Genomic DNA, 144179 nt, shown 5'->3' on the forward strand with positions numbered 1-144179 from the left:
TTTTTTTCTCTTCTAAAGAAGCTCCACTCAGGCAAAACCAGAATTTTTGTTGCCACAGAAAAGAATGTCATTATCAGTTGAGATGAAGCAGAGTTCAACTTTATTAAAAGACATTTTAAGCACAGATGTTAAGCATTGGGCTTAATACAAAGAGATGCTCAGGAAGAGAATAAGACATATCCAGGTGTGACTTCTTAAGAGAGAGTTGCCCTTAGTTACCTTTACAATAGGCATATATAGGATTTTCTTGGGTCTCTAGCTACATCTCTAATGGTTGCTAAGAGCTCCTTGTGCTTTTTTCACAGTGTTCAAACAGTGTACTTTACAAGGGCAAAGTGTTCTGAAGAGATTGTCAAAATTGATGTAAGGGAAGAGAAGTGTCAAAATGGGTGGTTTCAAGTCACTCTGGGTCTAGGTCAGTAAAGATGGCTTTAGGAATCTGAGTAGAGTATTAGAACTCAATATTTCTTGTTATACTGGCCTCAAGTGGACACAGATGGCTTTAGGAGGCAGCATATAGTCTCTGTAGGCAACTTTATCTGTCAGTCATCTTTGAGATTTACTGGTTCTGTGACTGTCAGCAGGAAAGCCAAGCCAAATTCTCCCATGCTCCCTCAGTTTTCTGGCTTTTCATCCTGCCTCACATACTGGTTTGGGCTTCATCAAAAAGCACAAAGATGAATAAAAAATAAGCTTGTTATCAAGGAGGATGTTCTGTATCAGCGGAAGTAAAGAAGCAACACATCTCTCTGTGATCCACACAAAACCATCAGTGTGAGCAGAGCACAGCTAAAGCAGAGATGAGGAGCAACTGACTTTACCCATAATGAAAGAGAAATGATTCACAAGGTTCTGTTTTGATGGGGGTCTGGGACTCATAAAACTGCCTCCTCGATTTAGTTTCTGAGGATTTAACATGCATTTGATGCTATTGGTGATGTCATTCAAAAGGGAAAAAGATGATACGCATCTCCAACTACAGAAACTTATAATGCAGAGCTAAGATGACTTAAGAGAGAGGTTGTGATGTCTGCCTGTAGTCTTCCCACTTCTTTGCAAAGATGTAGGGCTATGTAGTTAGCTCTGAACAATGGCGTTATTGGCAGGGTCGGTGGGTGGGGTTGTGTGAGGTGAGGAAGGGAGCAACTCAGTGATTTTGTTCTAGACACAGCATACGAAAGAAGGTCAAAGAACACAACTATAGGCATAGTTTTACTTACTATGTTTTCAGTAATATCACAAAGCACTGACTGCCTTTGAGAACCCAATCACAGGTGTTACATGAGAACTACATCCTGGTAAGGTGAATCAGTTGTTTTCACACCAAATTCAGACTGTCTGCCTTGATACATGGATATTCATGTCCTCAGAAAATGACTTCTCACTGACAGTGGAAGAAAATGTAGTCACAGGATATGCAGGGAATCAGGGTAACTGTGGCCTCATAAAATGCATTGGGCGATGTTCCTCTGTTTCTATTTTGTGGAATAATTTGAGAAGTATTGGTGTTAACTTTTCTTTGAAATTCTGGTAGAATTTTGCATGAAAATAATCTGACCATGGGCTTTTTTCATTGTTGGTGTTATTGGGAGAATATTGACTGTTTCTATTTCACTAGAGGGTATACATCTATTTAAATTACTTCTTTGGTCTTGATTTAACTTCGATAAGTGGTATCTATCAAGAAAATCATTTATTTCTTCTAGCGTTTCCAATTTTGTTAGGTATAAGATTTTAAAGTAAGCCCTTTTGAGTCTCTGGATTTTTTTTCATGCCTGTTGTTAGGTCCCCCTTTTAGTTTCTAATTTTGTTAATTTGCATATGCTTTCTCTATACTTTAGTTGGTTTGGATTAAAGTTTGTCTATCTTTTTTTATTTTCTCAAAGAACCAACTCTTGTTTTGTTTCTTGTTCTTTGTATTCTGTTTCTGTTTTGCTGATTTCAGCCCTAGGTTTGATTATTTTTTGCTGTCTTTATTTTTCCGAGAGGGTGTGGAAATCTAGTGTAGTGGAAGCTTCCTTGAATCTGTGAAAGTGATCCTAGTGAGGGCTCCTATTAATGGGAGATACGGAGTCTCAACTGGTCATCTCTTGTTGCCAGGCAAGACTTCCAGTGAAAAAAGGGTTGTATTCAATTGAGTTGTTGACCAAGCAGATCCCATGGAAATCCCCAAACAACCAAGACTGATGCTAAGAAAAAGGGTTGCTCTTTCTGACAGAAGAGGCCCCATTGCCAAGGACAATATCCATACAACTCCTTGGACATAGAGAAGCTGAACTAGTGCGTACATGAAGCTTTCAACCCTATACTCTAGACTGTTTGGCACTTGAAGGTACTGGGCAGGCTACTGAAAATGAAATGTGGACAGCAACCCAACCACAAAACCTTTGGCCTATAGCTGCAATCTGTCCAGCCTGCAAAATATGAGAGAGCAATGGTGGCACACAATTTGTGGGGGTAGCCAACCACTGTCTGATCTGACTTAAGGCCCACTGCACAAGAAGGAACTCATTAGTGACACTGCTTGGGGAACCAAGAGCCAGAGATAGCCCAGAGATGTAGGGTAACACCAAATAGGACTGGTCTAAATAAATAAATGCATAAATAAATAAATAGATTCCTAATGCTATTCTGCTATGCTAGTATGTCAATGACTTATCCAGTCATTATCAGAGAGGCTTCCTCTAGCAGCAGATAGGAACAGATGCAGTGACCCACAGCCAGATAATATGAGGAGAGATAGTCTAAATTGGAGGTCTCCATCAAATCTCTCTCCTCAGAGCTCATAGAATCTCATAGAAGAAGAGTCAGAAGGATGGTTAAGTGTCAGAGAAGATGGAGGACACAAGGAGAACACACCCTCTGAATCAACTAAGCAAGACACATATGAGCTCACAAAGACTGAAGCAACAAGCATAGGTCTTACATGGTTCTCCAGCAGGTCCTCTGCATATGTAATATAGCTATTAGTTTAGTATTTTTATGGGACTCCTGACTATGAGAACAAGTGGATCTCTGACACTACTGTTTGCTCCTGGGACTCTTTTCTTCCTGTTGAGTTGCCATGTCTAATTTCAATATGAAAGCCTTTGCTTCATCTTATTATATATTTTTGTCAAGTTTGGCTGTTATCTCTTTTTCTTTACTAAGAAATTTTTATTATTCATCTTATATACCAACCATAGATCCTCCTCTCACCCCTCCTCCAACTCCCCCCAGCCTTCCCCATCACCCCTCCCTCCATCCCCTCATCCAAAAAGGTAAGGCCTCCCATGGGGAGTCAGCAAAGCTTGTAACATTCAGTTGAGGCAGTTCCAAGCCCCTCCCCCCCTGCATCAAGGCAGTGGAAGATGTCCCATCATAGCTAATTGTAACACGAATCTTAAAAGATCTTATTAATAAAAACAAACCCAGGGAGCCAGGTATTGGGGTGAATTCTGAAAGGTCAGAGAAGCAGAACAAGCAACAGCTAAGCTCACCTGACCAACTTCTCAGCTGATACTGTTTCCTCAAACTGGAAGCCTCTGAGTCCTCATCCAAATGGATCTCAGCTGAACTGCTGCTAAAAGCTTAAAAGCCTAAAAAAGCCTCTAATTCCTGGTCCTCATGCCTTACATACCTTTCTGCCTCCTGCCATCACTTCCTGGGAATTAAAGGTGTGTGTCTTTCCCAAGCAAAGACATGAGATCTCAAGTGCTGGGAGTAAAGGTATGTATCACCACACCTGGCTCTGTTCCTAGTATGGCCTTGAACTCACTGAGATCCAGGCAGATCTCTGCTTCCCAAGTGATAGGATTAAAGGCATGTGTGCCACCATTTTCTGACCCCTGTGTCTAATCTAGTGGCTGTTTTGTTCTCTGACCCTCCGATAAGTTTATTAGGATATACAATATATCAACCACAAGTAATGGGCTCCAAAATGCCAATTTATGCACCAACGATAGATCCTGATCCAACTGCCAGGGGGCCCTTAAACAGACCAAGCTACACAACTGTCTTGATTATGCAGAGGGCATGACTATTATCTCTTATTTAGAAGCCTGTTCTTTTCTTATGAGAGACAGAAAGAGATTAGATCCAGAGGAGAGGGGAGGAACTGGGAGGAACTGGGAGGAGTATAGTGAGGGAAAACTATAATCAGGATATACTATAAGAGAAGAATATATTCTCAATTAAAAAAAAAAAAGATGAAGATGTTTTTTAAAAAAGGGAAGACATTGACCTCAGGTAGAGTTGAGGCAGAGGTTGATGCTAACAATAACTGGATTTTTTTTGTAACTAAGCAATAGTTATTAATCATTTTTCTTCTGCTTCCACAAGTGACTTTTTCAGAACTTAAATTGGAAGTCCTAATAAGGACATACTCTCTGATGTGGCCAATGAAGTTGCAGTATGTCACTGGGTCACAGTGCACTTCAGTGTGACAAAAAGATGATTATGAATCACCTGGAGCAAAACAAATCCATCTACCTTTACATGCTACATCAAAAAAAACCCAAAATCTAAAATCAAACTTAGCAAGAAAAAAAAAACAGGGAACAAGACTGAGTTTTTAACCTCTAACAAATGTTTGCAGCCTAATAGCAAACTCTGCCCAATCAACATTTAATGGGAAATTGATATACTTCTAACTAAAGCAATTCCAGTGCTCCACTATAATAACCTGCTTCTTTTTATTGCATTTATTTTTAATGATTATCTTCCCCATGCCAATCTAGCCCCTGCTGCCAACAGTGGTAGGAAAGGGGAACCCACGAAGGCCCACGGAACATCATGTTATGCTGTACTGCCACCTAGCGATGCTAGTGAAGAACTTGCGCGGTGCTTTCATAGGAGATGCAGCCTTGAGTTACATGAAATGAAAGCAGGACCTTCCATCAGCAATGGAAATTATTCACTCAGTGTTACTTTCACATGACGACAAAGGATTTTAGTAAACACGGGACATTTTAGGAAACACTAGGAAAATGCATTTCATGATGAATCATTTTTTTCAAAACTATTAATGCAATAAACACTGGTCTGGGAAAGATCATTTAGGTAGCCTTTGGGAAGACAATTATTAATTGTATCTGAGAGAAAAAAGGACAAAATTGTGAGAAAAAATTTTAATATTACTACAGTAGAGAAACATTATCACATTATAAGCCAAATGATGATGGGCTCCTGTTTGAATCTGGGAGCACATATACACTAAGTGTATTACAAACATGTAGTTCCCTTTGTTTGAATAATTTATTAGAGTTTTTTTTAAAGTGTGTGAAAATAATAACAGAAAAAGCTACCAAGTTACTAAGTATTCTGTAAAATGAAATTTTTATTACCCACACAAGTGCAGAACTCAAAAATTAAGTTAACATTCCTACTCCTGGGAAATATAGACCTTTGAGAATGAGTAACTTAACCACCACTAAGATAACTGCTCCTGTTTTATAATATTTACTATACTTCTAGGATATTTTAGGACTTGACTCAGTTTCAACCCAGCTCATGTGATAGATACTGTATGTCACCACTTTACAGATGGGATTGTGAGGCACAGAGGGAAACAGCCTGGGTCCAAATCTAGATTGTCTGTCTCTTATAAACTCCAAGAACACTTTCCATGGAATAGTCCAAGTAACAAATCTTTTGTTTAGTGCCATGTTCAATATGGCATCACTGTCTGTCGCCACCGCCTGCCCTTTCTTGACTTCTTGGATGACCAGTCAAATGAGGTTGCATAGCTTTTGATGATAGTCATAAACTGTAATTACTGTTCTGGAACTCAGAAGGTTTTTTCTCCTAGATTGCTCTCTGATTGGAACTGGAACCATCAGTCATATCTCAGACACTTCAAAAGATATTTCCTTCTCTTACCACTGTTAAATGTGCCTCGCTGTACTATACATTAGACAAAAATGAGTTTTCTGAAGTCAATTAGTATCTCACGTCTGAGGTATATATTCAGTACATATTTGAATAGGATAATTGAAGGCATTTCTGAGACATAATCCAAAACCAAAGTCTTTTTTATATTGATGAGGTTCTGGGAAGGATTTATTATCTTACCCAAGATATCTGGTGGGAGTTAATGGTGTATAGGCTTTTTTTTCCCCTGTAAGACATCTTCAGAGAAGATAAGAACTCTGAAATACTTTAATAATAAGAATCTTACTGTTAAAATAGAAAAACCCCTCAGCCAGGAGAAACAAATCTCATCTGCAATGGTTGTTAAACTAAGTGTCTGTTGTACCTGGCAAACATTCTGGAAGGTGAATGTGAACAAGAGATCACTGAAAACCACCCAACTCCCCAAGTTGCCATTGTTTATGCTACATTCTCACCTGGAAAAAATAATTATTAAACTTCAGGTTAGTCAGATATAATAATAAGCTAAACTATCCAGAAATGTGGGGAAAATTGAGGTATATGAAGCTTCCAGGTCCATTCTTAATACTAAAGTCTATTGAACTACAGCTTTTGTTTCTTTTGTTCAGATGAATTGAATGAATAAATGAACAAAAGAATCAACAAATCAGTGAATGAAGAAAAAAATGGAATAAGAAAACAAGTTCTCTAGGACCAACAAAAGTAAAAAGTTGTTGCTGACATTCCTGCTTATGTATCTATGCTATGACCAATTAGGTAGAACATTCCTCCTGCACCCAGGTCCTTTCTGAAACTGTGAGGTACATGATTCTGTTAACATGACAGGCCTGTCCACAGGACAGTAAACTCTAGCAGGTAAAGTTGCTAAAGGACAGGGCAGTCATACTGCTACCTCAAGCAATGGATGCTGGAAAAGCAAATTTCAAAAGAGTTCTCAGGACAAAGGAGACTAATGGGGATGAATAGAGGGAGAAATCCAAGGTCAGGACCAACAAGAATTCTTATGGGCTACAGATAAGTCAAGTAAACTGGATTAAACAGGCAAGAGTGAAGTCAGTTTTAGAGACCAACATGCTTTACTTGTCTGGGCTTTATTTTGTCTTGGTCTTGATTGTTTACTTAATACCAATTGCTAGAGAAAATATTTAAGGTTTCAGAGAATATCTAAATATCACAAAATCTGAAAATGGCAAAAATGAAGTTCATAGAAAGGCTGTGCTATACCAATAATCTGTCGTAACTCCAAGATTTTCGAGTTCACTTCTTATCCAGATTATAAATTATCAATCGGGGCTCAATTGGCTCCAAGGGGAAAATAGTCTTTGTGGGGAAGTGGTAGTGGACAGGGAGTCTTCTTTAGTGTATAAAGCACAGATATGCCTATTATGTAAAAGACGTGAATATATCTGTGGCATTAAAATTTGAAGGGAGTAGAATGATTAGGAAAGTATATCTAAAAAGAATCCCTAGTGGAACAGTGTGTGGCAAGGTGGGGGAAGCTCCAGGAACACTGGTGCAGATACCCCTGACAAGGGTGGCTTCTGCTGTGCTGCCTCTACTTCTTCCTGTTCACTTTTTTCTGACATAGAAATGTCTTCAAAATTCACAGTTGATAAATATCAAATTGTCTATTAACAGGCTGGTAATTTGAAAATTGGATCACCCCACTAAGAACTTTGTGAGGTTCTAGTTAGAAAGCATTCAATTAAGGGTCTATTGAGGTATGAGCCTAACTCCAAGTATCCCTTGGACTAAAGCAAGGTAACTGTCCCTATTTGATTATGGACAATCCATCTCCCTATCCTCTCCATGTTTCTCTTAACTGATTTCCCACCTTTTATTTAATCTTTCAAAGCGACTACAAAGGAAATGGAAATTTTTTCCCATAGCAATGAATTCAGATAAAACTTTCTTGTTCTCTCTGATTTCTTCAGGCCTAATCATCTTGGACAAATATTCCAATAAAAGTCAAAATAAAAAACACTATCATTCCTTTGGTAATTGAAATGTTGACTTTCAGTTCTTGGAGAGAAAGCTCAATTACTATTTGAATCTAAAGATTGTTAATGTTTATGGCTATATAGCAGCATGTCATTAGGAGTCATTTGATCACTCTGTTCCTTTAACATAATAAAAGTGTTATGTTTTCACCTAGGTCAATGAACTATCTAGTCTCAGGATGTTGGACTCTTCACCAATGTCAAGCCTGGGTTTCATCTCATGGAATGAGCCTTAAATCTATTCAGAAAGTGGTTGGTTACATCTGTAACATTTTTGCAGCTGTATATCTTGCAGGCTGGTCACTATTATAGCACACAGGGTTTATAGCTGGGAGATATTAATAATTACCTTTAACCTCCAGTAAGGTGCAGTACCTCTCAATACAATGTGCACTACTCAGTAGGATGAAGCTTCTAGCTAGGCACTAGCTTGACTTCTCCATGTTCTATAGCATATGTGTTGTCTCCACCAGTAGATCAGTGGCTTGCTCAGTCCTGATCAGAGATCTTCTTTCAGTAGATGAGAACTAACACACAGACCTACAACTGGACAATATGCAGAGAGAGAGGCAGGGGAAAGAGAAAGAAGGATTTTGGAACACTCAGTCTTAAATAGAATTTCTTTATCAAACCTCTCTCTAATGGTGAAATTATTAAGGCCACTCCACGTAGTTAAAAGGGAGATTTATTTAGTGGCATAACTTACAAATGAAGTGATAGGTAGGTTGCAGGGTCTGGGAAAGACGCAGCGCAGTCTGGCGGTGTTCTGTGGAGAACTCTGCTCAGCCTACCTCCAGCGTCCAGGGTCCAGGAATCAACAGAGATTGATCAGGATCTCAGGTCTTCAAGGTTCTCTCTTGGCCCCACCTTGTAGGCATGACAGTTACTGAAGCCTCAATGGGGATTGGAACTTCCAGATCAAGGTTGGAATGGCTACCCACTACATCTCTCCTTAGAGCTCAGTGAACTAGACAGAAGAGGACATGGAAAGGTAAAATCCCAAGGTAATGAATGGCTCCATGGAAACAAATGCCTGCCTTTCAGTCCCAACAGGACTGGTGCACATAAAAACTCATGGAGACTCTGGCAGCATACACAAGGTCTGCACAGGTTCAATTCAGATGGGGTCACAACACTGAGGAAGAGAAGAAGGCATGGGCTCCCACCCCTACCTAGGAGTTATCTGAAACTGATACCTACTGGCAAAGGGAAAGTCAGTTTCCTCGGATGGAGTCTCATTGAGTGTATTAAGGAAAAGCCTTGTGTCCAGGAGTAGTTTGTTAACATAAAAATAACTCAGTGGTGTTTTTGTATATTTTTTTGTCTCATTTTGCTTTTCTTGGACTTTTTTTTTCTTATTGGTCTTTCGCTTATTTATTTTAATGTCTGGTTTTGTGAGGGCTTTTTTTGCATGCTTTTCTTTATTTCTTTCCTTCTTTCATTTTTTTTCTGTCTTTCAAAAGGGAGACAGAGCAAAGAAAGAACATAAATTTGGCTGTGTAGGGAGGTGGGGAAGACGTGAGAGGAACTGTGTGTAAAACGAATTACTAAAAGGTCTCACCAACTTCTCAGCTGATACTGTTTCCATGAATCCTCAGACTGAAAGCCTCTGAATCCTTACCCCTGAGGGTCTCAACTGAACTGCTTAAAAGCCTCTAGTTCCTGATCTTCATGCCTTAAGAGTGTGAGTTCCTGTATCCTCATGCCTTATATACCTTTCTACATCCTGCCATATTACTTCCTGGGATTAAAGTCATGTGTCCTTCCCAAGTAAAGACATGAGATCTCAAGTGCTAGGATTAAATGTATGTGCCACCAGGCTTGGCTCTGTTCCCAGTGTGGCTTTGAATTCACAGAGATCCAGACAGATTTCTGTCTCCTGAATACTAGGATTAAAGGCATGTCCTACCACTGCTTAACCTCTATGTTTAATATAGTGGTTGTTCTGTTCTCACCCCCAGATAAGTTTATTGGGATACACAGTATATCAACCACAATTGTGGGAAGGAAAATACATTTAAAATATATTATGTAACAATTTTTTCAATAGAATTAAGTTAAAAATCAATCAATCCATAAATAAATAACTAGATAGATAAACAAATAAATGAAATGTCAAGAAAGGTGACTTTATCTCTCTTTTCTTCATTGTCTTTCTTGAAATCAATCCCTGTTTTGAGAGTGTAACATACATGTCATTATAGATGTTACCTGTCCTTACTTGCTGTTCTCAAAGGATTATAGGACTATACCTATGTAGATTTTGGTTGTTTGAATGAGAAATGTCTACAATGCTCATAAATTTGAATACTTACTTTCCCATTGGTAGTCTGGTTAGTGAAATTATGAAATTTTTAGAAAGTGGAACCATGTGGGAGAAAGTACATTACTGGAGGCAGGCTTTGGGGGGGGGGGTTCATACTTCATGATCCTGGTATCAACTTCTGTCTTAGAGTTTCCACGGCTATAATAAAACATCATGACTGAACTTGGAGGCAGGAACTGATGCAAAGGTCATGGAGGAATGCTGCTAACTGGCTTGCTCTTCATGGCTTGCTTACTCTGCTTTATTATAGCAGCCAGGACCACCAGCCTAGGGATGTCACCACCAACAATGGACTTGGCCCTCCCACAACAATCTTCAGTCATAAAGGCAATGATCCACAGGCTTGCCCATAGGTCAGTCTGATAGAGGTATTTTCTCAGTTTAAGTTCCTGCTTCACAAATGACTCTAGTTTATGTCAGCATAAAACTAGTCAGCATGAGGAGTAGGTTATTTACCAGTCTACACCCTGTGGATGGTGCTGGGCAGATGCTGGTGTTTAAATACCCATCAAGGTGCAACTTCATTCTCTATCTTCAAAATGGAGTCAGATATTGTTTGTAGAATGGTATCTCTCGGGGCAAGGTACAATTTGAAAAACTACTGTTTTATAAAATATGTAGTAACTTATGACCAGGCAATATGACATCATTTTCTCAGGTGTACTTGTGAAAGATACTGAATAAGTCCTTCCTATTATTGTTGCTGGGGGAATATGCTGGTTCTTATAAAATGATTATTGTTGCTGCAAAGTCCAGACTCTCCCTTATAGGTAGGTACTCCATCTAAGCAATGGCTAATTCTGGGAGTTTTGGCTTTCTCTGAAATGCAAGGTGAATGCAGGTATATGGCAATGGCAATGCAACTTTCCTGGCAGGCATTCTACAGAGACATTCGTTTTCTTCCCTGGCTATCAGATTACTGCATCAGTGGACCTGTTTAACCTTAAATTTAGCTAGTCTCATTCTCAAAATGGACAAGGCTGCAGTCAGGTGCCAGAAGAAAAACTTGTCTCTAAAAGAGGATTGACAAAATGCTTACAATTTGTCAGACCACTTTGCAGAGCAAACTGGAGATGGTCATGAGTCTCTTTGTCAGATGATGGTCAAAGCCCCATCTTTACAGAACTGGTTAGTTATATATACTACTTATACTCCACTTAAACCTATATGTTATGACTACAAGATATATATGTGTGGGATAGGAGGAGGGGTCACTGGACCATTTTATTCATCCCTCATCCCAATACTACCACACGGAGAAAAAAAAATCTCCTTTCTCAGATTGTCACTATTACTTGTATTTTAATTGTTTCATTGAAGACAGGTGTCTAGTACTAACTTGTTATGGCTGTGCCAGTCCAGACTTTAACTGTAGAAACTCTGACAAATGTATTTACTGTTCCTTTAGGCCTGAAGGGATACAGAATAAGTTAGGTAGACAGACATTCCTTGAGATTAACAGGACTATGTGGAATCAAGTGGAAGTCTGATTCCAAAGCAAAAGGGCACAGAATAAAGGCAGAGATGCCAGGCTTCATCCTGCTCTTACTCATCTGTAACTGTTAGTGAGGAGACAACACTATCAAGCAAAAGCAGATTATAAAGTAAGACTTATAAATTAAGGAAAGCTGAAAACAAGGCCCATGCCCTAATCCAAGGGACAGGACTGGTTAGATTACTCCACTGCTATATTTACAGATGTTATGGATTTTGTCTCACAATTTTTGGTAAACTGCATGATGGCCATAGGCCTGCTGCGATTGCAGTTAGATGTCTTTCTCCCTCTGCTCTAAATAACTTGTAAAGAGTTCCATTTTCTCTGCCATTTTTTTTTCTGAGTTCTTTGGAATGTTAGGAAACTGAAGTGACAGGATTTTTTGGATCCAAGCGATACTGCCACTGTTTATAATGTTACTCGGGAAATATTGGAGCTCAATAAATGTTAACTGATTCAGTGATCAGTCGATGGATAGGCAAGAGCTGTGCCACAAACTAGACACTACACTATTTTCTGGATTTTACCCAAAGGTTTATCTGTTTCTTATGTAATTCACAAAAACATACCTGTGAAAATTAAAGATAATTATTTTGCTCTAAAAATCACACTGAAAATGTCTGCAAGGCTTTCCCCAGAAGGATCCACATTCCTATCATGGATGTGGACAAAGTTAGGAAATGTTCAGAAAAACATTGATAGGAAGATACAAAAAAAAATAATAATAAAAATACAAAAAAGAATCCAACACCTGAATTGATAAAGAACTCTATGAACTAAAACTACAACTGACCACAGGTTCTGGGGAGCCCAGCCCACAACTCCTGCACCTAAAGTTCAACAAACACTACAGAAGAGGGGGCAGAAACGTTCTGAGAGCCAGAGGAGGACAAAGTTTTCTGTAAGATTAAGTTTTCTAGAAATGGCTGCCTATATAACTGAGCAATGACAATATCCATAGGCATGCTAAAGTAGAAGGGGAAAATTTCACAGAATCCCACCCTTAGGCAAAGAACTACAGGTAAATAATGATTGCCAAGAAAGGGAGAGTCAGCCTCTCTCAAGGACAAGCCTATTGTTGAATGCAAATTGGTCAGCCCTGAAATCACGTACACACAAGCAAAAAAACTAAGTACTTGTGTTTATATATTTGTGAATGTCTATTTATCTATCTATCCATCATCTATCTATATACAATCATCATAAATAAAAAGAGACTGTCAAGTTCAAGAGAGATGAAGGGATGGGAAGAATTCAAATGAGAGGACAAAAGAGGGGTTGGATGGAGGTAAGAGAAGAGAGGAACTGATATCTACTATTTCTACTCCTTTTTAATATTGTGTTCAAATTCAAGTTGGAGCAATAATGCAAGAAGGAAATTAAAGGGATACAAATAGGGAAAGAAGAAGTCAAATTATCCCTGTATGCATATGACATGAGTCTATACATTAGAGATCTCAAAAATTCTATCAAAAAATTCTAGAAATGATAAATTCAGCAATATGTTAGGATGCAGAATCAACCTGCACAAATCAATAGCGTGTCTACATAGCAACAATAAAAATACAAAGAAAGACAACATGGACACTTTCCATTTCAAAACAGCCTCAAAGAAAATGAAATATCTAGGAATAAACTTAATCAAGAAAGTAAAGGACCTTTACAATAATAACTTCAAACCTTTGAAGAAACAGACAAAAAGACACTAGAAAATGGAAAACATCCCATGCTCATAGGTTGGTAAAATTAGCATTTTAAAAAATGACCATTTTAACAAAAGTTAATTATAGATTCAATGTAATCTCAATCAAAATCCCCACCATATGCTTCAAAGAAATAAATAAAACTAAAATTTACATTGAGTAATAAAAGGCCACAGATACTCAAAACAATTATGAGCAAAAAAAAAAAATGCTGGAGGGATTACTGTTCCAGATGTTAAGATATATTACAGGGACATAGAAATTAAAACAATATGATCCTGGCACATAAACATGTAGACCAATGGAACAAAGTTGAAGATCTAAACATGACTATGCATAGTTTGAGCCACTTAATATTTGACAAAGACACCAAAAACATGAAAGAAACTACAACAACAAAACAAAACAAACCAACATCTTCAAGAAACAAATGGTGCTGAGAAAACTGGATACCCACATGAAGGAGAATGAAATTAGGTCTTTATCTATCACTTGTACAAAAAAGTAACTCTGTATGGATCAAAGACCTAAACATGAAACCTGAAACACTAAAATTGCTAAAGGAAAACATAGGCAGTACTCTATATGATACAGGTGTAAGAAAGGACATTTGGAATGAGACGCCTATTGCCCAAGAACTAAGGCCAACAATTGACAAGTGGGACTACATAAAACTAAAATGCTTCTGCTCAGCTAAAGAAACAATCAACTGGGAGAAGACAAAGACGAATGCAAGTTCCTATTGCAGAAGAAAGCACACAATTCAAAATAAGGCCCAGAGGCCCCTGAGTTGGAGTGGACCTGAATAATCCTCTAGGAGAAAAGTTTGCACAGTACCAAAAAGAGCCATGCAAGATTTTAAAAAAAAAAAAAAAAAAAAGATAAGCAGCCAACAGTCCTACCCAGCTATGATGTCTATGAACCACATTAACAAGAGCATTGAATGAAAACCCTAAGGGTAAGAATGGTCCTCATATGTTCATATATTTGAATGGTTAGTTACCAGGGTGTTGTGGAATATTCCTTTACACAGTGAAGATTTGTCACTGTGATTGGTTTAATAAAAACCTAAATGGCCAATAGCTAGACAGGATTTTCAGGGCAGAGAGAATGCTGGGAAGAAGGCAGAGTCAGCAGCCAGGCACAGAAAAAGCAGAAAAGCAGCATGGACAGTAGAGGGTAAAGGTAACAAAGCCATGAGACAGAAAATAAATTAATAGAAATGGGCTAATTTAAGTCATAAGAGCTAGTTAGAAACAAGCCTAGGTTATTGTCTGAGCAGTCATAATTAATAATAAGTCTCTGTGTTGTTATTTGGGAGCTGGCAGGTGGGACAGAAATAAAATCTGCCTTCACTAGAGAGTGGTATTACTTGAAAGGATTAGAAGGTATAGTTTGGTTGGAGAAAGTGTGTCACTGGGGGTGGAGTTTGAAGTTTCAAAAACCCATGTCATGCCCAGAGTCCCTTCCTGCTGCCTATGATCATTATACAGAACTATTAGCTACTTCTCCAGTACCATGTCTGACTGCATGCCACCATGTTTTTCACCAAGATGATAATGGACTAAACCTCTAAACTGTATCAAACTACCGATTAAATGCTTTCTTTTCTAAGAACTTCTGTGGTCATGGTGTCTCTTCATAGTAATAGAATAATGACTATGACACATACTTTGGTGGTAACCAACAGATCTCTAATTGGACATGTTCCATAGTAGGGAAAATATGCCTGGTACTGGAAACCTAGTTAACTACTCAGTGCTAGTGAAGTTATAGATTTATTGGAAAACCTACAAGTACTAATTTACTAAACTAGCATACTTCCTAACTGTACTCCAAATATTTGTCCTTATATCCACTGATAAATATACTCACACTTCATAAAGGAAACTTCTCTTTGCAACAGATGGAGACCACTACAGAAAAGCACAAACAATAAAATGCAGAGTTTGGGAGTCCAGTCCCAGTGGATATATCTATAAAGCACTCCCATAACTAAGGCTCAGGGAACATTACAGAAAAGTGGGAGTAAAAATTTTAAGAGCCAGAGGATCAAGGTATTTGCTGTGAGACTGTGTCTCCTAGTAATATCAAAAGCTACATCCATAAAATCTCATTGACATGACTTCCTAAAAATAAGTTGAACAAGAACATCACCAATAGACATGCCAAAGTGGACAGGAAAAACTCCACAAAGCCTTAACCCTACACAAATAAATATGGGCAACTAAGAAATGTTGAGAATAGGAGGAATAGTCTTTCTCAGGGAAGAACACAGCAATTTATTATCTAATACCAAACATTCAGGTAATATCTAACATTATAAAGGTTGAATAGGTTATATTTAGAAATATGTACTCATGTAGTTTCTATTCTTGGTTGTTAACTTGACCACATCTGTAATGAACTCCTTGGTACACCTGTGAGAGATATTTTCTTAATTAAATCTTTGAAGTGGAAAGGTTCATTTTTAATCTTTGTCTTTTGAGGTGAGAAAACACACCTTCAATCCATATGTTTTGAGGTGGGAATATCCACCTTTAATTTGGGCCACACCTTCTTGTGGCAGCCCGTATAAGGGACATAGAAAAAGGAAGTTTCACTCTTTGACACTTGCCCTCTCACTTGTTGGCAAGTTCATTTACTCAATGGCATTAAAGCCTACCTCCTCAGCCATAATTAAAGATCAGCCATGATGTACAGTTTCATGGAAAGAGTAAGTACTGAATTCTTAGACTTTCCGTTGGTAGACAGCCATTGTTGCACAAGTTAGACAACAGGCTGAGAGGCACTATACTAAATCCCCTTTATATATTTGTAAATATATATACATAGATGTGCATATATTTATTCTATCAGTTTGTTCCTTTGGAGAACCTTGAATAATACAATACATATACCAACAATTAATGAGAAAAAAAGAGGCCAGGAGGAGTATAAGAGATTGCTTGGAGGGAGATGAAGGGAAAATGTTGTTATATTATAATCTCAAAAGTAAAAATAATTTTAAAAATATTTAAGTCAAACGACACAGTATTGTAACTGGAAAACTGGAAATCATGTTGTCTATTATTATGGACCCAGTAATCAGAGAGAGAAATTCAGTCCTTAAATTTTCTTTATTCAAAGAACTAGGAATTTGAGAAGACAGAAGATTAACATTCTAAAGATCTGTCTTCCATCTCATCTTCATTTGGAGAATAATGTTGGGAACAGAAAGAAAGGAAGCCAATCACTCCAGAGTATGATTCTTTCCTCTGTTCATGTAGCCAGTCTGATCTTAGATCCAAGGTGATGATGCTTCTCTCTTACACTTCTGTCGACTTTTCAGCTGACCCATGAGGATCTTGTCTGCTGGACCTTGGCTCTGAGGACCTGAAAGAATGAAATGGACTACAGTCTAATGCTGTAGACAAACTTACTTCAGTTTCAGTATGCTTTTATATAAGAATGAAACAAAGAATACAATAATCTAAGGAAGGTTGCTTGAGTTCAAAAAATATGATTAGAAAAAAATGTAAATGAATGCCAATAAGCACATATTAAATATTAACAAAGCAGCCCTTTCCCAGAACTTTCTCAGTACAGACCAATTTAGACACAATTGCCTAGCACGTACTATAGATTATATCTGGGAAAGCATGAAAGCAAAGCAGAAGGAGGGTACACTGACCAGATTGAGTTCTATAGCTATGTTCTGAAATCCAAAAATAAATAAATGAACATATCCTATAAATTAAATGTAAATGTAACTGGAAGCATGTAATCACATTCAGAAATGATCCAGGGAACAAAAAGCACCTGAGGTAAAAGGCCCTCTGCCTTTTCACTGGAACTTCTCATAGTTCTCCAAGGCATTGTTCACGATGCGTCATTCTTTTGACTGTGTCCAAGCACATGTCTTGTACTTTTCCTCATTATTGTTTCTCTCTGTATAGGGGAAGGTTCACATATACCAAAGCCATGGCTGGTAAGCCTCTCATTGTAATCGGAAGGTTTCTATGGTCCTGCTCAGGCCCATGGTCCTGCATTCCTCTGGTCCCACCTGACCCCTGCTGTCCCATGGCAGCTTATAAAATAATCATTCAGAGGCTTAATATTAATTATCAATTGCATGGCCTAAGACAGGGTTCTTGCAAGCTAGCTCTCATAACTTAACCCATTTTTATATCTATAAGTTGCCACATGGCTGTGGCTTGCTTCTCCTGGCAGCAGTTGGCATCTCCTTCCTCTCCTTTCTCCTCCCACTATCTCTCTTGGATTTTCCCACCTGGCTCCATCCTGCCCTGACATAGGCCAATACAGCTTTATTTATCAACCAATCAGAACAACATATATTCACAGCATACAGAAAGACATCCCATAGCATTGCATTGTTCTCCACTTGTGAAAAGTTAACTCAGAACAGGACCATCATTAGCAAAATCTAGATTCCTTTCTATAATATGAAGTGCAAATGTGGTATTATAAATCAGAAAGGTGCCCCTTATCTGTCCTTCTTGTTCCCTACCAATGTGGCTGCTGGACTGTCATAGAAGTCACAAGTTAAAAGATTTTTAACTAAGTTCTCTCACTATAGAAAAATAATGAGATAAATTCATAAAAAAAACTTGACAAACTTTAAAAATGAAGAAAATAAAGAAAAATGTTAGTCCTAGAATTTTGCACATGAAAGATTTTTACTCTTTAATTACAAGTTAATTATCTTGTAACTCCTCTTTTATTTTCAGATATGAAAATATAGCTTAAATTTAAAATCTGAAAAGAACATTATTATTTCAAAGCTTGCAAATGACATGCTTCTCTGGGGACTTACTCCTTTGTAAATTTTGACTACTTGATGTAGTATAAACATAAAGGTTACTTTCCACTTAGTAAATCCCATTATGTACCAGGACTTTGAATGTCTTACAGACTTGAGGTTTCAGTCAAAGTATTATCATTTTTTTTTTCATCCCTTCACTGCTTGATCTATCAGTCACTTGTCAGTGGAGATCAGACCCTGGTAGTGATTCCATTCATATCTTTCCATTCTGCTCTTCATATCTTTGTTTCTCCCTAACCATTTCCTCCTCTTTGATTACTCCCTATACCATATTCTATTGGGTATAATATCCCAAAATTGTGTCATTTAAACACCAAAGCTAATGAAACTTTATTAACTCAGGGAAAGAGAGGAAGAATAAAGAAGACAGATGAAGATTGAAAAGGCCATAGACAGTTTATTTAAAATTACATAGATATGTACATGTGCATATATATTTTTTAATAAAATTACATCATGTGGGGTAACAATGCTCCACCCAAAGCCATAGACTATGTAATAAAATCTCCTGTTCCAAACATGGGGAACTTCTCTTCAAATCGCTGGTCAGGGCAGTCTAAAGGACTTCATATACTGCCTTTGGTTGCTTTCCAGAACTTCAAACAAACAAAAACAGAAAACAAGCTATACACACCATCAGGGGCTGGAGGGATGTCTCAGTACAATCATTAAGATTACCTGTTGCTTTGCAGAGCATTGGTTTGGTTCCCAGCAGCCACATGACAGCTTACAACCATATGTGACTCCAGGAAATCGATTTTTTTTTCTTTTTTTTTTCTTTTTTTTTCTTTTGGCTTTTCGAGACAGGGTTTCTCTGTGTAGCTTTGTGCCTTTCCTGGAACTCACTTTATAGACCAGGCTGGCCTCAAACTCACCTAATTCCATGTTCCTAAACCCGTATAATTCCCAGCTACATTCTAAATACCTATCCTTATATTCACAGAATATACATCTCACCATTCATCAAAGAAGCATCTTTTCACAGCAGATAGAAACCATGACAAAAATCCACAATAAGGCAAAATGTAGAGAACAACTGCTTCCCAATTGATACATACATAATACAAGTCTTACACCTAAGGCTCAGAGAACATTTCAGAAGAGGGATGGAAGGACTCCAAACTCTAGAGATCCAGATTGTCTGCTGCAAGATTGTGTTTTCTAGATACGACAGGAAATTCTTCGCATTAACTCTTAATGTCATAATCATCTGAACAAGATTGTCACAATGACACCACCAGTTGACATCTCAATATGGGTGGATGAAATCTCACAAGGTCCCACCCATAGGTAAAAGCTATAGACTATTAATAACTGCCGAGAGAGGGAGATTCAGTCTTCTCAAGGGATGAGTAACCTGATAGGTTATCCAATACCAAGTGTTTGGCTCTAAAAGTGTGTACACAGAAAAGCAACACTCCACAAACTCAACAGGAGTGTTTATGTGTAAAAAAAACTGAAGCAAAAGAGTCCATGAAAGTTGCCATGAAGTGGAGAGGACATGAGGGGAGTCAAAGGGAAGAGAGGGAGTAAAAATGTAAATATGGTGCAAATATATAAAATTCTCCAGAAATGTTCTTAGAAAGAATGGATATAGCACATCCGGTAATGCTATTACAAAATCCCCACTACTGGTCTTCGAGTGTCCTCAATGACCTCCCTGTTGCCCTCTTCTGAGGCACCAACTGCTACACATTCAACCATGTTTTTTCTCCCACTGCAGGAATGCCATGCCCAAAAACGACGAGGGCTGCAGAAACACTGTCTCCTGCAGACACTTCAGAATCCTCACAGGAAAGCTCAGGAAACTGCTCAGGGGCCAAAATAAGAATACTTTATTGCATGTACAAGGCACAAATTTTGTAGCTCCTTAGATATTTGCATGGCTATGCAATTATACTTTGTGGTATCATTATTGATGGTTTGAAAATATACAAACAGCATAAATCAAACACAGCTCAAACTATGAAAAATGTAAACCATAAACATCAAAACCATATAACACTCATTCAGTTCTCAGTTGTTTACCTGCCATATACATAATTTCTTATACATATATATACAACAAAAGCCTAAAAAATATACTGAGGCTAATCACCATATAAATATGAAAATAAATCTTTACCCTTAACCTCAACTTTATCTTTAGAAGAGGGAGGACAGTCTGTATTTATTCAAATTACACATAGTATTAAAAATCAAATGTTGTAAAATACCATATAAAGAAAAATAAATTATGAGAATGAACAGGCCTCAAAGGTAACAGTGAAAAAATGCCTACTTTTCCAACATTATTTTCCATAATGAAATTAAAATATTATCTAATATGTTAAAGTGCACTTAAAAGGTATATATATATCATCATTGTGATTTTAAAAGTTGTCTAAGGAAAAAGGGATGCAATATAAGTTACTTGAAAGAAATGTGCGAATATTTCAAAGTAAGCTTAAACTGAAAATATTTTGTCCTTACTTAAAATATACTTTAAATTTGGGAACACTTTTGAGAGATCAAAATATAGTTTCCCAGAAAGTCAGCTAAAAAATAGTTTTGAATTGCTTTTCCTTAAACAAGTTTGTTAAGCAGAGATGAAAACCTCTAATTTGAATATTTTATATTCAGATCACTGAAGACGTTGACTTGTTGTTCAAGTTACCTAGACAACATTCTGGTCAACACAGCTGTTCTGGCCCCACAACCAGAGGCAAAGCCCCAGACAGAACTACTATATTAACAATACATCCTTTTGTGTTTTTTAAAGAGTATAGAAGCAAAAAATATATGAGGGAAATAAAGAAAACATGGTAACACACATGCTAACACAGTCTATTCAGTGAGTGCCACACACGTATCATTTAGTAATATGTAAGATTCACCCTTGTCTAGGATCCTCAGTCTGTAAGGTACACACTAATGGCAAACTTAACAGTGTCACGTGTTATAAAAATAATCACTACTCACACTTGTCATCTGTGTCAATTTCTCACAAAGTATTCTTCTTGATCAGGAATGTAACCTATTAACTGGGGCTGCAAACCACTAAACATAAAATAGCCATTCGTTTGTAGTTACTGGAGATTGAATTTTCTTATTTGGGATAAGGTATGTGGCCTTGGGGATAACTGTACCTAGTCAATTCCCAGTTAGGAAAAAAATGAAGCTCAAAAAAGTTGAAGTTTGATAACAAAAATCAAAGGCACAAAAGGTTGTTTAAAAGAAATGTTATTTAAAAAGAAGTATTTATTGCTCTGTGTATATGTGTACACGTATCATTTGGTCATTATGGCACACATGTGTGAAGGTCAGAGAACCACTTTCAGGAGTTCAGTTTCCCCACCACTACAAGTTCAGGCACAAATTTGGGGTTGGCAAGCTTGGGCAACAAGTACTTTTACTTCCTGAGACAAGTTGCCAGTCCAGGGAATTGTTTTAATTCAAAAAAAGAAAAAAGAAAGAAATGTTTGAACATACATAATACAATTTGCATAAGTAACCAGTATTATTTATGTTCTGGATAAGCTATCCAAAACTGAGAGCTGGATGAACCAAAATATTTAAGTCTCTTGCTAAGAATAATCTAATCGGCTCAGGCTACTGGAAACCCCTTTTGCTGGCCCATCCTGGCTCAGATAGTGAGGCCTTTGCCTCTTAAAACATTTTTGTCAGAAGGGGTGGGAAGCACTGCAAATTCCAGGAGAAAAGCAAGACTAATCATGTCCTGGATGATGAGTAGTCACAAGTCACATTATCTAAAGGTCAGCCTCACCTTTTTACAGCCAATTCTCCTTTAAATACAGCACTTTCCAAAGCCATGTCTAATAACAATCTCCCATTGTTCATGAAGAAGGAAATTAATGATTGGAGTTAGGGGCTGAGGAACTGGCACTATGTTGTAGATAATGCTCTAAATCACAGGGCAATGTGAAAAAGCATCAATATATTCATCTGGTAAAATATTGTTACTTTAGGTACCATTGTATTTTCTATGAAACATATTTCACATTCATAAAATTAATCCTTTCCAAATACGAAATTTCCAGATTTAAAATTATGCCACTCCTACTGCCCACCTAATTTCAGAAGACTGTGGCCATACTCCTAAGAAGGCACATGCACATTGATCATTAGTACCAACTACCCGCAGCCTCTGGCAACTATTAAGTGGAATATATTTTTGTGGCATTGTTCTTTCAGTAGTATGTATTATACATAACTTCACTAAAATTTTACACACAATTTAAACCACAGACTTTACAAGTAGTCTTGAAATTGTATTTTCTTGTTATACACATTTTTTCAAACATACCTTCATTTATTCATGAGAAGTATTTTTTATTTACATTGGAGTCTAAAATAATTCTAATTTCTCAAATAAATTCTATTCTTACTTCAGAAATTTAAAAAAACCAATACCTCATTATCAAAACATATAATTAACAGGGTTCTTAGTAACTGAACAACTGTGCTCTTCCTGCTTCTTAAAGTGCTAGAAAATCCAAGAGGCACTGGAGACTAATTCCTTGTTTTACAGAGGGGAAGAGATCTAATGTGGCCTGGACATACCCAACATTATCACGCTAGGGAATAGCAAAGCCGATTTTCCAAATGAAAATACTCATGCTATCTTATACCACCCATGGTTTAAAGATATAATACAAAATATACTACCTGTCCCATTGTTCTTTGTATTAAAACACTGAATTTCATAAAACAAAGTATTATGCGTTTGTGTTGAAATTTTTAAGTAAACACTGTCACAGGTTAACTACAAAGTCAGTTTTCTTATGAAGCAATTTTATAAGTGGGTTCTCAATTGTTTTGTTCTGAGAATGTAATTTTATTTTGCCATATCATATTAAAAACATTAACACATTTTCTCTTCGTGATCTATAGGGGTAGACATCCCAAATAACTCACTGAGATAGAACAAAGAAAGCCCAAGGTTCCTGAGAAGAGGCGAGCACAGCTTAATTTGCCAGGCTGTGATTCTTCATAGGCTGGTGTTGTGTGACGCACCACTCCATTGAGAACCAGTGTCCCACAATCAGTATTCTAGAAACAAGGACTTTATGAACTGAAGACAGTCGGAGCTTAGCCATTGCAACAGTTCTTCATCTGCAGTGACTTTTTGGATGTGGACCCAGCTAGACTGGTAATGGATCTGCTGTCATCATCCTCTGTCCTTTTCTTCACTTCCCTGGGAGATGGGAGAAAAAGATTACAACTGAAGTAAGCCATTTGTTTACTTACCTGTGGAGATTAATTACAGGACAATGGAAAATTATCACAGTTTCCAAATACAAAACCTTGATAATTTTACCATTTAAAAAAAAAAAAGTCTCATCTATATCTAAATTACAGGTTGTCAGCTACAAAAGCTCAGAGGGAGAGATTGATATCTAGATAAACAATTACAGGGTCACAGGTTTGTACTTAATACACCTATATAGTGTCTTCTAGGAACCAAGGTCCTCCTCAGAGATGCTGATACTGAAGAACCCCTGGGATTGTTTGAATTAAATGTGCCCCAAATTCTCACGTATGTGAAAACTTAGTCCCTAGATGGTAGTGCTGCTTATGTAAATTTAGAGGTGAAGGATTCTGCTGGAGGATGTCACTCTAAGCAGAATTTGAGGTTTCAAAATGGTACCTGGGTACCATTCCATGTTTGCTCTCTGCTTCCTGTTTAAGATTTGACATGAGAGCACTCAGCTCCATTTCCATCTCTAGTCACCATCCCTACCTGCTGTCACACATCCCTGCTGTGATGATGATAATGGGCTCTTAAGCCTCTGGAACAGTAAGCTTCCTAAAATTCTTCCTTCTACAAGTTGCCTTTGTCATGGTGTTTTATCACAGCAATAGAAAATTAACTAAGACAGCCTCTTTAAAAAAAAAAAATTGAGGGATCCCCTTTTTTAGAAGCCATTGAATGCCTATATCTCTTCATCTTGAGGTAGGATGAACTCCATGATAGGTTATCCAACCCCATGTGGTCGATCCTAAATATATTTATATATAAACAACATGAAAAGGGCTCAGCAGGGGTGTGTGTGTGTAAAAACAACTAAAGAAGACATGGATTTGAGAGAGAGTCAGGAGGACATGGGAGGAGTTGGAGCAGGAAGAAGGAATATTATAAATAAGGCAAAGATAGTATTCAAGTATGAAATTCTCTAAAAAATATTAAATTAATTTTAAAAAAAGAAGTGACATTCACCTGGTGTCACTTCAGCAGGGGAATTCTAGATTCAGAAACAGCATGCACAATGGCTAAGGCCTAAAAGAACTTGGATAGTGCTAGACAGAAAGATTGCTGTGTCTATAAATTATTATAAATTTGCACACAAAAAAAGTGGATTCAAGTAGAGATGTAGGTAAAGTGAGGCCATGAGGCTTATGGGAAGGAGCCTGGACACCTTACACTCTATGTAAAGTACAAGGTATAGACTATGAGCAAAACCAGAAACTGCAGTTTTTGTTATAAATATTATAGAACTAGAGTGTAGCACAGTGGTTGAGAAGTTGTCCACACAAGGCCCTTTCCAGCACTGGGGGAAAAAAATGAAAGAGCAAAATCAGACAACCAAACAAATATATATATATATAAAATAAAGTGATGATGGAGGAAATCTGAGGCACAAACATTTGCACCTAAGTAGGAAATTGTAATACTCAACTAGTTCCAAGAGAAGGAGAAAGTGAAGTATAGATTCAAGAGACATACAAACACTAATGAATCAAAGATTCTCAAAAGCCACTGGCACTGGAACTGAATCAAGACTGACTTATGTGACTAGGCTTTAATTGAAGCTGTGTATTATGGCTCCAACTTTTACACTTTCATTTTATTAGCTATAATGCTAATATCTTACTGAATCTAGTACAGGGCTGTACACACATCAAGTCTTCATAATAATGCACATATTATTAGGCCTGCAAATAAATATTAAGGGGAACATATGCACCGACACCTTTCATCTGGCCTTCAGTTTCTTGAATATACTAAAAATGCAGGTGTGTCCTATGTTAAAGACATACTGACAAAAAAAACTAGAGGTCTAAGCCAGGTCAATTAAAGTTAAAACAACAATAGCACAACAGTAAGTGACTCATAAGAAGTCTGTCTGACTTAATAGCCTAAAAGCCTACTAAACAGCTATGGCCTGACTGTCACAGGACTGAGATGACCATTCCATCAAAATGTCTTTTCTCACCAGTTGTTGGTTTTTATAAACTTGCTGGGCTGTGGTGTCGCATGCCTTTAATCCTAGCACTTGGGAGGCAGAGGTAGCCAGATTTCTCTGAGTTCATGGCCAACCTGGTCTACAAAGTGAGTTCTAGGACAGACTCCAAAGCTGCACAGAGAAACCCTGTCTTGAGGGGAAAAAAGACTTATTTTATTTTTTGTTTATTTATGAGTATTTTGCCAGCATATGCTGGTGCACACATGTGCCTACTGCTGGTGGAAGCCAGAAGAAGGCATCAGACCTGGAACTGGAGTTACAGACAGCTGTATACCAGCACATGAATAACTGAGCCCAGGTCCTATGAAAGAGCAGAAAGTGCTACTAAACAATGAACCATCTCTCCAGCCTTGAACACCAGCTGTTTAAGTAAAGCTAGTGTCCATGCTACACTGTAAACAGCAGCTCACATAAGACCAAACAGCAATGGTCTTTCCTTTCTTTTTACATAAAAAGACTTGAACCTATAGTTGGGATATGACTAAGATACTCTATCCTTGTGACTTTACTATGGCCCCACAAGACAACTGAGCACTAAATTGTGACCTTATTTAATAGAATGAAGGCCATTTCACAGAAATACAGACTTCTAACATTGAAAAGTACCTTTGAGGCCATTTTATTCAGTCCACTTTCTAATTGTACAGATTAGAGAGGTCTGCAATAAAGCAGGAATGTACAGATGACTCCAGAGCTTGCATTTAGGAGTGGACTTTGAGAGCCCATACGATAGCTCAGAAGTACAGCACCTTCATACAGGCCTGAGAACTTAAGATTGATCCCCAGGGCCCATGTGAAGGTGGAAGAGAGCCAACTCTACACATGTATACCATGGCATGTGCATGTCCACACTCACAAACGCTCATCATATGCACACACATACATATATAAGCACTCATGTATGACACATATAATTAATACTATTACACTACTACTACTAAATATGATAATAATAAATAAATAAAGCTTTTTTGTGAAGAATGAACTTTGAGTCTCACTTTGTCACTCCCTTCCAATATGGAAGCAGCAGCTTGTTGCCACTTACAGGGTATAAGTATTTCTTTGCTGAATGCTTGTGCCCAGAAATTTTCAGATTTTGGAGTTTTACAGGTTTGGGAATATTGCATAGATTTTACCAAATAGGCATACATAATTTAAAAAAAAATAATTGAAATCTCCACAATTAAACATGTTTTGGTCATCATGACAGCATGTCACAAGTGTAGAAACTGAGATCGAGTACAATGCCAGCTCTTACTAAACCTTGGCCCAGCAACACTCTAAGGAGTGTGGGTTCTTTCCTTCACTATATGTAACTTATTTAGACATAGAAATTGATGCTCCAATGGTCCCAAAAGCACAGAATCATCATTTGACTTAGCAGATAAAAGTGTGGCAATGGCTGCTTTCTGCCAACAGTAACATTAGCTCAGGTCAAAACAAAACAAAACCCACATGTTCAAAAGACTCTGTGCTTGTTTCTGCTATTCTAGGTTACATATAATGTCATTGTTTTTTTTTAAGAGTTCTTTCCTTGCTGAGGTGGGAGTCTTAGACCATTGTTAATGCCAAACTGTTCAATGACACTAAGTCTGAGCCAGGACACTGCTGTTCTTGAAAACAGATTTTCTTGACCTATGGGACTGTGTTTTCATTTTTTCAAGTTGTTTAGATACACTCCAAGCATTCTGATCAGAGTCTGACTTACAGTCAGGTTGTCTACTCCCTTCCAATATGGAGGCAGCAGCTTGTTGCCACTTACAGGGTATAAGTATTTCTTCGCTGAATGCTTGTGCCCAGAAATTTTCAGATTTTGGAGTTTTACAGGTTTGGGAATATTGCATAGATTTTACCAAATAGGCATACATAATTTAAAAAAAATAATTGAAATGCTCCACAATTAAACATGTTTTGGTCATCATGACAACATGTCACAAGTGTAGAAACTGAGACCGAGTACAATGCCAGCTCTTACTAAGCCTTGGCCCAGCAACACTCTAAGGAGTGTGGGTTCTTTCCTTCACTATATGTAACTTATTTAGACATAGAAATTGATGCTCCCAATGGTCCCAAAAGCACAGAGTCATCATTTGACTTAGCAGATAAAAGTGTGGCAATGGCTGCTTTCTGCCAACAGTAACATTAGCTCAGGTCAAAACAAACAAAACCCCACATGTTCAAAAGACTCTGTGCTTGTTTCTGCCTATTCTAGGTTACATATAATGTCAATGCTGCTTTTTGTTTTAAGCAGATTCTTTCCTTGGCTGAGGTGGGAGTCCTTAGACCATTGTTAATGCCCAAACTGTTCAATGACACTAAGTCTGAGCCCAGGACACCTGCTGTTCCTTGCCACAAACAGATGTTTCTTGGACCTATGGAAGACCTGAGGCCTGTTTACTCATTTTTTCAAGTCTGTTCCTAGATCACACTCCAAGCATTCTGATCAGAGTCTGACTTACCAGGTGCTATAAATCTATGTCACCAATTAAAATGTAGCAAGGAAAACGAGAGGTCAGTTTTCACACTAATTATTCTTACATGAATTCAAAAATCACCAGAAAAAGAACTGCATGCAGAAAACTATGTAGTTGTTTGTCTACAATTAGAGAATACTGTCCTTATTTAAATTTTGTGGATTTTTTTCCCTTTTAGTAGATACATAACTCCTTCATTACAGCAAGAAATTATGCTTCCATTAGTGACAGACTGCCTTAGTTATGGTTTCTGTTGCTCTTACAGAAAACCATGAACAAGTGTTACTTGGGGAGGAAAGGGCTTATTTTAGCCTACAGTTCCACACCACAGTCCATCAGCCAAACAAGTCAGGTGAAGAAACTGGAGGCAGAAACTGAAGCAGGAGCCAGAGAACACTGCTTACTGGCTTGCACCCCACGGTTTTCTCAACCTGCTCTCTTATCCACCGCAGGACCACTTGCCCAGGAGTGGCACAACACACAGTGGGTTGTGCCCCCTCAAGTTAGTCACTCATAAAGACAACACTCCACATGCTTGCTTACCACATAGTCTATGGAGGCATTTTCTCGACTGTGCTTTTCTCTTACCAGGAAAGTCTACCTTGTGTCAGGTGGACAAAAAACTAATAAGGAAAATTGACTCATTCTCAACTTGAAACACAAACACACTACTGTTAAATCATAACCTTTCCTTTCTTGTTCGTTTCCAAGATCTCAATATTAATATTACAATATAAAACATTTCAACTTTTAAAATACCAAAGTCTTTAAATTCAAACACAAATTTCAAAATTCAAAGTTTCTATGATATACTCAAAGTCTCTTTAAAATTCCAAATCTCTTAACTGTAGAATCCTGTAAACAAAAAATAATTTACATACTTTTCTACTCCAACATGGAAGAACCAGAGCAGTCACAATTAGATCAAAGCAAAGCCACAGGAAAAGTTCAGTGTTTGATTTATGAAACCCATTCCTCTGGGCTTCAAAGTTATGTGCCCAGTCTAAGCTCTATCACACACAAACAGTGTGGCTCATAGGCTGAGGCCAGCTACAAGCTGAAGGTTCTTTGGTCTTTGATGGTGACTCCATGGTACTGGCATCTCCAAAATACTGAGTCTCTGTGCAACTGAGCTCCATTTTTACCAACAGATTCTTCTGAGTTTACTTTAGGGACCCTGCCCTGCCACATGGTACCAAGCTTAAATTTCTCTCCAATCCCTTCAATCCTGGGGATTTAACTGCAGGTGAGGCTGCACCCCCACCAATGGCCTCACATGGCCTTTCATAATACCAAGCCTCAGATGCTCTCCATGACCTTTTCATCCTTTAAAAACCCAGTACCACCTGGGAGACATCACCAAGTTTGGCTATAAGTGGGAAATACAGCCTCAACCCACCTATGGACCAGGGCTTTTGTATGCTGACCCTAAGGAAACACAGAAGATTTTATCTTAGTAGTACTTGTCTCTTAGTAATCATCACTAATTTATCAGCTCCAGCTGACCAGTGTTGATAGTCCCAAAAAAGCAAAGATTCCATTTTAGTGCTTCTGGTCTCTTCTCAAACACAGCTGATTCAGCCCTAGCTGACAAGGATTATATAGTCTCCATTTAAAATACCACATGAAGAGTCCCAATAAAGTCTTTGAAGAACTCCAAAACTTCCCTCTTACACTTACTTCAAAATCCAAGTGCCTATCATCTGTATTTTTTTTTGTATCTCTCAATTTTCTCTTCAAAACTCCCACAGAATAACTCATTAAGTTCTGAACATCAAAGATTTTTCTAGCCTTAAGTTCAGTTCCATAATCCTTTCACAATCGGCCCAAAACAATGTGGTTAGGTCTGTCCTGGCAATAGTCCACTCTTTGGTACAAATGTCTATCTTAGGGTTACTATTACTGTGATAAAACGGCATGACCAAAAGGAACCTGGGGAGAAAAAAATTTTTTTGAGCTTACAGTTCCATGCCACAGGCCATCATAGGAGACAGGACAGTGACCTGGAAGCAGAAACTGAAGCAGATACCATGGAGAAATGTTGCTTGCTAGTTTTCATGGCTTGCTCAGCTTATTTTCTTATATAACCCAGGACCACATGGCCAGGGGGACCAAATGGCCAGGGGTGGTAGTATGCAGAGTTGTACCAAATCAATCATTAATAAAGAAAATGTCCCAGAGGTTTGCCCACAGATCAATCTGGTGGGAGTACTGTCTCAGTTGAGGTTCCCTTTTTCAAATGGAAATATCTGTGTTAAGTTGACAGAAACCTGACCAAGGAACACATCAAGCAGAAAATATGAATCAGGGAAATAGTGCTAGCATATCTAATACTTGAAGAACTGACATACATGTTTTTATGTAAGTCTTCTAATGATGAGTTTTATTCTAATTCACATGTGAAATGTTATGTATTCTCCACACCACTGCCTTCTTTTAATAATTACAAAGTGAGCAATTCAGACAGTGATTCCAAATGGTATGATATGTAATTTGCTATTTTTACCCTAGTTGATCAGCAAAATTTCCTAACAATTAGGCTAATAACAGCCTGTTGTGTTTAAATTTTGGTTTCAGGAGATGACTCTATAAGTCAAGTATCACCTTTCATGATGAAATTTTACAAAATGTTCAAAAAATACTGCAGCTACATCTCTTTTGTTCAGTAATAAAAATATTTAGCTAATGTCAACAATGAACAAGCAGAATTACTAGATTTTATAATAGATACATATACTGTTTTCCTTACCATGAAAGACAGAACTATGTTCTACAGGAGATATTTTAACTACATGCTATTAGGAAGGAATTTGACATATCCATTAGGTCAGTGAAAAATTGTTTTTTCTAAACACAAGGCAAACTTTACCGAGCAAGATGGAGAACAGCTTCAACCACATTGGAGCCGTCTTTGGCACTGGTTTCACAGAATAATGCCCCATAGGTCTGTAGAAAATAAGTACACACAGTTCAGTGAAGGCTTTGGTTAGATTTCCTGATACTTGAGTTATTATATTTAAAATGTTTTTTCCTAGCCAAGTATGGTAGCATGTGGTGATATTTTTATTTGTGCTCTAACAAATAAAGCTTGCCTGAACATAGAGGAGGAGCTAGCTACTAGTTAACCACAGAGGTTTGGAGGTCTGTACAGACAGACAGGAAGTGTTAGAGCGGGGTGGAGAGAGGAAATGATAAGGTGGGGTAGAGATAGGAGCTCCTTCTCTTTTGGCAGAGAGTTTCGTAGGGGTAAGAACTAGTGGCTTGCTGCTCTGCCTCGATGATCTTTCAGCTCTTACCCCAATATCTGGCTATGAGTTTTTTATTAATAAAACTGTTTAGCAATTTGTGTTACAGTGGCACACTTTGGAAGCAAAGGCAGGTTGATCTCCAAGTTTGAGGTCAGCCTGGTATATAGAGTGAGTTCCAGGAAACCAGTGCTACAAAGAGAAACCCTGTCTAGAAAAACTATATATATATGGAGTGGAGTGTGCCTGGAATACCAGCACTAGGCAAGTGAAGCAGACTTCCAAATCCAGCCTGTTACATGTGACTCTACCCCAAACAAACAAAATAAACCAGCCTAAACACAATAATACTAGGAATAGTTCCTGATTTGAAGATTTTTATTTTATATTTAAAAAATGCAAAATTTCATGTGGTGATATTGTGTTCCCCAAAATATTGTACACCCTAATAAACTTATCTGGGGTCAGAGAACAGAACAGCCACTAAATACAGAGGCCAGAAAATGGTGGCACACTTGCCTTTAATCCTATCACTTGGGAGGCAGAGATCCATCTGGATCTCTGTGAGTTTAAAGCCACACTGGAAACAGCCAGGCATGGTGACTCATGTCTTTAATCCCAGGAAGTGAGCCTTTAATCCCAGGAAGTGATGGCAGAAAGCAGAAAGGTATATAAGGTGTGAGGACCAGGAACTAGCCTGGTTAAGCTTTCAGGCTTTCGAGAAGCAGTTCAGCTGAGAGGCATCCAGTCTGAAGAAACAGGATCAGCAGAGGAATTAGCAAGGTGAAGTGACTGTGGCTTGTTCTGCTTCTCTGATCTTCCAGCATTCACTCCAATACCAGGCCCTGGGTTTGTTTTTATTAATAAGACCTTCTAACAATTTGTGGTACAATTTCATTTACAATAATCAAGTGCATAACACCACATATTCTCTTCAAAAATTCGAGACAGATGAAAATGACAGTTTAAGGTAGTCATTTAAGAATTACATATCTATCAAAAGAATGTTAGCAGTATCAGGTCAATTGGAAGTCCTTGTTTACATAGCAAGAACCTGTCTTGGTGAGGGGAAAAGGGTGTGTTTGCTTGGTCCAGTGGCCAAGGCTTCTTCCATCATACTCTCAGCTTCTTCCATCAGAGTACAGAGCTCCTGCATTGCTCAAGTGAAATATTGCACAGACAACTCCCTTAGCTGCCCTTGCATAGTTAGTTGCTCCTCTGCTTCTAACCTTCAAATGACTCTCATCCTTTTTGAGGCAATATTCAAATGCTTTTCCACAGCCAACCATACACTGCTTAATCTCAAGTTGAGGCAATCTTCAAGCTTTACCTTGCATCATATCTTTACCCCATAAATCTCTAGGTACCTGGCATTCCCTGTATTTCTCCAGTGGCATAAATTCCAACTGATCTCAGGATTTTCACACTTGCTCTTCTCAGAGCTAGGTTGCCTACCTCACTTCAGCTCCTATTTTTGTATTGGATTCTTTGATAGTCATTAAGTTGTTTCTACTTCTGAAAAGTATCTATTAGGTCTCCCTGTCATAAAACCCCATAGTTTTTTGGTTTTTATTTTTTATTTTTTGCACTTGCCACAATTCTAACAGTTATGTATGTATGCCATTGTAAAGCAAGATGGAGACAGATTCTTTCAATAAAGGACAATTATGGATGCAACATCCTTGGGTGAGGATTAAATATTACCATATAGTGTAAAGGAAGGATTTGGTAGCTACTCTGTAGCACTGACAGAGAAAAGATTCTACTAGGTCTACATAAGCAAACTGACAAAAAGAAATCTATACAAATCACAAATACACATGTGTAGTACAAACAGTACTCTTTATGGTTATATATGATAGGAAGAAGTAAAGTAAATCTTGAAGATTTCAAGAGTAAGTCAAAAGATGCACAAGGAAGCAACTTGAGAACTCAGATTGGCGCTAATAGATGCCAGGCCAAGATCCTAGGTCTAAAGAGGCTACAGGGAAAACTCCTGGCATATGAATGAAAGAGGTAAGTGTCATGTTGGAGATCAAAATGAGTAAATATACAGAAGAAAAGATTGTGCTCCTGAGAATAAAGTATGCAGGCAAAGGACTGTCTCCAACAAAGTGAAATTCATTGTTCCCAAGTCAGAGAACAATATGGGTAACCACTGTACTAACAAAGTGAATGATACAAAGAGGAAGGAATGACCCTGTCTCCTGAAGAATAAGGAGTGAAGATTGTTCCCAACAGAGTCAATCACACAGGGTGAAGACTCTCCCTAAAACAGCCAGACACAGGAGTGATGACTTAATCCACTACAGTGAACTATGTAGGCTTGAGAACTGTCTCCAACAAAAAGAACTACACAGAGTGAGAACTATCCCAGAAATAGTCAACTACACAGGATGAGGATAATGTCCAACACCAACAACTACAGGCTCAGACTCTGAACAGTGTAATATACAGTGGTGAGGAATAAAGCATAGTGAACTACAAGGGGTAAGGCATGAAGTAGACAAGTATGAACTGTCCCTAAAACCATGCAATGTGTGGACTGTGTGCAACTACTCAAGGTGAAAACTATCTCCAATAAAGTGTAGGACAAGGGGTAGGAGACTGGGTCCAATACAATGTGTTGGACACAGTCTTTACTACTATGTATTAATACACAGGATGAGGACTGTATCTAACACAGTCAATCATACAAAGTAAGGGCTAGTTCAACACAAGCTAAGGATAGTTCATAACACAGTCAATTATACAGGATAAGGACAGTCTCCAACACACTGAAATAAATAGAGATAAAGACTCTCTTCAACACAAGAACTACACAAGTTGAAGATCTTCAACACAGTCAGCTACACAGAGATGTGAACTTTTACAACACGAATCTTAAATGGTCTTATTAATAAAAAAACCCTTGAGAGCCAGGTATTGGGGTGAATTCTGAAAGATCAGAGAAGCAGAACAAGCCACAGCTAACCTCACCTCCATAACTTCTCAGCTGATCTTGTTTCCTCAAACTGGAAGCCTCTGGGCCCTCATCAGAATGGATCTCAGCTGAACTGCTGCTAAAAGCTTAAAAGCTTAACAAGACGTTAGTTCCTGGTCCTCATGCTTTATATACCTTTCTGCTTCCTGCCATCACTTCCTGGGATTAAAGGTGTGTGTTACCAAGCCTGGCTGTTTTCAGTGTGGCTCTGAACTCACAGAGATGCAGATGGATCTCTGCCTCCAGAATGCTAGGATTAAAGGTGTGTGTGTGTGTGTGTGTGTGTGTGTGCGTGTGCGCGCACACGCACACGCACACAACACACACACACACACACACACACACACACACATCACCATTCTCTGGCCTCTATGTCTATCTAGTGGTTGTTCTGTTCTCTGACCCCAGATAAGTTTATTAGAGTGCACAATATATTGGGGGACACAATATCACCACAAACTGTGTTTACCATGTTGAAGTACACAACATGAGTGAGAGCTGTTTCCAACAAATGCAATATATAGGGTAAGAAATGTCTCCAGTATAGTGAACTACATAGTGATAAGATTTGTGTCCAAAATTGTTAACAACACAGGATAAGAAACATCTCCAACACAATGAACTACACAGGGGGAAAGTACTTTCTCAAACATAAGGAACTAGAGAAGAGAAGATGACTTTCTCAACTCACACTCTCAGTGAAGTAGACAGATATGAACTGTACCTAAAACAGCCAACTACACTGAGTGAGGACTGTGTATAACATAGTGAACTACTAAAGGTAATAATTATCTCTAACAAAGTGTGAGACATAGAGGTGAAGATTGTGTACAGCACAGTAAAGTACACAAGAGTAAGGGTTGTGTCCAAAACAATGGACTACATAAGCATGAGGACTGTCTCTAACACAGTATACAATATAGGGTGAGATACAACATGGGGTGAGGACAGTCTCAGTGCAGTGAACTACACAGGGAAGGACTGCTTTCAATTCTGAGAACAATGATCCACCATGATATTGTCTCATTTTGGACACACCCCACTCTTACCATGGCCAGTTTTTCTCCAAGATATGCTGAGATACACATTTGTTTCGCTGCACTAGCAGTATCACGAAGATCAGCCTTGTTTCCTACTAACATGATAGGAACAGGTCTGTGGGCTCCATCCTACCAGGAAGGAAAAGAAGTGGACATACATCAAACACTGAACCAATTATAGTGCTGTCACAATGGTACCAGTAGGTGCCATTGTCCATTTGTCTAATAGTGCCAAATTTATTATCCATAATCATTTATAGATGTAGAACAGAATACATAGCTAGTTTGATTATCTATGTCTTACTGCTAATTGCAACAATCAAATTGCTTACATTAAAAATAATATTTTTAAAACTCAACATGCCTTGAAGTACAATTACCCTTCCTCCTCACTTGTAAATGAGAAGTCTGCAATTCAGAGAAATGAAGTAAGAACATGTAAAGCTGAAAGGTAGGTCCCAGTGTGGCTGTATTGCCCCACTTAGGCAATGTTCCACTCTTGGATAGTAAAAAAGGTAAAGGGTATGAGACTAGTCATATGCACAGTGCACAGTGCACAGTATACTACAATCACTATACAACCCAGTGGCATGACCACAGAATTCTGTTCAGTTGGAATGTCCACATGATGTAGGGTAACACCTTCTCCTTAAAACAGTGTTCATTCTACAGCAACTGCTTTATCCCAGGTGCAAATTATAGATCATTCTTCATTTATCCTAGTAGAAGACTGGGGTGCAAAGTTCACATTCACTACTCTAGTTTACAACAAAGAAAATAGTCATAAGTCATATATTCCAAAGCCATCCAATAAGTGTGTGCAGACTTCTACAGGATCTCAGAACCACTAGTGAGGCCAGGAGCCCATTGTCTGGAGGTAAGGGTCTCATAGAGCATATTTCACCTTGTAAGGCTGTGATGTAAATAAAAAATGTGATATGCATGACAGAACAGAAACACACATTTCTGGTTCCTAGCTACAATAAGCAGCCATTCCACAACAAACACTTGGAAATTAAACTTTGCAGTGCTTAAATGACATGCTCATTCGTTTGGTATGTTTCTCATACAGGGTCAAGACATAAAGACAAACATGAGACTATATTTGACATTCATCTTTGACTTAAGGCATAAAAGTGTATTTAATGTGAAGGAGAGCAAGGAGCACATGGCCCTCCTCCATAATTGTTCCACACATTCAGATACTCATCTTCTCTAGTGATCTCTTCAGGATTCATGGTGAAGACAAACAAATAGTCACACTACTAGCCAAGGAGCTGAGTGTCTGTTGTGGCCCAGTGTTGAGGTCAAGTTGTGATCTATTAAAGGGTCCCTTGAAGAGGGAAGTGAGGAATTGAAAGATGCTAGATAGGAAATATAGTAGTAGATGGAGAGAAAGATAGAGACACACAATAGCTTTGAGGGGCCCTGGGTCAATACCTAGCAGTCCTGAGTTTATTCATGATGGGCTTTTTATATACATCAGCAAGGGGAGGAGCAAAATACCTCCCCCTCTCAAGGTCGAAGTAACACCTGGTAACCACACCTTTGGCCAAATATTCCTATTATGCAACCCTGCTGGGTAAAGGAAGCTCAGACTTTCTGATCTTGAGTAAGGCCTTACTAGGGAGCCTCTCTGGGCCCCCACACTAACTAAATAACTTCCTAAAGTCATATAAATAGAATGTAGCATCCTTTCAAGTACAGATGTAAACACTACTTTCTCTGTGAGGTCCCCTTGGTCCTGTTGCCTTATCACAGGCCTGGGCTCCACCTTTGCTATTCTTCTGCAATGCCTGCCACTTCCTGCACACCATTTACTCGCTGTACAATTCCTTTAATTGCTGTCTTATCCATGTCTGCAACTAGTAATGGTGACACTCTCTTTAAGCCAATTAATAGGGACTGTGTAATTTCAGTCCCTCATCTTAGGAAGAGCCATGAGGAAGTCTCTTTCTGGCCATTCTTTTTCTATAGTGAAATTCAAATGCAATGTGATTCATCTTGAATACAATTTTCTTCCTTTTCTGGTGCCATGAGAAAGTGATATGGGTGGTTGAAAAGCTCATTTGTAATATGCATCTGCAGTGTCTCACTTAATGTAAGGACATTTCCTCATTGGCTGACCTTGCCTTTTGAATTACCACTTTCTGAGCATTTTCTCAGCATACACAAAGCCTGAAAATGGAGACTAAGCCCCAAATATTAATGATAAAATGTTTGGCACAGGACTCAGTGCTCTAGACCACTGAGTTCTATTCCATAGAAGGCTCTCTTGCAGAGACAAGCTCCTTAGGTTTCCTTTAGTTTCAAGGCAACTGCTATTCATTTGTAACTCACTATTGTACTTTATCAAAGTACTGGCCAATGTTGAGTCAAGAGGTTATGACTCCATTCCATCCCTACATACTAGTATTATGAAAACAAGCAGTATCATATACTTTCTATGCCTCAGATTTCTCACAATATGTAAAAATTGCTTATTTCTTATTTTTTCAGATGTTAGAGAAATAAATGTAATATATTGATAATTTTATCAAGTAAAATATTACATAAATGTGAATAATTTTAATTGCATTCATAGTGACTTCAAGATATGATGCTTTGATAAAACAAGACATATTTATGTTTCACCACCAAAGAATTATTCCAATCACACAACATCTTTTCCATAAATTCTGTACTCAGGAAGCAAACATTAATTCACAGGCACACTTGAGATCAGACAACACTAGTCTTCAGCCTGTAACTTAATATGTTTAAAATACAGCTGGTATTACTTACTTGAGAAGTAATATTTACCAGTAGTTTATATTTCCTAGAGAGTACCCTGTTGTTAGTAACAACTGGCAGTAAACAGTACTTTTACAAATTCTGACTGTGAAACCAAATGATATGAAAGGTCCTAGTGGAGACATAGTCATCTTGACATAAAAGGCACCCATCCCACATGTTAAAAATGCCAATTCATATTTCCAAGACATCTTGTGATTTCTAAATATTTCCACATGACAACTAGAATAATCTTAACTTTGGATCTTAGCCCTGTTAACATCCCAGTAGTGTCTCAGCTGTTTCTAAAATTCCTGACACACTGTACATGCAACCCCACTACTTCCATGTTTGTAAAAGTTGCTTTTCTGGGTGTCCATGTTTCCACTTCATTACACAGATTCCTATGTTTTATCTAGCAAAGAATCCAAAAGTTGCTTCCAGAAGCTACTTGCAGAAGTGTCTTCAACTTGAGAATCCATCTTGGAAAGGTTGCCAATTGACACTGGAAATTGTCAGTCTTCCTGAGAGCACAGATCAGTGGCTCCTAATCACGTTCACACCAGCAACAACAAACAAACAACAAACCAAAAAGCGATGGCATTTCTTAAGACAGTCCACGACTCCTTTGCATCTTCTGTTTCTTCATTATAATCCTTACCTCAACCATATCCACCCATTCTCGTACATTCAGAAAGCTTTTTTCACAAGTAACATCATACAGCAGTAGGACTCCATCTGCTTTTCTGAAGTAAGACTTGGCAATACTTCTGAATCTGAAAAAAAAGCAAAAGCTCAGCATCAACCTGTCATCTGGTCTTTGCCTTGTACTTCATCTCCCACATGCCCTTTAGCTTTTATTTTCTATAACCAGTTCCAACAAAGAAAAGCCTTAATAGCAAAGACTGCCGATAAACTTCTTTAAGAGAGGTCTAGTGATCATTGAGAAAGCCCATCCTTTTCTCCATCTGAAAATTCCAAGAATGTCTCCTAACCACAAACTTTAGCCCCAACAATGGTGAAAGCATAATGAAAAAATGTTCATCCCCAGAAACCAGCAAACAGACATGGGAAACCAAATACTTGTCTCAAAACCCAGGCAGTGAGTGCCTGAAAAAAAAAAAATCTGATATTGAGCTATGTCCTTTGCATGTACCTATGAACCTTCCCATATACACATGTGCAAAGACACAAATATGCAAAATGGTTGAATGCCCAGTCTGCTGGAGAATTGTGTTCTGAAAGGGCAGGAGGAGGTTTTTGTGTTTGTTTTGTTTTTTAAATGAAAGGAGGTAATATATTAAGGAATAGGAACAGAGGAACCTAGATGTATGCTGGTTTTTGCCTATGGCCTAATCTCTAAGAGGCCCAAAATGAGGAAAACAGTGAGGTAATATTTGCAGTGACCAGGCGCAAATTGTGTCTCTATGGTCATCACTGAATCTTAGTGCAATAAACAGTACAGACCCAGGCCTTCAAACATACTCATTTCACAACTGAGAAAATTTTGACCCACAGTGAGTTAGATAAAATTAAAATTTATGCTTCATACTTCTGGTCATTGGCAAGAAATCTAAGATATGGCATGACCAGAAGTTTATCTGCCACTTATCTTGTGTAACAATTGCCCTTCAATTAAGTATATTGGGTAGGGTCTGCTTGACCATCACGTAGTGCTTCAAAACTAAGTACCCCTCACAGTGACACTGTATTCAGAAATATTGCCTCCTCTCCAAGGCAAAGCATGCAGCCACAACCAAACATCAGCTCAAAAGAAGATCAAAGGCTCTCTTCTCTTACAAATGATACAAACATATGGGAGGAGATGTTGGAAAGATAAGCTTTATTGGTATTACATATACCTTACAATTACAAATACGAATCTTCAAGCACAGTAATATATTTTGAATATAAATAGTATAGTCAACCCTATGAGACTTTTATTTGTATTCTTTCCTTCAAAACACTATGAAAAGCACTTGCCTCTCTTGCCCAGCTGTATCCCAGAGCTGAAGAACTGTTCGTTCACCATCTACAATCAGAGTTTTCATCTGGAAATCAACTCCTGAAATAGATATAGCACAGGTAATTCTGTAAGGTTTGTCTAAAGCCAAAGCCAAAGTAGAAAGAAATGCACTTGGCCTTCAAAGAACAAGCTTCTAATAAGTCAATTTACATATGTAGATATGGATGTACTATCTGCAGTCTTGCTGACCTAAGGTACAACTGACTCTATGGAATAGAGCAATCTCAGTTCTTTTTTCCTAGATGACTGAACTCAATCCTATATGTGTACATGCAAAACTATAAAAATGTATGTACATGCACATGCATGTATGTTATGTGCATGTTATTTATACAAGCATATGTATGCATATAACATTATATGTATATGTACATGGATGCTCACATATGACTATTGTACCCACATATACATGTATATCTATGTGTGTGTGAATATGTGTGTGATAAACACACACACAGACACACAAACTCATATACACATGTGTGTCATGGTCTCTAGCAACCAAAACAATACTTTAGTTATTTTATAAATTAAATTGAAGTGAAATTTCATTTTTGTTTTCTTAAAGTGTTTATCAGAGAACTATAAATTTACAGATATGTCTAATGTGGTGTAGGCAATCAATTTGGTTTATCATTTCTGATTGTCTAAATAACTCCTTAGATGAAGAAAAGTAAATGATAATTAGTATACTTCAGACACCTTCTGTTTATTATGTAAATTTGAAAAAAAATGACACTAAAATTTTCATTTTGTTGTTGTTTGTGTAGTTTTGTTATCAGGGTAATAGTGGTAAGAAGAATTAGGAAATGCTCCCTCAGTTTCTATTTTGTGGAATAATTTAAGGAGTATTGGCGTTAGTTCTTTGAAGATCTGGTAGAATTCTTTAATGAATTAACTTGACTCTGGACTGTTTGTGGTTGGGAGATTGTAATTACTGCTACTATTTCACTAGGGGTTCTAGGGGTCTTTAAATTGTTTATTTCATCTTGATTTAACTTTGGTAGATTGTATATATGAAATTATTCATCCATTTCTTTTAGGTTTTTCAGTTTGGTGGAATAAAGTTTTTTTTTAATTTTATGATATTTATATCTTATTATTTCATTTGTGTGTGAGTGCCTATAGATGTCAAGAAGGAGTGTAGGATACCCTGGCGCTGAAGTTAACAGGGAAGTATGAGCTGTCTGATATGGGTGCTAGGAACAGAACTTGGGCCCTCTGCAAGAGCAGTACATGCTTCTCAATGTCTCAGGAGACATCCAGATGTCTTCCTAGCCCTGGAATTCAGATTTTTAAATTTATTATTCTCTAAGTTATCTTGGTATCTACTGTAATCTCCTGCTTTCCCCTCTTTTTATAATTTGGATCATCTCTCTTTTCATCTTTGGTTAATTTGGCTACAGATTTGTCAATCTTGTTGATTTTCTCAAAGAACCAACTCTTCATTCACTGAATTTGTAATTTTGATACTGTTGTTTCTATTTCACTGATTTCAGCCCTCAACTCGATTATTTCTTCTCCTCTTCTATTTTGGATTTTTTCTATAGCCTTCAGGTATGTTGTTATTATTATGAGATCTCTCCTAGTATATGATGTAGGCACTTAGTGCTATGAACTTGCCTCCTAGAACTGCCTTGACTGAGTCCCAGAGATTTAGGTATGTTGTGTTTTTATTTTCATTCTATTCTAAAAGGTGTTTCTTTCTTGATTTATGCCTTCATCCAATTTTCATTGAGTACTGACTTGTTCAGTTTCCATCAGTTTGTATACTTTCTGTTTTGCTGTTGCTGTTGTGGTCAGTATCCTTAAGCCATGACAGTCAGAGAAGATGCAAGATGTTATTTCAACTTTCTGATATCTGTTGAGAATTGCTTTGTGTCCTACCCCCACTCTGATATATTATAATGTTCAGGGATCATTTATTCATTTTGGCCTCTTGGGTGTAGTTAATCTTTTCAGACTGAAATACTCCAATATCTATTATGAATCTAAATGCAAAATTTCTCAAGAAAAGACTTGCAAACTGAATTCAAGAATACATCAAAGAGATTAGCTATCCATCATGATCGGGTTGGCTTCATCTCAAAGATTCAAGATGGTTCACAATATATAAATCAAAGAACATAATCTACTACATGATCATCTCATTTGATGCAGAAAAAGACTTTGAAATAATACACCTACCTGTGATAAAAGTCTTGGGGACATTAGGAATACAAGGTACATTTCTCAATATAATAAAAGAAATTTGCATCAAATATACATCCTCAACAGTGAAAAACACAAAGCATTTCCACTAAAATCAGAAACAAGACAAGGATGTCTATTCTCTTTATACACATTTAGCATAGGACTTGAAATCTTACCTAGAGCAATAAGACAAATTAAGGACATCAAGGGCATTCAAATAAGAAAAGAAGTGATAAGTATCTTTATTTGCAGCTGTTATGATAGTGTAGGTAAGTTACCCTAAAAATTCCACCAGGAAACTAATACAGCTAAGGAGCAAAGAAGCAAGACACAAAATACACACACACACACACACACACACACACACACACATACACACACACTGCCCAATATCTTACATCCAAATGAAAAACAGACTGAGAAAGAAATCAAGGAAACAGTACCTTTCACCACGGCCTCAAAAAAAAAAAATCTTTGGATAACTTTAAGTAAGCAAGTACTTGTACAATAAAATCTTTAAGGCATTGAAGAAATAAATTGAAGAAGATATTAGAAAACGCAAATACCTCTGACATTCTTGTATGGGTGGGAGTATTGTGACAAAGGCCATTCTACCAAAAGCAATCTACAGATTAAATGCAATGCCTACCAATATTCCAACACAATTCTTCACAGAAATTGAAAATGCAAATATAGTCTTCAACTTCATATACAAACACAAAAACATAAGATCTCTAAAATAATTATGAATAATAAAAGAACTGCTGGAAGTAACACTATCTCCAATCTCAAATCGTGCTGGAGCTACAGTATTAAAAAACATCATGTCTACACAGAGGAAAAAAACAAACAACAACAAAGAAAAACAGGATGTTATTAGCATAAAAATAAATACATTGATGAATGAAATTGAACTGAATAAGTCCACACACCTATGGAAATCTGATGTTTGATAAAGAAACCAAAAATACACACTGGGGGAAAGACAGCATCTTCAACAAATGGTGCTGGTCAACCTGGATAGCTACATGTAGAAGATTGCAAATAGATCCATACTATTACCCTGTACAAAATTCACTCCAAATGGATTAAGAAGCTTAGCATAAGACCAGATACCCCACGTTGATAGAAGAGTAGATGGGGAATAAGCATGACTTCAGTGGCACAGGAAAGGATTTCGGAACATGGTATCAACAACACAGTCCTTTAGACCAACAATTAACAATAAGACCTCATGAAAAACTTCTGTACTGTAAGAACACTGCCATTTTTGCCCACATAATGAGAAAAAAAATCCTTACCAATTATATATCTGATAGGAGATTAATATCTAGAATATATAAAGAATTAAAAATAACTTAATATCAAGAAAACAACTCAATTAAAATATGGGATACAGAATGAAGCAGAAAGTTCTCAAAAGATGAAATGCAAATGGCTGAGAATATTTAAGGACATGTTCAATATCATAGGCCATCAGAAAACAGTAAATGAGAACTACTTTGAGATTTCTCTTATCCAGTCAGAATGGTTAAGACCAATAAAACAAATGTCAGCTGATATTGATAAGGATACAGGGAAAGGGGAATACTTATTCAGTGTTGTTTGGAGTGCAAACTTGTACAGCCATTATTATGGAAATCAATGTAGTGGTTGTTCAGGAAGCTGGGAACAGATCTTCCTCAAGACAGAGCTATACCATTATTAGGCATATAACCAAAGAACTCTATATCCTACTACAGAGATACTTGCTCATACATGTTCTTTGCTGTTCTATTCATAAGAAGCAGAATTTGGAAACAGGCCAAATGTCTTTCAACTGAGGGATAGGTAATTAAAATCACATACATTTACATAATGGAATATTATTTAGCTATTATGAAAATTGAACTTATTAAATTCATATGCAAATAGTTGGCTCTAGAAATATATAATCCTGAGTGAGATAACCCAGGCCCTCAAAAACAAATATTCCATGTTTTCCCTTCTATGTGATTGTTTGCTTTTACACTTTCAATATGCTAAAGTAACATAACAATAAAATGGCTCCTGAGGACGTAGTGCTATACCTACATATAAGTGTCTTGCTTACCCTACACCAGAGAAGCTTCTTGTTACAGTAAATGGGAATTAACACAAAGACCCACAACTGGACAAGACACAGAGAGTGAGAGATTTTGGAGCACTCGGTCCTAAAAGAGATCCAGGCTCATTAATCTATGTGGAAGAGGAGGCAAAAAAAGATTTTAGGAGCCATATTGGATGGATGACTCCAAGAAAATAGTGTCTTCCAGAGACAAAAGGACTGATGAACATATGAACTGACAGAGATTACATTAGCAGGCATGGGATCTACATAGTTTCAAGCCAGATGGGGTCGCAGCAGTGAGAGAACCGGACAAGGGTTCCTACTCTTAACAATGAAGATACTTGTAATCAATATCTATTGGTGAAGGGAAAATCAGTTTTCTACAATTGAGTGTTACTGCATATATGACCCACACTCCAGGGCAGGCCTCTGCCCAGGAGTAGTAACTTAACACAATAGAACTCCATGGCTTTTACACACACACACACAAAGAGAGAGAGGGGAGGGAGGGAGGGAGAGAGGGAGGGAGGGAAGGAGGGAGGGAGGGAGGGAGGGAGGGAGGGAGGGAGGGAGAAGATGAAATTGGGTGGGTAGGGCAATAGGAGTATCTGGAAGTAGTTAAGGGAGGGGAAGATATGATTTAAAAAAATTTAACCAAAAAATATATTTGTTGGTTTGAAAAAAAAGTCCCCCAAGGGGAGTGGCACTATTAGGAGGTTTGGCCTTGGTGGAGGAAGTATGTCATTGTTGGGGCAAACTTTAAGGTCTCTTTTGATCAAGCTTCCCTCAGTGTTACAGTCAATTGACTTCCTGTTGCCTGCAAGCCAAGATGTAGCCAGCATGACATCTGCACAACACCATGTTCTACACCATGATAATGGACTGAACCTCTAGTTCCCTCAATTAAATGTTTTCCTCATAAGAGTTGCTGTAATTATGGTGTCTCTTCACAGCAATAAAAACCTTAACTAATACAATAAGATTAAAAAGACTAAGAAAGGCCAAAAGAAAGAAAGAAAAGGAAAAGAAAAATTATTGCTACATAAACTCATTTTCTTGTGGACATATGGAAAGGAACACAAATACAAATTTGAATTTGACTTAATCTCAAATTTTCCATGGTTATTGAGTTCTTAACATAAAATTAAGGGTCAGAAGGCTCGCTGTCCCTAGCCAACAATGGAAATACACACTTCTTTCCACATATCATTTTTAAAATTCATTTTGGTCCACGTATTTCCATTGGGGTGAAAGTTGAGCTTCACTTAGCTTTCTTCACTGTGCACCTCAGCACTTTAGCAGTGCCAGGTGCTCCACAAAAGGCTTGAAAAATAAGTGTGGAATTAAAGAATCTACTATGTCTTAATAGGATTTGTTTGATCCCACTGTCTACAAAGATTCCCACTGTCAGTCAATTTCTTTATTAGATTTTGGTGAAAATAAAGGATTATTCTACCATGATGGCACACACATAAACACACACAGCGTCTGTGTACCTGAATGAATATGTAGGTTTTTTAATCTGTGTATCTGTGCATATAATTCTGAAAGAAAAGAAATCAAGCTAGAGATGGTAATTTTTCTATCACTGAAGGTAAGAGCCATACCTAGGGTTGCACTTGTGTTCCCTTGAAATTCATTCTTACAGAGTCTCATGAGGAAGCTGGACTTCCCCACGGCAGCATCTCCAGCAAGCACAATCTTGTAAGCCTTCTGAGATATGGGTTTGGAGTTATTGTCCACCATGTCTGTCTAGAAGGAAACAGCCACACAGGTGATGAAGGGAGCCGTTTTTCATGTTAAGTAACATGCCATGAAGAAAAGAATCTCAGATGATACCTACTTGAAGTGAAAGAGCTGAGATGGGTTTTCTGGAGGAACTACCAGTGCTGCCTTCACCAACAGAACCCCGTGGCTTCCAGTGTAAGACAGAGGCCACACTTTCAGAATCAAATGCTTCTTCATCTCTTATATCAGGAACCTATCCAAAAAAAAAAAAAATAACAATTAAAAATCAAGTCTCTCACACATGCATCACACACCAAAGAAAAATAAAACCATACTGAGTCTACTATCAGTGTGATTATTGAACAAACCTCCTCTTAAGGTAAATCTTTGAGAATTCCTCCCTAGGTTGGTAGGGAAAAATCCATTATAATGACCTTAACAGAACAGGTTATATGCTGTTAAGACAGATTCCCATAAAACATGGTCAAGATTTTAGTCAAAGGAAAGCATCAGAATGCCATGGTTTCAAACTTACATCTGTGTCTGATGCATCTCCCCCAAGGCCCTCCTGTGTTCCATGTAAACTCTGAAATCCTCTCTGATGCTTGTAGTCCATCTCAGAGTCACACTCATTGGAGTCTCTCAGAGTAGATAAGCCACTGTCAAAACAACTCTCAGGCAAGCTGTCAACTTCATAATTCATCTTCTGCAGAGGATCACAGAGAGCCAAAGAGTCACAATCCTCATCTGCATATGAAGAATGGAATGACCTTGTGATAAAAGAGGAGACAACTTTACCAAGGAGTTCACAATGCACAAGAGCACAAAGGGACAGTCTGACAACATTGTCACTTGCCAGGAGATACATGATGTTCCTTTGGCATAGGAAAGGAAGTGTAAAGTGCAATCAATTCATTCTGTGCAATAATCTGTGATGACAAAAGTCCTCAAATGTAAAACCTTATACATATAATTCTTTTAAATTGGCTGGTCTATTTCCTGATACAAAGAATGAGTACCCTAGATACAAATACAATCTTACACTAATAACATATCCCTAGAACACAAGATCTTTTTTACTATTGTACAGTTTGACCATATTTGGAATAGTTTGTCTATTTCTAGATTGTAACTCTTTTCTATTTGTTATTCCATTTGTTTGTTTGTTTGTTTTCAAGACAGGGTGTTAGAAAATTTTTCCCTTGGGAAAGAGGAGAGGCAATTAGGCAAAGACTACCCTCATTCAAAGCCCTAATGACAAAACTAAGTTCAATTTTACCAAAGTTTGCCCTGGAAAACCAATGAGTTTATTGTGTATACATACAGGGCATGGGTGAGGGTTTACTGACCAGAATGTGAATGGGCCCAAAACAGCTGCACAGGAGTCTCACCCAGTGTGGAGGATGGCTTCCCCACAGTTGCACAAATAGAGCTCCCTCTCTTAGTCTTCCCAATACATATGTACTCCAGCCTCTCCCCAAGACTTCAAGGCCATGTGCAATTAGGGTAAAACACGTATAACTGGTCACAGGACAATGACAGCAAAGGTGAAGGTCCAATGACCCTCTCTATCCCCTCCTTCTATGAGGAAAAGTCAACAGTCAATAGCCCAAGCCTCAAGATTTTTTTGCAAGCAATCAGAGTTTTTATATTACCATATAAAAGAAAAGCACCCTGTTAACTTCATATATCATTAACCATCAGGAAGGAAGATCTATATAGGCCACCGTGGTTTCTAGATGTGTTCAGAATGAAGAGCAGACAAAGCTGTCTTTGCCTCACTGTGGTCCTGATGATGTGATAAAGACACTGTCTCTTAAAACGTACTATAGAGGAACTCTTATTCCAGTACCAGAGCCTCATCTGTGGCATCGTTCTTTCAAGAATAAATCATGAGATTTCTGAAGTAATTTTGTTTTTTTATGCTTTTTCCTCTACATCTTGCTGAGAACTGCTCTTAACTATTATAGTCCAGAAAAAGCATCAAATCTGCACATTTTAAAAAATATGTATTTCAGTAATAGCATATTTCAACTACTTACAAATAAGTAAGCCACATTTTATAAAATTAATAAATCAACAAACAAAAACCGGGACCATGTTTTTACACAGGCAGTCTATAGTGAGGGGCTTTCCCAATGGAAACAAGAGCATCAGCTATCACTAGGTGTGGTGGAGCACTACTGTTGTGTAGTGAGGGACTGTCCCAGTGGTAGCATCACACCAAGTTTGGTGGAGCACTATTGATCATGATCAACTTGAAATCTGAGCAGCTATTGCATAACTTTCCCAATATTGAACCTGATGACAATCCCCAAAAAGGAGAGAATGAAGAGCATCATCAGGAGGGGGATCAGATCATCATCCATGCTTGAATGAGACTCTCCAGTGACACTGTTGTTTGGGGTCCTCCTGTTCCTATAAGTAAGCCCTCTAAATTTACTGGTTTATCAAACTGGACTAGTATGGAACTGTAGCGTTTCCTTGATGTCCACATATCCCCAAGAAAAATTCAGGCAATATCTGGATAATAAGAACATACTTATTTATACTGAAAGTACACCCCCTACATACAAAAAGGGACAAACCTGAGTTAGAAAGCTTCAAACACACAGGAAACTTTAATGTATCCTTTTTCCTTTTTTTGAACACTTTGACATAACACAAACTTAACTTTTAGCTACCAATGTTGGACATGAACATCCATGTGTGAGCACACGCGCACACACACACACACACACACACACACACACACACACACACACACGCATGCACAAATAATCACTGTTTATTATTTGATCTTTTAAGAGTCAAGTTAAATTCTAATTATTGCAACTTCAATTCTAATTTTTGATATATCTTGGTGGATGTTTTGATATTTAGTAACTGACAAACCTAGTCACATTTTCTACTTTTTTAAAATATTAAACACTGACGGTGACAAAAGGCTCAAAACAATCACCATCCATAATGCAACAAACTAGGACATGATTAAGGATGAGAATGGTGAATGTACACACAATAAATCAAAGCACATTGAGAAAATAACTGCCCTCTATGAAATATGTTTACTGTTTCTTCTTTTTTGAACTTATTAACATTAATGTTAGATCATAATAAATATAAATTATTACTTAAATATATTTCCTTATTTTAATTCAGCTCGAAGATAATTTGTCTTTCAACCTCAAAGTACAACTCAGATAATAACAGAAGCAGGTGCTACATACCTGTCATAGGCCAATGGTTGAGAAGAATGGTGATTAAATTTAGGACTGCTTCTAGAAATTGTATTTCCCGGTGATGTGTTATTTATACGCTGTAATACACAAATACTTGTTTAGTATGCAGACATTTTCTTTACCACAGATATATGTGTTTATGCAAACCCATGCAATTTAACTCCCAAAATAACTCCAAATAAAAAGTCTATGACTCCCACATGAGCAAATGTAAACATGAAAACATCATTTGGAAAGTTTCAGCAAAGATAGCAGACATAGTTTCTCTTCCTGATCAGTCTTTTCTCTTACACAGCTCTAATGCACATTCCACAAGAGTCTGCTAGCTCCTCAGATTTGCCAGGACCCCACAACATCTTATTTGTCTCTTCTGGAAGCATAATTTTGTTGAGTAACTATTCTGCATCCTAATATGGTTCTAGACTCTCCTGCCTAAAGCTGCGTCACAAAAATGCCATAAGAGGCTTCATTGCAAATGCAATCTGAGGAAACTTGTTTCCTACCAGAGGGTTTTAAATCCAAAACCCAAGGCCTTCATTCTTGCAAGAATCTGCTATAGGGAAGATAAACTAGCTGCCTCTTCTTTACTGGAAACAGTTTTTTTTTTTATTTTATCTTTATGATCACAAGATTTCCCACTGTTTCTTCTATTTTGCTTTCCTTCTAACTAGCTCTAATATTATTAAACCCTCCAAGGCTAAAATCACATGTTCAGCAACTTTCTCTAGTCTCTTAGAATATATAATTTAAGAGTTTGGTTAACATCATTGCATTTATTTCTACAAATGGGCAAAACATTTTTAATTTAAAAAAATTTTACTTTATGTTAAGAGTGTCTCATCATAAGATCAATGTAAAGTTATTCTAAAATATCACATGGTTTTCCTATGCCAAAACATTTGATCATGAGAAAGAACAGACTATCTTGTAAGATGACATCACATACCAAGGATCTGTTGAGCTTGCTGTAAGTGTTTTCCAGTGCACTCCTGAGGCCATCATTACTGTCATGCAGCTTCCGGTTAGCTGTTCTGTATAGGAAAGAAGTTGACAAACAGACATGGGAAGTACTAGGGGATCAATGCTCCCACTCTCTTTTCAGGCAGTGACATTCACAATGTACAGATATGTCACACATTTTGTAAACTTCTATTTCCCTTTGAATCCCAGAAACAGATACAAAATGCAATAACTAAATTGATTAGCTCTCTTTCCTGAAGGCCTGGGAGAATTTAAAGAATAAATTTGCTGGGTTATGGCACTTGCTCTTACCTTAGATAATTCCTGTGCCAATAGGCTTAATGCAAGTCTCTGTTCTCCCAGTTCACACAACTCAGCCCCAAGCACTGCTGCATCATGCTATAGCATGCTGGCTATTCCTGCATCTCATTCTCTTTACACCCTGATGGTATTTCAGTATCAAGCATACACTTAGTTACTGATCTCAGACTGACTGGGGTATAAATACAAACTTAAGTAATTACTTCATGGGATATCATGAAAGTCATTTAATATCTGCTTCTCTTGGCTAAAAAAAAAAAAAAATGAGGATCACAGAGTCCCTGTCTCATAAACTATCTAATTTTCCTGTTTATAGCCACTTCATCCTTCATATCAAGCCCTGTTATCACTCCCACCATGAGCACTTTATTGACCTTCCATAGCTCTCCATGGGTAGAATGCACTTTTCCTCTGTCATACCTCTCATTTGGTGATATCTGTCACATTCGTTTCTATGAGTAACCAGCTTCTGTCTTCCTCTTTACTAGATGCATAAGCAGAGAGATTTTTCTCTGCTTCTCACTATTCTATCCTCAGTTCCAGGGGTTCCTCACTCATGAAAGCTGTTAACTTTCATACAGAGAAATCTACTGTATGAGTTAACAAAGTGAATGAATTAATAAGACTATATAAAAAGCGACTTCTGCACTTTACACCATAGAGAGTTAATGAACATTAAAAACTGGAAACATTTGCCCAGGCCATTTAGTAAACTGAAAACCAAAGAATATACTGTGTAAGTGAAACAAATGAGGGAATATCAAGATTTCTTGAGAAAGATCCTCAGAAGATGGAATTACTACAACTTAGTTGTAAAGTTGATAGGATAGAATTTCTTAGGAAATCTTTTTTCAAGAAACAAAGAAAAGAAAACTAAAAAAAAAATGTATATCTGCAGTCAGCATAACAAAGTGAGAAAGAATGACTAAATACTATCTGATGGTCCCATTCATGTGAGGATGTGGGGAGCTCTCCAGATATGCAGTAGAGAGCAAAGAAGGTGAAGACTGAATTCCTCACAGAGGCATAATACAGATAGATGGTTGACATACACTTTTCTGACATGGAGGGACCTTGAGAACTAGACTGCGTTGGAGTAATTTAGTTAGAGGCAGATGAGTCAGGAAGTGAAGTGGACATGCCAAATGTACTGCAGTGAGAACAAACAGTGACCTGAACCCTGGACATGGCAGATTGTTAATAAAACATGTGCCATGTGTAACACAAACATTAGCTAAAATGCAATGAGCATTTCATATGAGAACTTACTGGAGGATTTCAATTTGCCTCTCAAGACTACTGCGATCTTCTGTGTACTCTCGGATGATTTCCAGATCCCTGCAAAATTGTATGTAAGGTTTCAGTGAGGAGAGATTAAACAGCAGGTATGAGCATGAGGCACAGCAAATCTCAGCACTAGCTTCCAATCCGTAAAGCTACCACGCCTCATCTGTAAAAACCTGTCCTTTGATGCTAAGGTAAAACCCAATTGCATATAGAAATCTAAGTTCCTAAGTCAAAAATTCTGGGCCCTTTCAGCATGTCTGTAAACTTACCAGCTTTTAGTGTGTTTTTAAATGTGTTTCCTATTCAAACCATTTTTTGTCCAACATTCTGATCATTTCTTCCCAAGCCAGTCTTTCTTCTCTATTACATTGTTTCTCTGACTTTCCTCTTACCTATAACAACTGTAAGACTTTTTTTCCATCTGTGATGTGGAGATAATAAAGGTTCCTACAAGATAGGATAGTCTGTAGATGAAGGCATAAACACTAATAATGTGCTAAGGATGTTCTTGGTTGATGGCAATGTTAGTTGCATCAGTAAATATTACTGCCACTGGGTTCTCTTGTCCTTGGTCCAACATAAGCTGACCTTTGATCTAGTATTCACCTCCTGTGTTTCCTTAACACAGGCTGAAACAAAGCAGTTTCCCAGCCCTGCTGCTGCTAATGGTATTACTGCTGGCCCTCAGTGCATGCTGCTTAACTTTTTGTCTTGGCTTTCCCAACTGAACTTGAAAGTTTTAAAGGGCAGCATATATGTTACTTTTATTTTATATATGCTGAACTCACAATCCAGAAAGAATATATCCAGTAAAAGTTGTACAGTTTAATACTACAAAGCTTTAATTCTGATTGAAGTTCGAAAATAAATAAAACCATTTCCCCTAAATGCCCAAATTTACTCTCTGTATATGTATACATCTGTATCTCTCACACAGAATGCCTGACTCTGATTATGAGAGGTTCTAAGTTATTAACACCAATACCTGTAACCAAATGCACTGAATAATTAATAACTCTCATCCTTATGTTTTACACCAGCTTTCCTATTTGAAAAGCACTTTTAACAGAAGATTGTATTTACACAGTATTTTCTTCCCACGGCCCCCTAAACCAAACATTTTAAGTCCTGCACTATTCTAAGAGGCAAATAATCAAATAGTTACTCTTTTAAAAAGATTAAGCATGTATACACACACATACACATATGCACATACACACAAACACACACACACACACACAGAAATTTGTCATTAAATGTACCATAATTAGAAATATATATAGATATATATAATTTTTCCCAAAGTTAATGAATGACTATCTATTATGAATAGTTTCCTACCGTTCAGAATTCAGACTCTGGTCGGCAAAATCACTTTTCAAAGCATCTAGTTCACTCTGAAGGAAGGCTACATTTGTCTGGGCTTCCAAAAGGTCTTTCTTGAGTTTTTGATTTTCCTAAAGAAAATGAACCACGAGGGACATTAGACTCAGGGTTTCTTGCTTCTAGAAAAATGAAGCAGTATGTAGTATAACCCCATACAAATAAAGGTCCTGCCTTTCTTCAGTTTTTTAAATCTTCCTGTTCAAAGAACCACTTATATACTCAAATATTGTACATTATAAAAGTTTAAAATGGTTTTTCATTTTGTACCTGACATCTGTCCCAAATTATAATAAACAAGGTCTGGTAATAATGCCCTCATATTATTAGAAAATTAATCAAGATGAAATACATAAACACCTTCCCAAAATTAGTTACACTGGTTGCCTTTAATAACAAATACTATCATTAATTTGTTTAAAAATGTAATTATTAATAGACAGGTATAGTTATTAAATTTTACATTTTTCTTTAAAAGAGAAATCACTGGACACTTGTGGTTCAAATAGTTGACTGTGTACAGAGATGGTCTATTTCCCCTTCCCAGAAAACCTCATGAACATGAAATTACATTGGAAACAAACCACTTACAGTTAAAGAAATGGAAGAGGGGATCATGAATAGCCAAATGACTTAACACATTTCTAGAAATGGGAGACTAGATGATGGATGCCACCCCAAAGAAGAATTGGGAAAGACAATGGGTAATGTGCAAATATAATAATGGGATTAGACTAGGCCCTCTGCATAAGGGAGACAGTTGTATAGCTTGATCTGCTTAAGGGGCCCCCTGGCAGTGGCATCAGGATCCATCGCTGGTGCATGAACTGGCTTTTTGGAACCCACTACCTATGGTGGGACACCTTGTACAACCTTGATGCAGGGGGAGGGGCTTGTACCTGCCTCAATTGAATGTACCAGGCTCTGTGGACTCCCATTGGGAGACCTTTCCTTGTTGCAGGAGGGAATGGGGGGTGGGTTTGGGGGAGGTGGGAGGGGCAGGAGGAGGGAGGAGAAGGGGATCTGTGATTGGTATGTAAAATGAATTTTAAAAATGCCTTAATTAAAAAAAAGAGTGTACCCCCCACCACAAAGCTTTTCCCCAAGTTTCCAGGTGTAGAAGTGGCACAGAACCTTTTAAGAAGAAAAGCCAAGTAGGTGTTCCTTACGTCAGTTGGGGTACTGTCCATGGAAGTGATTTTGGGAGGTCAGTTGCTGCTCCCTGTTTACCCTTCTGGTTCCATACTCCAGCTGTCTACTAAGAGGTCCACAGTGAAGCTAAGCTGACACTGTCCCATGCTCTTGAATCCCTACAACTCTGAAATAAATAAAACCTTTTCCTTATAAAGGAAGCCTGCCTCCAGTATCTAATCACGCTAATAAAGTGCACCAAAGCAGCATTCTAAAAACAAATGCTTAGGAGGTCCTGCAGAAGAAAACAAAAGAGGCCAAGTGGCCATATCAAGGTAGAATGGAAAGTGGAGCTAGGGGACTAGCAAGGTGGCTCGGGAGTAAAGGATACTTGTTGCTCTTCCAGAGGATCTGCATTCTATTCGCAGAACCCACATGGTGACTCACAATCATCAGTAACTCCAGTTCCAGGGCATCCAATGCCCTCTCTTGGCCTTTATGAGCACCAGGAACACATATGGTGCAGAGACATACATCCAGGAAAAATATCCATATACAGAAAGTAAAAATAAATACTTTAAAAGGAGAGGGCAGGGAAAATAAAATGAACTGTGCATGGTAGCACTTGTCTTTAATTCCAACACTGAGGAGGTGGAGACAGGTGGATCTCTGTGAGTTTGAGGCCAATCTGATCTACATAGTGTTTCTACTCACTTAGTCATTTAGACAAACTTTCAAGGAAATGTGTGTGTGTGTGTGTGTGTGTGTCTGTCTGTCTGTCTGTCTGTCTGTCTGTCTGTCTCTCTGTCTGTCTGTTTCTCTGTCTGTCTGTCTCCAATAACATATCAAAGGTATAGTGACCAGCACTGGTCTATCATAGTTTAGTAACAAATGCCACATTCAAAAATAAAGAATGATGTTAAGAATTTAAATTTTTTAAACTTTAACAATATACAATATTTGAATCAATAATTGGTTCTTTGAACAAGAATATTTGAAGAACAGGGAAAGTTAAGAGTGTGAGAGTTATGTACTGCTTCATTTTTCCTAGAAATAAGAAACACTGAGTGTAATTCATTTAAGGAAATATTATGTTATAATGAAGTAAAAAAATTCAGGACCACAGCCTAGGAGTAAGTCCACCCACAATAGACTCTGCCTTCCCATATCAATCACCAATTAAGAAAATGTCTGATAGGCTTGCCTATAGGCATAGATAGATAGATAGATAGATATATATATATATATATATATATATATGTATATCAAGATTAAAACAATCCAATAAAAAGTGTCATTTCATGACCTCCAAAACCAATATTTTCAAGGGAAAATAAAGAACTTTACAGTAATGGTGACATAACAAAGATGGTTGAGTATTTTTGTACCACCTAGTTCTATAAGAACTTGACACAAGTTGCAGTTATTGGATCTGGCTATAGGCAAGCCTGGCAGACATTTTCTTAATTGGTGATTGATGTAGGAGAGCACAGCCCATTGTGGGTGGGCTTACTCCTGGCCTGTAGTCCTGGGCTCTATTAAAAAAGAAAGAAAAAGAAAGAAAGAAAGAAAGAAAGAAAGAAAGAAAGAAAGAAAGAAAGAAAGAAAGAAAGAAAGAAAGAAAGAAAGAAAGAAAGCAGGCTGAGGAACACAGAGAAAACAAACTCATTAGCAGCACTCCCCCATGCCCTCTGCATCAGATCCTGACTCCACATTCCTACCCTGCTTGATTTTTTGCCCTCACTGCTTTTGATAAACTGTTATACAAAACAATTATGTGAAATAAACCCTTACCAAGTCATTTTTGGTCATGGTATTTCATCATAGTAATAATAACCCTAACTAAGAATCCTTTAAAACAAGATACCAGGAACAGAATCAGAGAATCCAAGAAAGCAAGCAACTCTTCATAAAAGTCATTATCCAAATTGTGGTAATATATTGTGTTCCCCCAATATATTGTGCATCCTAATAAACTTATCTGTGGTCAGAGGACAGAACAGCCACTAGATAGACATAGAGGCCAGAAAATGGTGGCACACACACACCTTTAATCCTAGCATTCTGGAGGCAGAGATCCATCTGCATCTCTGTGAGTTCAAAGCCAAACTGAAAACAGCAAGGCATGGTGACACATGCCTTTAATCCCAGGAAGTGATGGCAGGAAGCAGAAAGGTATATAAGCCATGAAGACCAGGAACTAGAGCCTGGTTAAGCTTTTAAGCTTTTAGCAGCAGTTCAGCTGAGATCCATTTGGATGAGGACACAGAGGCTTCCAGTTTGAGGAAACGAGATCAACTGAGGAATTGGTGAGGTGAGGTTAGCTGTGGCTGGTTCCTTTCTCTGATCTTCCAGCATTCACCCCAATACCTGGCTCCAGGTTTGTTTTTATTAATAAGACCTTTTAAGATTCATGCTACACCAAATAAAGGCAACTACAATGCAGCAACATCAGGAACAGCTGAGACTGTGAGCCTAGGAAAAGTCTCTCCTAAGTAGGATAATGATAACTAACTAGATAGAAAGCTATGCAATCCCAGCTCAAGAGTCAGAGTAAGCAAAACACTTTTAATATTTGAGAGTAATATAAAATAAAGCCAAAGCAGAGGTAAATGTTACTGATTTTTGCAACAAAGAAAACGAACAGAAACAGAAACATACAGAAAAGTCCTAAAGAAAAGCTGAAGGCAGGGGAAATCACATGTACAAAAGCAGGGATACTTCTAAAGGCATGGAGTTAACCAAAGTAAGATAGCATTCAACACTGTGTGCACATTACTTTAAATAAATTAACTTAAAAAAAAAAACTACTCATAAGTGGTATTTAATTGAGAGAAAACCCCTCTTATAATATAGTTACTCAAATAGATTTTTCTGTAATTATACTATGTTTCTCTTAAAACTTTTATTCTAGAATCACAGAAACAACAAATAGCATGCATATGTACATGTTGTCTGTGTTAGTTCATTTTCTGTCAATTTGATACAAGTTAGTCATTTGGTGATAGGTAATCTCAACTGAGAAAACACTTCCATCAGACTGGAGTAGAGGAAAATGTGTTGGGCATTTTCTTAATTAATGATAGATGTGGATGGGCCCACAGTGCATGGTGACATCCCTGGGCAGGTGGTCCTAAGGATGTAAGAAAGCAAGCTATGGGCATAAAGCAGTAAGCAGTGTTCTGCCTTGGTTTTTGCTTCTCTTCCTACCCTGGCTTCCCCTGATCATGGACTGTTGCTTGAGAGCTGTCAGATGGAATACACTTTCCTCCCCAAGTTGCTTTTGGTCACGGTGCTTTATCATACTTAGAGAAAAATAACAAAGACACTATCTAAAAGGAAATGAATTTCTTCCAGTGAAGGGTGATTCTTACCATTGTTAAATCATAAATTTGTTTCTTTAATGCTGTCACATCTTGCTTTTGACTTATGTGTCTTGACTGTTCTTCAAGCTGAAAGAGCAAACAAAAGATAGGTATTTGGAAACTCATTTAGAAGCATTTTGGTGAAGATTAAAGATATTCTTGAATATTAATGTGGGAACTTTAGCAGTTTTCAATTTTTAATATCTTATGGTTTTATAAATCCCTAAATGACAAAATCTATAATATTCAAGATTTTTTAAATAATACAAACAATTGGAGAGGGACTTTTATTATTAAATGTATTTTCTTTAAAGCACTGCAAAAGTCATTTTGGAAACCACTCCATAATAAAACAACCCAATCCTTGCTTTCCTTATTTGCTAAAAGAATATGGGCATTCTCTTTCATCCTGTATGCTTAACACTTTGTTTTACTTTGTAATAGTCTTACCTCCCGTTAGAGTGTGCAATTTTTTTTTTATTGTTGATTGAGATAGTCTCATATCATACATGCTGGCCTCAATTTTGCTTATCTACTGAGGCTGGTTTTGAACTCCTGACAATCCTACCTTTCAAGTGCTAGACATATAGATGAGTACTAGAAACAAAGGTGTTTATTACCACAATCTTGGGCTTTTAACTCTGCATTTGGCTCTGTGTTTTTCCTTTAATAAGACCTGTTAAGATTCCTGCTACAACAATCAGCTATAAATTAAAAAAAAATTAAGAGTGTTAATGTCAGACTCTCCTGTTTTCTTCATAGTGAACTTTAAAAATGCTTACAATAATAAATGAAATCACTAATATCTAAGCACGTAAGTATGACGTGAAGCTAGACATGCACAGAGAGAGAATAAACTATAAATGTGTAAACATGAGGTCTGCTTCCTGGCTGATACATTCATACCAGAATTCAAGAATATCTAAAATAAAAATAACTTTCCCATGAGTCAGCTGTGGTGGTATACAACTGTGAACCCAGAATTGGAAGGAACAGGCAGGAAGAGCATAAGTTTAGAGCCAGCCTAGGATACACAATGAATTCAAGGCCAACCTGAGAAATAGATCAAGACTACGTCTCAAAAAGAAATGTCAAAAAAGGGGGGCCCAAAGTACCACATTTTCTTAGCACTGCAAACAAAAACAGAAAGACTTGACTACAAAAAAGTAACTTCCCAGATCTGTGAGGTTTTGTTTGCAGGTGTCCTCAAACAGAGGCCTTCTGCACTAGCCAAAAGATTTACCAGATTTCATCATGCTCATGTGCTTTACCTATGAGCATTACCCATCTTGCCAGAAGCTATCATGTGACAAGACTTCCATGTGACTAACTGTGACTGACAGATGCATGTTAACTGGGTTTGTTGTCTGGTGAAGACTGTCTCATTTTCCAGGCATTGCCTTCTGCTAGATTGCTTTCTTTTCATATACCCTTTGTGTTGACTCTCCTCCAGAGCAGGCGGCAGATCTGGATCCAGCCTTCTACATGTGTTTATCTAGTTTACTTAGCACCACTTGCTAAGAAAGGCTGTTGATTCTCCAATATTAGCACCTGTATGAGAATCAGATGGTTGTAGCTTTGTGGATCTATTTCCAGGTACTTTAGTCCATTGATCTGTGTATCCTTCAATATGCCACTTCTGTGTTGTTTTCTATTATGGTGCCTGTAGTATAATTTGAACTTAAAATTTGTTATCATAATATATCTAATAAAAAGAGGGATGCATTATGACATCACAGAAGAAAATTATGAAGGAAAAAAACCTAAGACTCTCAGAATAACTGTCAAAAATAATGGCAGTCATAATACTCTTTAAAGTATTTTCTTTATAATTTGAGAGCACTTAACATTCTCTCTGATAAATATTTTTACTGTTCTATACAGCAAACATACTACCAGGTGGGCAAGAAGTCTAAAAGGAAAGAAACACAGATTCTACCAGCTATATAATTTTGAGAAGGCCATTCATCCTATCTGGAAATTAGTCCTCATTTAATATGATCCTCAAAAGTGAATTCATATTTAGCATTCCAAATTCTGTGAATGATCTTAATAAATTATAGTCAATAAAATACCAATTACTACAGTTAGTCAGGATAATTCATTATTAAAACTATGTTTTAAATGAGAAGTTAAGGATTGAAAATATTAAGAAAATACTTCTATGTGTTATACGGAAAAAATGGTATAATTTCAGTGAGGACTCAGGTCAGGCCTCATCATCCTCACTTATGATCTCTCACTGTTAGGACCTCATCATATGTTATATCAGGTAACAATTTCCATATCTATCCTTGCAATGTAAAGAGCTGGGAACTCATAAAAATAAATGAAGACAATGACTAGAAGAGTCCATGGATAAGCTGATTCATAATTCTGGAATCTATTCATAGTATGATGGTCTAGTTATTATTTAAAACAACTACATATAAGATAATCATGGTTTAATTGCTTTATAGAGAACTCCTAGGTGATTCTCAGCCACTGCAGAGACTGAGATGATCATGGGTTACAATGGCAAGTTAACTGTAACTTAACTTTTCTTAACTGCTAGTGATGCTTATGTTAAGGGCAGTCTCACCTGGGGTGCCACATGTTACCTGGGAAATATGGCTCCCCTGTTGAGGGTCTTAGTCTCAATAACAAACAAATTAAATAAGAGACTCAAAAGAAAACAAAAGGACAATTTTACTATAATTTAAAGGAAAAATCTTAGACAGGTAAGCCTTAATTTTTGCAGCTGCTCAGGGGAGAACGGTGTTTAAAAGGAAGGCATGTCCTTTGGGGTAAGACTGGTATATTCAGCAATGGAGGTCAGCCACAATGCAGACAAGTGCCACATGGCAAAAATGTGGTAGGGAGGCATTGAGAGAAAGAGTAAGAAGGTCTTAGACTGCGTTGGGAAAAGCATGCCTAGAACAGACATGGAAGAAAACAAAAGTTATGCTTTCTTGAGTAATTAAGAAAAGCTGGCAGAGAAAAGGAAGCTCCATGGATGCCACTCAGTAAGCACTGGACAGAAGGCAGTTTCTGGGAAGGATAACTCCATTATCTTATATTAAACGGTTAATCAGTCCTCCCATCTCTTTAGCATGGCATTAGGTGAATCCACCTTCCTGAAGGGTGATCCCTTAAACCAGGAGACTCCCTCCCTGGCCCAACTGGATTATTTTATTTTTTATTTATTTATTTATTTATTTATTTATTTATTTATTTATTTATTTTGGTTTTTCGAGACAGAGTTTCTCTGTGTAGCTTTGCGCTGGATTAATTCTTAATGTTTTGGGTAGCACAGAATGGTAGGTTTCTATACAAGTTAAGTTAAATAGATTGTATGCTCTTGACCAGAAGGAAATGGCTTTCCCTTAATGGACCTCTAATGCTACTAAAGTATTTAATTTTTAGTTCTGTTTACTTAAGCTATCCCCACTACTTGTGGAAACAACCACATATAAGATGTGAGCTTAATTCTGAGACAGATCCATCTTATAGTGACAGGTGAGAGTTTATTTCTGCATATGGGGATGTGAATTTGATAGCATGATGTCAATAACACTACAAGCATCTGCACCACTGAAGCTGGTAAGGGCTACAGAACTCCCTGTCCGACGGCCACACTCCAGAGTCACTCACTAACATGTAGAAGCATATCTGAGAGTACAAAGGATCTGTTCATTGGAACCAAGAGGGAGAATACCAGTAATCAAACATACTTCCGCTCATGTTTCCACAATTCTTTTTCTTCTCAATGATTAGGTGATTGTTAGACCCGGAACCTTCTACTTAAAAGACAATTTTTATTTCACTTAATATTTACTAAATATCTGCTATGCACATTGTAGTAAGCTAAGAACACAGGGATACCTGACATAGACAGACAATGTTTCAATAAGGAACACACTTTCCTCTGGATGCAAGGGATTCCCTCAAAGCACTTGGTGAATGAAAAGTAAAGAAGTGGGTTTGATGAACTGTTCAAGGATAAGGCATTTTATTATTCCCATGTTATAAGTCAGATGGTCCAAGATCTAGAAGAACTTTGGGGAGGGGGCTTTAAAAATCAGAGTCTCCCAAGGAGTTAAACTAACTCAGTAATGTCGTTCTTTCTTCTGCTTCAACATAATTCTAAATGTTTTTCATTTTCAATGTCTTAGACACAGTGAGATACTAAAGCTATTTCCAGAATGTACATACCTTTTTTAACTTTTTAATGGTCACCTGTAGGTCTCCCACTTCTGTTTCATACTGACGTCTGAGGTCACTGAGGGCTTCCTCTGCTTTGCGTTTTTCCTAGAGGGAAAATGAAAGACATCATTTAGGTAATTTCTGTCTCTTAAATGGCCTTCAAATTCTCATAGACATGAAGTATTTCATTTTTTGTTTTTTTTTTTTTTTTTTTTTTTTTTGGGGGGGTTGTTTGTTTGTTTGTTTGTTTTTTCGAGACAGGGTTTCTCTATGTAGCTTTGCGCCTTTCCTGGAACTCACTTGGTAGCCCAGGCCTCGAACTCACAAAGATCCACCTGCCTCTGCCTCCCGAGTACTGGGATTAAAGGTGTGCGCCACCACCACCCGGCGACATGAAGTATTTCATATCAAGCTAAGCTGACAAAAATGCTCCTAAACAGAAAGGGTGACGTTTGATGGCAGAAGGACACCAGGATGTTTTAGGTGTGCAGGAGTGCTGGACTTGAGACCTACAAAAAACGGGAGAACTACAGAACGTCAAGATTCGCACATCAGGATGATGTGCAGTCTCTAAGACTGTAACACCGTGATAATACCACAACATACCAGTGAATCAGTTAACCATTGCTCTCAAAAGATATAGCACAGCTATGGGATCCAGTGAACACATACATCCTATGATGGCTCAGTACTCAGGAAGGCACAACCAGTGACCTGTTGTCCTATCCTTTTCATTTTACCTGAATTCAAATCACATCATCATAAATGTCTATGCAGCAACTGTGATAGGCTGGGAGAGTTCCTTAACAGGGGTATAGTCCGAGAAATGTTCTTAGGTGGTTTTGTCCTTGAGTCAACATGATGAAATGCAATAATACCAAGAAAGGTGGCTACAACATCCCCAGGCATTAATGATGGGAGTGGAGAAACCGTTACAGAGCACATGACTGTAAGTTGCACACTTTGATGTGTCCCATTGAGTTTCCCTGTAGATGACAGTGACAAAAAGGCACACCAGAGGGCGCAGGGACTGCTATGCAGACATCTCTACCGAGGTAGGAGGAATGGGTTTGGGTAGAAGACTGGAAACTTTCCAAGCTGCTGGCTACATGCTGAAATACAGAGTCTGAAAAAATTGAGTAACATATAAGGGATCTACAAAAGACAATAAAGACCCCATGACGGTCTTTTGGAACAGGACTTTGATATTACAGATCCATTAGCTCTCTTTCTCTGTCCCAAAAGCCACTGAGTCCCCTTGCAGTTTGTCCCTTATGACAAAGACAGGCAAGCACCTGCAGGAACAGGAGGAAAGCAAACCAAGTCACTCATTTCCCCACCCAGAGTGGACTTGCAAGACAAAGCTGATTAGCTGTGCTGTGACCTTGCAGCCCCTCCCCCTTGAAGCTGCAAGACAAGTTTATGGTCAGGCCAGGTCAGGCTAGATCACAGCTTGGTGGGAATAAAAGAACAAATCCAAGGCTCTAGTGACAACAAAGCACTATTTAATAATATACAATTCTGCAGAAAGAGACACTAACATAAAGGAAAGACAAAAATAGCTAGTGTGCTGATTTGGCTCAATACAGTGATTTTTTTTTCTTTTTTTTTTCTTTTATTTTACAATACTATTCAGTTCTACATAACAGCCACAGATTCCCTTGTTCTCCCTCTTCCTGCCCCCCTCCCCTTCCTCCCAGTCCACCCCCAATTCCCACCACCTCCAGATCAAGGCCACCCCCGAGGACTGAGATCGACCTGATAGACTCAGTCCAGGAATACAGTGATTTTTTTTTTTTTAAGTCTCCAGATGATGTGAAATTCCTGTCCTCTTCTTACATAGGCTGACTTGCCCCCTTATCAAATTCACCATCTTAATTGGTTTAATGCACAAAGCCTTTTCTGATGAATAATTTGGAGCTTGAAACTGCCCTTTTCTGATCTTAGACTCAGTCACTTATCAGATTATGTGTAACTTCGCAACTCTTAAAGAGTTTTGATATGAACAGGTGCCACTGGACAGCTAGGGGTGACAGGATCCATCTCCTCCTACTTATCTATAACTCTGTTGAACTCTAAGTGATCCCCATACTTAAAATGAACAATGGCAATTTATTTCTTTCAAGTCGCTTTTCTCCCTTTTACTCTTATTGGTCCTATTTTCAGATTGTTTTAATTATTTTTATTGCTATTGTTAACTCATTCTCCATGGTAGTTAATCCTTGAGGGATGTTTATGATTGTCTTACCAGGAGCTGTGCTCTTGCTAATCAAGGCATAACATCTTCCACAAAGTCTGACACGAACATCTCCTTCTTGGTTAGTGTCATTAAGTCAATTCTCCCAAGCCATTCAGTTAAAGATATTCCTTTAAGATCATCCCTGGCATACTCAATAAATCCTTGTTAATTAAAACAAATGGTCATTTCAGTCAACATTCTTGTCTACTGCTGACCATTAGAACATATCCAATTCAAACCCTGTACTATTTGGTTTTTAGCATTACTTTGGAACTCCCCTGGTAACTCCTATAGAGTCAACATAGACATCAAATAATCCAGGTATTGGGGCTGGAGAAATGGCTGAGCAGTTCAGGGTACTAGCTGCTTTTGCAGAGGACCTGAATTTGGTTCCTGCCACGCACATGGCAGATTACAACTATTTGTATCTCCAGTTCCAGGGATCTCGTGCTCTTTTCTGGCTTCCATGGGCACCAGGCATGCACACAGTACAAAAAAAAATACATGCAAGCAAGACATTTATACACACAAAATAAAGATAAGTAAATGTTTTTAAACCTCTTTGCACTGGAATTGGCTTCACTCAGCAAAGGTGAATTGAATGCCAACGTTAAGGGTAAAGAACTACTGAACCGACATGCATATCCTAAGGAAGTCAGGTGGTGACTTGAGTAAAGGTTCACCTGTATACAGCACCACCAAAAGTCAGCTCAGGAGACAATGAGGGTCCCTTTGTTGCTTCAGACATCCAGGATATTGGTATAGACTCAAAAAACAAAGTGTCAGAAGAAGACACATTCAAAAACTGAAAAACTATATATATAACAATACCTAAGGAAAAATGTTCACTATCCTTAGAAACTAGCAAAATGCAATTCAGAACAACTCTGAGATTTCATTAGACCCAAATCATAATGGCTAAGATAAGTACAACTACCAACAAACAATAAATGCTGGAGCAGATGTAAAGAAAACAGAGCCCTCATTCATTGTTATTGGGACTGCAAACAGTATAGCCTATATGGAAATCAGTACAGAAAATTAACAAAAAACTAAAATAATTCTACACATAGCCCATTCCATTCTTTAGCATATGCCCAAAGGACTTGACCCCACAGATACTTGCTTAGCTATGTGCACTGATGCTCTAGTCACAATAGATAGGAAAAAGAAACAACCTAAATATCCTTCAACTGAGGAATCAATAAGGAGTGAAAATGTGATTCATATACAGGATGGAATACTACTCAACTGTAATAAAAGATGAAATCTGCAGGTAAGTGGATGGAAGTAGAAAAGATTATATTGAGTGAGGTAACCCAGACACACAAAAAAGTGCATGTTCTCTCTCATGTGTCATTCCGAGATCCAAATATTCAGATGTGAGTATTTAGCCTGAAATAATCACAGAAACTAGGAAAGGAAAAATGTACCAAAAGGGCAGGAGTTGGCACTGGAGAGGAGAATAGCAATCTACAAGTGACATAAATGGAAAATGGGAAAAATGGTGAAGGCTTTAATTGAAGAAGAGAAAGAAAGTCAATACAGCAGGAAAGAGGGAGGCAAAATAACGCTACAACTTTTGGAGGGAAAACATAAGAATCATTAGCCTTTATTTATCAAAAAGGACATATAATACATATAGATGCATATGTATACATATAAACCTTAAATCTTCAATATGTCACTTGGGCTTACAATGTTCTCCACAAGAGCCATGAATTAACAAAATCCTCAATACCAGGAATGAAAAACCCTCTTTCAAGTTAGGGGAGTCCAAAAGACTCCAAAATCAACATGGGCTACTGTGTTGCCCTTGGTTGCCTCCTAGAGTTTTATGTAAGTTCTTACTACTGAAGATGCCATACACTTTGTATAGGCCTATAACCCAAAAATGTTTTTTCCCTGGGGAATAACATTTTTTGGTAGGTTACTATTTTATTTTTTTATTATTAAAAAAATTTTCTATTCACTTTACATACCAACCACAGATCCACCCTCCTTCCCTATTCCCACCCCACCCCCAGCCTTCCCCCACAACCCATGCTCCATCCCCAAATTTTCAAAGTCAAGGTCTCCCTTGGGGAGTCAGAAGAGCCTGGCACACTCAGCTGAGGCAGGTCTAAGCCCCTGCCCCCTGCACCAAGGCTGTGCAAGGTGTCACACCCTAGGCACTGGGCTCCATAAAGCCTGCCCATGCACCAGGGACAGATCCCGATCCCCCTGCCTGGGCCCCCCCCCCAAACATTTCAAGCTAAATGACTGTCTCCCATATCCAGAGGGCCTAGTCTTGTCCTGTGGGGGCTCCACAGCTATTAGACCACAGTTCATGGGTTTCCAATAGTGTGACTGGTCATCTCTGCACATTTTCCTATCATGATCTTGACATCTCCTGCCCACAGAATCCCTCCTCTCTCTCATCAACTGGATTCCTGGAGCTCAGTCTGGTGCCCAGCTGTGGATCTCTGCATCTGCTTCCATCAGTCACTGGATGAAGGCTCTGTGATGACAGTTAGGGTATTCACTAGTCCGGTCACCAGAGTAGACCAGTCCAGGCACCCTCTCGACCATTGCCAGTAGTCTAAGCTGGGGTCATCCTTGTGGATTCCTGAGAACTTCCCCAGCACTCTGCCTCTTCCTATTCCCATGATGTCTTCATTTCTCATGGTATCTCTTTGCTTGCTCTCCCACTCTGTCCCTATTCCAGCTTGACCCTCCCATTTCCTTATGTTCTCATCCCCCATTCTTTGCTCTCCATTTCTCCCCCACTCCCAGTTTGCTCATGTAGATCTCATCTATTTCTCCTTCACTGGGCTATCTATGTGTCCCTCTTAGGGTGCAATCCCCATCAAAATCCCAACACAATTCTTCACAGTCCTGAAAAAAACAATACTCAACTTCATATGGAAAAACAAAAAACCCAGGATAGCTAAAACAATCCTGTACAATAAAACAACCTCTGGAGGCATCACAATCACTGATCTCAGGCTCTACTATAGAGCTATAATAATAAAAACAGCTTGGTACTGGCATAAAAACCGACACATGGACCAATGGAATCAAATTGAAGACCCTGACATTAATCCACACACCTATGAACATCTGATTTTCGACAAAGAAGCCAAAACTGTACCATGGAAAAAAGAAAGCATCTTCAGCAAATGGTGCTGGCATAACTGGATGTCAACATGAAGAAGACTGCAAATAGATTCATATGTGTCACCATGCACATAACTTAAGTCCAAGTGGATCAAAGACCTCAACTATCAAGTTCAGTGTAACTGGATTTATGAAGGGAATAACTTTCATAATACCAGATATTGCTATACAAGCTGCCAAGGAAGAGATGCAACCAAAGTCCTACTCAACTGTAAGCTTATATACCAAAAACATGACCACCATGGCATGATATCGTTAAGGGTACAATTGTGGCACAAATATGTTGGTGGTAACCAACAGCTGTCTAATTGTACTTATGGGCCACTCAACAGCAGGAAAATCATGTTTCCTACTGGAGACTTATCCAACTACCCAGGGCTAGTGAGGTCATGGACCTTAGATAAGAACCTTTTTACCACTTTACTAAACCAGCATTCTAAATACTCATCCTAATAGCCAAAAATAAGTGTAGCTACTGCCTCCCCTCACACCTTAACCCCACTTCCCCACATCAAAGAAGCACCTCTTTGCAGCTGAAGACCAGTGTGGAAAACCATAACTGGTCAAAATACAGAGAACAATCGATTGTGAAGTGCCCAGTCACAACGGATACCCATAAAGCACAACTCATGGGATCTGCTGTGGGATGTCTGATGTGGGATATCTTTCTGTATAGTCTGAATATATGTTGCTCTGATTGGTTGATAAATAAAGCTGTTTGGCCAATGATGAGGCAGAATAATGTTAGGCAGTACATTCAAACTGGAGACAGCTCTGTGTGTTTACTTGGGACCAAGGAGACATGGGTGGTAGAGATTGATTCCAACCAGTGTCCGGTTAGGACCAGAGAAACTTCCAGCTACAGGGATCATCCCAAAAGAGGGAAACGAAATATTGTAAAAACTAGAAGAATGGGAAATCTGCTGAGAGTGTATATCTCCTAGAAAGACAGAGAAGCTACAACCATGATATTGCAACACCATCATGACCTGAACAAAACTGGAACAAGGACAACACCAATAAGCATGCTAAGATCGAAGGGAGACACACACACAAAAAAAAATCTCTAGACAAAAAACAACTAAGGAATGATAAAGGAGAGAATTAGTCTTCCTTGGGAATGAGACCTTTAACTGCTATCTAATACCAAGCAGTCAGCCCAGAAACCTCTATACATACAAGAAGTATACATATGAGCAACACTAAGCAGACTCAGCATGTTGTATTTATATATTAATGCACATACATGTAACAGTAACAATTAAAGAAGAATTTGAGAGGAAATGATGGTTGGGGACATGTTAGGAGTTTGACAGAGAAAAAAAGAAAGGGGTATATGATGTAATTATATTTTAAACTTCTTTTAAAATAATAAAATTATTGATGTTTAATGCAGAAAATCTCAGAAAACACTGAAGTACATTAAGGAAAAAATTAATCAATGATAGACATTAAGAATTGCTGTTCACTATCTTTTCATATTTCCTTAATAAAAATGATGTCATTGACCAAAAAAGGCCAAAATATAAAAAGCAAAATCCCCCACTTGCAGTAACCAGACCCCAGTTGCTAGAAACCTAACCCAACAGCTTTGTGATTTTTTTTATAAAAAAAAAATAATGCCTAACTCCTAATGGTCCCTAGGCCTTACCATAAACTATCAGTCCCAGGAATGATAAATGGTATGATAAAATACTGCCTAACTGGACAGTGAACTGAGCTGCTTACCTCCTATGTATCCAAACATGAACCCATAAAAATGGTCAATTCTGCTCTGATAAATATAGCAGATCATTCCCAGCACCACAAAACTAAATAATTATCTCTCAATGAGCTGTAATTATGCATCCACAGACACATATATAATAAAATTTAGCAAACAGAATTCATCATTACAGATGGAATATAATATATCATAGACAGTAAAACAAGAAAACGTTATCCAGAAGAGAAGTAAAATTGTCTTTATTCATGCTAGGTGACAGTGGTGCATGCCTTTAATCCCAGCACTCATGAGACAGAGCCAGGCAGATCTCTGAGTTTGAAGCCAGCCTGGTCTACAGAGCAAAATCCAGGACAGGCACCAAAACTACACAGAGAACCCTGTCTCAAAAAACAAAACAAAAAAATTGTCTTTATTCATAGATTTTGCTATTATCAACCCCAAAAAAACTGCTAGAATACATCAGAAGTTACTGAATATACATTTTATGTGTGTGTGTATTTCCAGTACAATATTCAATATATATATTTTTCAATATATATAATTTTCAATACCATCAAAATAGAACTATTAGAAGCAAATCATATATAGTATCTGCACACTGAAGACTATTAAACACTTCTGAGAAAGGAGAACTAGATAATGGTTCATTTATAGATTAGAGTACTCAGTACTGTTACAATGTCAGTGCCCTACCTTAACCTACAAATGAATGGGTAGTCAAACTCTCAGCAGAATGTTGTTTTAGATTTGCTTTAAATATCAATATGTTGATTCTATGGAAAAATTAAACAGGCAAAGCAACTCTGTAAAGGAATGAAATCAAGGACTGAAACCACTGGACTTCAAGACTCACTATGAAACAACAGCTGTGGACACAGTGCATCACTGACCCAGGGACAGAGCAGAGCCAAGACAAAAGAGGAAGCTTACACAAACACAATCAGCTGGCTTTGGCAAAGCACAAGTGTGTTCAGCACAAAACAGACAAACCACTGCTGCTTTCAACCATACTAGAATAAGTAGATTTAAACACATACAAATGAACACTGATCAGACTGTGGAAGGTGCTATAAACACTACCAGAGTCAAAAAATCATCATCAGTCTTACTCAGATGCGAACTCTGTGAGCTATAATAACAATTGGCCCAGCAAGAATTTGGGTAGCACAAACTGGGCAAACATGGGATTAAAAGAAAATGGGAATAACATGCAGTAGAGCAGGTAGAGAAAGGCCAATAGATCTGGGAGGAGCTGAGGAGTGGTGAATATAATCAAAGTACATTGTATGAAATTCTCAAAGAATTAATAAAAATAAAATTAATAAAAATACTTTTAAAGAGATAGGACAATAAAGATACTCAAAGGGAACTATGTGTGTGTAAGATAAATTATCTGAAAGGAAACAAAGAAGGCACAGAAAAAGATAGTAACAGCCATGGTTGTGCCTATCAAAGGCAACGCTTCTCAGTACTTTACATACGTCACCATGACTAATCTTCCTTGAGGCTGGCAGGTGGCAGGGCAAAGACTCACAGGAGAGATTACTCTACTAGTACCACCTGGCCTTGGTAAGGGCCAAGTCAGGACATAGACTTATGTCTGCTTGATGCCAGCACTGGGGACTACACTTTTATTGCCTCTCAACACAAAAGTAGAATTTTACATCCTAATATTACCTACTCAAAGAAAATATGTATATTTTCTGCTTTCAGCAAACATCAACTGCCCAAACATATTTTATACTGAAAAACACACCTCTCCTGAGAAAATCACTAAAGATATCATGTAACTTTCCACTTAAGAATCCCAGTAACAATAAGATTCCATCACAAAACACCACAGTTAGGAGACAGAATTTCAAATTAACTGCAATTGAAATTTGAAGTCTGGTAGTGAGAACAACATACACATAGATGTTCAGACATCTCACCAAATCTGACTCCAGTCCTCCACTCCATGCCATGCATTTCAAAGAGACCTCTGCCCTTGCATGTAAGCTGACTCCTCTCCCACTCACATGAGCATTATTAGTACTGGAGAGGTATGTCCTCGGCGTACTTGATTACAATCTCTGTATCTCTTTAACTTGAGGCCACAAAACCCTTCTGGTTATAAAAATCCTTTCTCTGCTCAAAATCTAGAAGGTTGCCATTTTGATATAGGGTACTAAGTAGTAAAGCCTACTGTCCCCAAGCTTTGTCACCAAGAGAAGTACCCAGAGCTCCACAATGAAAGGTGCTCCCTAAAGATCTGCCAAATGAATAAATGGCCAACCCACAAACTCACATCTTTCCGGGTCTCATTTTCTACTGCATGAATCCTCTGATCCATTTCCTCTTCCAGCTCACTCAGTTGAATGGCTGCCTTGTCTTGAGCTCTGAAATTCAAAAGGTTCATTGTATACTTAGATTGAAAATTGTAAAAAGAAACTCAAAACTCATCAGCTTCAGGCTTCACATTGTATAGATAAGGTTAGTATTCTACATGATGTGTCCCAGTCCTTCTATGTGATAAACTAAGGTTGCCAACATGACTATTTGGGTGTAAAATGACATTAAACAACTGAAATAGATTAAATATTAGGCTGAGATAAACAATAGCTAAAGACAGCAAATTTCTGGGAGACTGTCAGCAAATGTGAACATCGTATTGCCATAACTGAGTGACAAAACTGGACAAATGAAAACTTTATGGCAATAGACTATTAGATATAATTTTAAAATTCCATTATCTAAACTTCACAATCATATAGGCGATAGTTAAAGGCAGAAGGATCAATTACAGCAACTGTTTCTAATCAGTCTCTTACAGTTCCAGAGATTAAAATTATCTGCTAGGAAAAATCTTGTACTCTACCCAAGATATCGAGTACTGGAACTCATGACCCCAAAGGGTGCATCTTTATCACTCTTTTGAAGACTCAGGGCTGAGACCTGGAAAGAACAGGAAATCTGCTGGCAAGGTCTTTACCTAGCTTGGCTTCAGAGTCTGCCTACCTCTGTTTTGGTCAAGTTTCCTTTGGTGAAGTTTCCTGTTTGGGTCAAATGGCTGGGGAGAAGGCACAGTCTGATTTTTTCAGGATGAAATTGTCAATTTTGAGGAGCTGACAATATAGGATGGCAATGACCAACCAACAGATTGCTGTTTGACCCTGTAATTACTACTCAACACAACTTACCCTATATGGAATATTCTAGAATGTTCTGGATTCCAAAAGTTTCAGGAAAAGCACTTGTATCACAACATCACTGCTATTCAGTCCCTTTACAACTCTGGTCACAGAACAAGTAAAAGGACCCTGTGTGTCCTCAGAAAGGAAGCAGATTGATACCTCTTCACTGCAATGGCCAGGTTTTCCATTTCTGTGCTCTGGAGTTTGATCTCACGGAGAAAGTTTCTTATCACATGTTCATATGGCTGGATTAATCTTGGCTCCACAAGATTGATGTTCTGGTACAGGGTACTAACTTGTTCTTTTCTGCCAAAAATATTAAAATTAAATGCTATCAGTTTAAAAGTAAAACAGAAAATGTACAGAGATGAGATAGATAACTAAAAAAGAAACAAGAAGGATTTTAATATCCATAGACTGATCTGGAATAAAGATAACAGAGAAGGCAGAAGGGAGCCTTTGAGGTTCTCCATGTCAGAAGACGGCGAGTGGGAAATCCAGGGCAAATGCAAGGAAAGGGAGTTAGGATGAAGAATTATTTATTTTACCTGCTAAAAATTGAATAGTAATGAACTTTAAAGAAAAGTGAATTGGTTACCAAATTCTGCTTCTCCAATCCCTAACAAGATGTGCATTAATCTTTGAATTTAGAATGGATATACCTATTATTTTGTTGTCAGTCAAAATTACTTCAGGCAAATTCACATTTGTGGATACATTCACACATTTTTTTCTTCCTAGTTCTTCAAACACTAAAAATTTGGAGCTTTCTCATACCAATCAATTTTCTATTTTTCAGACAATTAGATGTTCAAATTTTTTACTTAATAATTACTGAAAGTTGGCACAAACTCCTTGGCTAAGGGCTCCAATCTACAATTTTGCCCCCCTCCAGGCAACAGTCACCTGTCCAAGTGATGACTATTTCGAACTAATCAGCTACAAACCAGCAGTACCCATGAGTATGTTAAAATGGCTCATGGAACTCAGGAAAATATTTACTTTCTTTTAACAGCTTATTATAAAGAATAACAAAATGGGAAGGGTATAGAGGGGCCACAGAATTTTCATGCCTTGGCTATGCCACTCATGCTGCCAAAGTGTGAACACTTTGATGTATTCACAGACACAGAAGTTCCCTAAGCACACTCTTATAACCAAAAGTCAAACTCAACTTTTAGCCCTTTTTTATTCCCCAGAGTCAGGGATGAGGCTCCAAGTTCCAGCCCTCTGATAATGCTTCATATCTATCTATCTATCTATCTATCTATCTATCTATCTTTCTTTCTTTCTTTCTATTTTTCTCTTTCTTTCTATCTATCTTTCTGTCTTTCTATCTTTCTATCATCTATCTATTTGACAGCCTCCATTCTGAAGCAATCCATGGCCTAGAGCTATCATGTATATCAATACCTAGTAGAAGAAAAGAGATGATTGGACAGCTAATGGAATTCCAGCCTCAAAGATCATCAGCTACTGCCTAAGTGGAAGTGAATGTGGTTTTCATGTAAATCACCCTTTTATGTCTTTATAGAAATATATATTGTGCTGGCTAATTTTATGTCAAGTTGACCCAAGCTACAGTCACTGGAGAGAAGGAGCCCTCAATTGAGAAAATGACTCAGTATACAGTCTGGCGGTAGGAAAGCCTGTAAAACATTTCCTTAGTAGTTTATGTGGGAGAGTCCAGCCCATTGTGGGTGGGACCACCCCTGGGCAGGTGGTCCTGGATTGTATAAGAAAGCAGGATGAGCAAGCCATGCAGAGAAAGACAGTAAGTAGCACCTCTCCACTACCTCTGCATCAGCTCTTGCCTCCACGTTCCAGCCCTGCTTAAGTTCCTTACCTCACTGCTTTTGATGATGAACTGTTATGTGGTACTGTAAGTGAAATAAACCCTTTCTTCCCCAATTTGCCTTTAGTCACAATGCTTCATCACAGCAATAATAACCTAACTAAGACACATACTCTGGGTGGATTTAATAATCATTCGACTTTCTACCAGTACCAACATTTTTCTCAACAGATAGGCTGTGGGCTGGTATCTTTGACATGGTACATCAGGGACACTGCAATCTATCCTTACTTCTTATTCAGGGCAAGGAGTGTTATAATTTTACAGGAACTGTGACTGTGAGAACACATGACAGTAACAGGAATTCTTTTTTAAGGAAATAACATATATACCAGCTAAAAGATACACCAGGGTTTGGAAAAATAGGTAATTCCTTAGGTCTGAAGTAACTTATCACAACACCAACCTGAAAGAATTATCAATTTTCATCAAGATTAAAAATGCTAGGAATAGAGAGTACTCAAAAAAGGTAGATCCTTTCATATACACTATATTATTGAATAATCAGCAGCACTTGGTTATTTCTTATACTTGATGATCTTACACTGTGATTTGATAGTCACTCTCTCAACAATGTGAAAGATCCACTGTCTCCTGACCCTAATATAGAGAGATTACTCTTGATGAGCACATCTTACACTAGAAACACTACTGGGCAGGACAAGAAACCAGGAAGCTCATAATCCTTTCACAGCCATCCACAGTACCCGGTGTGATGATCACATATCATTCAAATACCCTGAACACAGAACTCACACCATCTTCTCCATTCATTTTGGCTAGAGTCTCTCAAGGACAGTCTGTTTTCATGTTTGTTTTAGATGTTCTTATTTATTATTTTATGTATATGAATGTTTTGCTCTCATCCATGCATGGCTGGTGCTCACAGAGGTCAGAAGAACAACTTTGGAAGCTAATGCAGAAGGATCATGAGTTCAATCAAGGCCATTCTAGCTAAATTGTAAATTATTATTATTTTAGTTAAAGGAAAACAAAAGAAGGACAAGGACTGAAGGTTGATTGGTGGGGGGAAGAGACAGGAACAGTGGGTCAGGTTACAGGCTCTCTCCCTAGACAGGGCTGAGAACAAGGTGTTCAGTGACCTTACAGTTCTCACAGAGTTCATTCTCTCCCTCGGGCAGCTGCAGACCATCTGCTCCTAGACCCAAGACAAACTTGCATTATTACTTTACTTTATCAGCATCTTGTGACTTTTACATCTAGGCTGGGTTACATGGTATGGAAATTATCCATCTCCCCACCTGCCCTTGAAATCCTGTGAAAGCAAGAAATCCCCTTTTGTTCTTTGGACCTGAAGGTCTACCTTTTCCTTCAAGATCCCACTGTGCTATAATTCTCCTTGTTCTTTAGACCTGAGGAGAAATGAAGGCTCTTTCCTTCAGGATCCCATCAACACTATCCTTGACAGCTGTCTTTCATAATGAAGCTCTTATCTGGACCTGAATGCATGTCCTTCCACTACAGGCTGTGATGCTGAAATTCTTCTAATAAGGCTTATCTGAGGAGTAATTAATCTCTGCCTTCTTTCTACAAAGCCACCATTATCTACAACAGGCAGGAATGCAGCAAAGTAGAAAGGCAAGCAGGAAGAATTAAAATAAATGTTCTTCAAAGCAAAAAAAAAAAAAAAAAAAAAAAACCACTCTGCTACTGTCCTACCCAGCCACATACTGTGATAAAAGCAGAAAGCCTGACTCTCCACTTGTGCTAGAAGGGGAGCCAAACTGCATTGTTCCTGATGTTAATGTCAAAGGATGCAACCCATCAATCAAAATGAGCTTTGGCTATGGTGCAGAAGAAGTGGGTCTCTTTATGCCTACTGAGCAGACCCCAATTTATTGTCACATAACTTGAGTACATCATCTATTGGAATGTTCACAACACCCACAAAAAGTATTTTTTTTTTTTTTGGTTTTTCGAGACAGGGTTTCTCTGTGTAGCTTTGCGCCTTTCTGGACTCACTTGGTAGCCAGGTGGCTCGAACTCACAGAGATCGCTGCTCTGCTCCGAGTGCTGGATTAAGCTGCCCACCGCCCGGCCACAAAAAGTATTTTTATTAACTCATTTTACAAATCAGGCAGAGATAGGGGCCTGTTATGAGATAAATCATCGTCCCAATGCCCCAAATTCATGTATTGAAACCCTACTACCAGGAATTCAGACTCTAGTTATAATTATACTTAAAGAGTCTTTAAGGAAGGAATTAAGTTAAAAATGAATCATTATGATGAGTTCTAACCCAGTCTTACTAATGATCTTATAGAAAGAGGAGATTAGATACCGACATATAGCATTACGCTGGAACCATAATCTAATAGACGAGAAGAGAAGACGTCGCTCTCTCTGCATGAAGTGAGACTTTAAGGAGAACGATGGACATTCAGCTACTAAAGTATCCAGAATAAATAGCCCAGGCACAAGACTGAACCCTATCTGGTTCCGTCCCTATGGTGGATCCAAATATTTTAGAATCTATAATTATGAGAATGTCCTGTTGTTTAAACTTAGTGTGGTACTTGATGCTACAAATGCCTGGGCATCCCATAAGACCCAAGGACACAGAGATTAAATGACAGAATTGAAATTCTGTTTTGTGCTAGAGACCTCATAATTAACCACTAACCTACTGCTTCTCAATTCTGCTAAATACCTGAACTTTGGCAGAAGAAATGGGATTCAAAATTAATCGACAGAACTTTGAAACACTGTATGACACGAGTTACAAATTAACTATGCTGCTTAATTAGGCATAGCCAAATATATATATATATATATAGCTGTTGCTTTAAATTTCTTAGGACTTTTTCTTCTAAATAAAGAAGAAATCCATTGCTCAATCCATTCAGAAGCTAATCTTGATTCTTAAAAACTGTTCAAGTGCTGGGTGGTAGTGGCACACGCCTTTAATCCCAGCCAGGCAGATCTCTGTGAGTTCAAGGCCAGCCTGGGCTACCAAGTGAGTTCCAGGAAAAGCTACACAGAGAAACCCTGTCTCAAAAAAACTGTTCAAGTATTATTAATGAACTCATAATAGTAAGTCACTTTATATGATGATTTAAGATACTCAAACCTATCATCACTCCTCCCATTAGAGCTCAGGACAAATACTGGTTGCAAGAATGATCCACATTATTAGAGAATAGTAAATCAACAACAAAAATCTCTTCTTCTATGTGATCATCCTAAGTAACTCCATTACAGAACAGGACAATTCATGTCTTTACTTGTATCATTTACACTAATGGAGTACAAAAATCTAAAAATATACTATGTGGTAGTAATCTGTCAGAGAAATCATTCTCTGGAGTCCTTATTTACCAGTTAACTGCACAACAGTGAAACATTCCATTGCAGAAGTCTCAACAGGTCCTTCACTTTCTGTAAATGTCTAAAGTGGGAACAAATTATAGTGACATGAATCCCATTGGGTTATTTTCTGATTCATGCCTTAAAGTTCTAGGAAAAATTTATAGTGAGATATATACATAGATTATAAAAAAAAAATCCACCACTAATAGAAAATGTGTATGCTAAACAATCAACTATTATGTAAGAATGGCCTGGATCCTCATCTACCCTACTTATGTCAGGGATTTGTCAAAGGTATACAAAGTTATGGGTTCAATCCTCAGCACCACATAAACTGGATGTGGTAACATACACCAATAATTCCAACACTTAGGAGGTGAAAATAGGATCAGAAAGTCAAGGCATCCTGGACTATATAATTAGTTAGGAGCCAGACTGGATTTTATATGATATAGTCTCAAAAAAGAAAGAAAGAAAAAGTTTCCAGCTCAGTCTGTTTGGCTCCAGAGTGTTGTTCTCCAAGCAGGAACTAGGTCTTTACATCACAGAAAGAAAAAAGTACCTCATCCCTCTAGAGAAGAGTAAAAGTCCAATGCTTCAGGGAAAGAGTGTGGAGGCAAGAGAGATGTCCATCCTTCATCAAATAAGGAATAGAGGAGTTAGCAGGAACCAGAGCACACACGGCCAGAATGCACCCCAAAGACAGAGATGGAGGATAGAGTTCTAAGAGTACCAGAAGCCACTGAAAGAAGCAGTGGGAGAGACAGCATGATCAGAATAGTCTGTTAACTACTGCCATTGTCTTAGTTAGGGTTTCTCCTGCTGCAACCAAACACAGTGAACAAAAAGCAAGTCGGGGAGGAAAGGATTCATTTGGCTTACACTTCAACATTGCTGTTCATCACTGAAGGATGTCAAGACAGGAACTCAAACAGGGCAAGATCCTGGAGACAGGAGCTGACGCAGAGGTTGTGGAGAGGTGCTGCCTACTGGCTTGCTTCCCCTGGCCTGCTCAACCCACCTTCTTATAGAACCCAGGACTAGCAGCCCAGGGATGGTACCACCCACCATCAGCTGGGCCCTCCGTCATTGATCACTAAACGAGAAAAATGCCTTACAGCTGTGTTGCTGGAGGGCTTCTCTCCAGGTTCCACCAAACCCCGCAGTCCCACAATCCACGTATAAAATAATCACTCAGATGCTTATATTACTTATAAACTGTATGGCCGTGGCAGGCTTCTTGCTAACTGTTCTTATATCTTAAATTAACCCATTTCTATAAATCTATACTGTGCCACGTGGCTGGTGGCTTACTGGCATCTTTACATGCTGCTTGTCCTGGCGGTGGCTGCAGTGTCTCCCTGCCTCAACCTTCCGCTTCCCAGAATTCTCCTCTCTCCTTGTCCCACCTACTTCCTGCCTGGCCACTGGCAAATCAGTGTTTTATTTATTGACCAATCAGAGCAATTTGACATACAGACCATCCCACAACACAGCTGTATCTCATGGAGGCAATTCTTCAATTGAAGCGCCTTCCTCTCTCTTGACTAGCTTGTTTCAAGTTGAACCACAAAAACAATCTGTATACCTACCTTCATATAGTTCTGTTTGAAGCAGAAATTAATATAAACCCAAATACCATTAATTACATGGCCCACCAAGATGAGCCACTCCAGGGAGTTGGGCTTCCCTGGCTTTGTTTTGTATTAAACCAAGTATTAAGCCAAGGTCTCATCCAGGGCCCCTTGCCCAGATATATCTCTGGCAGTTAAAATTCCAGATGTGTTGTGACACATTTTAAATACCTAAGTACTTATCTGGGCCTCATTCTCCAAAAAGTTTTAATATGCAAAGTTACTGGAAGCTAAGAAAATTAACTAGAGTCACTGAAGTAGGAAGAATTCAGATTGTAAATGGCTTCCTATTCAAAACCACTAACTTTAATATTGGTGAGTTTGCCAATGAAAACTAAAATAGAAAGAACAGAAGGCAATATGCTACAGGTTTAGAGGAGGCACTGGTATCTTCTGACGTCATGATGAACAGTATGCAGCATGTGCAATAGAGCTCAGTGAGACTTGAATTCATCCTCCACCACCATAGCTTTATGAGCAAGAGCCAACACCTAACCTCTCTTACTTCAGCTCCCTCAACCACACAGTGGGACAGTGGGTTTAACAGTAGAACTGACGCTTATGTGTGCTGTACAGTCAAGTCTTTACTGAAGTTCACAGTGTAAATATTGTTTCCTGCTCCTGGTTAATAAAATAACTAGATTTAAACAAAAGAAGGAGACAGACAGCTCCTTCAGGACTCAAGTAATGTCCAGAAAAGCTGGGACATTATAGGTATCAAGCACAGAGGGCAGGAAGAGGCTGTCCCGACCCTGAGCAACTGAGTACTCAGTGCTCTGCCTTCAGTGATTCAGTCAGTACTCACACTGTTTAAATTTACAAGTTATGTTTTAATTAAGTTGTAATGCATTTATATTCTGCAATAAACCCTTCTAATACCAAAAGACTAACTAAAACAAACAAAAAGTTTAATCTCTTTACTGGCTGGTTTTGTGTGTCAACTTGACATGAGTTAGAGTCATCAGAGGAATTAGTCTCAGTTGAGGAAAGGCCTCCTTGAGATTCAGCTGTAAGGCATTTTCTCATTTAGTGATCAATGGGGGAGGATCCAGCTGAGGTGGGTGGTGCCATCTCTGGGCCTCTGGGCCTGAGTTCTATAAGAAGGTGGGCTCAGCAAACCTTGGGAAGCAAGCCAGTAAGCAACACCCCTGCATGGCCTCTACATCAGCTTTTGCCTCTGGAATCCTGACCTGTTTGAGTTCTTGTCCTGACTTCCTTCAGTGATGAACAGCAATGCTAAAGTGTAAGCCCAAGTAAGTCTTTCCTCCCCAACTTGCTTGTTAGTCATGGTGTTTTGTTGCAGGAATAGAAACTTTAACCAAGACAATCTTTTAATAAAAATAAATAAGTAAATGAATAAATAAATAAATAAATAAATAAACAAATAACCATCATCAAATTTCCCTTTTTCCAAAAAATTGATAAAGTCCTAACTGCTCATCAGCTTTACTGTCACAACAAAGAAGAGGATGGAGTGATTAAATAAATCATGGACGTAATGCTGGTGCCAAAAAGGGTCAATGAGGACAGCTAGAAAAACAATTCAGACTTAGTCGATAGTAACAGACAGATGAGTACCACTCATCAAATGGAACATAACATAGAAGGGAAAGCAGATGTGTGCTATGATTTTGCTAGGCCTGAAGACTCCCAGAAACAAAATGTATTTTAAAACAAAACTTCAGTCAACACTTATTTTCCACAACAGTGTCCTGTGGTGGTATCTTTAATGACATGAAAAGTAGAAATGTAAATCTGAAGAAACAATATTATCTAAGTCTTAGAGGTTCACTGATAAACTCCCTACAAAGTGTGACTATTTCACAAGATCAAGGGACTGCCACTCTCAATTCCACGCATTTCTGGTTTCAGATGTTCTTGTACAGATACAAAGAATGAGGTGAAAACTATTAATATGCTCTCCAGAAAGAGACAAAACTTTACAGAAGTCAGTGAGCTGGTTTTCTGGAGGTATAAGATGTTTCAAAAACTCATGTGTGCTAATTCCAAAATGGATTTATCTTTTCCATCCACTGAATGGAATTAAAGCAAAGTGTTCAGAAGTTCATTATGCCAAAGTGAAACATCCAACTTCATGAAAAATGCTGCTATGGTGATAGATGGCTCATAGTTGAAGGAAAGAACTGAATCCCAAAGCTGTCCTCTCATCTACACACACACACACACACCACACACACACACACACACACACACACACACACACATAATAATAATAATAATAATAATAATAATAAATAAAATATTTTTAGTAAATTAAAAAATCAATGGGGAAACATATAGTCTTTATCTGTATCCTTATTTTTCAAAAAACAGGACTACATTCATTTTCATAAATTGATAGTACTCCACTACATATACATACCATATTTTTACATTAGCTAGAGATTGATGGACATCTAGGTTCATTAAAAACCCCTGATATTATGGATAGTATAATAATAAACACAGGTTGAGGAGGGTGCAAAAAGTGAGTGCCAGAAGATGATTGAAAAACTGGTACTCACATAGATAAAAATGGAAATTTCTAATGTTCTATAGCAAAACAGGAGGTTATAGCTCAGGACAAATTGTTAGGGAATTTATGAGTAACCTGAAAAGAGGAATGTGAAGGCTCCCGACACAAAGTAATGAAAAGAAGATGGAAATGCTCCCTATAATTTGATCAGCACACAGAGTATGCACGTGTTAAAATTATCACACCTCTGAGTGTTGATCAACTCTTCTAATATTTAAGGAGGCTGAATTATTAGCTGCCTGATTTGATCATTATATACTACACATATGTTTTATGTGTTCTACATTAGCAGGCTTTACCCCATAAATGCATCCAATTAACAAAATTACTAATGAAGACAAGATATCTGTGAAGTAGAAATGTACCTGGAGGTGATGCTGTAAAAGCTGTGACCAGGCAGTCTGGATATTCTACCCAACGAGAACACAGACTCACAGAGTTTTTACCCTTCACAAACAATAATAGGATCAAAGTGTGACCCTTTTTTAGTCACTGGACTGACCTTTGGGCCCATTTGCATCTTTGAAGAATAACCCAGTAAATCAGCTCAGATAGCATTTATTTCTGTAGAGTCTCCTAAGCTTTGTTATATTTTTTTCAAAAGTAGTTGAAAAGCATTAATCAATTTAAAAATCTTGAGCAAATTGGAAACAAAAGGAGAGAACTAAACATACTAATGAGGGGAGTTTGTTGATGAAATTTAATTCTCAAGTTCACTCTTTAAAATTGAACATATCTCAACTGATGTTTTGATGGGTCTCCTTATTTTTCACTGATTTGATTTATATTCAGTTATATTCCATAACAGAGTAGAATGAACCTAAGGTATCAACAATTTTGAAGAATCTAAGTATGATTAAACCTAAGAATAATAAATGAAGACACTTTCTTTAACCAGTCTTGTCTTACAGAAGTTAAAATAAGTGTTTATCAAAAAAAAGGACTTTGAAGGACAGCAAAGATTGCCGCAGTGGCAACCAGGGGTTCCCGGGCACGTACATGTCACCACAGGTTTTCAGATCAAAAGAAAAAAAGTGCTAAGAGCATGCTCATTCCTTCTGCAATTACACTTCAACAGGAGTGCTCTTTAGTCAAAAACAGTCTCATCTGCAGAGAGCAGTCAACTGCTAATGTCTGCAAATTTTAATTTAATAATCACAGTAACAGTAATAATCATAATTATGTAGCTATCAACACTGCAAGCAGTACTATGAAAACAGCACAGCAGAACAGGATCACACTGAAGAAGACCCTCCTCCATAGAGAATGAGACTCAAACATGGGGAAGGACATCCAGAGTTTACATGGCTGAGATGCCTCCGTCCTGAGCACCTGGGATTACACACACCTGCACTACCCTGGATATCTTTATATATGTCAGAAATAACATTCTTTTAAGAAACACTTTGAATAGAACCATTTTATAAAACTGCCTACAATAAGAAAAATTTGTCAGATTAGAAAACAGTATTCCAATAAAATCATATTATTTAAAGTATATTAAATATCCTCATTTTCAATATCTTGCCACAGTGACAGCAAGCAAACATAATTTCTGCACCACATGATCAGGTTTTGAATAAACCAGGTTCTGCCCATATGGTGGAGAGGTGGACCTCAACCAAACAGCCAAAGCCTTTAACACACACTGCTGACCTCCAGATAAGACAGAATCACACTGTTGACCTTCACTCCTCCCAGAGTCTCCTTCCGGGTCTCCAGCCTTCCACCCAGAGTCAAGCAGTTTGGACCTGCTTCTATAACAAGTGAATTCTTGAAAATCATCCAGACTCCTCACTAGGCCAGAACAGGAAATGTAGACAAGTGTATATTTACTCATACACAGGTTCTACTTCTCCCTAAAGACTAATATTAAAGTAGCATACATCACTGAATGCTGTCTGGGACTTAACCACACAGAAACAAATTCACCAGCTTCTTGGGGCATGGTTATATTAACCACAGGAACTGGAATCAAACCTCAGTTTTCAAGGGTTCCTATTTTAATTTTAGTCACTCTACCAACCTGATAACAGGTATGCAACCTTTAACATAAAGTCACCTCACTGTAACCTTGCAAAACCTTCACATTTTCACTCAGAATCAATTGAATGCTGTCTGTAAGCCTAATTTCAAGCCTCATATGAGTCTATATCCAATCTTAGGACTACTCTGCTGTAATGCATGCATGCATGCATGCATGGTCCTTTGACATCACTTAACGCTTTGCTGAAGTGTGTGACACACATACATACACAGAGGGGGTGTGGCAGGAGAAGGAGAGAGAAAGAAAGACTCTGGCTGTTAAGGTTTTTATGCCTGGAGTAGCATCCACAGAAAGCAAGTCACATATAGCTATAAGTAGTAGTGTATGGATGAAGGCCACACTGGATGACACCTTTTGAACTATAGTTTTCTACTTGCCATGAATAAGCAGCCACAATCCCACACCTCCTTCCTTCAATCTTTCTTCACCTTAAAAAAAAAGAAAATAGACAGCAAAATCTTACATTTTCATTTTTATTCAAATATCTATAGGTTTTTAGGATATTGAATTTTGAATTTTAAGCAACTAACATGACTTTTTATCATGTAGTTTTTCTTTTAGATTGTCACTTTTATTTTAGTATTCTGGTTACAGAAGTGTACAGACACAGCCTGAGGCAGAGGTAGGATAGAAAAACAGGAGAAAACATTGTGACATGGGAACGAAAAGGAGCTCCTCATCTTGGAGTCTGGTTGAAGTCTCTCATTACCTGAGAATCAGAAAGTCCAAAGCAGATTACCCTATCTACTACCTGCCCTGCATCAGCATTTCAGGGAGCCGCAAGTGGCACATTAAGCTGCATGGTGGATTTAGTCTTTGCTAGTACAAAACAAAAAAGAGGTTTCTGGGCTACATGCAGTTTGGATAAAAGCATAGACCCACGATAGCTCCCAGAGCTGGCAGATCATGAACTCCAGAATCACCCACAAAATCTGATAAGCCCCGCACAAACTTCTGAAGATATTTACAGAAATCTTCTAAGCCCACAGAAGGTTTAATCCGGGTTCAGATTTCGTACCTATCCCTAACCATGCTGAGATGACTTCTGACACCCCATTCCCACACCAATGCACAGTGGCCAGAAGAATGAACAACAAACACAATTTTGTTGGACCACGAACTGACAATATGGAGTAACTGCAAACAAGAATCCAAACAAGCACTCATCAAATGTCAGACTAGACATCCACACCAGAAAACACTATCAATAACCAAATGCTAGATGCCTAAGACTCATCACAAAAAGTCAAACAACATGAATAAACAAGACAACATATCTCCTCCACAAACTAGCAACCTCATTAAAATATTCTCTGGAAAAAAAAAGCAACTTCCAGATAATTATTACTTCTAGAACAATTATTACAAGACAGTGACTATAAATATGTACAAAGACATAGACTCAAACTGGAGCCTCACTAGAAGCATCACCCCAACTGACGAGCATTCATGGTACAATATACTGCATGTTACCAGAGGAAAGCAGTAATTATCAGTATCACCCAGCTGCAAGCCCTGTGACCTACAACGGTGACCTGCCTGCAAGATATACTGGTGCAATAGTGGCACAAGCACTTTTTTATTAGACTTAAGGCCCACTCCTTAAGATGTAGCCCCTACCTGGCACTGCCAAAATGGCCAAGAATCTGAGACTTTGGCAGGTAACTGGGGCCTAATGGAAAACCTACTACTACAATTACTCCCTTAAAGGAGCATAGCAAAAAGATGACTCTTAATGACACACTGCTAGACTCATAAATCAGTGCCTAGCTCAACCCACATCAGAGAAGCTTCTTCTTACATAGATGAAGATTAACACAGACAGCCACAACAAGCCAATGTACAGAGTGAGCAACTTTGAAACATCCAGTCCTAAATGGGATGGTTTCATCAAATCCCTCCCTTCAAGGTCTAGGGAGCCATGAAGAAGAGGAGGCAGAAAGACAGTAAGAGCCAAACAAAAGATGTCTTCTGGACACAACAGGACTGACATACAAACTCAGAGACTGTGGCAGCATGGACAAGACCTCCTAGACAGGGTCCCAGTACTGAGAGTGGTATGTGGGCACAGGGTCCAAGCCCTAACCAAGAAGCTATCTACAATCCATACCCATTGGCAAAAGGAAAATCAGTTTTCTCCAATGGAGTCTCATGGAATATATTAGCCACACTTCAAGGAAAGGCCCCATGTCCATGAGTAGTTGTCCAAAACAAAATGAACCCAGTGGTATTTTTATGGGCTTTTTGTTTTATTTTGCTTTGTTTTCACATTGTTTATTATCTTATGGATCTTTTATTTATTTATTTTGATATTGATTTTATGGAGTTTTTTAATGTTTCTTGATTTTTTTTCTTGTTCTGTTTCTTTTTTGTTTTTTAGGGAGAAAGAGAAAGTTGTGTAGGTAGGAAGGTGGAAAAGATCTGGGGGGAATTAGGGAAGAAGAATGATCAAAATATATTGCATGAAAAAAATTTCAATAAAATAATTAAAAAGAGAGAAATGGTAAAAACAGTATTCAATACTATGAAAGAGGATATGAACAAATGCCTAAATAAGGCCTGTGAAAACAAACAGTTGAAGGAAATAATACAAGCAATTCAAGAGCAAGGCACTCCAAATTGTCTGGAGGTGACTATAGTTCATTACAGCAGTAAAATGAACACGTCTCCATGGAGATGTATGATGCTAATGAGATGATACCGCAGAGGTCCCTCAAACTTTGGAGGTTATAGCCATTGCTACTGGTTGCTCACCATAACTGGGTGATCCTGTTGCTGAAGACAACACACATTTGGTCACAGAATACAAAGAAACCATGCTAGAACTGACCTGAAAGCTTTCTACATATTTCATAGTGTAGGAAGTCACTATCCCGGCCCCTAGGGGAGAAAAGTCAGCAATAGTCTTCCCCAAATTTATCCCCTGTCTAGAATATCAACTTGCTTGCAAGAGATGCTCATTGGTGAAACAATGGCACAACTATTTGAAGGGAATCAGCAACTGATTTCTGATCAGACCTGAAGCCCATCCCTAATAAAAGAATCAGTGCCCTAAACCTACTCAGACAGCACCCCCAGCTGGAGACCAAGTGTTCAAACAGCTGTGTACATGGTCAAAGGCCCATAGCTGGAGAGGTGATAGGCACTAGGGGAGAACCTACTTCTGTTGTTCTGTGTAGTGGTTTGAATGATAAGTTCCCTATAGGATCAGCTATTTGAATAATTGGTCCCCAGTTGGTAGTACTGTTTGAGTAGGTTTAAGAGGTGTGGTCTTGCTGGAGAAAGTAGGTCACTCAGGACCAACTTTGTGGTTTCAAATCTACCCACCATTACCAGTTGTCCTTTCTCTGGTTGGTTCAAGACAAGAGGCCTCAGCTTTTACCCTGGCTACCATGTCTGCTGCTTGCTTTGCAGCCATGATAGACTCTGGAACTAAATAATCCCTTCTGTTGGGAGCCGGGCTGATCCAAGTCTTTCTCAGAGGCATTGATAAAAGAACAAAGAGAGTGCTAGTTCTGTGTTCTTGCCCAGGGGCAGACTTAGCAATATCTAGAATGGGGCTGGGGCCAGGGCCTCAAAGGAGTTACGGTTTCAGTTCTGGGAACCTGATTTTTTCCCCTGATGAGAATGAAGTTATTGGTTCCAAAGCCATTGTGTTCCTGATTTGGTGATGCACTTGAGATCCTGTGTTCCTTTTGTACAGTATTGCTTGATTAGCTTCCTGTGAGTCTGTCCTAGTTTTCCCCTGAAAACTATATAGAAGTTGCTTTATTTCTTAATAAACTTGCTTGGTATAAGCCATCAACTTATGCAAGATCTCCTGATCATAACTTTCTTATCTTCTTTATTTTCTCATCACCAGCCCTCTCCCTTAGGAACTTGTCCCTGAAGAACAACCTGTTGGTCCAGGTCACACTTTCTTCTATAAGTCTCCTTAGTCATGGAGTGCTTTATCACTATAATAGAAAAGTAACCAATACAGTTATCTTCCTCCCTCTCTTTGTAAGTGCTGTCCTCCTCCTTCCCCAGATAAAGTCTTGACTCATTCCTGTTACTTTTCTGTTGTTGTACTAGAGCACCATGCCCAAGACATTTTATAAATGAAAGAGTTTATTTGTGCATGTGGTTTCAGAGGGTTAGAGTTCATGATATCAGAGCAGAGGAGGTAGGCAAGGCAGCTGGAACAACCTGCTGAAAACTCACATCTTGAACCCCAAGCAGGAAGCCTCAAGAATAAACTCAAAATGGCAAGGGTCTCCAAACTCTCAAAGCTGCCTCCAATGACATACCTTCTTCAACAAGGTCACATTTCCTAAACCTCCCAACCAGCACCACCAACTGAGGACCAAGTATTCAGAGACCAAGATAATGGAGCATCTTAATCAAACCACCAAAGTTACAAATACATTTTGTTAAATGGACGTATTGTCAAACTGCCTCTCAAATATTTATCTTTATATTCATAGATTAGTGCTGTCCTCAGCCTTGATTAAAGAAGCTTCTCTATGCAGTGACTAGTTGTTAATGTAGTTCACACTTCGTCAAGGTGCTAAGAAAAGCGAGTGCTGAGTACTCAGCATTAAATGAGACACCAACATTTCCCCTTCCAAAGTTCAGTACACATCACTTAAAAGAAGACAAGAGAATATAAGAGTTTAACCATAGGAAAATGGGTCACAGAGTAGTGTTTTATCGGCATGACATGGTTATGGCACTCAACTTTACAGCAGCATAGTTTCTACACGATACTGGCCAGTAAACATGTAGTCATAGATGCAAAGGGACTCATAGGGGTTTATAGGACTTCACTCTGACTAGGGGACCAATGACAGTTGAGGGTTATGGGGGAGGGGCAGGGGAGTAAGAGGAGACAAGACATCATTGTCTTCAGTGATATAGCCACAGGTAAGTTACTCATGCTCCAGTGGAGAGCTGTCCTGGTAGGTGATTTTTTTTTGTCCTGGTTTAATTTTGGTTTGTTTTTATTTGTTTGTTTGTTTGTTAGGTTGGTTGGTTTTTGTTTTTGTCAACTTGACACAATCCACAGCTAACTAAGGAGAGGGAATCACAGAAGAAAATGCTTCATAGACTAGCCTATAGGCAAGACAGTGGGGCATTTTCTTAACTGGAAATTGATGTGGGAGAGTCCAGCCCTCTGTGGAGGGTGTTACCCCTAGGGTTTGAAGTGTACATGAAAGCAGGCTGAGCAAGCCAGTAGAGTGAGCCAGTAAGCAGCACTCTTCCATGGCTCCTGGTCCAGTTACTGCCTCCAGGCTCCTGCCTTGAGCTCCTTCCCTGACTTGCTTCAGTGATGAACTGTAGCCTAAGAAGTGTAAGATGAAATGAACCTTTCCTCCCCAAGTTACTTTTGGATTTTTATCCAAACAAACAGAAAAGGCCATAGTTTCACATCCATTCCCAGATGAGTATCCCTGGTTAAACCGAGTGGATCACAAAGCAAAAATAAATACCTGAAAGTGGTATGGAGATGTGATAGGAGGGGGAGAGAATGAGTGGGGGAGGATAAGATAGGTCAGAGGAAATAATGTGACTAGAGTGTATTATATAAATGTACGAATTTGTCAAAGAATCAGTCAATTTAAACAAAAAGGACATGTAACAGCTTGAACAAGAAAGTTTAACCTGTACTAATGGCTCCCAAAGGCTGAAAAATCTAAGATAAAAGCCTCAATTCTTTACATAACAGTCACTGAATTTCTAAACTTTCCTCCCCTGGAAGTATGGAAGTATGTCTTTTTTTTTTTTTTTTTTTTTTTTTTTTTTTTTTTTTTTGGTTTTTCCAGACAGGGTTTCTCTGTGTAGCTTTGCGCCTTTTCCTGGAACTCACTTGGTAGCTCAGGCTGGCCTCGAACTCACAGAGATCCGCCTGGCTCTGCCTCCCAAGTGCTGGGATTAAAGGCGTGTGCCACCACCGCCCGGCAGTATGTCTTTTTCTAATAAACTGTTTCTGTTTCTGCTACTACCTACCTATCTCTGGTCAATTCCTTTCTCTGGGAAACAGGAACCGAGAATCTTCCTGAAGTGTCTACTTCATTCAGTATGGACCAGTATCACAAGAACTTTGAAAAGCAGTGGTGGACTCTACCCAAAGAATGGTGAAAACTAGCCTGGGATCATTTCTCTTTACATATGCAAGAGCCAAGAACTCAATCAACAAAACTCCTTTTTGCCAATATAATGACCCAGGCTCCAGGAATTTTCTAGGCTGCATTCTAATCTGCTCTATACCTGGACATCACATCCCAGTCATTTCTCTCCCTACCTCTAGAACCTCCCTTGACCTAGCACCGCTCTCCCTACTAAACTCTTTCATAAGTGCTTGCTTAACTTTGCTTCCTGTTCTGGTTTCACTGCTATGAGACCACATTCTATCTTTATATCTGCCAGATGCTAGGTTACAGGTCACAAACTTCCAGAATGTAAGGGAAACAGTTCCTCAGTTTCCTAAGAGGAAACAAACTCATGCATGTATTAACCCACATCACAAAGGCCATTTACATTCCTTAACAGTACAATTTAATTTCTTTTCTAACCTCAAAATTATTGTGGATTGTGGAGTTTAAACCAAAAATGACTTAATATTTTGCTTGAATGTAAAACATTTGTAAATGTAAAATCAGTAAGCATTTGCTGAAATGTAAAAGTAGTCAGTACTACCATGTTTTACCTCTACAGGAAGGACATTCTGGTATCTAGTGTATTTTTGTTATAAGACAGGCATGGGGGAGTACACCATCAAATAAGACAGAGTATGAGTTTGGGAACAAGCTAGAATGCCACATCTTCCTGGAGGGTTCATTATTCCTGCAGAAGAAAACAGTATTTTATATCAAATCAACCCCAATATGTCACATAGTAAAATGAACAAGTACCATTTTTCTTAAAGATTAGAAAATTCAAGACTTTGGGGCTGGAGAGATGGCTCAGCACATAAGAGCACTGGATGCTCTTCCAGAAGAACTGAGTTTGGTTCCCAGCACCCACATTGGGCAGCTCACAACTATCTCTAACACACCTGAAGTCTCTGAGGAGACCTGCACATACCCACAGACAGATAAAAATAACTAAAAATAAAATAAATCATTTTTTTTAATCCTAAAGAAAATTCTCAGATACAGCAGTCAACAATTTGTGTTTCCTGCAAATTGCCCAGCGGTCTTTACATACTATTTAAAGGAATATTTAAGACATTGAATAATTTAAAGAAATATCTATATGAACTTGTTATCCTTCCTTTTCTTTTTCTCCAGGGGTGGGAAACAATGCCTAAGGTAGTATTGGCATCTATGGGGCATCCAAAAGCATTTGTAGCATGAATTTGCCCATATTAATGCAGCAGAATTTCAATAACAAAAAGCTGTGAGGTTTTTGTTTTGTTGTGTTTTTTGATCAAGAATAGACAGAAGAAAGGAAAAAAGTGAACCACTGTATGAGGAAGTAGAGTGCCAGCACTCCAACTTACCAAAACAGTTTATTGCTGCCATGGCAACAATCAGGTGGCTCAACTCAGTTTGGTTCTTTTTCCGGTGAACAACACAGAAAGGCAAACATTGTACTTGTTAACTTTCCATAAGAAGGGCTTAGGACAGAAGTCTGTCAGGTGACACTGATACCTTTAGTGACCTTTGACAGCCTTTGGAAAGGATGATGATAATCATCCACTAGTTAAGTCCTGGTTTGTCAACTGATTGTAGAAAAGTCAATATAATCATTGAGAGGTTAAGTGTCATACGTCTGCTGATGAAATCTAATCAGGAAAAGGGGAACATGATCATACCTACACACAGACAGTATCTCTCCCTACTTCGTTCTTAAATCGTTAATAAAAATAAATAAATAAACAACCAAATGTGCTGGAAAGACGGCTAAAAGAAAAGCCATAGTCTGCAGCAACAGTGTTTTTCTTTTTTCTCCTTCCCTGAGTGAGACACTGTGGAGTTTGTTTTTCCCCCACGTGTATGCAAGGGATTAGCCCTCACACCCAGTTTCTCAAATAATGTCACAGTGAGTCACTCAACCTCCCTGCACAAAATTCCCTTATCAACCAGAGAAACTGGGATGACAAAGCATGTGTTGTGGAGCAATCTGAAGGAGCACGACACCTCCTTTCTCTGAGACCTAAGTCTTAGATACAGAAACTGACACTTAAAATGCAGCCTTTCAGGTCTTAACAGCATCCAGTGCTCAGTAAGACTGCGGCTAAATTATAAACACAACGCAGAAAAACTTTCAGAGAAAAGCAGAAACACAGCGAGAGGAGAGTGAAGGTCTGATCCTAAAATCGCCCTGTAGTCCTCCCCTCGTTGAGAATAAAGTTAATAACTTGAAAATTAGTTATTCTTATTAAAGTAAAGTCAGAGAATATATGGTGTGACTGTCTCATTTTACTTACTGAATAAAAACAATTTTCAGCAGAGAAGTCCTGGGATCAATTTTCTGACTTTAATTAACTACGCAAGGCCCTTGAGGCTCCTGAATTTAAATTTCTAGGATTCTTTCTTGTTCAGTCAGAAACAGATAAACCAACTTTCCAAGGTATCCTTAAAATAAAACGAGTGATGTAGTGCACATCAATGAGAATGTGTATCCAGTGGTACTGCAGCTTCGTTTTCGGCCTTAGCAAACAACAAGTGCACAACTTTTGTATAGTATGCCAAGCTGGCAAACTGCCTAGGCTAGCCTCTGAGTGCAGCTGGGAAGCAGCAGTAGGGTGACCCGCCAGGCCAGGTGAGCCACCAAGAGTGTGCCAGCCTTGGCCGCTTCAGAGGGAGGCTACAGGTGTCAGTCACCCGGGTCCTTTCAGGAAGTGCTCAAACCTCACTCAGGGAACTTCTTCCCTACCAGTAACACCAGATCTCTTATCCTTTTCGGAAAAGTCACCACCAGTTGTTGAACAGAAAAAGCAACTCACAGATTGGGTATCCCCATTGCATAGAGCCCGCCTCCAGCGCTCGCAGGACCACGTACCTGGGAATGAGTCGGGACTCGTCTCCTAGGCGCTCGTGGAAGTCCAGCCAAGCCGGACCCGGGCTCTCGGGTTCTGCCGCGTCCCAGGCGCCTGGGGATTCCGCACTGTCCCGGCCGAACGCTCCGCGGAAGCCGCGCGCGAACTCCGGGAAGTGATGGCACCATCGCAGTCGGTGTCGAGCCCCAGGAACACCGCCTCCGCTTCGGCCTCAGCCACGTGCAGCTCGGCGCAGAGCGCGCCGAACTCGGCACGCTCCAGGCGCCCGGAGCCCTTCGTGTCGTAGGCGGCGAAGACCGAGCGCAGCCGCGCCAGCTCCTCGGGGTCCGCGTCCGCCTCCATGGCGCCGCTGGCCACCGCCGGACTCCGGGCTCCTGGGCTCGGCCAGAGGAGCAGGTCGGGCCGGTTCTGCCACCTGCCCACCTGCCGCGGGCGGGGATGTCCGGATGAGGCGGGGCGCAGGCCGAGAGAGGCGCTTGCCTCCAGCTGCAGCCGCCAGATTGCTGCCCGGAGCTACTGAGTGCCACTTGGCGCCTCCCAACCGGTCGGCTCCACCTATGGTGGAGCAAAGACACAGCTTGGCTCCCAGGCTTTCATCTGCAGCAGCTGGACGGTCTTTCTGTTCGGCTTTGGGACTTTTGGAGACTTAGCAGAAACTAGGGGCACTCTGCCCAGATCTTAAAGGCCTGTTACGCAACTTCTCCTTTTCTGAACCCTGAATACAGATGCTGCCTGCCTGCCCATGGAGTGCTAACTCCCTGACAAAAGGGGAAAAGGTGGGTGGGGATAAGTTCCAAACTGGCCAAAGTTATTGGCATTGTATTTATTTTCTCTTAATTTCAGACACTTGATAACTTTGCCTATACACAACTTTACTTTTTAAAAATTAAAGAAGAAAGGGCCATAAGACCTTTCTCTAATTTTACGGAAATTGGAATTGTCACATTGATCTTCCATATGCCTAAATTGAAACAATTTTTGTCACTCCGTGACTCTTCGGCTTTAGAGAAAACTAATGCCCAAATCACTTAGAACTAGCATTCTTTTTTTTTTTTTTTCTTACTTTATTACTTTCTTTTTTGCTTTTCGAGAATCTCTCCGTTAACAGTCTTAGATGTCCTGGAACTTGATTTGTAGACCAGGTGGCCTCGAACTCACAGAGATCCACCTGCCTCTGCCTCCCAAGTGCTGGGATTAAACCACCACGACCGGTTTCTTTTTAAGTTTTTATTGAAAAAAAAAAAAAGTTATATAATATATTTTTGATATGTTTTCCCCTACCCCAATTTCTCCCTACTCTCCCCTCCTCACCACCTTCCACACCCAACTTTATGCTTTCTCTCTGTGTTTCTCAAGAAACAAAACAACCAAACAAATTATTCAAACAAAGAAACAAAAAATAGTAAGGAAAAAAAAAAATACTAGAACACAACAAAAAGCCCGGGGCAGGGCAGGGGGCATGGAGTTTGTTTGGTGCTGACCAAGCACTCCTGGGCATGTGGCCTGCACTGCAGTGTGGTTGATATACCCAGTGACACTCCGTTGGCACAAACTGAGTTTCCATCTGCCACCAGGTAGCAATTGCATATGGTTTCTTGATTAGGGGTGGGACTTTGCAGCCACTTCTGCTTTACAGTGTTGCGATTTCGGCGGGCATGAACATGGCTGCCACAGTCTTGTTAGTTCATTTGCACATCAGTCCTATTGTGTCTGGAACACATTGTTGCCTTGAAGTCATCTACTACCCCTTACAATCTTTGTGCCACCACCTTCACGTAGATTCCTGGAAACCTTGAAGAGAGGGGTTTGATAATGTCATCCCATTTAGGGCTGAATGCTCCACAGAGTCACCCTCTGTGCATTGTTCAGTTGTGGGTCCCTGTGTTATTACTATCGATTGCAAGATGCAGCTGCTCTGATGACTGAGCAAAGCACTGATCTGTGAGTATAGCAATTTATCATTAGGAGTCATTTTATTGTTATGTCCTTTAGCAGAGTAAGAGTAGTGGGTGTTTCCCTAAGCCCATGCTCTATGTAGTTGTAGGTTCTAGGCAACTTTAGCAGTGTCAGGTATGGGTTCTATCTCATGGAGCGGTCCTTAAATCCAAACAGTGGCTGGTTACTCCCCTAATGTTTGAGCCAGGACTATACCAACTGTTATAGGTCACAGGGTTAAACAAAGAGCAGAACCATTTTGGTTTTGTCCTTTTTTTCTCTAAACAAAACATATGAATATCACATATTCCTTTGGTTTTAAACATCTGTACTGACAATGTTGTTTCCTTGACACTGACTCCTTTATGCATCGTGTCTTTAAAACTGTGCCATTTCATTATTGCCCAGATAAGCAGTTACTCAAGCCTCTAATCCCAACACCAGGGATTCTGAAGAAGGAGGATTTCCATGAGTTCAAGGCCAGTTTTGGCTGCATAGCAAGACCTAGTCACATAATAATAATAATAATAATAATAATAATAATAATAATAACAACAACAACAAAGAAAAACTCCCCTTGGGTTTCCACTTCCAGGAAACCCTCAGTCTGTCATAAGGCTCACTGAAAGGTTTCTCAAGCTCCTGGACAATGAAAATACATTTGGATTACTTTCATAGTAGTCATGTTATTAATTTCCTCTACCGTTAGGGTTGTATTTTATGGCCATCTCTTTTCATTGTGATGCTGTATATTAGTTATCTGTTACCATGACAAAGTGACTTATAAAAGCAAGTTAAGGAAAGAAGGGTTTATTGGCTAACAGTTTCTGAGTATACATTCCATCATGACAGAGTAGACGTAGCACCAGGAGCAGGATGGGTCTGGTCATATTGCATCCACTATTAGGAAGCAGACAAAGGTAAATGCTTCTACTTAGCTTGCTTCCTTTTTTTTCTATTCAGTACTGGACTCAACCTCAATCCTACATCTTTCATGCCTGTAGAATCCATACAATGTGGATGACAATGCTAAGTGCTACTACCAGCTCTGGTTGGAGCATGGATCCCTAAGGCCATAGCTATGTTGGCTTCTGTGTACCAACAATGAGCAACACGTCCTTAGGTGGTTGCTTATGAACAGGGAACTCCTTCAAGCCATAGTTTCAGTTTAGGCTCTCTCTCCTTTACAACATGGACCTTTCTTGGGTAAGGTCTGGCCCTTAGGGAAACTTTACTATGCTCTGTCGCAGAGCACAGGCTTTCTCTTCGGTGATGCTGAACTCTTCAGTACTACAGATGTTTTGTCATCTGCACTCTCTTTTAAACCAGCTTATACAACTTTCCACTCCAAAATTCACATTTTTCTTATCTTTTTGCTCTCCTGCTGGAGAGTTAGCTGAAAATGTTGAGCAATAGCCACAACATTATCAAATGATTAGTCCCTTGCCTGTAAATTTTTCTCCAATCAAGTGCTCAAGGCAAAGGCAAAAGGCAGCCAGATTTTTTTGCCAGAATATTACATAAATGGCTCTTATCTCAGTTCCTGATAGAATCTGTTTCTTGTGAAACCTCCTGAGGTGGGCTTCCACTGTTTGCAGTTCTCTTGGTATTCTAGTCTTATGACCTTTCACCAGAATATCCATTAAGCTATACTCAAGGGCTCTTCTAGTCCATACTTCCAAATTCTTTCACATTCAACTCACAAGCCATTTCAAAAGCCCTATTAACATGGTCACAGAAACAGTACCAATTTTCTCGATTAGTTACTTGATATGTTCCCAGTCGTATAACTTTTCCTAGGGAAATGCAACACACTCATTGACTCACCCCCAGACAGGGAGCCCATAACAGACCAAAATATAGATACCACCAAAGTTCAACTTTATGAACAAGTGAGTTTTATTGAGATTATTTATAGGAATATGAATGTGGTGGTTTTAAAGAAAATGGCCCCTAAAGGGAGTGGCACTCTTAGGAGGTATGGCCTTCTTGGACGAAATGTGTCACTGTGGAGTGGGTTTTGAGATCTATGCTTCTCATAGTGTGCCACATGGGTGCTTCTGCTGCCTGTGGGTCAAGATGTAGAACTCTCATCTCCTTTGCCAGCATCACGTCTGCCTGCATGTCACTCTCCATGATGATAATGGACTAAACCTCTAAACTGTAAGCTAGCCCCAATTAAATATTTTATTTTATAAGATTTGCCATGGTCATGATGTCTCTTCACAGCATTAGAAACCTTAACTAAGACCATGGATGAGGGGTTGCTTACAAGAGCAGAAATGGCTCAAAGACAGTTGTATCAACAAAGCTCACTCTAGCAATAGTGACAGCTCACTGAATTGGAAACCTGGATCACATTGCAAAACTACAGGCAATCATTAGGTTGGAGAGTGTCCCTACCAGGTGGCTCAGCTATCTACCCGTCTTACTGGAGACTTGGCTGGTGCCTGCTTCTTTTTACAGGTTGACTTGCGTGAGAATGACTCTCAGTTATCTCTATTGTTTACTCTTGGGAGGGCAGTTGTAATGAATATCTGTTCCATGATCCTGAAGTACAGCCCTAGAGACATAGCAGGTAACTGCTCTACCTGCCTATGGCCCTGGGGCATGGCTTCTTGGCTATCCTTAAGACCTGAGATGCACATATACTGCTGTTTTCTCTCCCTCATGGGTTTGCAGGCTGAGAAGGACCAGGCGGAAGAATATAGCATGGGACTATAACTCAGCTTTCCAGGACCCTAGGATAAATCTCCCATGCTGCAGTGAGTTTTCTTCCCTAATAAATTCCATCACCCTTTGTAGCACGAATCTTAAATGGTCTTATTAATAAGAACAAACCCAAAGCCAGGTATTGGGGTGAACGCTGGAAGATCAGAAAAGCAGAACAAGCCACAGCCACTTCACCTTGCCAATTCCTCAGCTGATCCTGATTCCTCAGACTGAAAACCTCTGTGTCCTCATCCAAATGGATCTCAGCTGAACTGCTGCTAAAAGCCTAAAAGCTTAACCAGGCCTAGTTCCTTGTCCTCATGTCTTAAATACCTTTCTGCTTCCTGCCATCAATTCCTGGAATTAAAGGCTCTTGTTACCACGCCTGGCTGTTTCCAGTGTGGCTTTGAACTCACAGAGATCCAGACAGACCTCTGCCTCTGGAATGCTAGGATTAAAGGTATGAGTGCCACCATTTTCTGGCCTCTATGTCTATCTAGAGGCTGTTACATTCTCTGACCCCAGATAAATTTATTAGGGTACACGATATTTTGGGGAACACAATATCACCACAACCCTTTAAATAGATTCCATGGATTTCTTGCATTAGGAGGTTTCTAGCAAACATGATCAGTTTTAGGAATATCCCAGAGTTACTTTGAGTTGTTCACTTTCTGTTTTAGGGCACTTCCCTGCAGGATGCAGTTTTTCTATCTCAGAGGAAACTGCTACACAGCATTGCCAAACAGAATGCCTTACAAAATCTAATTAAGGAAGAATGGATTTTTCATGGTTTACAGGTCAAAGGGACACAGGCGATCATGGTAGACCTCTCACATGGTAGACACAGCAGTAAGAGCCTGAGGCAGCTGTTCATGACTGCATCTGCAGTCAGGAATCAAAGACAGATGCACACTTGTGCTCTGCTTGTCTCTCCTTTTCATTCAGTCCAGAAGCAGGATGGAATGGTACCGCCCATATTTAAAATAGATCTTCCCACCTCAATTAATCTGATCTAGATAATCCCTCACAGATATGGCCAGAGGCTTGTCTCTTCAGGAACCTAGATCCTGTCAAGTTGTCAGTGTGAGCCATCATACTCAGTATTTAAGTTTTTTGCTCAGGATGGATTAATTTATTATTTACCACTGGACTTTTTTTAAAGCATGGAGATTGTGGAGGGGTCTGCTGGCACATTCCTTCTGGACAAAGACCATTAAACATAAAGCTCAATGCTAGACTTCTGAGAGAGTCTTCTTCCTTAATTGGTGCACTGAGTGTGGCCACACTCAAAGGGATTGATCCTCCTTGAATAGTAGACTGGCTATGTGCACACTCGCAGAACTGCCTGAGGTGTAGGAATTATACAGTCATGCACAAATGTAGCTAGTAAATGATGATAGCCATTCTATCAGAAGTTTGGTCTCAGCAGCTTCCTTCCTAACTGAATGTAGCGACATGTGATCAGAAGCCTAATATATCAATGAACTTTATAATTGTTGCAGTGGGCTTTATCATAAGCACTGATATCATGAACTTTCCTGTTTATTCTAAAAATTGATTTTTTTTCCATGTAATGTAAAAACTGACTATCTTGGTAATGCTTTTTAACTTTTACACCTATGATGAGTAAATTGACTCTTTGTAAACTCAACAATGGATGTGTTTTCAAGACAAGTGAGTTGTTTTTGCACTGCTTAGGTTGAAATGTTTTCTGAAAGATTGTTCAGAGAACTTCATTTATGATTAGCACCCAGTATTTCATGTCTTCTTTGACCTGTTCTCCCCGCCCCCAGCCTTTTCATGAAAAAGTCATCAAGAAACACATATAATACAAATGTCACGTGCAAATATATTGTTTCCACTAATATTAACCTACTCCTCCAGACCAACTAGATGAGTTTTTGTTTTGTTTTGTTTTGTTGTTTTTTATCATTTCCTAGTAACATAGCCAATACATAGTCATTTTAAACAGTAGCCATTTATTTGTGCATAAATTCTTTGTCACCCTTGTGGGCAGGGTTTAGCAAGGTGGTTTTAGTGTTTGTTGTCTCTGGTCATTTACCAAACTTCTGTAAGGTGGAGCGAGTTATGGGGTGGTGGCTGGCCCGTGCCTTTGGAAGGCTGGCACTGGCTGATTCACATGGTGGCAGTATTCCAAAACAGTAAGTCCCTATGCACAAGTGCTTTCTAAATTTCAGCATGTGTCATAGTTGGTGCTGTTCCATAAACCAGAACAAGTCATATAAGTAATACCTAAGTCTGAGCCGCGCGGTGGTGGCGCACGCCTTTAATCCCAGCACTCGGGAGGCAGAGCCAGGCCGATCTCTGTGAGTTCGAGGCCAGCCTGGGCTACCAAGTGAGCTCCAGGAAAGGCGCAAAGCTACACAGAGAAACCCTGTCTCGGAAAACCAAAAAAAAAAAAAAAAGAAATACCTAAGTTAATGTGAATGGAACCACACAAAGTCATCGATATTAAGATACGTGTTACTCAGTAGCCCATTACTGTACAACAGCTTATATCAAGGACACTGTGACAACCACTAACATATATTCTCCATCTTATCCAGCTTGGCTTGTAAGTCATTACACTACCACAGCTTAACAGTCATTTTTAAGCACTTGCTATTGTTATTCACCAGCTAATGGTTCCCAGTCATGTGGCAGTGTTATTCTTCCTGGCACATTTGGCACTACCTGGAAGCAGTTTTGATATTTGTCTTAATTTGAGAAGAGGAAAGTGATACCAGAATCTAGTAGATAGGCTAGAAATACTCTGAATATTCTGTAATGCTCAGATTAACTTGAGCCCATCATAAAATCATCTGGTGAAAATATCAATACTACAAAGGTTTAAAAGGCACCTCATCTCAAAACTTATCCCATTGTGTTCTAATTAGAGAGAACCAAGGGAACACTTCAGATGGGTATTCCAAGTCCTCAGCAATCTAGTCCTACTGTATAAATCCAAATCTTTCTCCCTTAACCATATTTATCATGTAACTAAATTATTATCCCTTTATTAGGATGATAAATACAAGGATAAATCTGGCTTCTCTCTCACACCACATTACACTGTTTATCAGTGTTAGTGGAATAGGATCGAACCAGTTCCCACAGTTTCATTGCAATCTGTCTCTTAAAAGTTCAAGGTTTATCATCCTCTTTTGTCATATCATGTAACAGGCTGCAGGAACTCTTGGAACTTTACTAGCAGTGCTCTGTGAGGAAAGCCAAGGAAGATACAGAAGTTTTTCTATTACTGTATTACAAACAAAAACAATGAGCCAAGAATAGGAGGTAACACAGGACCCCTTGACAGCCAAAGTCACCTCCGTGATTTATAGGGACAGCCTGCTCCCTGGCTGTTGGAGGAATTAACAAATCAGAAATAAACTTAAAGTAAGTTTCTTAAAGATTCCCTTGGGGAAAAAAAGAGTTTTGTGGTGGAATATGCTGTAAACACAAAAGATTTTGGAAAATAGTTATACTGAATCCTTTCTGGAATGAGATAAAACTATTAACATTTCCTAGTTGTATTTTATTACCAAAACCTTTAGTTTGAGGTTTGACTTGGTCTTTATTTAAATAAATTCCTATGGAATAAATGTTCTTAAAAATGTATTTTGTGAAGGTTTATGTTAGTAAAAGTAGGGAGTCACAATAAGTGATTCATTGTGGTACATTAGTCCACTTTCCCATAACAGAAGTGAACACCACCCTGGAAACTGCTTTTTAGCTGCTAAGTGGGAAAAGCTTTTAATGAAAATGCACTGTAATCTACAGTGTAGGGTTTCCATTAGTCACAATAGCCTTTCTCACACAAGGACTTAATTCTGCACTAGCTCTGCCCTAGAAAGATCCAATACGCCAATTAAGATGAAACTAAATATCCCACAAATGCTCCACCATGGAAAGACTACTCAGTAAGTCCAGGGATACTCAGAAATAATTGCATCACTGTATGGGTTTTACTTCTCAAGAATATATGCTCATGACTTAACATTCCCAGGAACTGAAAGGAAAAATGTTGAAGATGTACAAAGACGAATGCATGCTTAAATATATATGTTTAAAAGCATGAAAAATAATACTACTATACCCCTACTGAGAATTATCAAATATGAAAATTACATGACATTTGCTTCTGGTCTAGTTTTCGAATAAAACATTATAGACCTTTCCATTTGATAGCATTCTGTTTCTGTAATTAATATATTAACATTGTTTGTGAGTGTGTTAGCAATTGCAAAACTTTAGTGAACCTCTTAGTATTATAACAACATATGTATTGGGGTAATAAAATGGCTCAGTAGGAAAAAGCTCTTGCTGTGCAAGCCTGATAATCCATATTTGATCCCCAGATCCTACAGTGGAAGGAAAAACTGAAGTAGGTCCTAAAAGTTGTCTCTTGACCCCACATGTATGCTGTGGCCTATAGGTTTGTCTATCTCCACCAGCACAAACACACAATGATAGTAAGTTAAGTAGAAAATGTTAGTGACGGATAGTTTTACAATGTTCCAAACAGTATTAAATAGCATTTCACATCTCCATCACAACAAGCAGGACACTCACCACTAGAACTAAAGGAACTGAAGCAGGAGTGGTAGATTCAAACTTCTGATGCCATTTTGTGATGATAAAGCAGAGTTAATGTGTGATTTTTTCCCCCATGGTAGCAAAAAGAATTGTCCTTCACAGTTGAGTCAGGAATTCGTATTTTACGTTATGAATCATGGACGGAAAAAAAAGAGAAACCAAATACAGTGGAAAGTACATGGACCTCATTTCTGTTCTGTGATTTCACTGGACTATGGAAGAGTCCTTTTCCCTGTTGCCTTAGGAGAAGGGAGCTACTGTGCTAGGACAAAGACACACAGCTCAGACCAGTGAATGACAGTGGTGACGAGGACCGAGACTGGCAGTCACAAGTGTGACCGCTCCCACAACTGCAGTACATCAGCAAATTGAGTGGGTTTTGAAGAGGATCTGCATGCAGTAGGAGGATGAAGTGCACACTGAGAACAATGTGGTTTTGAATATTCCTGGCCCTGGGTACTTATTTTTAATTTTTGAGGTAAATTTTTGCTGATTCCTATGAAACACATCTTGGTATTGCCGATTGTCCTGAATATTGTAGATTGATTGGGGATTGATATCGTACTATTAAGTTTGCCAATCAGTGAGAAGGATTACCCATTTTGTTCATTAAATATTTTTTTATTTCCCTTTAACAGTTCTCTGTAGGTTATGATGTAGACCTTCTAAATGTATCTCTAATAATATCTGGTATTTTAACACCACTATAAAGAGACATTAAACATTTAACATAAATTTTTATTTTCTGCTGCGAGTGGATAAAAATTCAGTTGCTTGTTTTATAATGACACACTTATATCCTCATAAAAATTCAGGAAAATTGGAAATTTTTCCTTTGTACAATCATGTCATCTAAAGATAAGATAGGTACCTTTCTGTTTCCGGTCTATGTGCCTTTATTTTATTTCTCGTCCTTTCTCCTTTGCACTGACGGTTTGCATGAGAATGCCCCCATATGGGCTTATATATTTGTGTGCTTGCTCCTGTCAGCCCAGCCTCCACGGTTACACAGTCATAGCCACAGTCTACAGCGGCTTCTGCCTCCCGCTTCCTGAAGACAAATTCTCCAGTTTTGATTACCAAGAAAGCTACAATATACTTTATGGCCTTGTTATCTAACACCACCCTCTGCTCTCTCCCTCCTCAACAGCCACTTTCCCAACTTAACCCTTTCCTGTCATGAAACTTCATTCAGCTTGAATCATATAAAAAAAAAACTGTATATGTATATTCTGTCATGGTAAAAGTGTAGTGTATTTATGGTTTATTTTGATGCTAAAGGATCTCCAATTCAAATCAGTTTTTTAAGGCTCAAACTTAACAAGGATAAAAACTACACTAACTTATTATAAACTGCTAAAGATCATTAAGGCACACAAGTTAGTCAACCATGTAATAAATCATCAGGGTCTTTAATGTGTTCAGAAGTATGCTTATCATTATAATTAATTACCAAAATAAGCTTTACTTAGCCTTCTGTATGTGTTTTCAAGGTTAAACCTAAAACCAGGGATACTTAATAAATACTTCATCTTCAAACTCTTCAGAAACCTGCTTAATATGGCATTTAAAATATTAAATATAAACTTCCCATCATAAACAGAGACCCCTTTCTAACAATAAAACTTCAAGGTCTCCAAAGAAGACAGATGGGACACTGCACCGAGAACTCCAGCTGGACTGTGGTAATGCTATCCACTGGACAGAACTGCCCCTTGCCTCACCTGCTGCCAGGAACCCTCACAAACTGTGGACACGCTTGGGGTGACTGAAGTGCTCTGCGTCATCAAAGAAAGGGCAGTTTTCCCAAGTTCTTCCTCGATAGGAAAAAATTCCTTGAAACTGGCTCTGACAGGTGAAGGCCCCCTGCTCTGTCTGACAACTGAAGATTAACCGCTGCTCTTATCTGACAACTAAAGACTGTCGAGTTTTGCACCCAGTGAACCATGTAAGCCACAAACAAGTGTCAAGTAAGTCTTTGTTATTTTCATTGTTATAAAAAAAAAAAAAAAAAAAAAAAAAAAACATTTAGCAGTCTTGCTTGAGTGGGTCTCCTCGGCGGCTGGTGGAGGAGAACTTGGAAATACTGGACATCTAATTGGCTCCAGATTGTAAGCCACAGGATGAGTATTCAGTGGGCATGAGAGATTGAGAACGTTCTACCTCCCCATAAACCTTGGTGTATATCACTTCCTTTTCTGTGGATTGAAGCCAGCGAGCACAATGAGTACAAGAAACCCTCAAAGAAAGCGGCGTGGTGGAACAGTAAGTTCTAGACAAACCCAGAAGCGAACTCGGGAAACAACTTCAACCCCTGAGATTTCCTTGGAAGCAGAACCCATAGAACTCGTGGAAACTGCTGGAGATGAAATCGTGGACCTCACCTGTGAATCTTTGGAGCCTGTGGTTGTGGACCTGACTCACAATGATTCTGTTGTGATTGTTGAAGAAAGGAGAAGACCAAGAAGAAATGGGAGGAGGTTGCGCCAAGACCATGCTGATAGCTGTGTGGTGAGCAGTGATGATGAGGAACTGTCTAGAGACAAAGATGTGTATGTGACTACCCATACTCCTCGAAGCGGCAAGGATGAAGGATGTACAGGACTCAGGCCCTCAGGTACTGTCAGTTGTCCGATCTGCATGGATGGCTACTCTGAGATTGTGCAGAATGGGCGCCTCATTGTTTCTACAGAATGTGGCCACGTCTTCTGTAGCCAGTGCCTCCGTGATTCCCTTAAGAATGCTAACACTTGCCCAACTTGTAGGAAAAAGATCAACCATAAACGGTACCACCCCATTTATATATGAAATGTTCAGAACTGCTCAGGATAGACCAATGGACAGACAACCAGGCTGGCCTTTCTGCATGGTATCTGCCTCCAGTTTCCTGAGCTCAAAAAGACTTTAAAAATCAATGTCTGATGTAAACTGCTCTTTTGTTTTCCGACCCCTTAGATCCTTTTGTTTTCTCCAGTTTGATGCCATGGAGCAGGATCCAGGGATCCTCCCAGGTCAGCTCAGCATCTCTGCTCCTCTGGGTTTTCTGAGCCAGGAGTAGGAGAAAAGGAGTCAGGTATATTGGAGTTTGAGTATCATGGCTCCAGCCTCTTTATGGAGCTTACATGTTGGCCAAGAAGTTTCCCTGTTGGGAAAGTTTGCCCCAACTCTTCTGGGTGCAGAACCTTCCCAAGGCATCTGCCAGTTAGCTATTCTGCCTGCCACACAGTGACCTGGCCACACACGGTCCATCCAGCCCAAGGATCCCAGTACAGAAGCTATCCCTGAAAAGCCCAGCTGGTGGACTTTTATTTTTCTTTTAGAGCAGAGGTGATCTGTGATTCTGCCTGCACCTTATCATTGATGTGCAGTGTTTTCTGCAAATCAAGAGACCCTCTGCAGGGCAACCATGTTTCCTAAGAATGAGAAAGTGCAATAAAGCCCGTTCTTCACCTGCTCTTCAACAATCCGGAAGATGTAGCACTGCTAGTGTCCTCAGCCCAGTGTTGCCTATGGGAGCAGTGCCCATCCCACCCCATCTCTGTTCACCAACTGTTCTCAGGAACCCTACACATGCTCCAGAGTTCTTTGCCTGGCACAGAACATTCAAGGCCAATAGGACAAGCAAGTTTTTTAGTATCCTCTCTTTTCTGCTAAGATATGTCCTGTGTGCTCCACAGTGCTCTCCAACCATCAGTTTTTCAGTTCCCATTGCCTAATGTCTGCCCGAGCATAGATAGCAGGAGGTGGTAGCAGTAACAGTGGCCTTATCAGCTCTTCACTTCCATGCTTTTGCCCAAGTCACTGTTGCCCGTGTTTCAGAGGTATTGCCCTACTCAACCTGCCACTACCCTGTTTTTCCCATGCCCCTTGAGTAGATAGATATTTCCAAAGCTGCTCTTCTGGCCAGTTGGGCTTTGATCCTCTAGATTTTTGACTGCTCTGTAGGTTTTGGTCAGCAAAGCATGGTATCTCTTCCTCCCCATGGGACCACATAATAATCTCTGCTCCACTCCATATGTATGGGAGCCTCTGGTGCTCTCGAGGCAGTGAGATGGTAAATTGCCCCTGGGGACACCAGGCCACAGGGTGGCTTGTAGAGGATAGGCCTTCAGTGCCAGCCTGCCTCCACCTCCACACTACTTCCTCAGAGGGCTTCTAGCCAAACCAATAGCCTTTTTGTGTGAAACATCTTTGAGGTGGGTGGGAAAGGGACCACTGGAGCTTTGCTAACAATAACTGACTTTGAGTTTACTATTCTGAAGGAGCAGGGACTCAGCACAGAATTCACTTTAAATGGAGCTGAAGGAGTGTCCCTCCTCTATGTGAAAAGAAAAGAGTTTTATTCTTCATTCTGACTTTTTAAACTGTTTGACTTCCAGTTAGTTTGAATGAGAGTAATAATTTTTTTACATGGATTCAGAGGGTAGGAGCATTAGCTCTCATCATTGTGATGTGTGGTGTGTGCCCTCCCCTTGGATGTCACAGCCATTGAGTTCCCTGTGGGCCTCATGGACTTGCTCTTGTTAGTTCTTATGATAGCCAGACTTCAAAGAGCCAAGGTGACCATGCAGCCAGTTCACTGGTAAATATGGTGACACCCACTTAAAATTCATTTTCTCCTTAAAGACAGTTTATGAAGTTGATCATAAAAGATCTATTACTTCATCCTAAATTAAATTGGGAAAAATGTGTTTAGTTCTACTAATCAGAAACTGCACCACTAGGAAAAGGTTGGTATAGAGGAAAAAAATCCCTTTCCTTTTTCTTTAATGTATATAGTTTAACTCTCTTTGTTACATTTAAACTATGCTCATGGATATCAGTCTGTTTTGGACTCCTGCTAGTGTTAAAAATGGAAATAAAACAATTTGAACCATTAAAAAAAAAACATTTAAATTATACTTCCTACTTAAATTTATCCTTCACAGATCTCAGATGATGTTGATGGCTAACTGTAGCTTTAAGAATAACACTCAGCTGCCTGGTCAGTCCGTTTCAGATGTAACATTTACCTCAATGGCAGGCTTTACACTAAGAAAGATATGAGTTTCTAAAGGTTATGAGAAACAGATAAGTAAGTTCTATAGGTCAAGGAAAAATAAATGATCCAAATTATGCAGTTCTAAGAAAGCAATTTAAAGTATATGAAGATCTGAAAATATAAGAGATTAAGTAATAAGAGAGAAAATAATTTATGGGTCCAAGAAAGTAATTTAAGGTGTGCAAATCTAAAAACTAATTAAAGACTACTCTAAAAATCCCTCTCAGTTCCTCTGATGCCTTACACAAACCTTGACCCTACCTCTCCAAACTCCACCCTTCACTTGCTCCTTTCAAGGATTTTCCTTTTCCCACTCCTTTCTCCTATTTCCCTTATGTCCTATTCCCTTACTAGGAAAGGATGTTCTCTCCAAAACTGACATAAATTTTGCCATTCACCCCAGCAATAGCTCCAAGAACACTCCTACATCCCTAAGAAATAAGATACTCAGGGAATCTCATGAGAGAGTAGGAAGCAAGTCTGTAGGAACCAGAGGGGATGGAGAACACCAAGAAAATATGGCCTGCAGAATCAACTAAACAGGGCACATACTGGCTTCCAGAGACTGAAGCAGCAAGCACAGAGACTGAAGGGGTCTGCCCCAGGTCCTCTGAATATGTGTTGTGGCTGTTAGCTTGGTGTTTTCTGTGGGACTCCTAACTGTGGGAACAGGTGTGTCTGACTCATTAGCCTGTTCTTGGGACTCTTTTGCTCCTGTTGAGTTGCCTTGTCTAGCCTTGGTGTGAGGGCTTTTGCCTTGTCTTATTGTATTTTGTTTTGTCCTTTTTGATTATTGTCTCTTTGAGGCCTGCTGTTTTCTGAAGGGAGATGAAAGAGTGTGGATCCAGAGGGGAGGTAGAGGGAATGGGATGAGTGGAGGGAGAGAAAACTTTCATCAGGATGTATTGTATGAGAGAAGAATCTATTTTCAATTAAAGAAGAAGAAAGGAGGAGGAGGAGGAGAAGAAGAGGAAGAAGAAGAAGAGGAGGAGGAGGAGAAGGAGAAGGAGGAGGAGGAGGAGGAGGAGGAGGAGGAGAAGAAGAAGAAACTTGTCACCGGCCACCGCTGCCGGCGGCGGCGACGGCAGCGCACGCCTTTAATCCCAGCACTCCGGAGGCAGACCCAGGCGAATCTCTGTGAATTCCAGGCCAGCCTGGTCTACAGAGCGAGATTCAGGGCAGGTGCCAAAACTATACAGAGAAACCCTGTCTTGGAAAAAAAGAAAAAGAAAGAAAGAAAAAGAAAAAAGAAAAAACTTGTCTTTACACCATATACTTCAGAAAAGGACCTAGAGGACCCTCAGCTGAAACTTCTTAGCTGAGGGCTAGCTTCCCCCCCCCCTTTGAGGCAGGGTTTTTTTTTGTGTAGCTTTGAGACTTTTCCTGAAACTCATTCTGTAGCCTAGGCTGGTCTGGAACTCACAGAGATCTGCCTGGCTCTGCCTCCCTAGTGCTGGGATTAAAGGCATGTTCCACCTCCACCTGGCTTTTATAGTAAAAGACGGAGGTGTGCAAGCTTCCAAAGGAGGGAGGCCACCAACAGTCTTGCACAGCTATGATGTCTTTGAACCACATCAATGACAAGCTCAGCACAATAACCCTGTGGGTACAGTAGTGGCACACATACATTGATGGTAGCCAGCGGCTCTCTAATTGGACTTAAGACCTGCTCCACAAGAGGGATACCATGCCTGGTAGTGAAAAGGCAGTCATAATTAATGCTGGTGAAATTATGGTTATTGGAGGAGAATCTAAAACTCCTAATTTACTAAACCAGCATAATTCCTAACAACAGTCTATAAACATTTGTCCTTTTGCCCACAGATAAGTATAGTCTTTGCTCCTCATTAAGGAAACTTCTCTTTGCAATAGATGGAGACCACTACAGAAAACCACAAACAAAATGTAGAATTATAGAGCCCAGTATTATATCTACAAAACACAACTACATGTAAAGCTCACTGAACATTGAAGAAGAAGGGGCAGAAAGACTGTAAAAGCCAGAGGGTTAGGGTGGTTACTGTGAGACTGTGTCTTCTGATAATATCAGATCCTATACCCTTAAAGTCTCACCAACATGACTGCTCAAAGACTGAACAAGGAGAACATCAACAAACACTCCAAATTCATGGAGAAAATCCCATGGGTCCTACACAAAGAACTATAGGCAACTGAATAATACTGGGAATGGGAGAGGTGACCCTCTCCAAGAAAGAGCACACCAATTGGTTGGCAAGTGCCAAACAGCCCTGAAAACATAAATACAAGTAACATAATATGGACTCAACAGCTTATATTTAAGAACACACATGCACACATATGCAACAGCAATTGATGAAAAAGAAGCTATAAATTTGAAGGAGATTGGGGAGGGGTATACAGGAGGAAAGGTCAAGGAGAAATTTTGTAATTAAAATGCAATCTCAAAAATAAAGATATAAAGTCCTAAAAACAATTTTTAAAAAAAAAAAACTTGCCTTCAATTTGTAAGCCAGCTCAGCATGTGATTTCACTGGTATGCAGCAGAGTGTATTCAGAGGGAAAACTTTTTTAAAATAGTATGCTGCTAAAAGGTAAAGCATTTTTTTTTCCATTTTGGTTTGGTTCTAAAGTACAAGCTCACACTAATTAATGTACAAAAGTGAGTATGATCTAGCCTTAAGTATTTATTTTGTCATGTGCTCACTATCATTCTGGCATTGAAATCTAGGCCATTTTCTTGTATCTATGTCAACACCACCTTCCCTACCATACTCTCTTAGGGATCATCTAGTTCATCCCTCCTAGTCTCATTCATTTATGCTTTATTTCCATGTCTTGAACGAAACACTCCATGACCTCAAGTGGGAATTCAAAGTAAGATACCTTGTAGTTCTAACTGGACCCAATGTAATGTTTTAATAGTTAAATGTATAGAAAAGTGATCAAGTTGGTAAATGTATGACAGATACCACACTCTCATGGCTCATTGTTTTACTACAACTCTTGAAGCCATGGTCCCTCTTGAGTAGAACTAGGTGATTTTAGCATGATCTGCTCCTTTCAGAGAATAATAATCTAATCTAGAAATGATGAAAACTTGCTGTGGTAACTGACTACCTTGAGAGCAACATGGTATAGAACTATGCAATCTGTCTATATGTGATCTTCACATAACTGACTTTGCTTTCATAAAAGAAAACAGATCACCACTTCTTTTTTGTCCTGAAAATCCACTTGCCACAGAAATGCATGTCTGTGTCTCTGGTGTAATCACAGAGGTTTGTATTTTGTTTAGGTATAGGTTGGAAATGAATAGGAACAAATAGATAAAATTAAAGTCAAATCCACTAATATTCCAATAGACTATGAAGAATGAGAACAGGAAGGTTTTTCTATGTGAAAGAGTAAGACTTCTAAGTAAAACTTCTCAGAAAACATTCCTTCATGCTTATCCAAGTAGTCTGAAATGTTTGTTTTACTTCCTTTGAGAAGTATGGTTGATGTGGAGGGTGTTTCTAGTCAGCATCATAAGGATGATGCTAACACCTATCTTAGGACTGCTGGGATTTAGTGGCCTAGTATAGTAAAATAATTAGGAACTGGTAAATAGAAAGCAATGTATGTTAGACATTTGTACTAATTGGTAGCTCTATTGATGTTTTTATCACGAAAATATGGAATAATCATTATAAATATAATCATGCTTATTTAAGATTCCAAGAAAAAGTTATTATCACTTCCTCTAATTAAAAGTTAGAGCAAAAATATCCAGCAAAATTTAGTTTAAGCTTACTAAGAAGAATTTTAATTTTTATAATTGGTTCAAGGAAGGCATTTTCTTAGATGGCATGAGACAAATGACTCACTGGAATTCAGTGAGATACCATAATTACAATATTTATGGCAAGTACTGAAAAGATCATAGTAACTCTATGTTTTCTGTATTGTTGGTGTCAGAGGGCTACTAGGTCTGAACCTTGGTCCCATTAGGGCAATCCAGTTAAAAGTTGAGGGACTCCATTTAAAAAAATAGGCATTCCAACTGGGTTTGTAGGAGAGAGAAGTTTTGATAGTAAATCTAGAAACCTGTCAGGTTTTTCTCCCCATGCCAATTGGTGTTAAGACATGTCAGTTAAATGATTATTTCTCCACATTTTGATCAGTTGAAGATTTCTACAATAGTTTTTGTCTGTTAAAAAGAGAATTTTTCTTGATGAGAGCTAAAAACTGTGCTTATCTGTAAGTACAAATATTTACAATGAATTTGGAACTAGACTGATTTAGTAATATAGAAGTTGTAAGCTCTTGTCTAAGACCCATGACTCTACTAGCCCTGGGTACTTCACTAGGTCTCTAGTACTATACATGATTTCCCTCTTCTTAAGCATGTCTTAAGTCCAATTAGAAAGTTGTTGGTTGTTTGCCAAGGTGCACCTTAGAGTTATCATACCCATAATAACTGAGTAGGGATATCTGTTTTCTCCCTCTTATGGAAGTTTCTATGGTGTTTTCTGGTACCATGAAAGCTAGGGCTTTTGGGTTAGATACAGCTCGCAGGCCTCTAGGCCTGTTTCTAAAATTTGTCCATGGTGTATTAAGAAATATGGACTTCCATCCACCTCGGACTTTCTTTCTCTTTTGATTCACTTTCTGAGATTTATTCCTCTTATCATCTTCTATGTTGTTAAGCTTCTCTTCAGCCTGAAGTTTCCCTTATAGTTAGTGTCTTTTATAGAGGTTGATTGATTGGTAGAAATTGATCAAACTTGTTATTACAGTGTAATATTTTTCTCTCCATTAATTGTGATTGATAACTATGTTGGGTGGTATAGTAGTCTGAGCTGGCATCTATGATCTCTCAGAGCTTATAGAGCATCCATCCTGGCCCTTCTATTTTTAAGAGTCTCTACAAAAGTCAGGTGTTGTTGTAATAGGTCTGCTTTTAATATAGTTTCTTTGTTATATATATTTGATTATTAGGTGTCATGGAGAGTTTCTTTTTTGTTCCTTCTTATTTGATGTTCTGTATGACTCTTTACCCTGATAGGTATCACTTTCTCTAGATTGGGGAAATTTTCTTCTATGATTGTGTCTTTCACCTGGGATTATTTTCCTTTCTCTGTACTATATTTTTGTAGATTTGTGCCTTTTACAGTGTCCCAGGTTTCCTGGATGTTTTTACCTGCATTTTTTTTTCAATTTAACATTTTCTTCAATGCACTATTTACGCTACCCTGTCTTCAAGACTTGAGATTCTCTCTTCTATGTCTTTTAATGTGTTATTAGGTTTACCTCTTAACTTTTTGTTTGAGTTCCAAAGTTTGTCATTTCCAGCTTTATTTCAGTTTAGGTTTTCTTTAGTGATTCCATTTTGTTAAACAGTACCTTCACTGGCAGTGATGGTGCATGCCTTTAATCCTAGCACTCGTGAGAGGCACTGCAGAAGCAGGCAGATTTCAGCAAGTTTGAGGCCAGCCTGGTCTATATACCTAGACAGTTAGAATTATATAGATTCTGTCTCAACACAAAACAAAACAAATTCTACTTTCTTGCCTTGAGTTGTTTTCTTATGACATTCAACTGTTTATGTTTTCATGGCCTTCATTAAGGTGCTTTATTCATATCATCTTTAATGTTCTTGAACATATTCATAATTACTATTTTGAAGTCTTAGTCTTGTGTTTCAGATATATTCCTTCTCTCAGTGCCTATCACAATAGGTTTGCTGACATCTGATCTAGGTTGATCATGTTATTTTTGCACTGGGACTTAGGCACTTGCAGCTTATAATGTTTGAAGTTGGTGTAGACATCTGGTTTCACCTTCGTTGAGGTTGGTGCTACTTTCTTAATTTGCTATTGTACATAATACTGGCTAGCTTTATGTCATCTTGGCACAAGCTTAAGTCATCTGACAGGAAGGAACCTCAACTGAAAAAAAAAATACCTCTATAAGATGGGGTTGTAGAAAATCCTGTAGGGTATTTTTCTTAATTAGTGACTGATGTGGGAGGGCCCAGACCAGTGTAGATGATAACACCCCTGGACTTGTGGTCCTGGGTGCTATAGGAATGCAGACTAAGGAAGCCATATGGAGCAAGCTAATAAACAGCATTGCTTCAATGGCTTCTTTGGGTTTTTTTTAATTAAGAATTTTTAAAATAATTTTACATACCAATCACAGATCCCCTTCTCTTCCCTCCTCTCCCCCCCCCACACCCCCTAATCCCTCTTCCAAAAAGGTAAGGCCTTCCATGGCGAGTCAGCAGAGCCTATTACATTCAGTTGAGGCAGGTTCAAGCCCCTCCCTCTGCATCAAGGCTGTGCAAGGTTCCCCCCACAATAGGTAATGGGCTCCAAAAAAGCCAGCTCATGCACCAGGGATGGATACTGGTCCTACTGCCAGGGGCTCCCTTAAGCAGATCAAGCTAAACAACTGTCTTGATTATGCAGAGGGCCTAGTCCATTCCCATGAAGGCTTCACAGATGTTGGTCTCAAGTTCATGAGTTCCCACTAGCTTTGTTTGGTTGTATCTCTAAGTTTCCTCTTCATAATTTTGATGTGCCTTGCTCATATAATCCTCTTCCCTCTCTTCGACTGGACTTCTGGAGCTCAGCCTGGTGCTTGGCTGTGGATCTCTAAATCTACTTCTGTCAGTTGCTGGATGAAGGCTCTATGATGACAGTTAGAGTATTCACCAAAATGATTAGTGGGGTAAGCCAGCTAAGGTACCCTCCCCACTATTGCTAGTAGTTGAGGCTAGTGTCATCCTTCTGGATTCCTGATAACTTCCCTAGCACCAGGTTTCTCCCTATCCCCATGATGTCTCCCGCTATCAAGGTATCTCCTTCATTGCTCTCCCACTTTATCCCTGTTCCAGCTAGACCATTCCACTCCCTTATGTTCTTATCCCCCATCCCCTATCCTCTACTGCCCCCCCCCCACACACACCCAGTTTCCTCATGGAGATCTCATCTATTCACCATGCATCCCCCATAGGGTCCTCCTTGTTAACTAGCTTCTCTGGAGCCATGAGATGTAGTTCGGTTATTCTTTGCTTTACATCTAGTATCCACTTATGAGTGAATACATAACAATGTTTGTCTTTCTGAGTCTGGGTTGCCTCATTCAGGATGATTTTTTTTTCTAGTTCTATCCATTTGCCTGAAAATTTCTTGATGTCATTGTTTTTTTACTGCTGTGTAGTACTCCATTGTGTATATGTACCACGTTTTCTTTATCTATTCTTCAAGCGAGGGGTATCGAGGTTGTTTCCAAGTTCTAGCTATTACAAATAATGCTGCTATGAACATAGTTGTCAAGTGTCCTTGTGGTATGATTGAGCATTCCTTGGGTATATGCTCAAGAGTGGTATCACTGGGTCTTGAGGTAAATTGATTCCCAGTTTTCTGAGAAACCGCCATACTGATTTCCAAAGTGGCTGTATAAGTTTGCATTCCCACCAACAGTGGAGGAGTGTTCTCCTTGCTCCACATCCTCTCCAACATAAGCTATTATCAGTGTTTTTGATCTTAACAATTCTGACAGGTATAAAATGGTATCCCAGACTCATTTTTTATTTATAGTTCCCTGATGACTAAGGATATTGAGGAATTCCTTGAATATCTTTCAGCCATTTGAGATTCTTCTGTTGAGAATTCTCTATTTAAGCTCTGTAGCCCAGGTAACTCTAAGCAAGTGAAAGACCTGTATGACAAGAACTTTAAGTATCTGAAGAAAGAAATAGAAGAAGATATCAGAAAATGGAAAGATCTCCCATGCTCGTGGATAGGTAGGATTAACATAGTAAAAATGGCAATCTTACCAAAAGCAAACTATAGATTCAATGCAATTTCCATCAAAATCCCAACACAATTCTTCACAGGCTTGAAAGAAAAATATTCAACTTCATATGGAAAAACAAAAAACCCAGGATAGCTAAAATAATCCTGTACAATAAAGCAACTTCTGGAGGCATTACCATCCCTAACCTCAAGTTCTGCTATAGAGCTATAGTAATAAAAACACCTTCATGGCTTCTTCATTAGCTCTTGCCTCCAGATTCCTGTCCTTTTTGACTTTCTGCTCTGACTTCCTTGGATGATGAACAGTAATGTGGAAGCAAATACCAAATAATGCTTTTCCTCCCCAACTTACATACACTTGACACATATTACAGATCTGTTTGGTGGTATTTCTGACAGAATATGATTTTTCATTTATTGTTCTGAAAGAAAGCACCTGTGGGAGAGATTTTATGAAGATACTCAAAGTTTTGATCACTTTCTTAATTAAGAAATGAAACTTCATACAAAATAAAAATAATTTACATTAATTGTATAATTCTTCATTTCTGCTTTTCTTATTGTTATGCACAATAGTTAGCATTCTATAAAAAGTTTATTAGTGATGAATTTCAAATTTCTGAAAATTAAAGGCAATATCTCATGACTGTAATCTGTTAACCAAAAAATGATCATTTCTACCACTATAAAAGCTTCAGAACACTTTATAAAATTTCTGGGTATTTCTTCTCAGATGAAACACTGTAAATTCCCCATGAAATGAGATTTAATGTTTTTCTGCTTCATGCTAAAATAGGTTTAAGGCTTCTTCAATAGACTAAATCTCTTTAGTTCCAAGAAATCAACTTCCAAAGTCAGCCTTGTGGTGTTCCCTGCACCATATTCCTGCCCATTTTTTATGGCAGGATTATGAACATTTTTTATGAACCCACAAATCCCTATTGACACTGAACTCACCAACCATCTTGGAAGAATTTCATTATTTGGATAACTATATGTTAAAAGAAGATTATGTGATTCAAATTGCTGTTGGCATTGGTTTTTAGCAATTAACATTATTAAATTCTCATCATACATAAGCTTATGCAAAGAGGACATTTGGTGTAGAAAGATATTGACTATCATAGCAACTATATTTCACAGCAATCAAAATAATTGAAAGTAGACACAGTTCCCCATGGTTAATAATCAGTTGGGAGTGTGGGACAACATCCCTTCATAGTTCTTATCACTCCTTGCCTCTTGATTTGAAGTCAAGCACTTATTTTACTCCTCTAACAGACTACCAATAACATATCTCAAATCATACTCTGTCCAAATTGTTGAATGTCTACCATCACATACAGGCTGAAAATAGGAGATTGTCAATTCTGCCCCATACTATCACAACAATCTTTTGAAATTCCTATTTGCGTGATTTAACACCTTGATTTAGATTAAAAGTGATGGAATATTTCTCAGTTTGTATTTTGAGAGTGTCAGAGACTAGAACCTTGGGTTTGTTCAAAGAAGGGAAGAGTTTGTTCAATGATCCACCTTCAGGAAAACAATAAAGCATGCTTAAAACCCAATGGGAAAGCATCACAGAATTATTTGTCTTCTCTTTACCAATTATTAACAAAGATATTGGTTTTCATTTGGTTTTTGTGTCTTATATAATACCTATTTAGTCTGAAAAAATCCTTAGTCAGGAATTTCTTTGAACATGGTTATTTGTTGCTAGTGATTAAAGGACAAGAAAATAAAGCAAACCTTTGCTGGAGAAACATACATTCACTTTGTCTTCTAGGTACTCCCAAAAGAACGTCAAACATGAGTTGACTTTTAAAAAAAATCTCTAATACACACACACACACACACACACACACACACACACTTGGAGTGGGCCAGATTTGACTTTTGTGTAGCAATATACTATGAGATAAAACAGTCTACCTTGGAAGTAAGCTCATTAAGGTACAGGGTTTTAGCCTGGTGGTAGTGGTACATGCCTTTAATTCCAGCACTTGGGAGGAAGAAGCAGGTGGATCTCTATGTTCTATGCCTGTCTGGTCTACAAAGTGAGCTCCAGAACAGCCAGGGCTACACAGAAAAAAACCTGTCTCAAAATAATTAAAAAAAAAAAAATACAGTGTGTGAAAGGTGAGATGTAACAACAGGATGATCTAAGGGGAAGTGCAGTATCCCATCCTGCTCATTAATCCCAAGAAGCAAACAAAATACTTTTAGGAACTACCTAAAACTGATCAGATTTACTAGTCCCATCCCTTATGAAGTATATATAAGTGGTAAGGACTGGTGAGAGACCCTCTCAGACAAGACGAGCAGCTTGGAACAAGCAGATATCAAAACTGTAGTAGCTTGAATGAGAATGGTCCCCATAGCCTCATATATTTGAATGCTTGGTCCACTGTTGCCTGCTATTTTGATTGTGTTCTGACAAATAAAGCTTACTTGGGACCTGGTGGTGGTGGTGGTGGTGGTGTGGTGGTGGTGGCACATGCCTTTAATCTCAGCACTCAGGAGGCAGAGCCAGACAGATCTCAGAGTTTGAGGCCAGCCTGGTCTACAGAGCAAGATCTAGGACAGGCACCAAAATTATGCGGAGAAACCCTGTATGTATGTATGTATGTATGTATGTATGTATGTATGTATGTATGTATAAATAAATAAATAAATAAATAAATAAATAAATAAATAAAAGCTTACTTGGAGTGAGAGGACAGAGCTAGCCACAAGCTGACCATAGAGGTTTGTAGGACTGTAGACAGAGAGGAGACAGGAAGTGCTAAGTTGGGACTGAGAGAGGATCTCAGCCATTTTGGATGGAGGAATGGAAGAGGTAGGAAGCAACTGAAAGATGCTCTGTGTTCTCTGATCTTTCAGGTTCTTACCTCAATAACTGACTCCTGATTTTTTTATTGCTGAGATTAATTAGATTAACGCTTCAGTCTACAGTGTGTGGAACTGTTAAGGAAGGATAAGGAGATGTGCCTTTGTTGGAGGAGGTACGTTACTGAGGGTAGTTTTGAGGCTTCAAAAGCCCAGGCCATTCCTAGTTATTTCTTTCCCAGTCTCACAGTTTTGTCTCAACATTTAAGCTCTCAGCTACTGCTCCAGCATCATGTCTGTCTGCCTGCTGCCATGATCCCCACCATGAAGGTCATGGACTTAACCACTCTAAAACAATGAGCAAGCCCCCATAAACTAGTTCTTTTATAAGTTGCTTTGGCCATTGTTCTCTTCACAGCAATAGAAAAGTAACTGAGAAATGTAGATAAATGGTCTTGTTAAATAAGAAACACAGAGCCAATGCAGAGATGAAAGCCCAAGAGGTCAGAGCTAAAAACCTTACCCTTCACTGCTGCTGTTGTCCTCTTGAGCAAGAGACCTACTTCCTGTCTGTCTTTTTTATAGACTTTCTATTCTGCCTTCTCATTGGTTGTAAACCCAATCACATGACCTCCTCGTCACTGCCAGTCTGTACAGACCTCCAGGTCTTCTATGGTTGGTATTGTGATTAAAGGTGTGTGTCTCCATGCTGGCTGTATCCTTGAACACACAGAGATCTGCCTAGCTCTGCCTCCCAAGAGCTGGGATTAAAGCGTGCACCAACACCACCACCACCACCACCACCACCACCACCACCACCACCACCACCCAGTTTCTGCTATGGCTTGCTATTAGCTCTGACCCCCAGGCAACTTTATTTATTAATATACAAATAAAATCACATTTCAGTACAATTAAAATATCACCATAAAGAAATCAACGAAACTACCTTGGAAGAAGCAGAAAACAGCTGAAATGCCTGGGCAGGACACTCTCAACCCCATTGATTTAGCAGAAATCTTTTGTGAACTATCACCTATGTTTTGGGTTGGCTTTGGTAATGCAGTTGTCTTTGAGTCATTTCTGTTCCTTTTAGTTACCCCAATAAATTTCACTGGTTTACCAAGTTAGACCTAGGTGTTACCTGTACTTTTGTCTCTTCTCAGTTCCCTTTTTGATACAGAGTAGATTTTTGTTCATATCTTCCCTGGAATAGTGTAACACAGCACCATCCAGTCTATGATTTCAACAAAAGTCCATTCTGTGTTCCAACCAATCTTTGTGAGGATTTAGGATTTTTATTTCAAGAAGTCTGGAATAATAACCCCAAGGATTATTTTAAAAGGTAGTTTCAAAGTTGTTTTGGGTGATTAAAGAGCTTTTATGACTTAATAGGTTTTAAACCTAGAAGGTTGGGAATTAATACTAGAAATGCTTATGAAAAATCATACCCATGGTAGTAAATTTATGTAAAAATCTCTATGTGTGTGTATGTCTTCTATATAATCTAATACTTATGATTTTCCATTTATTTCTGTATCAGGCTAACTCTATGTCCCTTTCAGAATACATAATTGAATGAATGATTTATTCTTGAAAGCTAGTTCTTAATGGTCATGTAATAAATGTTTGGCATAAATTAGTAAATTACACTAACATAAAATTAAGTACCACAATGGGCTGCATAATAAACCATTATTTTTTTCTGCAACCTTTATCCAAAATCCCATTAAAATCATAGCAAACCCTGGTGGATTTAAAAGATAATCTTGATCTTTTTCACAGTTTTTGACCCATGAAGAATGTAGTTTTAAGAATTTTACAGCATAAAACAACATATAAGTCACAAATTATGTATTAAAAACCACTTTATTTTCAAGTGAATGATTTTTGTTTAATATAGAAACATTAAGTGTCCATTTTAAGCTCAATTTCTTTAAATTGTCTATCTTCTAGAAATCTTTATCTGCCGTGGTTTTCATCATTGGCTACAGCTTTCCTGAGGCAGAAGCTGGTATCAAGAGCAGCATTAAGGTTAACCATAGTCATCATTCCTGAGACAGTGCCACTGACTATGGGCATTGTCAACATGCCAAATCCAATAGCAACCCATTTTCACAGCCTGTCTTCTAAAACCTTGTGTCTATTAACTAGAGAATGGAAGTGTTGGACAGTTGGAGCAGTCCAGGCAGAGATGTCTTGGTCCCCTGTTCTTTTATTTCGCATTCAGTTTTTTAAAACATAAATGACTTTCAGAATATAATTTACCACCATTTAAAGGAAAATAATGGGAAGGGAACTATAATCTGAATATATTGTATGAAAATTATTTTCAATACAAATACACACACACACATATACATACATACACACACACACACACACACACACACACACACACACACATATGAAAAAAAGGCTTTGCTGATTTCCTCTCCAGCATAGTCAGAAGTCTCACATATACACATATTAGGATTTTTTCTCCCTTAATTCTAATTCTTCCAGTGTCTTTCCAAGGATGTCCTTGGCCAGTTACTTGGGCCTCTGTGCCCTGTAACATTGTACTTTCTCCTTTTATCTGATTGTCCTCATCTATGATTTTCATAGAAGTTTTCAAGAAGACTTAAAATTTCACTTACTCTGTTCGGTTTTGCTACAGTCCTCCCTTCTTTGAATTTTTTCTTTTGTTTTGGAAGCAATGAAAATCATACATGGAACTCCACATGCTAGGCCAGTGCTCTGTCACAGGGCTTCAGTCTGACTCCCTTTATTGCTTATGCAATTGATTTTTATGGTATTCCTTTCACTTGACCTGGGAAATTGCTATCTTTAATATCCTTGCACTTCAATTAACTGCACTTAAAATATATTTTTCTTAATTTTTTGGTGTTCTTGTAGTTTTTGAAAATAGAAGTGCCTCTCAGCTTTTTTTCTGATAACATTGTATTCAGAATTATATTTTGTTTGCATCTTTGGATGGTAAACATTTGACTTCCCAGTACTACATTTACATAAAATTTGTGCATCTTTAACCTTGAATAAGGAAAACTGACATTTGCTAACTATTAGAACCCATGTACTCTTGTTGGACTCTCTCACTCTCCACCAAGATAGTATAAGAGTTCAAGCTAAAATCTAGTACAAAAAAAATTGTGAGTTCCTATATTTGAAAGACATTTTTCCAATTCAAACTTCTTTATCAAATGAAACCAACAAAAACAAACAAACACTACTTTTCTAACTGTGAGCTACAGTATTTAGGAGTACATGCTTTGAATCAGCAAACAGCTCTCCCAATGTGAGATGTGAAATGTGTGACAGGGATGAGCCTTAGCCTGGTGAGATAGTATTTTGCTAATGTATTATTTGGAAAAAGATCAAAACAATATAACTACAGAAATAGAGCATGTCAGTATTTAAACTCTGAAGTATATTGTTTCCTGTTCCTGTTCTCCACACATAGTAACTTGGTATCACCAGGTACCTGACACTATTACAGTGTAGAGCCCTTGATCTCACACTCAAGATGAGAGATTAGGTATTGGTGGACTCTGAAGAGTTTTCGGTGTAAAAGATTACCCCAGGAGCAATGTTTAATGTCATGGTAACTTCTTGTGGCTGTGTGGCACTTAGACTCCTATAAATGAGCTGTTGACGCAAAAATGCAACTCTTACTAACCAAGGGATAAAGGAGAGTTTTTTCTGGCATCATATATGAATGACTATGGCCCAGAAACACAAATTCAGGTCAACCCAAAAAATTCCATGTTTCAACATGGTAACAGTTTGATGTTTTTATAGTGACAGAACAAAAAATTCATAAATTAATGTATTTTAAAAATACATTGGTGCAAGCATTAGGTAGATTGGTTAAAGCAAAGAAGGGAAACTTCTGCCACAGGCCTCGGATGCTGTACTTAGAAGATATTCTTAGCTTTTTGAATGGTGGAAGCTGGTGTTCTGTTAAAATTAACACATATCAAGGGGTTTTACCTTTCAGTCACATGAATGTTAGGTTAGACACAGAGGTGGGCAAGGAATGGTTAATAAGAGGGATGAAGACAGGCCAAGATAAACTGAAAATAGGTTTCAGAACTGCAACATTCCAACCTCTCCACTATCATTAATTTTCTAATCAATTAATAAGTAGGATGTATTGTATGAGAAAATGTAGCATGAATCTTAAAGGGTCTTATTAATAAAAACAAACCCAGTGCCAGTTATTGGGGTGAATGCTAGAAGATCAAAGAAGCAGAACACGCCACAGCTAGCTTCATCTTGCCAACTTCTCAGCTGATCTTGTTTCCTCAAACTGGAAGCCACTGTCCGAATGGATCTCAGCTGAACTGCTGCTAAAAGCCTAAATGCTTAACCAGACCTCTAGTTGCTGGTTTTCATGCCTTATATAACTTTCTGCTTCCTGCCATCACTTCCTGGGATTAAAGGTGTGTCCCGCCATGCCTGGCTCAGTTTCCAGTATGGCCTTGAAATCACAGGGATCCAGATGGATCTCTGCTTCCAATGCTAGGATTAAAGGTGTGTGTGCCACCATTTTCTGGCCTCTATGTCTGTTCTGGCTGTTCTGTTCTCTGATCCCAGATAAGTTTATTAGGGTGCACAATATATTGGGAAACACAATATCATCACAAGAAAACAATTTATTTTTAATAAAAAGGGAAAAATAAGAAGTGAATGTAAATTTGTGAACATGTTTATTAAATAGTAACATTATTTGAACATTATAAGTAAAAAAAGAAAAAAGTTCAGCAGAAAGTGCAGCTTTTGGGGGGAGAAAGGGACTTCCATTTACAAGCCTAGTCACTGCTAATTATTTTTTTAGTATGACACCGTACATTGTGGTCAGAGAAATTCCTGAAAATGACTAAAATAAGAGGGCTAAGGCAATCACTCTTCAAGACTGCTAGCCACAATTCAATTCCTGGGACACAATGGTAGAAGAAGAGAACCAACTCGGAAAAAGTTGTCTTCTTGACTCCATATGCTATACACATGCACACTGCACTTACACAACCTACATCACACACACACTCACACACACACACACACACACACACACACACACACACACACACACATGAGAGAGAGAGAGAGAGAGAGAGAGAGAGAGAGAGAGGGAGATTAAAGTAAAATGAATCAAAATCATTAATATAATTGATGTGTAGTCTTAGCATCTATTGCTGTTTTGATTTCTCCACCACTTCAGGACTTTAAAATGGGAGAGTGGAAATGACTCAATAGTTTCCATATAAATTTCAGAAAAGTCCACTTTCTACCCTGATTTGTGAAAAAAGAAATACCCAGGAAGAGTGTGTGCTAGAGCTCTGATCTCAATTTTGAGTGTATAGCATTTGTATAGCGTTTGTCAAACATGAACAGATATCCCAGTGAGCTTTCTAAGATACATGTACTGAATTTCTAACAAGTTCCCCAGTGATGCTGACACTGCTATTAGGAGGAATGTGTGTGAAGGGTGTGTGCTGGCTTGATTAGTTGAAGTTCAGTTTGCTCTTATTTTGCTTGCTATTCAGGAAGTGTTTAAAGTGGTAACATGTTACCCCACTGATGTTGCCAGGCTCACTGAGAACCTTGTGTTTTGTGAGCTCTGCCCTCAAAGCAGAAACAGTGACCCAGTGACTCCTCTGGCAATAATTATGTGTCACTTCATACTCACATACTTATGGCCTTTTTATCCAGGAGGATATTATTAGAGCAAGGAGGTGGCAACCACAGATAATGATAATGTCACAGTTAAAACAAATGTTAGGGTCAAAACAGGGAGGTCAGGAACACTGGGGAAAATAAATAAGAAGGCTTCCAGCTGGGTACAAGATAACTAACCTGACCCCTGACCAGATAATGGTAAAGAGAAAGCATTGGGAGAAAAAAGAAAAGAAAAACAAACAAACAAACCTGCTCCCAACAGGTTCTAGTAGGTACCAATGTATAATATATCATTGCCCTTTTCAGTAGTAAACTTCTCAACTGTTACAAACAGTTACATATTTATACATGTGCTTGTATCTAATTGTAACAGACTATACTGCAAATAAGAACACTTAACCATGAAATTCCATTTCTATTCCAGGAAGTAGATCATTCTAGACAGCCCTTAGAAGATAAATGGTAGACACTAGAGACAAGTCATGCTGCTGCTCCTCAGTTCCATCCACTCTCCATTCTGGAGGCTGTACTTTGCTTTTGATTACCTCCTGATAAAAATGAACCTTGGCAACCTGCTTATTCTACCTGTGTCCTGGTGTGAATTCTTCTCCTCAGGAAGACAAGAAGTGAAACTGCTGACAAGTTTTGGATCTGGTGGAAGGAAAGAAGTGTCTTCTCATCCATTTCAGCAAGACTTTTGTCTCAGGACACAAGCCATGCACAGACAAAAAGTGAGAAATCAATAAAACAGAAACAAGCAAACAAAAAACAATACAAAGAATCAATGCAACAACAGTTAGTTCTTTGAAAAAAATCAACAAGACTGACAAACACTTAGTAAAGTTAAATAAACAGTGGAAGGAAAAGAACAAAATCAGAAATGAAAAGGGGGACATATCAGTAGACACCAAGAAAATACAAAGAATCATAAGGACATTGTTTTTACATGTATATTTCAACAAATTCGAAACTCTGAAAAAAATTTTATTTTTCTTCATATACCACTTACCAAAGTTAAAAATATCAGTTAAGCAATTTAGACAGATCTATAAGCAACAGTGAAATTTAAGCAGCCAGGAAAAGTCTCCCAACCAAAAAAGCCCTGGGCCAGCTGGTTTTAGTGCAGAATTCTACCAGACTTGCAAAGAGTTACACCAATACTCCTCAAGTTATTCCTCACAATAGAAAAAGATGGAACATTGCCTAATTCATTTTATGAGACCTAATACCTGAGCCCCATAGAGACTCAACAAAAAAGAGAATTACAGACCAATTTACTCTATGAATATAAAGGCAAAAATTATCTATAAAATATTTGCAAACCCAATACAAGAACACATCATCAAAAGGATCACCCACCATGGTCAAGTACGCTTCATCCTAGACACATAGGAATGGCTCAGCTGTCAATGTAATCCATCATATTAACAAAGCCAAAGGAAAAATAAACCCACATGACCATCTCATTAGATGCAAAAAAGGGCTTTGAAAAAACTCTAACACCCTTTATGATGAAAATCCTGGATAGATTAAGAATACTGGGGACATACCTAAACATAATAAAAGCAACAAACAGTAAACTGATAGCCACCATCAAATAAAGTGGGAGAAACTCAAAGCAATTCCACTAAAATTAGATATAAGACAAGGTTGTTCATTCTCTCCATATCTACTCAATATAATGCTTGAAGTTCTAGCTAGTGAATTAGACAACTGAAGGAAATCAAGGGGATACAAATTGAAAAGAAAGAAGTATCTTTGTTTGCAGATGATGTGAGAGTATACAAAGTGACTCTAAAAATTCCACAGGAAATCTCCTACAGCTGAAATGAAAGTGAGAAAAGGACTGAGAAAGAAATCAGAGATACAGTAAGCTTTGCAATAGTCTGGAAAAAAAAGATAAAATATTTGGGGATAACTCTTAACCAAGCTAGTGAAAGCCTTATATAATTAAAAACTTTAGGATATTGAAAAAAGAAATTTAGGAAAATATCAGAAGATGGAAAGATCACCCATGCTCATGGTAGGTAGAACTATTTTAGTGAAAAATGCCCATACTGCCAATAGCAATTTACAGCTTCAATGCAATCCACTTCAAAATTCCATCACAATCCTTCACATACCTTGGAAGCATAATTTTAAGTTTCATATGGAAACACACACATACAAAAACAAGATTGCTAAAACAATCATGGGTAATAAAAGAAAGGCTTTTTTTTTTATTGTTGTACTACAGAGCCATGGTAAGAAAAACAGAGTGGTATTGGCATAAAAATAGACATGTTGATCAATGGAATTGAAATGGAGATTCAGATGTAAGTCTACACATAACAATGAACACCTGAATTCTGAGAAAGAAGCCCAAAACAGTCAAACAATGTGAGTTACGACAGAAACAGTCAGCTGCCTAGACAATCACCTGAGGTTGATGTTGGATCATCATCTTCGGCCCACAGGCTTAGCACATCTGCCAGACTCCTCTGTGAAGCATGATTTTCTAAAGAGCTGTCCTACCTTGTCTTGGCAAGGATTGGTAGTACTTTGCTTTGTGTCCTGCTTGTCCATTTTGGACAGCATACTGTCAGCAGTCAATGCGAGGGCACTTTCTTGCCCAGTGGCTAACTTTTACAACAATGAATGTAAACTTCATGTGGAATTTCTTCAATGCCCATCATCTCTGAAGTAGATTGGTACTGCCAGGCCCTAAGAGTCAGTAACTGTGTTAAGAGGTTCCAAAAAAACCCATTAATATCATCAGAATAGCATATAATTCCAATTTTTGAACTGAATTATAAGAACTTTGAACAACTTTACCTAAGTTTTCTGATTTGTAACCTGCCTTTTCTTGTTTGCTAGCATATGTATAAAATATAGGGGTTCCAGATATTGGTGTTTCCCATACAATGCGAGGTAGGATCCAATCAGCTCTCATTGTAAGTTGAATTCTATTGCTTTTGAGATATTTGCTGTTAATTTCTCCCAAAAAAAATTACTGCAAGCTCTTTGCCAAGGTTCACTTTCTGCCCATAATTTGTCAATGTCATCCTTAGTTAAAAGTACTACAGTTTCTGCTGGGTCTATTCCTGCTAATTGACGAAGTCTCAATTTTCCTTTTAAAATCAACTCAGAGAATTTTTCCACATAGATTGTTAATTTTTTACTTTATTTGATAGAAATATCCATTCCAATATAATATCTTCCCTCTGCATTAAAGTTCCTATAGGAGAATGCCTAGAGGGTTAAAATAACCAAAATGCAATCAAACTTTGTATCCACACAATCCACATGTGCATCCTGTATTTTCTTTTCCACCAAAGTCAATTCTCTCTCAGCTTCAGGTGATAATTCTCTTGGACTATTTAAGTCCTTGTCGCCTCCTAAGGTTCTGAACAAATTACTCAGTTCATCATTTTTTACCCCAACAGCAGTCCATAGATAGGAAATGTCTCTGAATAATTTTTGAAAGTCATTAAAAGTCCATAATCAATCTCTTCTAATTCACACCTTTTGGTGTCTAATTTTTTGTAGACCTATTTTATATCCTAAATAATTAATAGAATCTCCTCTTTGTATGCTTTCAGGAGCAATTTGTAATCCCCAACAAGGCACTCAAATTTTGGCATTCAAATTGACCAACCTTTTTAATGCCAAAACAAAAATGATCAAATAATATTCACAATTGATGTTATATAAATCCCATCAACATTAATTATCCTCTCATTTAATTGTTCCATTTTCAGACTGCCTAATGTGTTATCAAACAGAGACCAAATTCTATCCATTGTAAAAATGTTTCCCATTTTTTTAATGTGGGACAAAAATTCTCTTTTGACTAATTTCTCCCTTTAAGATACCTCAATTGACTCACCAAGTGTGCTGACTGTGTAGAACAATAGAAGTCCGAGGGAATTTCAAAGCAGCTACCTAGTGTGGTAGCAGTCCATGATGGGAATCCAGAGAGAGCCTACCACCCACCAGGAGCGAAAAAGCCAAAGAGACTCTGGCCCATATGGGGTGGAGATCTGGCCAAGTGCAGCTTCAGCCTGAGCCAGAGGCCTGCAAGGCCACAAGGAGTTTTTTAGTGAATTCTTGTCACAAACGTTGGGTCACCAAATGTAACACAAATTGCTAAACAATCTTCTTAATAAAAACAAAAAAAAAAACAAAACCCAGAGCCAGATATTGGGGTAAAAACTGAGAGATCAGAAAAGCAGAAAGAAGCCAGCCACATTCTTACCACTTGGAAATCCTCAGCCAAAGAAACCTACTTCCTGTATACCCACACCTGTATGCATCTCACCTTTCTGTTCTGCATCTCACTTCCTCTCTCTGCCCAGCTACATCATCATAATAGATGCTTCTTCCTGCAGCTGATAGGAATAATTGCAGAGATCCACAGCAGGACAATGCATAGAGAATGAGAAACCTTGAAGTACTCCGTTGATGCCTCCCTCTTCATGGCTCAGGGAACTTTATAGAAGAAGGGGCAGAAAGAGTATAAGAGCCATCAGGGATTGAGGACACCAAGGAAATAAGGCTTTCTAGACACAACAGGACTGATGCAAATATGAACTTAACAGAGACTGTGGTAGTATGCACAGAGTTTGTACAAGTTTAAGACTGATGGGGTCCCAAAGCTGAAAGGGAAATGGACATAAGCTCCCATCCATTATCTAGAATCTACCTTTAATTTATAATCACTTGCAAACAAAAAAATTACTTTTCTCCAATATAATCTCACTGGGTATACAAACCACTCTTCCTGGAATGCCTCTTGCTCAGTAGTAGATGAACAGCATAAAATGAACAGAATGTAATTTTTTGGAGGTTTTTTGGTAATATCATAATGCTCTGCTCTCTGGATAATTTCCTTCTTTCTTTTTTCCTTACCATATAGGTCTTTTGCTTATATATTAAGGTTCCTGATTTTGTGGGGTTTTTTGTTGGATTTCTGTGTTTGCTAATGAGTCACAAAAATAAGCAAAGTAGGGGCTGGAGAGATGGCTCTTAACAGCAGTTAAGAGCACTGGCTGTTCTTCCAGAGGTCCTGAGTTCAATTCCTAGCAACCACAAAGTGGCTCACAACCATCTATAATGAGATCTGGCGCTCTCTTCTGCCATGCAGGTAGAACACTGTATACATAATAAATAAATCTTTAAAAATATAAGCAAAGTAAAATTAAATATAAAAAGTAACAAGAAATTAGACTATCAAGAATAAAAAAAATGAAATGTATAACATTAAATACTCAATGTCCAAAAATTAATTTAAAATAATTTTCTCTGTAATTTATAATCTTGAATAAAAACCATATGATGTAAGTTATTGTGTTGAATATAAAACTAATTCTTTTTTCTTAGTTCTGAAAATAGAAATCAAGCCTTGATAATGCTATTGACTCCTCTTTCATTGAATTAAACCCCCAGATCTATAAATCTGATTATTGACTACAAAAGAGAGAGCTGTGAGAAATAGTTTTTTCTCTATTTTACCTTGTCATTATAACAGAAAGATCTTAGAAGAGCTTTTGAAAGAAGATATGGAGTCCCTAAAACAGTCTCATATTTTCTGTTTCCATGGCATGGTCATTCAAAACACTCCCTTTATCATTGACAATGGATCCATTGGACTGGAGTATGGTCTGTATATATATTGTCAACTTGACACAAGCTAGTACCATCTGAGAAGATGAGACTTCATTTAAGAAATGTTTCCCTTATATGGGCTTATAGGCAAGTCTTGATTAATGACTGTTGTAAGATAGCCCAGTTCACTGTGGATGGTGAAACCCCTAGGAAGGGGATCCTATACTGTATAAGAACGCAGGATCTTGGGGGAGATTGATTCCCAATTTTCTAAGAAAGCGCCATATTGATTTCCAAAGTGGTTGTACAAGCTTGCGTTCCCACAGGCAGTAGAGGAGAGTTCCCCTAGTTCCACATCCTCTCCAGCATAAGGTGTCTTCAGTGTTTTTGATCTTAGCCATTCTGACAGGTGTAAGGTGGTATCTCAGAGTTGTTTTGATTTGCATATCCCTGATGATTAGGGATGTTGAGCAATTCCTTAAATGTCTTTCAGCCATTTGAGTTTCCTCTGTTGAGAATTCTCTGTTTAGTTCTATAGCCCATTTCTTAATTGGACTGTTGGTCTTTTTGATGTCTAATTTCTTGAGTTCCTTATATATTCTGGATATCAGTCCTCTGTCAGATATGGGGTTGGTGAAGATCTTTTCCCATTCTGTAGGCTGTCGCTTTGCCTTGTTGACCGTATCCTTTGCTCTACAAAAGCTTCTCAGTTTCAAGAGGTCCCATTGATTGATTGTGATGGGATAGCCAAACACCCTAATAATCGGGCCAGAAACCCCATCCAAGGACTGAGGAATCTGGATGCAGACATCCATGGATAGGCCCTGGGTGGAGCGCTGGGAGAAAGCTAGTGAGAAAGAGGAGGGTCTATATGAGCGAGAATTGTTAAAACCGAGGTTGGATAAAGCACAGGGACAAATAACCAAATGAATGGAAACACATGAACTATGAACCAAAGGCTGAGGGGCCCCCAACTAGATCAGGCCCTCTGAATAGGTGAGACAGTCTATTGGCTTGATCTGTTTGGGAGGCATCTAGGCAGTGGTACCAGGTCCTGGACTCGTTGCATGAGTTAGCTGTTTGAAACCTGGGACTTATGCAGGGACGCTTGGCTCAATCTGGGAGGAGGGGACTGGACCTGCCTGGACTGAGTCTATCAGGTCGATCCCAGTCCTCGGGGGAGACCTTGATCTGGAGGAGGTGGGAATGGGGGGTGGACTGGGGGGAAGGGGAGGGGGCAGGAAGGGAAAGAACAAGGGAATCTGTGGCTATTATGTAGAACTGAATAGTATTGTAAAATAAAAAAAAATAAAAGAAAAGAAAGAAAGAAAGCAGGTTGAGCAAGCCACGAGGAGCAAGTCAATAAATATCATTCTGCCATGCCTCTGCTTCAGTTCTTGCATCCTGGTTCATACCTTCAATTCTTGCCCTTACTTCCCTCAGTAATATACTGTGTCCCAAGAGTTGTAAGATAAAATAAACCCTTTCCTCTCCAAGTTGATTGTTGTCCATGAAATTTTATTGCAACAATAGAAACCAATCTAAGATAGAAATTGGTACCAGAGAGCAGAATATTTCTGTGACATACTTAATCATGTTGTTATAAAATTATAAAGAAGTTTGGAATTTGGGGGCTGAAAAAGTCACCTAGTGTTCAGACTTCATAAGATGTTGGAGGAACTTGGAAGATAATGCTTAGAGGACTGTAGGTTATGGGGGCCTGGTTTCTAACATTTCAGAAGAAGGCAAAGACTTTATCAGATCATTTATGTGACATTTTGGATTAAGAATCTGTGAAAGCAGAATCTCTATTTAACTGGGACAGTTGATGCTGTAGTGATTTACCATCACTGTGGTGGGAAGTGTCTCCTCAGGGTCAGCACACAGAGCTGTAACCCAGAAGGTCTGAGAATGTTTCATGCTGATGTAACAAACTGACAAGGGGCAGTTGCCCTGGTTAGATTTTTTTTTTTTTTTTTTTTTTTTTTTTTTTTGTTAATATGATGTAAGCTAGAGCCTTTTGCGATGAAGCTTCATTTAAGGAAATAAGTCCATTAAAATGACCCATTGATAAGCCTGTCAGACATTCTTTTGGTTAATAATTGATATGGAGGGACTACCCCAGTATAAATGGTGCTATGCCTAGGTAAGTGGTACTGGGTTGTATAAAAAAGCAGACTGAGAATGCCATGGAGAGCAAGTCCTCCAAGTACTCCTCTATGGCCTCAGCACCAGTTCCTGTCTCCAAATTCCTGCCCTAAGTTCCTGCCTTGGATTCTTTTGACTATGGAATAAAAGTCAAACAAACCTTCTCCTCTCTAAGGTTTTTTTGTCCTAGGGTTTTATCATAGCAGTAGAAACCTAAACAAGATAGAAATATTATGATAATCCTATGCCTAGGGAACAAAGCATTTACATGGCTAGACAGTGAGTCTTGGTCTTATCCAATTTGCCATTTGCAGAAGAAGGAGAGCCATGTCAGGAAAAACCGGCTGACAAGACAAGATGGAATTAATTCATGTCAATAAAATTATAGTAGACTGGTACCAGAACACTGAATTTTTTAACTTTTGTTGAAGAATGTAGCTGTCAAACACTATGCATTTTTTTCTTGATTTTTTTTTTCTTGATTTCTTTACTCTGAAAGGTAGATTTCTTAGAAAGTCAATGGTTAGAATCATTGTGCAGCTAAGAAGAAACAAGGTAATATATGTTAGCTGGAGAATGTTCTGAACTTAAAAATGTGTTTTGATACATAGTAATCACAGAAGATACCTCTTGATTCTATCAATAATATTCATTTGTCACCATAACAATAGCCTCGCTGCCCTTTCCAAAGAGATTTTTGCAGTAACCAATGGTGCAAAATAGGGTTGTATGATTCCAATCAACCCTCTATTAGTTATGAAATTATTCCTAGTTCCGTCTCTCATTGCTGGAGGCTGTGAGGACCTTTGTGTGTAACAAACAACCTTTGATGCGCAAGCCTCAGCAAAAATAAGTTTCTCTATCACTTCCTGTTGCTGGAGAATTCCTCTCCAGCTCCCGCCGCCAAGTCCCTGAGCCCACTTATAAAATAAACACACAGACTCTTACATTATTTAAACTGCTTGGCCATTAGCTCAGGCCTATCATTGTCTAGCTCTCACTCTTATATTCAGCCCATTTCTATTAATCTTTACTTTGTCACGTGGCTCGTGGCTTACTGGTACTTCGCATTTTCCTTGTCTTGGCGGCGGCTCCAGGAGGGCTCTCTTTCCTTCCTCCTTCCTCAATTCTCCTCTCTCCTTGTCCTGCCTATACTTCCTGCCTGGTCACTGGCCAATCAGTGCTTTATTTATATAGAGCGATATCCATAGCAACTTCCTTGTTATGAAATTGGAAGTTAAAAGACCTAAGTATTGCCCACCATTTCATTTTTTAATATATAAAAGACACAGAGTCCAGAAGAGGGTTCAAATCAGTTTTACTAAAGGATGGATGCATACAGCTGAAGCCTGAGCCCCAAGTGGTGTTTCTTTCTTCTCTGAAGTGATAACTGCAGAGCTCCTCTGGACTCACTCATGAACTTATCTACCCAGTCCGAGACTGAGGCTGGAATGTGGAAAACAAATCTTGGATGGGTCCAACATGTGCAGGTACTGCTGATTCCATTTATGGCATATAGACTGGAAGTTCAAAAGCAGGTCCAAGACAGACAAGGAAAGAGAGAAGAAGCAGGAAGATAAGTAAACATCAACCTTCAGCAACGATCTTCCCAAAGTAGAGAAAATTTGCCCAAAGATGCTCAAATCCCATCATCTACAACAATCCCAAGAATCACTCCAGATGTGAAAGCATCTCTGAGTACTTGCTCTTTATTGGCAATATTGTGGGAGAGGCTTTCTTGATTCAACTCAGCAGATAGAGAAGTATCATGGAAAGGATGACAGAGTTAAGAGTTTGACTGCTCTTATATAGGAAGACTTTATTTTGCCTAGCAGTGTTTTTGTTTGTTTGTTTGTTTGTTTTGTTTTTTGTTTGTTTGGGTTTTTTGTTTGTTTGTGGTGGCAATTTCTGGCACTATGAAATAATTATACTACTTTTCTGCTTATTCTGTTTTTCTAGGTCTCTAGATTTCTTGATATCATTAATTTGATTGTACCTTTTATATCAAAATACGTTTTCAATGTTCATACTAATGGTTGGGCCTCAGTAGCTTCATTAAAATGTGAATCTCCTCATTAACTGTGATTCTTTTCAAACTTTCATCACTAGAACTTATTTCCTGGTCCTAACATGCATCCTCCTTCAGTTTCCAATAGATTGACTCTACAGCTTTATGTTAAATATAACTGAAGTACTGAAAAACTTTCTTTATCCCAGAATAATTATTAGGTATTCTGTTATATTAACATATTAAACAACTGTATGTTAACATAGAAATGCAAATTTCACTATACTAAGATACTGCTCCATCACAGTAATATGGCTTCCATATATTTTATAATTGAGTGACATTGAGTCATTGCAAATCCTCCCCAGAGTAAGAATATTAGACAAACTACAAAATATACTACAAATATATAACATTATACATTATGGTTCCTACTGTGGGATGGTCTATATGTCAAATATGTTGCTCTGATTGGTCAATAAATAAAACACTGATTGGCCAGTAGCCAGGCAGGAAGTATAGGCAGGTCTAACAGAGAGGAGAATTGAGAGAACAGGAAGGCGGAAGAGGACACTGCCAGCAGTGCCATGACAAGCAGTATGTGAAGATGCCGGTAAGCCACAAGCCACGTGGCAAGGTATAGATTTATAGAAATGGATTAATTTAAGATGTAAGAACTAGATAGCTAGAAACAGTTTAAATAATATAAGCATTTTATTTTATAAGTGGGCTGTCGGACTGCCGGGGCTTGGCAGACCCGGAAAGAAAACTCACCAGCTACAGGCTCAAGCTAAGATGGAAATATATAATACATTACCTACATCTTTCTAATTATATAGCTTATCCTATCAGTAAATACAGGTTGTGTATACATGTACTAGTTCAGTGTATGTATGAGTGTGTGTGTGTGCATGCATGCGTGCGTGCGTGCGTGTGTGTGTGTGTGTTCAAATCTACAAATATAAACATGGTATCTTCATAGAAATTTTAAATCTTTGAGGCTATAGGCTTTTCCACCATAATACTTAAGAGAGAAAGTAACAACAAACAAGCATAAATAATTTATGTGAAAGTTGTGTAGGATTTATCTAAAGACACACATACATGTATTATTACCTAAATACCCATATATCCATAATATACTAATCTACTCTCACCTGAATCAGAATTTTATTATGTTCTACACTGACCACCAGCCTCACTATATTATATACTGATCATCTTCTAGAATAATTGTTTTCTCCTTATTTGATTCAGGCAAGCAATCACAGTCTTCTAACACTATAATAAATATATTTTTTAGATTCTGATTCTATGTAAATGAAATAACATTTTAGGGTACCAATGTCACTTTTGATATCCATTGCTTAAAGTCATCAGGACCTATTCTTCCTTTACCTATTAACAGATGTTTTTGAAAATAGTATTCAGTTTTTATTTAAAATGAGAAATATATTACTTCTAGAATTTAAAAATATTAATTTTAACATGTTTTTGAAATACAAAGGCTAAATGATTTACCTTGGATAAAACTTTAAAGAAAGTGGGAAGTTATTCGAAGAGGGACTATTTTGAGTCAACTAACGAGAACTTCTATGTCAATAACAATGAAACAACTCCAAAGTCATATGAGAGAAAAGTGGAAAAACTAAAACTTCACTAGAAAAATTTCCTACCTACAAGCTTCCAAAGTAAATTTTTCACAGGTTCTATCAAAGGTAAATGCATTTCTTTATTAGTACAAATTACTGAATGCCTTTAAGAAGAAAGCTCTGCAGATGTAATAGCAAGTGCATGGTACAACTCAAAGGTTCCTGAGCTGACAAATTACCCAGAGCTATACTGAACTAGGCAGATTAGAATGCCCACTTTGAAATCAGTTGGTGATAGTGTTGAAATTTTATTAGAGTTAAGGAGAAATGATGTATTTTTATAACTGAAGGTAACTGAATGTTTTAATATAGATGGAAATCCTACATTCTATGCTGTAAATTCAGTACTATTTTCTTTCTTTTCTCTGATCAGTGTTGGTACACACACTTAACAGAAAACACAAGGCCCTTTCTTTCACGAATTTAATGACACAAAGGAATGTACTACAAGATTTCTCCCCTCACTTATCTTCTTTACCAAAGCTGAATTTGTGTCATCTGATGGTCCCTTCACTCTTTTCAATGGATGACCCAATTATGAATAAGATCTTAAGTAAACCCAGCAAAGAAAGGCATATATTGCCCATCATGAAAATCAAGAAGACATCTATTGTGTCTCTTTCCCCCTCTGTTTTTCTGTCTTTGCCTCCCCCACCCACACAGATATGAATACATACTCATATGCACAGACACACATACACAAACAGACATGTACACAGAGGCATTCAAAGATATATACACATAATCACCAAACAAAACGTATACACATACAGAGACTTACATACACACACACACATCAGAGACATACACAGACACACATACATACATATGTATAGACCCACATATATACATATGTATACACACAAATACACATACAGGCTTGCATAGATTGCACACAGACACACAAACACACACACACACAGACACACATATGTACAGACATATACATACATATATACACTAAAATATATCCAAACACATACAGTAATAGACATACACATAGAAACAAACACTGACATATATGCATATATATACACTCATGGATGCACACACACACACACACATATGCTCATATCCACCAACACTCTTACATACATATACAGTTTGAGGATTTTTTCACAGAATCACAATGAATGTTGTGAAGGATCAAAAGTATTTTACTTCAAAGTTTTTCTGCTTTCATTAGAATCACTGAAATGTGCTGCTGTAGAACTGGAGAGCAGGAGAGCAGCTCCTTACAAATGTTGAATGTCCTGCCCCACTATCACTTCCACCCTAAAGACCATCGGTCCACAAGTGTCATCAGAGTTCTTCTTTGGTGCCTTTCATCTTTCCAACTCATCTTCCTTCACTCCAATTAGTAAACAATATGTAATTAACTAGTGAATCTTTGTAGTATTTCTTTCCTTTCAAAATTCAAATTTCAAATTTCACTTTCTTTTCAAAACATGTTGCTTATCCAGGCTAAATCCACAGGCATAACAAAAATGAAACTGTTAGATTATCATGTCTAAATGTTGAAAGGTGCTCTTCACATGCCAACTCAGTGTTCTCTGTCTGCATCTCCAATTCAAGCATCTGTTTGGACAACTTACAACTTGTTTTTACTAATTTTCTATATCATATGCAGATAGACAGTTACAAAGTATAGGATTGCTTAGCCAAACATATGTTTTATAAAACTAATGCCATTATATTAAAAAAAAACTTCTGCTATATCTTTGTGCACTAGTTTCATAATATATATATTTAAATGATTCAATAGGACTTCTTTCAATAAAAAAATGTTTACCAAAATTCTTTGAATATAAAAATACTTTTTAAAAACTGAAAGAAAAGCCCACTGTAAATTTAGTTGTATAAACATTTCTTAGAGAATGCTGTTTTCACTAAGAATTATATTGAAAATCATTCTCTTAGACGTAGACTAAAACTCTATTAACTATTTCATAATGCTGACAATGACAAAGAAACAGGAAAAGCTAATTCACTTTGATGTAGGAACAGGAAAATGTCTACGCAACAATAAAAATAATATAACTTTGGTTTCTTAAAGGCTACCTTTCTAACATATAAATAAAATAACCTTACTTGATTTAAAGTGATAGTAAGTATATAGAAGTATGGAAAACCAACTTAAGGGTTTGGCATACAAACCCATGACCATTTGGAACATGGTAGCTACTGAAAAACAAATAATATTAATATTGAATGCATCCTTTATTCTCATCAGGGAATCCCAACAAGTACACAACAATGTTGACCTCTAAGATACCCACTTCTTCAGGGGCTAGTAGTATTCATAGTGAAACTGCTCAAATTCTGGTTTTTGCATAAGAAGGAGAGATCAATACCTGACTCTAGAAGGAGGAGGAGCAGGGGAAATACAAATAACATCAGTCCTAGGCCCACCACAAGGAGCCTGGAGCAACGTTTGACTATAGGGTTGACCCAGATACGGCCGGTCAGGATAGAATAGCTCCATGACAAAGGCTGACGAGCTTCCTTCGGCTCCTCCTCTTCAGCCATCAAAAATGCGTTTTCATCGGATTCCAGTTCCTCAAATGAATCTGTGTCTTCTCTTTCTAATTCGAGCCAAGATGGACAATCAAAAAGCATGTCAGTTTCATCCTCATCCAGTGCAGTAGGGAGCAGCCTGGCTCTGGGATTGTATACTAGTTCAGAGATGGTCAAGGAGTCTTCTTTCACTTTATCTTCCTTGTCACTCAGAGGATCTGCACTCGGAGCTTCCTTCACTGGTGAACTGGCAACCAGGGGCTCAGAAACATCTGCTTTAGGCAGTGGGGTACCTGGAAAGAAACATTTTATAAATTTTAAATTTCATGTTTTCTTGTTTCACAAAAATCTAGATGTAGAAAATGTGGAGTTTAAGGTATACATGAAACTGTTCTGCGGAATGTTGACTTTAAACAAAATCAGGTTAGTAATAGACCTCACACTGTAAGTTCTTGGCTTAATAAGATACACCTAAAATAACAGTGACCAACGGTTGTAAACACATTTAGGTTTGTGACTCTGGTCTGTAGACCTCTGACTATGGGCAGGTTTTCAAAATTAATCTGAACATTATTCAACCATACATTATAACTCCAAGTGAAGTCTTGTAGTATTCAACACTATATCACAATAGAGTATTTTTAAGAGAATACTAGAGTAAAACTATAGAATCTACTGTCCAAGAATAATCACATTATACTTCTGATACATATTTTCTAGTCTACATCCTAGACACAATTTTGGAATTTCTGGTTGTTGTATTGAATGAAATTTTCTCCAAGTGAAAACATTACACCTTGGAGAGAAACTTTTTAAGGATCAAGATGGTCTAAGGCAGTGGTTCCCAACCTTTCTAATGCTGTGACCCTTTAATACATTTCCACTTGTTGTGATGATCCCCATTCATAAAATTATTTTGTTTCTACTTCATAACTGTAATTTTGCTACTGCTGTGAATGATATTGTAAATATCTGATACATGACCCCTATGGGGGTCACAATCCATAAGTTGGTCCAAATGGGTACTCAGTAAGACTCAGTAATTAAACAACTCCAAACCTTCAGAAAGTCCCTGAAACTGACCAGATATGTGAGGCCTCTCCTTCTCCAAGCTTATATAACAGTAAAGAAAGCTAAAAGATGTTCCTTGACAAGTTGAGTTGCTGAGAAAAGTCTTAGACCAACTGAGCTTACTGGAAGAGAAGGACCAGTTAAACTGTCTTGGAAAGGTTCAGACTGACTGAGACACCTGGAAGAGACATTTTCTATCCCTATCAAGCTACCTAAAAGACATGCAGTGGACTCCCATTTTCCAGCTTTTGCATGTTTTCATCAATACAGGGATGGATTTTTAATGATGCAGCTATCTTTGAGTCATTTTTGTTCCTATAAGTAACCCCTCACCATTCTTCCTGTATATAACCCCACTAAACTCATTGGTTAACCAAGTTAGATTTTGGCAGCATCCTTAAATTAATTTTTCATGGGTCTATATCTGGGATGAGTGTCATACAACAGAGATACTAAATACAAAATGACCATCTGATGCATGAACCCAAAATCTAAAGGCTCTGACATCCAAAAATGTTTCCCATTAAAATGTTCAGAAATTTGAGTCCTGTAGAAGGTCTTGGATTTTGGAGAATTTTTAATCTCAAGCTTCCAGTTTAAAGACAGTCAATTAGTAAACTCTAAAAAATATTCCCAAATTTAGGGAAACTCTCTGAAATCTAAAATACTCGTATACCAAGATATTTGGGTGAAGAATATTTAATCTGTAATTGTAGCCACAGTGTGTTCACAAAGTCACCATTTGCTCTTTTAATTTATCATTTAAGTTTGGACATTTTCATTTGGAAATTTGTGCTTTGTGAACATGGAAAATAAGTTGTTCTTAGTCTGATTGTAGGAGAAAAAAATGTCCCAGGAGCTATTTTTACATATAAAGTTAATTTCCATCGTGTTTCAGTCCATTTCCCTTAGATGTATATCCAGAAGGCAAACTGCTTGATCAAAGGGTATATCCTTTAAATTTTTCATTGGGAAAGATAGATGTGTTTCTCAACACATGGAGAATGTAGCTACTTCCTTTCAACCTTAGAAGCTGGGTCTCCTTACTGAGCCTTAAGTTCTTAATGAGAACTAAACAAAATATCAAAGGTATTTCCTCTTTGATAAACCAGAACCAACTAGCCAAACAAACTGGTAAATGTGAAACAAATATTTCACAAATTCTTTGTCATCAAGATATATAGGAATAAGCTTTTTTTTTGGCTTTTATCTTTCAAAAGTCAACAATTTTTTTTTGGTAGATCTGAGGAAAGAGCAGCACCCAGTCTTAATGAAAAGGACCATTTAAAATAATTCCTGAAAACATTCAAATAACATTACAGACTGAGTAAGTATACACACACACACACACATACACACACACACACACACACACACACACACACACACACGTACACCAACAAATGAAGAAAAAGTGATCATGAATTTTGAAGAGATCAAGGGGGTAGGTGGGAGGACTTGGAGGGAGGAAATAGAAGGGGAAGTGGTATAAATATAATCTCAAAAAATTAAAATAATTCATATACTAATGACTACTAAGCATCAGGAAACATGTTCGACATCATAAGTCATCAAGGAACTACAAATCAAAACTACAATATACAGAACTTCAGGGCTACTAGTATATTAATCCAAAAAAAATAAGTGTTAGAGAGAATATGAAGAAATTTGAACATATATTGGAAGAAGAAATGTAATACGTTCAGTCACTATGAACAAAATGTTGGTGGTTTCTCAAAGAGTCAAATCTAGAATTATCTATCGTATGACCCAGTAATTCCACTCATAGGCACATTCTCCAAAACAAAAACAAAAAACTTGAAATAAGTACTCCAAATTATTTATTGACAGATGTTCACAGCAATTCAATGCAAATTGTTAAAAAATAAAAACGCCCCTGATATTTTTCAGTGGATGCCTGTATAAAGAAAGTGTGGTCTATCTATTCAACAAAGTATTATCCGACATATAAAGCAGTAATGTGCTGATCAACCATACAGCATAGAAAAACATCAGCACTATATGCTCAGTGAAGGAAGCCAGACACAAAAGGTCACCTAATCTGTGTTTGCATTGAAATAGCAAATGTATGGAAAATCACAGAAACAGAAAACATTATGGTGTCACAAAGAACTATGGGAGGAAAGGAATGTACAGTAACTGTAACCATAACTGCTTAAGAGTTTAATTTTCCTTATAGGTGATGAAAATGTGTGGCACTAGATAGAAGAATTAGTTGTCTGCCAGTGGTTATGTCCTAAATGCCAGTGAATTGTTGGTTTAAAATAGTTCACACTTTGTTAAATAAACTGCATCTCAGTGAAGAAAGAGATATAAACCATAAATTTTTTCCTCTTATATAAGGCTCTGTGAAAACTGAAGGGAGTATGTAGACATAGATTAGGGGAGGTGGAAAGTATTGTGGCTTTTAGGAATGTTCAGTGTCTTTATAAGGGGTTTTTCTCCCTAGCAGGAGGCTCTCTGGACTCTTCTGTTTAGAAAACAATGAAATCTTCCATCAAATATGAATGGTTCACTGCTACTGCAAGACTATCTCCTCTTGCTTTGTTTTGTTTGTCTGGTCATAAATATGGTACTGTAGAGTGGCCCCAAAACAGCTTGACCACACAGCTGCCATGACAGGCTTAGAGGCCCAGACATGGCTTCTGGTAGATTCCACCCTGTGGGGCCCGCATCTAAGGGGATACCTGAAGCCCAGACACAGCTTCTGGAAGGCAACACCTGAACCCTGGAAGAGACAAAAGCTAACCCCATCCAGTGGGGCCTGCGGTTAAGAGGAAATACCTGACATTCCAAACATTCCTTATACTAGACAAAAGTCAGCCATTCAGGGTGCTGAACTGTGGAAATCCCCTCACCCCAACCTCTGCTATGATTAAAAAAAAAAAAAAAATCTTGCCTGGGCTCTGGGCTCTCTGCACTCACTCTTGTGGAGGACAGAGGGCCCAAGCTCTGAGCTTGAAACAATAAAGGCTCTTTGCTTTTACATGCGGGATTCAGTCTCCATGGTGGTGTTTTTGGGGTTCCCGCAATCTGGGCATAACAGTACATGCTCTTCTTTTGTTTCTAAAAGAATTTCCATATCCTCCTTTACTCTTCCACTTTCTGTATCTTCTGCTTTTTCTATACTTCTCCTAGAATCAGGGTAAGGGAAATCTTGAGCTTGCAGAATACAGCATGTTTTGATGGGAATCCCATACTCCAGCTGCTTAGACCAAGACCTTTAATCTCCTTACTGAAACTCATGCTAGGCCTGTGGTTGGCTTCTGTATATCTGCCTTCAGAATATGCCCTGAATCACATGTCCAGGACAAGTTCTTAGTCTCTCCATTTGTTCTACCTATCTCAGAGCCAATGTCCTTTCTTATGTAAATTCTAGCAATCATATCCTATCCTATCACCTTGTCTCAGCCTTTGCCCACTTGGGGGCTGCTACCAACAGAAACTGCAGCTATTCTTTATAAACATAAGGTGGATGAAGCCACTGAAAATATTCTTTCATGGTTTGTCTTCTACAGAGGAAATGATAATTCTTCACAACTGTGCCTTGAGTCCTACACAATATGCTCTCCCCTGCACTCCTAAACTTGATCCCTTATAACTCAGCCCCATAACCTGGCAGGACTAAATGTGAACTGCATGAGATAACAGGGGACTGTGGTACCTGGAAAGAATGAAACGGATTTGCTACCTCTATTAACTTCAGGATGCAGTTTTAACCAAAGATCTGTGTAGTCCACACAATATATATTTTGGTTTTATTAGGTATATAGTCTGCTACTCATAAAATTTTAAATGTATCATCTGGATTTCTGATATTATAATTTACCCAAGTGTTCCAGACTGGTGATCCTGATAACAGAAGTATTCACTTGCCTTTCCCCAAAGAAGAGTTTAATTAGGAATTTACTAACAAGTCTGTCTGGATCCAAAGTCCAAGGTATTTTCTAATCTTCTCTGTTATTGACCTAATTTCATTCATTAAAAACTATAACCTCATTATACATAAAGTGATGACTCCTATTATTTACCTGGGACAGTCCAGTTATGTTCTTGTTATCCTATATCAGGATTAAAATGCTCCTTACTCTCAATCAATTTTACAACTACTTCATCTGATGCAATATCTCCTATTATTTTATTATGGAGAGCATAAAGACCAAAGCAAAAAAAAAAAAAATAGTGGCTATTGGTATTTAAAGCTTAAGTCTGAAATAAAGTAAACTTTAAAATTTTATAATGCATGTGATATTAGCCATAAAGATGTTTTCTCTCTGTAGTAAGCAGCATATAGTTTAATCTTTCAAATGAAATGCATGACCCATGGGTGTAAATTTAAAATTCTCTTGAATGACATTGACTTTCTCAATGAAGATTTAACTTTCAATTGGACATTTTCTTATATATTTGGTTGTGAGCCTAGCCTTTAACGACTGAGCCATCTCTCCAGCCCTCAATTGGACATTTTCAATGAAAATTTTGGAATATCTCATACAGGACATGCCTCTGAACACTCTCAGAATGCAGCTTGTTTGTTCTATGTTACACCTATGAAAAATTATCCCGATGATTCTGAAAAGCATACAAAAAACAGAAACTTAGACAAAGACTCACACAAACACCTCTCTCTCTCTCTCTCTCTTCTCTCTCTCTCTCTCTCAAAACAATCCTAAAGTCACCCTTGTTTCTGTACCCACTGCTTCTTAGGAAGGTCTCATAATACCTCAGCATTCTTTTTTTTCCCCTTTCCTATTCTAAGAAGTTTTATATGGCAGAATGATCTCTCTTCTCCTTGTGGCCATCATCTACCCACTTCATGGTTTCACCTTGGTTCTCATGGACTCCTTTATCACCTTTAGTAAGATCTTTTTTTTGTGTGTGTGACCAATATCTGGAACTCATGAGAACTCATGCAGTCGATTTTCCTGCATTTCTCAGTCATTTTTTTCTGCACACTGTCTACTGAAATGACTCTCAGCAAAATCTCCAATAACTGACTACAACATTGCTAAAACCAGTATGTGTGTACATGTTCATCCTTTCTCCTCATCACTCAGCCTCCATGAGTCCACAGCTTCTTCAATATGTATGTATATGTTCATCCTTGCTCCTCATCACTCAGCCTCCATGAGTCCACAGCTTCTTGCATTCCACCTCAGTCCTCAGTCTACTCAGTCTCTGGATGGCCTCAATGCTCTGTTCTTCTCATGCTGCTTTCTTCCTGAAAGTCCTAACCATATGTCCAGTCCCAATATGTGATTAAGACTTGCTCAGCCTAGTACTACCAGTTACTACTATCCTTAAAAATGCTGCCAGTTTTTTTCATGATGAATTTTCTAGGTTAAAGAAGTTTGGGAAACTATGAATCTTTTACTACCCACTTAGACATTAACATTGACTTTAAGTATACAAGTTCTGACATCACTTTGCTGAACTCTGACTTTTTACTAGTTCTAATGAATCAGTTATTTTAATTGTTATGTTCTTACTTCCTATGCATACATTAAGAGAAAATTCAGGTCAAAACTGAATGAGGTATGGCAAGCAGAGGAATGTATGATAATATATATAACATTCCTTTCATATGGCAAGGACCAAATGCTATTACTATTAGCTTATTAAAATATTTGAAAGGTCAGATTCCAGTCATATATTTGTTTTGGAAGGAGGTATAATAGACAGTCCTAAAAGAAATAAAGAATTAGAGAAGATCATGAAAATGGGACTTCTGATAAAGGTTTTTATTCTTATAACATCCAGAAAGGTAGAAACTCTGTACTAATTAGGGCTTCTATTGCTGTGATAAAACACCATGACCCAAAGCAAATTAGAAAGGAAAGGGGTTGTTTTATCTTACAACTCCATATCACTCAGAGCAGGAACCTAAGGCAGGAACTGAAGATGCCATGGAGGAGTCTGCTTACTGGCTTATTTCCTCACTGCTTGCTCAGTCTACATACTTAGAAACTTAGAACTGTCAGCTCAGAAATGGCACCACCTACAGTGGAC

The 144179-nt window shown here is 38.4% G+C and overlaps 3 protein-coding genes across 4 annotated transcripts in view; 1 reads left to right on the forward strand and 2 right to left on the reverse strand.

The window, feature by feature from the left end:
- Window positions 1-20032: 20032 nt before the first annotated feature.
- Window positions 20033-93266, reverse strand: Rasef (RAS and EF-hand domain containing). Its single transcript, XM_028873946.2, is given in 18 exon segments — window positions 20033-23417; window positions 30811-30887; window positions 35219-35338; window positions 38643-38757; window positions 39965-40046; window positions 45897-46041; window positions 46133-46270; window positions 46553-46787; window positions 49248-49336; window positions 50206-50290; window positions 51810-51878; window positions 53169-53284; window positions 57716-57793; window positions 61901-61996; window positions 71303-71393; window positions 72348-72494; window positions 92579-92732; window positions 92735-93266. Coding segments are annotated over 18 exon segments (2127 nt in total). The 5' UTR covers window positions 92919-93266; the 3' UTR covers window positions 20033-23311.
- A 10599-nt stretch (window positions 93267-103865) lies between these two features.
- LOC114696299 (E3 ubiquitin-protein ligase RNF4-like) lies at window positions 103866-106713 on the forward strand. The gene has a single exon (XM_037202676.1). It carries the CDS (start codon window positions 104049-104051, stop codon window positions 104631-104633), a length of 585 nt encoding a protein of 194 aa, XP_037058571.1. The 5' UTR covers window positions 103866-104048; the 3' UTR covers window positions 104634-106713.
- Window positions 106714-132202: 25489 nt separating this feature from the next.
- LOC114696288 (FERM domain-containing protein 3-like) overlaps window positions 132203-144179 on the reverse strand; it is a 17827-nt gene continuing 5850 nt past the window's right edge. The window contains exons 2-3 of one of the 2 annotated variants that reach the window (XM_037202677.1): window positions 136916-137371; window positions 132203-132421 (exon numbers count right to left, since the gene is read on the reverse strand). In XM_037202677.1, coding sequence (XP_037058572.1) covers window positions 132408-132421; window positions 136916-137371 — 470 coding nt within the window. In that variant the 3' untranslated portion in view covers window positions 132203-132407. Of the gene's footprint in view, window positions 132422-136762; window positions 137372-144179 lie in introns of those variants that run through there. The other variant, XM_028873947.2, reaches the window with a different exon arrangement.

This window comes from Peromyscus leucopus, chromosome 2 (genome assembly GCF_004664715.2).
Source record: "Peromyscus leucopus breed LL Stock chromosome 2, UCI_PerLeu_2.1, whole genome shotgun sequence".
NCBI classification, from domain to species: domain Eukaryota; kingdom Metazoa; phylum Chordata; class Mammalia; order Rodentia; family Cricetidae; genus Peromyscus; species Peromyscus leucopus.

What these genes read in the sequence shown, in the direction of transcription:
- LOC114696299 (XM_037202676.1), top strand. Translation starts at nt 104,049, where the DNA reads ATGAGTACAAGAAACCCTCAAAGAAAGCGGCGTGGTGGAACAGTAAGT.